The 144,179-nt window shown below is 42.5% G+C and overlaps 1 protein-coding gene across 1 annotated transcript; it reads left to right on the forward strand.

Moving 5' to 3' along the window:
• The first annotated feature begins 12,000 nt into the window (after positions 1-12,000).
• On the forward strand, positions 12,001-101,014 carry LOC129857783 (2-oxoisovalerate dehydrogenase subunit beta, mitochondrial-like). Its single transcript, XM_055926340.1, has 11 exons — positions 12,001-12,263; positions 22,743-22,820; positions 22,959-23,027; positions 25,578-25,711; positions 30,734-30,889; positions 31,865-31,973; positions 39,982-40,079; positions 41,515-41,625; positions 77,671-77,757; positions 96,844-97,005; positions 100,544-101,014. The coding sequence occupies exons 1-10, from the start codon at positions 12,068-12,070 to the stop codon at positions 96,982-96,984; spliced, it is 1,179 nt and encodes a 392-aa protein (XP_055782315.1). The 5' UTR covers positions 12,001-12,067; the 3' UTR covers positions 96,985-97,005; positions 100,544-101,014.
• The last annotated feature ends 43,165 nt before the right edge of the window (positions 101,015-144,179 follow it).

Here is a 144,179-nt window from a genome sequence, read left to right on the forward strand (position 1 = left end):
CCGAGATTGACAAGCAACATTTCCTTGTTGTCGTCGATGTCCATTCCAAGTGGATGGAAGTGTTCCCTACTCAACTGACCACAGCTGAGAAGACCATCAATCTTCTCAGACACCTGTTCGCATCCTTTGGACTAGTCAAGGAGCTCGTATCGGACAATGGCCCTCCTTTCACGTCAAACGATTTTGAAATGTTTCTCAAGAACAATGGAGTAAGGCACATCCTGTCACCACCTTACCATCCGGCATCAAACGGAGCAGCGGAGAGAGCCGTGCAAACCTTTAAGAAGGCCTGGACTAGACTCAAGGTTCAGTCTGTGCCCACCCACCTAAGGCTTCCCCGGTTCCTGTTTACTTACCGCAACACACCACACACAGTAACGGAATGTACACCAGCTGAACTGTTTCTGAGACGCCAACCACGTACCCGCCTGACATTGTTGAAACCAGACTTGTCAAGCACTGTGGCAAAGCACCAGCTACAGCAGAAGAAAGCTCATGACAGACACTCAAAGACTGTCAGAGAATTCAAAGAGGGAGAGAGGGTGATGGTACGTGATTTCAGACACCCCAAGAGCCTGTGGAACTCAGGTGTGATCTTGCAACGCAAAGGACCTTTGACTTACCAAGTCCAAATTGGTCATCGCCAGGTCAACGTTCATGTGGATCATCTGCTACGGTCCAACGCCCCAGCAGAGACACGCCGAGAGAACAATAACGACCCCCAGGACTATTCTCCTGACTGTGGACGTACGGGAGAGACAGAGCCTGACCTTCCACCCGAACCTGGCCCACCACCGGAAGCCCAGGAGGAGCGGAGATATCCTATTCGACAGCGAAAGGCACCTCAAAAGCTTGACCTTTGAGTTGAGCTGTTTGAGGTAACAGACAGTAAAACAAACAAACACTTTAATATGTCCTAGATAAAAGGAAAGAAAAAGGACATTACCTGGGTTAGTTATTAGGACACAAACTCCATCTTCGGGGCAGAATAATCCCCTGGATTTGTGCTGGGCTCTGAAAAGTCTGCTTCAACCCAGTAGTTGAAAAATGTTAAGAATGCATTGTTCAGATATTGCATTAGTAGTTCCCTAACATATTTACCTTGTTCTCTGGGAGTTAAACACTATGGGGGAGGAGTGTAGTATCTGGGATCTACATCTGTTTATATTAGTTACTATGCTGTTACTAAGCAGTGATGTATTACGACAGTGTACGTTACTACACCTAATAGGAAATGCACATGCGCACTAGTGTGCCCGGGAGAACTGTAGAGCACGAGAGGTTTTGACTAAACGAAAACTAACTGTACTCCGTCTTCTGCCTTGTTATTTCTCCACAACACAAATATTACACTGACCCACTGGAATTGTGATACAGTGAATTCTAAGTGAAATAATCTGTCTGTAAACAATTGTTGGAGAAATTACTTGTGTCATGCACAATGCAGATGTCCTAACCGACTTGCCAAAACTGGTTTGTTAACAAAAAAATTGTGGAGTGGTTGAAAAATGTGTTTTAATGACTCCAACCTAAGTGTATGTAAACTTCTGACTTCAACTGTATGTATGTGTGTATATAAAAACATGTACATACTTGCACTGGTAGGATACAAATAACTGGAAGTCTTGAATGAATTATAAGTGAAGCTGCTGAATGGATGAAAGGAGGCATTTTCTGTGTGGGTGATAACCTGCTCTGACAATATAAAATGGGATGATTTCAGTCTATGGTAATAATGCTGTCTCAAATTCAGATCAAAACCAATCAAAGGATTTCAGCACCACATCAGCGAGAGCAATGAAAATGGAACAATACTGCATGCACCATTTTCTAATACCTCAGCAGACATATTCTGTCACGCCCTGGCCTTAGTATTCTTTGTTTTCTTTATTATTTTAGTTAGGTCAGGGTGTGACATGGGGAATGTTTATGTTTTGTTGGTTTTGGGTGTTGTTTATGGTAAAGGGGTTGTGTATAGTATATGGGTTTGTGTGGAGTACATGTTTCTAGTGTTGTCTATGTATGTTTAGTTGTCTAGGAGAGTCTATGGTTACCTGAATGAGTTCCCAATTAGAGACAGCTGATTTCGGTTGTCTCTGATTGGGAGCCTTATTTAGGGTAGCCATAGGCTCTCATTGGTTGTGGGTAATTGTCTATGTAGAACGTTTGTAGCCTGTATGTATGTGCACAACGTTTGTAGCTTCACGGTCGTTTTGTTGTTTTGTTAGTTTGTATAGAGTTTTGTGTCGTGTTCATCTTCGTGGTGTTAATAAAGAAGATGGCTTATTTTCCAACTGCTGCATTTTGGTCCGTCAATCCGCCACACGATCGTGACAGAATTACCCACCATAGGACCAAGCGGCATGGAAGGCGGCAACAGGACCTACCTACACAGGATTTCTGGAGATGGGAGGAAATTCTAGACGGGAGAGGACCCTGGTCACAGCCAGGGGAATATCACTGCCCCAAGGCAGAGATAGAGGCAGCAAGGCGACACGGGAGGAAGCCCAAGAGACAGCACAAAATTTTTTTTGGAGGGGGGCACTTGGAGCAGTCGGCGAAGTTGAGGGGTGAGTCTGAGTGTGTCGAGGAGTTATTGGACAGATTGGAGGAGAGTGAACGAAGGGGAGATTATGAGACATTCGAAGAGTTGTTGACGAAATTGGAGGAGAGTGAAGAGAGAGAGCTGTTGGTTTGGCAGAGTATGCAATGCATTCTTCCTGAGGAGCGTATTAGCTGTCCGATGCCACCTGTGTCAGTTCCTCGTACTCAGCCTGAAACTCGTGTTAAAGTTCCGGAAGATTTGATGCCGGCTATACACACCAGGTCTCCAGTACACCTTCACAACCCGGTGTGTCCTGTTCCTACTTTTTGCACTCATCCTGAGATACATGTCCCCAGCCCTGTACCACTAGTTCCGGCACCAAGCACTAGGTCTAAGGTGCGTCTCCAGAGCCCTTTACGCACTGTTCCTGCTCCCCGCACTAGCTTTGAGGTGCGTGTTTCCAGCCCATTACCACCAGTGCCTACACCACGCATCAAGCTTCCTGGGTGTCTCCAGAGCCCTGTTGTTCCTCCACGTACTAGCCCTGTGGTGCGTGTCTCCAGCACATTACCACCAGTGCCTACACCACGCACCAAGCCCTCTGTGTGTTTCCAGAGTCCTGTACGCACTGTTCCTTCTCCCCGTACTCGCCCTGATGTGCGGGTCCTCAGCCCGGTACCACCAGTACCGGTACCACGCACAAGGCCTATAGTACGCCTTGAGAGTCCAGTGTGCCCTGTTGCTTCTCCCCGCATTAGCCCTGAGATGCGTGTCCCCAGTCCGGTACCACCAGTTCCGGCCCCACGCACTAGGCCTAATGTGCGTCTCCAGGGTCCAGTATGCCCTGTTCCTGCTCCCCGCACTAGCCCTGAGATGCGTGTCCCCAGCCCGGTACCACCAGTTCCGGCACCACGCACTAGGCCTAATGTGCGCTCCCAGGGTCCAGTATGCCCTGTTCCTTCTCCCCGCACTAACCCTGAGATGCGTGTCCCCAGCCCGGTGCCACCAGTCCCGGCACCACGCACCAGGCCTACAGTGCGCCTCAGCCGGCAGGAGTCTGCCGTCTGCACAGCGATGACTGAACTGCCCGTCTCCCCAGCGCCATCTGAGCCATCCGTCTCCCCAGCGCCATCTGAGCCATCCGTCTCCCCAGCGCCATCTGAGCCATCCGTCTCCCCAGCGCCATCTGAGCCATCCGTCTGCCATGAGCCTGCAAAGCCGCCCGTCTGCCATGAGCCTGCAAAGCCGCCCGTCTGCCATGAGCCTACTGAGCCGCCCGCCAGACAGGAGCCGCTAGAGCCGCCAGCCAGACAGGAGCCGCTAGAGCCGCCAGCCAGACAGGATCCGCCAGAGCCGCCAACCAGACAGGATCTGCCAGAGCCGCCAACCAGACAGGATCTGCCAGAGCCGCCAACCAGACAGGATCTGCCAGAGCCGCCAACCAGACAGGATCTGCCAGAGCCGCCAACCAGACAGGATCTGCCAGATCAGTCAGCCAGCCATGAGCAGCCAGATCCGTCAGCTAGCCATGAGCAGCCAGATCCGTCAGCTAGCCATGAGCAGCCAGATCCGTCAGCTAGCCATGAGCAGCCAGATCCGTCAGCTAGCCATGAGCAGCCAGATCCGTCAGCTAGCCATGAGCAGCCAGATCCGTCAGCCAGCCATGAGCAGCCAGATCCGTCAGCCAGCCATGAGCAGCCAGATCCGTCAGCCAGCCATGAGCAGCCAGATCCGTCAGCCAGCCATGAGCAGCCAGATCCGTCAGCCAGCCATGAGCAGCCAGATCCGTCAGCCAGCCATGAGCAGCCAGATCCGTCAGCTAGCCATGAGCAGCCAGATCCGTCAGCTAGCCATGAGCAGCCAGATCCGTCAGCTAGCCATGAGCAGCCAGATCCGTCAGCTAGCCATGAGCAGCCAGATCCGTCAGCTAGCCATGAGCAGCCAGATCCGTCAGCCAGCCATGGGCCATCCCTCAGTCCGGAGCTGCAGTCCCTCAGTCCGGAGCTGCAGTCCCTCAGTCCGGAGCTGCCATTCTTCAGTCCGGAGCTGCCCCTTATCCTGGTGCTGCCCCTTATCCTGGTGCTGCCCCTTATCCTGGTGCTGCCCCTTACCCTGGTACTGCCCCTTACCCTGGTACTGCCCCTGACCCTGGTACTGCCCCTTACCCTGGTACTGCCCCTTACCCTGGTACTGCCCCTTAGTCCGGAGCTGCCCCTTAGTCCAGAACTGCCCCTTAATGCAATGGGGTTAATGTGGAGAGGGGTCATTTTGAAGAAGCTAAGGAGGTGGTTAGGGACTGTGGTGAAGTGGGGACCACGACCAGAGCCGGAGCCGCCACCGTGGAGGGAAGCCCACCCAGACCCTCCCCTAGACTGTGTATGGTGCGCCCGGAGTTCGCGCCTCAAGGGGGGGGTTATGTCACGCCCTGGCCTTAGTATTCTTTGTTTTCTTTATTATTTTAGTTAGGTCAGGGTGTGACATGGGGAATGTTTATGTTTTGTTGGTTTTGGGTGTTGTTTATGGTAAAGGGGTTGTGTATAGTATATGGGTTTGTGTGGAGTACATGTTTCTAGTGTTGTCTATGTATGTTTAGTTGTCTAGGAGAGTCTATGGTTACCTGAATGAGTTCCCAATTAGAGACAGCTGATTTCGGTTGTCTCTGATTGGGAGCCTTATTTAGGGTAGCCATAGGCTCTCATTGGTTGTGGGTAATTGTCTATGTAGAACGTTTGTAGCCTGTATGTATGTGCACAACGTTTGTAGCTTCACGGTCGTTTTGTTGTTTTGTTAGTTTGTATAGAGTTTTGTGTCGTGTTCATCTTCGTGGTGTTAATAAAGAAGATGGCTTATTTTCCAACTGCTGCATTTTGGTCCGTCAATCCGCCACACGATCGTGACATATTCCTTTCTTTTTTTCCACCTTTTTGCACCCAGGAATGGTTTTCACTAGATAGCACAGCCACAAGGTCAAAATGGGCTTTTGTAAAAATTCATGAAAACAAAAATGAGCTTTTTGGTCTTTAAGGTTAGCAGTGTGTTTAAACGGATCATTAGTAATCTTTTTACCTAAGCACAGTACTTGACTTGGGCAGGAGCTCACTGGAACTGAGTAAAGGCACCTCAGATTTTATTCTGCTAGAGTTCCTGCACCTCCTATAGAATATTATCTCAAAAGTATTGAGTTCCTGCACCTAAATATCAATGAGTACCGGCACCTATTACTGGCCTAAACATGCATTTATAGTCAGGTAAAATTCATAGCAAGCAGTGGGGAGTGGGTGGGAAAATGAAAGGGATATATGGTATATATTGACAATAATACATTTTATTTGGCAGATGCCTTTCAGGACACTCAAGGACATCTTACATAAAATCTGGTACTGTAAATTAAAACTATTTCATTTAGGTCTATGTAATGCATTTTAATTTTGCGTTATTATTTACAGGGAAAATACAACAACACAATTTTAAAAGCGATCAGCTTATTTTTAGAATAATGGCCACGTTCTGACACATGTTACTTCGCACTTATACCATGTGCAGTGAACAGTAGCTATTGCTGTGTAGGCTACACATCGTTTGCTAGCTAGACTCACAAGGCTAGCAAAAACAAGTGGCCAATTTTTTCAAGAGGCAGTGTATAGAAGATGATGTTGGAGCATGTGTCAAGTCATTTGATATCAGTGATTTTTCCATGAAGGGCCTCCAGTCCCCCTCTATATCAATCACTGATTGCATTGATCTAATCGAGGGCCTAATTGACCGTTTCAGTACATTCAGAGGCAATGATCAGCACTACAATGCTGTTTTTATTCAGCACTTTTAGAAATCATGAAACACTCTTCTCCACTTCGACTCGCACTCCCTCCCTCGGCTGAGAAATTACCATCAGTCAAGTGAAATAAAATAAGTTATTTCAGTTTATGCTCTGATTTGCCTCACAGGTAATAGGCTACAACAACTGGCTCTGACATGCACTGTCAACTGTGGGACCATATATAGACAGGTGTGTGCCTTTCCAAATCATTCCAATCATATGAATTTACTACAGGGGGACTCCAATCAAGTTGTAGAAACATACCAAGGATGATCAATGGAAACATGATCAATACATTTGCAAAAATGTCTAAACAGTTTTTTCTTTGTCAATATTGGGTATTGTGTGTAGATTTATAAGGAAAATGTGTTCATTAATCCATAGCAAAATGTAGATAAAGTCAAGGGATCTGAATACTTTCCGAATGCAATGTTCATTTCATATATGCTATCGGAGGAACAATAATTTGATTGTGGTTATGAAGGTCTTAGGTAACATTAGAATATGAAATTAAATGTAGGTCAAAGAACACAATGGTATTTTCATTAGTTTATGTAACTGAAGGCTATAGGTATAAAATAAAAAACACAAAAATACCACTATTTAAGTGTGAAAATCCATTATGAAAAACACCACAACAAAGATCATTCATTATTAATTTGTTAAGGGCAGGTCTTAAGGAATGAATTTATGAATTTAAGAAAATGAATTTCAATAGAACGGAATTGCATATTTGTAGTTTATTTAGAGTGTTGCAATTGCACACGGGGAACACATGTAATCGCAGCAATTCTGCCCCCCAAAAAGTAACATTTAAAACTAGACCTCAAGGGGTCTTTTTTTGTTTTGGGACCAAATGGGGGGGGGGGGGGGGGATGCACAATACACAAATTATTATAATTTAAAAAATTGCTTGCATAATAGCCAAAAATTATCCACACATATAGTATGTAAAGAGAGGGGGAAAAGTGAGCCTCCACCCCAACCTGCTACCCCATTACCCCAACCGCACCCATCCAGCATGTCTCCTTTCAATAACCCCCCCACCAGCAACTAGGGTGGCTTGTCAGTCCCACCTACCCTCCCCAGAAAAACCCTCTCCATCCCACCCCTTCCTGGAGGGCTTAAAGCAAATAAATGTACAAATATGAAAATGCCAAGAGTGTGCCAAGCTGTCATCAAGGCAAATGGTGGCTACTTAGAAGAATCTCAAATATATTTTGATTTGTTTAACACTTTTTTGGTTACTACATGATTCCATATGTGTTATTTCATAGTTTTGATGTCTTCACTATTATTCTACAATGTAGAAAGTGTAAAAAGAAAGAAGAACCCTTGAATAATCAGATGTGTACAAACTTTTGACTGGTACTGAATATATACAGTATATATATATATATATACATATATACACACACACACTATCGTTCAAAAGTTTGGGGTCACTTAGAAATGTCCTTGTTTTTGAGGGAAAAGCTATTTTTTTGTAACATTAAAATAACATCAAACTGATCAGAAATACATTGTAGATATTGTTAATGTTGTAAATAACTATTGTACCTGGAAACGGCAGATTTTTTATTAGCTACATAGGTGTACAGAGGCTCACTATCAGCAACCATCACTCCTGTTTTCCAATGGCACATTGTGTTAGCTAATCCAAGTTTATCATTTTAAAAGGCTAATTGATCATTAGAAAACCCTTTTGCAATTATGTTAGCACTGCTGACAACTGTTGTTCTGATTAAACAACCAATAAAACGGGCCTTTTAAGACTAGTTGAGTATCTGGAACATCAGAATTTCTGGGTTCGATTACAGACTCAAAATGGCCAGAAACAAATAACTTTCTTCTAAAACGCATCAGGCTATTCTTGTTCTGAGAAATGAAGGCTATTCCATGTGAGAATTTGCCAAGAAACGGAAGATCTCGTACAACAATGTGTACTACTCCCTTCACAGAACAGAGCAAACTGGCTCTAACCAGAATAGAAAGAGGAGTGGGAGGCCACGGTGCACAACTGAGCAAGAGGACAAGTGCATTAGAGTGTCTAGTTTGAAAAACAGACACCTCACAAGTCCTCAACTGGCAGCTTCATTAAATAGTACCCACAAGACACCAGTCTCAACGTCAACAGTGAAGAGGCCAATCTTTTTATTGGCCAGTCTGAGATATGCTGAAAGGGATTTTCAATGTCAGATTTATTTTATTTTATCCATCAACCAATAGGTTCCCTTCTTTGCGAGGCATTGGAAAACCTCCCTAATCTTTGGGGTTAAATCTGTGTTTTAAATTCACTGCTCGACTGATTGGCCTTACAGATAATTGTACGTGTGGAGTGCAGAGACTATTTTGCACACAGAGTGAGTCCATGAAACGTGACTTGTTACGCACGTTTTTACTCCTGAATTTATTTAGGCTTGCCATAACAAAGGACAAAACATTAAGCATCTCCAATCCAAAGTTAAATCTAGAATCGGCTTCCTATATCGCAACAAAGCATCCGTCACTCATGCTGCCAAACATACCCTCGTAAAACTGACCATCCTACCGATCCTCGACTTCGGCGATGTCATCTATAAAATAGCCTCCAACACTCTACTCAACAAATTGGATGCAGTCTATCACAGTGCCATCCGTTTTGTCACCAAAGCCCCATACACTACCCACCACTGCGACCTGTATGCTCTCGTTGGTTGGCACTCGCTTCATACTCGTCGCCAAACCCACTGGCTACAGGTTATCTACAAGTCTCTGCTAGGTAAAGCCCCGCCTTATCTCAGCTCACTGGTCATCATAGCAGCACCCACTCGTAGCACGCGCTCCAGCAGGTATATCTCACTGGTCACCCCCAAAGCCAATTCCTCCTTTGGTCGTCTTTCCTTCCAGTTCTCTGCTGCCAATGACTGGAACGGACTGCAAAAATCTCTGATGCTGGAAACACTTATCTCCCTCACTAGCTTTAAGCACCAGCTGTCAGAGCAGCTCACAGATTACTGCACCTGTACATAGCCCATCTATAATTTAGCCCAAACAGCTACCTCTTCCCCTACTGTATTTATTTATTTTGCTCCTTTGCACCCCATTATTTCTATTTCTCCTTTGCACATTCTTCCACTGCAAATCTACCATTCCAGTGTTTTACTTGCTATATTGTATTTACCTCGCCACCATGGCCTTCTTTTTTGCCTTTACCTCCCTTATCTCACCTCATTTGCTCACATTGTATATAGACTTATTTTTCTACTGTATTATTGACTGTATGTTTTGTTTATTCCATGTGTACCTTTGTGTTGTTGTATGTTTCGAATTGCTATGCTTTATCTTGGCCAGGTCGCAGTTGCAAATGAGAACTTGTTCTCAACTAGCCTACCTGGTTAAAAAAAGGTGAAATTAAAAAAATAAAACATGGTATGAACCGGTTTTGGTCAGTCACATGAATGAAACAAAACGGTATTGATTAATTAATTATGCTAAATCATGCAAATATAACTTGTCTGTGTATAGCCGAATATAAGACAACTGCTGGGATTGACATGTGTACGATGGTTCATTAAGTTGGTTGGAACCTCTCCAGTGTGCTGACGAATAAAGGATGATTCATTTAAGATTGACTTAGAGTGTTCCTGTGTGAGAATTTCCATGACATATGTTTTACCGAGCTAAATATTAAAATAAACGCTTCCAAATTAAACGAACCCCCTCCACTTCTCTGTCATGCTTTAAACTATTTATTTCTACATGGCTGCACAAACTCTCCCTGTCCATGGAGTGTATTTTTTTATTTTTTTATTTAACCTTTATTTAACCAGGTAGGCAAATTGAGAACACGTTCTCATTTACAATTGCGACCTGGCCAAGATAAAGCAAAGCAGTTCGACACATACAACAACACATAGTTACACATGGAGTAAAAACAAACATATAGTCAATAATACAGTGAAAAAAAAAAAATAAGTCTATATACAATGTGAGCAAGTGAGGTGAGATAAGGAAGGTGAAGGCAAACAGATATATGTATAAATAAATAAAATATAAAAAGGCCATGGAGGCGAAGTGAGTACAACACAGCAAGTAAAATAAAAACTAAAAAACACTGGAATGGTTGGTTTGCATTGGAAGAAAGTGCAAAGTAGAGACAGAAATAATGGGGTGCAAAGGAGCAAAATAAATTAATAAATAAATACAGTAGAACACAGGTAGCCAAAATTGTTATTTATTTGACAATCAGATGAAAACATCATGACTGGTTGTGTTCATGCCAAATTAAAAGCGAAATCGTTTTAAAAGTTAAATTAAGTATTTATTATTAGGCCCTGCCTATAGTTTATTATGTGTAGGTCTATGTGAGTAGCATGTTAAATGCAAGAGTCATGGATTTACATAGGACTACAAGATTTAAAAAAAATCACATTAGATAGGTTGTGGTTTGTGATCGATTACAGTAGGTAGGCTTGTATGATAATTTAATGATGGTTTGATGGTGGCTGTGGTAACAACATAGTTTCGTCATCCCACAATAAAAAAGTAATTGTTTAGCACAATCAGAGATTGTCGAATTTGGTCAACAAAAAATGATGTTTTATTTGCTGCGTGAAGTTTATTTGATCAAATTTAAGTTCCGTAATGCTGAAGTTGTTACGAGTGTACTGATATAAGTAGGACATGTGACAGCCCGGCACCTTTGAAAGAAAAAACCCTATAAGCGAGTTGTCTCGAGATGGTTATGCATATTCATTAAATGAGGCAAGTAGGGAGCGTCTCTCTCCATTGAATATAGGTGGTTGACGTCAACAACCCTCGTGCTTATTACATCACTTTACATCGAATATTCAAAAACAGATTTACAGTAATGAGATGTATCCACCAATCCAAAGAAAGGATGGGCGGGAGCTAGACAGCTTGTGGACAACGATTCCCAGTGCCAGGGAGGAGAGACTATCTTGACAGTATATCCATCATCTTTGGCACAACTTCATGACCTTAGTCAGAGGCTGTGTTCGAGAGCGTCAAAACCATGATGTATCGTTGTTAAATTGTGACTGACTTACTGATCTACAAAGACTATTGAGTTGTTATTTAGGATGCACGGTGATTTGTAGATCAGTCAGTCTCGACTCGCTTTTAAAGTGGGCTGCAATGTCGAACGTAACAAAAGTCAAGGAGGGAGCTCGATTAATTTTGCCCTGGCGCCTGTGTAGGCGTGTTTTGCACCGGCTGAAAGTTGATTACTGCCTCGGGGTTTGAGTCGGGTGCCCGCTCTGTCCGACGGCGAAGTTGGCTCAAAATAAAAGTGATGTAAAAAGCACGTGTAGTAATGAGTAGGATTCTGTGTTTTCCCATGCAAAAGTGATTGCTTTTGATAAAAATGCTTTATCTGCCTTCCAATAAAACAAACATAAAACATGTCTTTTATGGAAAATATATGTTGTATGATTCTGGACGATACCCTGATGCCTTGTTGACAACATCAACCGACCGGTGCAGATTACTGTTTGATATGAAAGGCGCTCCTCCCTACCAGGTTTCGCCAGACGACGTGACGAACACTTCAACGCGGGCCAGGGTAAATACATCTCTCAAGTATTTCAGGGTCGATTGGACAAGAGGCTGAACCCACTGTTTCAACCAACCACAGCCCCTTTCGACTAAAAAGGGACGCTGTCATTATTCTCTTCTTCCTGTTCAGTCCACTCACAACAGCAATGGCGGCTGCTGCACGGTTTCTTCTCAAAGGTGCAGTTTCGAAAGCCTCCATCGCGAATGTAAATGTCGGTGCCCAGAGCTCGTTTGGGTTCACTCTGCTGAGGTTATCCCCGAATTGCTCATCCAAAACAAAAACACAAAGAAGGAATGCTGCGCACTTCACCTACCACCCTGACCCTGTCCCCACAGAGTATGGTAAGTCAAATGCCCTTGCATTCTCAAATAATTTATCATACAGAACATCTTCGCTGAAAAGGTAAAGATCATTTGAAAATATATTAAATTTGTGGTCTGCAATGTTTTTTCTTTATGAGTTAGCTACCTATCTAACTAACATTATAACATTAGCTAGCTGGTTAACGTTATTCCAGCTGCATTCCAGCTTTTCTTTTTCTGTTGGCAAATTGGCTGTGTTGCATGCCCAGACTTTTGTTTGGCAGATGTAGATGGCCGTCACGTGGCTCTTTCTAGGGTACCAGTGAGCATTTCTGACAGTGGACAGCTGTTTGGAGCTGCTAGAAAGTAATTCATAATCATTTTCTTTTTTTCTTCATATGAATACATTAAAGATATGAAGGGGGTACATGGATATATTCAATATAGGTGTTGATTCAACTCATGAATTAACTATGTTTAAACCCTTTCTCGTGCTTGGAGTCTTCAGATTTGGCTAAAATCGAGTGACATTAAACACAACCTTTCTTTCCAACATGTATGATACATCTATCAACATGCACATATTACCTCGACTAACCGGTGCCCCACTCATTGACTCTGTACCGGTACCCCCTGTATATAGACTCACTGTTGTTATTTTACTCCTGCTCTTTAATTATTTGTTACTTATTTTTTACTTATATTTTTCTTAACTGCAGTGTTGGTTAAGGGCTTGTAAGTAAGCATTTCACTATAAGGTCTACTACACCTGTTGTATTCGGTGCATGTGACATAAAATGTGATTTGATACTGTTTGTTGTTATCATATACTAAGCATTTAACAATTGAATTATACATTGACATTGATCCTGTGAAATTGCTGGATATTGCTGAGACTCACTTTTTTTGTGTGTGGAGACCTCAGAAGTGTATTGTAACATTTCGTATCTCCCAATGTTAGTTTTCATAGGCTCACATAAAATTAATGTATGTGATTGCAAACATCAAGATGTACTTTAATATGATTAATAAAACACAAATCGATACTGTCATTAACAGGGTTTTTCAAGAATTACTCAAAATTGTTTTCGTTAAGTGGGGACATTTGTCGCACATCATCAGCTGATTCAGGAAAGGGTTTTCTGAATGACAGTCAAGTGATAAAGACCTTGTGTGATACTGCACACAATTTAACAACAGCCAAAGTGCGGGGATTAATGTTTATCTCAAGGATTGACAGAACATTTTGGTGTCTGTTGGGGCGGTCAAGATAATTAGCCTACTTCGTGGACAACATTACATCTAGATTCCTGAGGTAAGATTATGGTTTGTGTACGTTTTGATCGTTTGTTTTCCGATTAAAAACTGCCTGTTATTAGTTTGAGAATATAAAACAACTTGATATTTAGATGGTTAAATGTGGAAGGCCTGGTCAAGTGCACAGCCAACACTTCCCGTCCTTTCAATGTAGGTCACCCTTAAGTAAAAACATTTTTTTTAAACTAGGCAAGTCAGTTAAGAACAAATTCTTATTTACAATGACGGCCTAACAAAAGTCAAAAGGCCTCCTGCACGGACGGGGGCTGGGATTAAAATATAGGACAAAACACACATGACAAGAAGCAGCCACAACTGTCAGTAAGACTGTCCATGAGTGATTCTTTGAATGAAGAGATGGAGATAAAACAGTCCAGTGACTTTTTTTGCAGCTCGTTCCATTCGCTAGCTGCAGTGAACTGAAAAGAGCCAAAGTGCGGGAATTAATATTGATCTCGAGAAGGGATGTGTGTGCTTTGGGGACCTTTTAGCAGAATGTGACTGGCAGAACGGGTGTTGTATGTGGAGGACGGGTGCTGCTGTAGGTCTATCAGATTTTTATTTATTTTTTATTTCACCTTTATTTAACCAGGTAGGCAAATTGAGAACACGTTCTCATTTACAATTGCGACCTGGCCAAGATAAAGCAAAGCAGTTCGACACATACAACAACACATAGTTACACATGGAGTAAAACAAACATACAGTCAATAATACAGTGAAAAATAAGTCTATATACAATATGAGCAAGTGAGGTGAGATAAGGGAGGTGAAGGCAAACAAAAACTATATATAAATAAATAAAAATATAAAAAGGCCATGGTGGCGAAGTAAATACAATATAGCAAGTAAAAAATAACACTGGAGTGGTTGGTTTGCAGTGAATGAAGGTGCAAAGTAGAGAGAAATAATGGGGTGCAAAGGAGCAAAATAAATAAATACAGTAGGTAAAGAGGTAGTTGTTTGGGCTAAATTATAGATGGGCTATGTACAGGTGCAGTAATCTATGAGCTGCTCTGACAGCTGGTGCTTAAAGCTAGTGAGGGAGATAAGTGTTTCCAATTTCAGAGATTTTTGTAGTTCGTTCCAGTCATTGGCAGCAGAGAACTGGAAGGAGAGGCGGCCAAAGGAAGAATTGGTTTTGGGGGTGACCAGAGAGATATACCTGCTGGAGCGCGTGCTACGGGTGGGCGTTGCTATGGTGACCAGCGAGCTGAGATAAGGGGGGACTTTACCTAGCAGGGTCTTGTAGATGACCTGGAGCCAGTGGGTTTGGCGACGAGTGTGAAGCGAGGGCCAGCCAACGAGAGCGTACAGGTCGCAGTGGTGGGTAGTATATGGGGCTTTGGTGACAAAACGGATGGCACTGTGATAGACTGCATCCAATTTATTGAGTAGGGTTTTGGAGGCTATTTTGTAAATGACATCACCGAAGTCGAGGATTGGTAGGATGGTCAGTTTTACAAGGGTATGTTTGGCAGCATGAGTGAAGGATGCTTTGTTGCGGAATAGGAAGCCGATTCTAGATTTAACTTTGGATTGGAGATGCTTGATGTGAGTCTGGAAGGAGAGTTTACAGTCTAACCAGACACCTAGGTATTTGTAGTTGTCCACATATTCTAAGTCAGAGCCGTCCAGAGTAGTGATGTTGGACAGGCGGGCAGGTGCAGGCAGCGATCGGTTGAAGAGCATGCATTTAGTTTTACTTGTATTTAAGAGCAATTGGAGGCCACGGAAGGAGAGTTGTATGGCATTGAAGCTCGCCTGGAGGGTTGTTAACACAGTGTCAAGAGAAGGGCCAGAAGTATACAGAATAGTGTCGTCTGCGTAGAGGTGGATCAGAGACTCACCAGCAGCAAGAGCGACATCATTGATGTATACAGAGAAGAGAGTCGGTCCAAGAATTGAACCCTGTGGCACCCCCATAGAGACTGCCAGAGGTCCGGACAACAGACCCTCCGATTTGACACACTGAACTCGATCAGAGAAGTAGTTGGTGAACCAGGCAAGGCAATCATTAGAGAAACCAAGGCTGTCGAGTCTGCCGATGAGGATGTGGTGATTGACAGAGTCAAAAGCCTTGGCCAGGTCAATGAATATGGCTGCACAGTACTGTTTCCTATCGATAGCGGTTAAGATATCGTTTATGACCTTGAGCGTGGCTGAGGTGCACCCATGACCAGCTCTGAAACCAGATTGCATAGCGGAGAAGGTATGGTGAGATTCGAGATGGTCGGTAATCTGTTTGTTGACTTGGCTTTCGAAGACCTTAGAAAGGCAGGGTAGGATAGATATTGGTCTGTTATAAGGGTGGGGGGTGAGGCATAAGAGGGTTTATAAATATGCAGCGCCAGTGGGTCCTGCGACAGGTATACAGAGATGAGGAGTACAGAGGGCAGTGATGTGTCCGATTAAGGAGCATTGGTGGAAAATCCGATGGCTGAATGGTAAAGAACATCTAGCCGCTTTAGAGCACCCTTACCTGGCGCTCTATAAATTACGTCTCCGTAATCTAGCATGGGTAGGATGGTCATCTGAATCAGTTAGTTTGGCAGCTTGGGTGAAAGAGGAGCAATTTCGATAGAGGAAACCAAGTCTAGATTTAACCTTAGCCTACGGTTTTGGATTATCTTGGCAAAGGAGAAATGCTCTCTAACAGGGATGTAAACACATTTCTGCACAAAATTTGAGAGAACTAAGCTTTTTGTGCATATATGCATCTATTTCAACTAACACTTTACATTTTGCGTTTAGATTTTTGCTCAGTGTAGTATCTTCCTGACTGGTGGTTCTTTTTTTACATTTTAAAGAAACTAAAAATGCTTCTCTACATTTCTGCTGAAGTCTGGGTAAAAGATTGAAAGGAATAGTTCCTGGATGTCACACGACTGTGTTAGCTCTCTTAGCTAAAGCCCATAGGCATGAGATGAGGAAGGTAATGTAAAGGATGACACACTGCTTGAGTACCGCTTCCCCCTAATTCAGCTTATATCGAAAGTTGAGCTCAGGACCTCTGCCTCAGACATGTCTGCCCTTACAATAAAATATACAAAACATTTGAAGTGTGGCGTCCCATCAGGCTATTAATTTTACTGCAGTCAGGGTCACACAGTGTTTATTGGTAGTCTTAAACAAATCTACTTTGAAACAAAAGTATAGACCTTACACACATGGTAATGTTCTTTAAAAAAGACACCTGTACCATGTCAGATAGATATAGAGTTGATATGTATTCCATTTTGAGTTTGTATCCCAATATTACACTTTTATACATCACAGAAGATAGAATTATAACGAAACTGTTTGACATAGAAACATAGAAAAATGAAATTATGAAAAATATTAACATTCCACCCATGAGGGCACTAGGTTATTTTACTGCAGGAAACAGTAAGGATTCTTCAGTAAAGTCTTTGTTGCCATGCAACGAGGGATGACTCGTTTCCAGCCAAACTGAAGAATGCTGACACCCTTTAGTTTCATTTCTCTGGCAAGGGCACTTATTATAAGGGTAACGTGACTGACTGGGTTAAGACTTTGTTAGCCTGCGGAGCTAAGGCCTAGGCATTGGTTCTGGGACTTGCGACGCTTTCGTGATGAGTAGCTTGTTAGAGACCTGAAAAGTTGCATTGTGTGGTGCACAGGAGACCTGAGTTATATCCCCATCAGTCAAACTAATATGTCTTCAGGTCAAAGGCAATAATGTTGCTCATCACATGCATGGATCACTAATCCATCTCTGTTGCAGTCTCATTGGAGTACACAGAACCTTCTGCTTCTGTTTGCCAAAGAAAGTGTTGTTGTGCAGTAGGCTTGAGTTTTTGAACCCAGTCAGTCATGTACAAAATTATTGGCACCCTTAATCAAGATGAGGCAAAAAATATTGTCTAAAATAAATAATACAAATCCTGTGTTTTATTGTATGCAAAAAAATGTGTATTTTATACTGAAACAATTGCTCAGAGATTTTGTTTAACAAGTGACAATATTCTTTCTAAAGATATGGGTCAAATTATTTGCTCCCATGCTTTAAAAAAAAAAGTATTTATTTTTATATATCTTTCAATACCTCACCTTGTGAGGATGATGGCATTGAGACTTTTTCTAAAATGTTTAATGAGACTGGAGAACTCCGTACATAATATTTTCAGATCCTTGATATTCTGACATGGCCATTGCAAAATGTAGATTTTTGTGGTCAATTAACAATTTCTTTGGATTTTGGGTGACTTGGTGTTATTGACTTGCTGGAAGATCCACCTCCGGCCAAGTTTCAGCCTCCTTGCAGAGGCAACCAAGTTTTTTGGCAAAAATATTAGGGTACTGGTTAAAGTTCATGATGCCGTTGACCTTAACAAGGGCCCCAGGACCAGTGGAAACAAAATGGCCCCATAACATCAGATCAACCACCATACTTTACAGTAGGTATAGGGTTATTTTCTGCTTATGCATCCTTATTTTGACCCCAAACCCACCCCTGGTGTGCGTGGCCAAAAAGCTATATTTTCATATCATCCAACAAATGTAAACGCCTAGAGTTTGATAAACGGCATTGACACTTAAACGAGTGTGTATCTATCTGTTACACATACATGTCAGTACATACACAACAAGTAGGTCACATGGGGGAGAGGCGTTGTGCCGTGAGGTGTTTCTTTATTATACTTTTTTTTTAGACCAGGTTTGCTATTCACTTGTGCTATATAAGATGGGAGTTCCATGCACTCATGGCTGTGTATAATACTGTACGTTTCCTTGAATTTGTTCTGGACCTGGGCACCGCGAAAATATCATTGGTGGCATATCTGGTGGGGTAAGTGTGTGTAAGTTGACTATGCAAACAATTTGGAATTTCCAACATAATGTTTCTTAAAGAAACAAGAAGTCAGTCTTTCCTCAACTCTTAGCCAAGCGAGACTGGTAAGCATAGTATTAATATTAGCCCTCTGACGACAATGAAGCGCAAGACGTGCCAGCTGCAGCGTCACCATTTCTTTCTTTGCAGCACTTGGCCATATGACTGGACAATAATCAAGATCAAACTAGAGCCTGCAGGAATTGCATTGTGGAGTGTGGTGTCAAAAAAAAGCAGAGCATCTCTTTATTACGAACAGACCTCTCCCCATCTTTACAACCTTTGAATCTCTGTTTTGACCATGACAGTTTACAATCGAAGGTAACACCAAGTAATTTAGTCTCCTCAACTTGTTCAACAGCCTCACCATTCATTACCAGATTCAGCTGAGGTCTAGAACTTAGGGAATGATATAATGCTCTTAATTTTAGAGATGTTCAGGACCAGTTTATTTCTGGCCACCCATTCCAAAACAGACTGCAACTCTTTGTTAAGGGTTTCAGTGGCTTCATTAGCTGGGGTTGCTGATGCGTATATGGTTGAATCAGCAGCATACGTGGACACACATGCTTTGTTTAATGCCAGTGGCAGGTCATTGCTAAAAATAGAAAGGGTAGAGGGCCTCGAGTGCTGCCCTACGGTACACCACACTTTACATGTTTGACATTAGAGAAGCTTCCATTTTTAAAAAAAGCTCAAAGCCATAACATATACAGTACCATTTAAAAGTTTGGACACACCTATTCATTCAAGGGTTTTTCTTTATTTTTACTCTTTTCTACATTGTGGAATAATAGTCAAGACATCAAAACTATGAAATAACACATGGAATCATGTAGTAACTAAAAAGGTGTTAAACAAATCAAAATATATTTTATATTTGAGATTCTTCATAGTAGCCAACCTTTGCCTTGCCAGCTTTTCACACACTTGGCATTCTCTCAACCAGCTTCATGAGGTAGTCACCTGGAATGCATTTCAATTAACAGGTGTGCCTTGTTAATTTGTGGAATTAATTTTCTTAATGCAATTGAGCCAATTAGTTGTGTTGTGACAAGGTAGGGTTGGTATACAAAATATCGCCCTATTTGGTAAAAGACCAAGTCCACATTATGGCAAGAACAGCTCAAATAAGCAAATAGAAACAACAGTCCATTACTTTAAGACATGAAGGTCAGTCAATCTGGAAAATGTCAAGAACTTTGACAGTTTCTCCAAGTGAAATCACAAAAACCATTAAGCGCTATGATGAAACTGGCTCTCATTAGGACCGCCACAGGAAAAAAAGACCCAGAGTTATCTCTGCTGTAGAGGATAAGTTCATTAGAGTTAACTGCACCTCAGAAATTGCAGCCTAAATAAATACTTTACAGCGTTCAAGTAACACACACCTCAACATCAATTGTTCAGAGGAGACTGTGTGAATCAGGCCTTCATGGTCGAATTGCTGCAAAGAAACCACTACTAAAGGACAACAATAAGATTAGACTTGCTTGGGCCAGGAAACGAGCAATGGACATTAGACTGGTGGAAATCTGTCATTTGGTCTGATTAAAATCTCAAATTTCAACTTTGGCTCCAACCGCTGTGTCACTTTGTGAGACGCAGCGTAGGTGAATGGATGATCTCCGCATGTGTGGTTCCCACCGTGACGCATGGAGAAGGAGGTGTGGGGTTGCTTTTGCCGTTGAACTGTCAAGTGATTTTTTTTTTTTTTTTTTTTTTTTTTTTTTTTTCAAGGCACAATTAACATCCTGGCTACCACAGCATTCTGCAGTGATATGCCATCCCATCTGGTTTGCAGGGCTATTTGACCAAGAAGGAGAGTGATGGAGTACTGCATCAGATGACCTGGCCTCCACAATCACCCGGCCTCAACCGAATTGAGATGATTTGGGATGAGTTGGACCGCGGAGTGAAGGAAAAGCAGCCAACAAGTGCTCAGGATATGTGGGAACTCCTTCAAGACTTTTGGAAAAGCATTCCTGGTGAAGCTGGTTAAGAAAATGCCAAGTGTGCAAAGCTGTCAAGGCAAAGGGTGGCTATTTTTGAAGAATCTCATATATAAAAAATATATTGATTTGTTTAACACGTGTTATTTCATAGTTTTGATGTCTTCACTATTCTACAATGTAGAAAATTGTACAAAATAAAGAAAAACCCTTGAATGAGTAGGTGTGTCCAAATGTTTGACTGGTACTGTGTGTTTTCTCAACAACAGGTTATTGGCAATATCAAAGGTTGCGATGATACAGTTGAAGTCGGAAGTTTACATACACTTAGGTTGGAGTCATTAAAACTCTTTTTTTCAACCACTCCGCACATTTCTTGTTAACGAACTATAGTTTTGGCAAGTCGGTTAGGACATCTACTTTGTGTATGACACAAGTAATTTTTCCAACAGTTGTTTACAGTCACAATTCCAGTGGGTCAGAAGTTTACATACACTAAGTTGACTGTGCCTTTAAACAGCTTGGACAATTCCAGAAAATTATGTACTGGTTTTAAAAGCTTCTGATAGACACATTTTACATAATTTGAAGTTAAAGCTTGGTTGCAAATGGGTTTTCCAAATGGACAATGACCCCAAGCATAATTCCAAAGTTGTGGCAAAATGGCTTAAGGACAACAAAGTCAAGGTATTGGAGTGGCCATCACAAAGCCCTGACCTCAATCCTATAGAGACTTTGTGGGCGGAACTGAAAACGTGTGTGTGAGCAAGGAAGCCTACAAACCTGACTCAGTTACACCAGCTCTGTCAGGAGGACTGGGCCAAAATTCACCCAACTTATTGTGGGAAGCTTTAGGAAGGCTACCTGAAACGTTTGACCCAAGTTAAACAATTTAAAGGCAATGCTACCAAATACTAATTGAGTGTATGTAAACTTCTGGCCAACTGGGAATGTGATGAAAGAAACAAAAGCTGAAATAAATCATTCTCTCTACTATTATTCTGACATTTCACATTCTTAAAATAAAGTGGTGATCCTAACTGACCTTTGACGGGGACTTTTTACTAGGATTAAATGTCAGGAATTGTGAAACTGAGTTTAAATGTATTTGGCAAAGGTGTATGTAAATTCCGACTTCAAATGTATCTAACAGTACAGCTCCCACAATCTTCCTATTGTACATTTCTTTCAACCAATCTTCAGTCATTCGTCAGTGCAGCACATGTTGAGTGCCTTTCTCTATAAGCATGCTGAAAGTCTGTTGTTAATTTGTTTGCAGAGAAATGGAATTGTATTTGGTCAAACACAATGTTTTCCAACAGTTTGCTGAGAGTTGGTAGCAAGCTGATAGGTCTGCTGTTAACCAGAAAAGGCTGCTTTAACACTCTTGGGTAGCGGAATAACTTTGGCTTCCCTCCAGGCCTGAGGACAAAGACTTTCCTCTTGGCTTCGATTTAAAGATATGACACATAGGAGTGGCCGTAGAGTGTGCTACCATCATCAGCATATTAACATCAAAGTTGTCAATGCTAGGTTTGTCATTATTGATCGATGACAATATTGTTTCCACCTCTCCCACACTAACTTTACTAAAATTCCAACTTATATTGCTTTCTTTCAATATTTGTCTTTTTATGTATGAGTAATAATGGCTCACTGTTTGTTGTTGGCATTTCCTGCCTAAGTGTGCTTACTTAGCCAATTAAGTAATCATTAAAATAATTGGAAACATTGGTTTCAGAAACTGCCCGAAACCTATTTAACACAGCGTTTGATTCTGTCTGTTCTCTTCTAGCATTCTTTGCTGACAAAGTACCAGAATGTTCTCTGCAAATTCAGTTCTCCAAATTAATAAAAAATAACCAATCTGAATGCTAAAGTGTGACATGTTTACTCGCATATGTGCCAAATATTTTGCTGTGCATCCTGAAGTAAATATTTCGAGAGTGCCAGTACGGCTAGAATTTTTACATGTATTTTTCATTGTTCTCCTAATTACCTTTTTGTGTGCCTACATTTTTCAACTTAGGTGCTCATGTGTTCCTTGTAAAAAGGTCAGAGTAGAACCTTGAAATGTGTCTGAAGTTGAATATATACATATTTGGTAAAACTGGAAATTATAGCTTGGTACACATACAACGAATGCGATATTTACCATATTGAAACTGATTATATAAATATAGAATTTGAATATTAACCTAAATTGAATTTGAAATCTGAATGCAATATTCATTCAGTGTCAAATTAAAGTTCAATTTATGAATTAAACAATTCCATCTGTACATTAAGAATTATATATATATATATACACACACACACACACACACACACACAACTTAAAAAATATGGAATTCAAATAGTTTCTGTTAATAAAATTCTCCCAACTTCTTGTAGGCCCCACTACTAAGATGAACTTGTTTCAGTCTGTGACCAGTGCCTTGGACAACACTCTCGCCAGCGACCCCACCGCAGGTAATAAAACTGGTCTGGATTGTCATTTAATGTATTCATCAATATCTTGAAAGATATGCGTGAATAAGACATGCAATTTAGAAATATTAGGTTTATGTATTACTGTGTCAATCAATATGAGATGTATCTGTGCTTCAGTCATCTTTGGGGAGGATGTCGCCTTTGGTGGAGTATTTCGTTGTACCGTGGGTCTCCGAGACAAATATGGTAAGAGGCTGAATCCTTTCCCCTTACCATTTTAGACAAATATATCAGTATGTTTGTGCTGATTAATGTTAATGACATTGTGATGCCACCAGATGGCAGCCGAGGACCATTTTCATGCACTTGTTGGTCAAAACTCCAAGTGTGTGTGTGTACATAGACCTATTGGTCAAAACTCCAAAATTGTGTGTTACTTTGCATGTGTGTGTGATAGTCCTGACATAGCTGTGCTTGCTTAGAAATGTGTCTCCTTGCAATCAACAATTGTAAGGAGACACATTTCTACGGAAACTTTTTTCATATAGTAGTAATCATTTTAGTCCGCTATGCCCATGCATACTGTTAGGCTATTCATTGCACAGTTGAATTCCTTCTCTTTATTATCCTAATATGAAATTATGGATTAACTTGTCTGGGTGTACTGCTGCTACAAAGGTGCAGGTTTTGAAATGGCCATTATATCTTTTGTGTGCTGCCTCCTCATCATGTAGAATACTTTACCCTCATCTCCATAATGTGGAAACCAGTCGTGGTTCACCCCTGGCTAGGTGGAAATATATGTGCATTGGCTTTTCCAAAACCTAATCGTCTCCCTCTCTGCTCTCTTTTGTTGTCATTGACGTCAGATGTGTTGACCTTCTGCTAGGGATCATTATTTTTAATCTCATCTAAGGGAGGTAGATGGCGGAGAGGGATTTATCTTTTCTCTCTCTACCATTATACCACATGCAGGTTTATGGGAAGTGTCCTGATCTCTATTTGTGTGGCTGACTGACTCATTCACCCCAGTGATGCATTACTCCGCCACTGAGTAGCGTGCGCACAGGAAGTGTCTCCTGCGCCGTTCACCTGGAAACGACTAGCCACTTCAACCTCGGTCTTTCTATTTCTCCTAAATGAAAATGAGTATCATGAATGACTAGCTAATAGATGCCTCAAACATGTGCAAGTGTAGTGCATAGTCATCAAATGTGAGCTCCAAAAGTGTTTGGACAAATTCACTTATGTGTATTAAAGTAGTCAAAAGTTTAGTATTTGATCCCATATTCCAATGATTAAATCAGGCTTGTGTTTCTACAAACTTGTTGGATGCATTTGCTGTATGTTTTGGTCGTGTTTCAGATTAGTTTGTGCCCAATTGAAATTAATGGTAAATAATGTATTGTGTCATTTTGGAGTCACTTTTATTGTAAATAAGAATAGACTGTTTATGAACACTTCCACATTGAGTGAGAATGTGACAGACGCAAAAAATGCTAACCTCCCCTCTTATCGTAATGGTCAGAGGTTAGCATGTCGTGAGGGTATGATATTTGTGCGTCTAACATTGTCGCTCATCATTATTCACGATTCATTCAGGCCTATCCGTAATCATGGTAGCATCCACATTAATGCAGAAGTGACTCCAAAATTACATAATACGTAATCTGTAACAACCAAAAACAAACAGAAAATGCATCCATCAAGTTTGTAGAGTCACGCTTGATGTAATCATTGCATGCTTGGAATATAGGATCAAATACTAAACTTTTGACTACTTTAATACACAAGTGTATTTGTGGTCCCCTAAAATAGGGTGACTGTAAAAAGCACTGTCATTTCTAAATGGTTCACCCGATATGGATGAAAATACCCTCAAATTAAAGCTGACAGTCTGCACTTTCACACCATAGTCATTGTATCATTTCAAATACAAAGTTCTGGATTACAATTACAGAGCCAAAATGACAGCAAAACATTCTCACTGTCCCCAATACGTTTGGAGCTCACTGTGTCACTCATTGACCTCCAGATTTATTTGTTGTATACTCTGGCTGTGTTTTACAAGTACACAGGATTCTGATTTGACTGACCGGTTGGCCTAATTCTTCATTTCTGAGGGCTTATAGTGCTCTAATGGTGTTCGGTTTATGAGAAGTGGGCACTTGCGGTAAGGACAGAAAAGAGGTTCGGAGGGATCAATGAAAGAAAATACTTGCTCCTTGGCAATTAAACAAAGCAAGGGAACCAAAAGAACATTCCTCCCAAAATGTAGAGCCCCAGTCCTGTGGCTCCCGGTCAAGATTATAGAGTGCAGGATGGAAAAATAGTTTTTGTTTATTATTCAGACTAGGGCTTTTTAGTGCATCACAGCCTAATTTGCTCCAGTTGAGGTGGAGTCCTCTCTCTCTCTCTCTCTCTCTCTCTTTCTCTCTTTCTCTCTTTCTCTCTTTCTTTCTTTCTTTCTTTCTTTCTTTCTTTCTTTCTTTCTTTCTTTCTTTCTTTCTTTCTTTCTTTCTTGATTAAACACACTTATGAAGCAAGTGTTGGGTAGGGGGGCGACTGACAAACCTTGTCATCCATCATGTGCCCTGGCCCTATTACACTGTATTTTGCTTGGATTTCATTCCTAATTGAAAAGGAATGAGTGGATGTTTTTGAAGTGATTAGTCAGCAATGCACAGCATTTAACTCTTTCCTTTGATTGATATGGGTGTGCTGTTATTTGTCGTCATCAGTCCCCTTGATAGATGATAACTGAGTAACCCTCTCCCCTCCTCTTTCTCTCTCCAGGTAAAGACCGTGTCTTCAACACTCCTCTGTGTGAGCAAGGCATTGTGGGATTTGGAATCGGTGCGGCAGTCGCCGGCGCCACGGCCATCGCTGAGATTCAGTTTGCCGACTACATTTACCCTGCCTTCGACCAGGTGAGCCAGTCTGACTGCGCTCTGTGCCACGAAGTGTAGTTTCTCAGTCACTTGTTTGCCTGTTTGCTGACACAGATGTTTTTTATTTGTTATCGTCATTGCCCAGCCTCTCGTGTGACGGGAACAGATTTGATCAGGGACTACTGGGATCCATTTCCCATTTCTGCTTCACTCATGCATATGTTTTTACCTACCAACAAACACCTGCCTCATCTGCATCCATGTCAATCTTGTGTAAATATAATATTTTTCCTAGTGCGTTCTCTGCTCATATGTAATTAGGCTTCCACACAATCAAGTTGTAATCAGACGTTGTCAAAAAAGCAAAACATTATAATTGAGGTGCAATTTGGCCAGATGCCAACCACACACTAGCTTTTAATGCTATCTGCTGATGCATTTCCACTCTAAATAGCACAGCTGTTGTTTGAAAGACCGGAAATTGACACCGGAAATATGCCCGAAATATGCCTCCCTCACTGTAAAAATTTGCTCAAAGAAAACACTAGGGTAGCGAGTCTACCTCAGAAGATAGCAATGGGGCTTTAATGCACTGACCTGGAAAGCGTGCGCTGGGTTCGCTATCCGGCCTTGTCTGTTATGCTGGCACTCGTTTCCAGGCAGCATATCCACATCCCAAAGACCAATGAGTTTCCCTCCCTTGTCAAGGCAACCGAAAAACCGCTGAATGTTGATAATGATGAGATATTTCAGACTGCTGCCATATTGCTACAGAGCAAAATGGCATACACATAGCGCCAGGCACGTTGAGTCACACACACACACACACACACACACACACACACACACACACTCCTCTCTGTACTCTCAATTAAAACGAGGGAGTCCAAAATGGCCCCCAGAGATGCATAAAATCAAGAAAGAATTGTCTACCTGAATATTAGATGAAATAGAGCCTTGGACACCACTAGTGGAAGGGTCAGGTTCTGTCAACTGTGAATACGTAGGGGGGGAGAAATGGTTCTGAAATCAGGTTCCTAGGGACTTGGAGTTTTTCACCTGTTTATATGATAGTCAGAATGTATTGGCAAGTATGAAGTATGCTTGAATATATTAACCATAGACTTAAAAGAACCCTTAGAAGATGTGGTCTTCAATAGTTTTTTGTGGTGGGAAAGGTCAATTGTAGTGTGGTAATATTTTATATAAGTATTTACTGTGCATTCTGAAAGTTCAGACCCCTTCACTTTTTGAACATTTTCTTACGTTACAGCCTTATTATAAAATTGATCAAATATTTTTTTCCTTCCTCAATCTACACACACTACCCCATAATGACAAAGCGAAAACAGGTTTAGACATTTTTGCAAATGTATGAAAAAATATTTAAAAAAACATACCTTATTTACAAGTATTCAGACTCTTTGCTGTGAGACTCAAAATTGTGCTCAAATGCACCCTGTTTCCATTGGTCATCCTTGAGATATCTCATCAACTTGGAGGCCACCTGTGTTACATTCAATTGATTGGACATGATTTGGAAAGGCACACACCTGTCTATATAAAGTCCCTCAGTTTACAGTACATGTCAGAGCAATAACCAAGCCATGAGGTCGAAGGGATTGTTCGTAGAGCTCCGAGCTTTCTGGGAAAGGGTACCAAAAACTTTCTGCAGCATTGAAGGTCCCTAAGTACACAGCCAAGACAGGGCAGGAGTGGCTTCGGAACAAGTCTCTGAATGTCCTTGAGTGGCCCAGCCAGAGCCCGGACTTGAACCCGATCGAACATCGCTGGAGAGACCTGAAAATAACTGTGCAGCAACGTTCCCCATCCAACCTGACAGAGCTTGAGAGGATCTACAGAGAAGAATGGGAGAAACTCCCCAAATACAGGTTTGCCAAGCTTGTAGCGTTATACCAAAGAAGACTCGAGGCTGTAATCGCTACCAAAGGTGCTTAAACAAAGTACTGAGTAAAGGGTCTGAATACTTATGTAAATGTCATATTTCAATTTTTTTTTTTTTTTAACATTTACAAAACAAATAACCTCCTTTTTGCTTTGTCATTATGGGGTATTGTGTGTGTCAAATAGCCACCTGGACTATTTACACTGACACCCCATTTTGTTTTTACACTGCTACTACTCGCTGTTTATTATCTATAAATAGTCACTTTACCCATACCTACATGTACAAATTACCTCAACTAACCTGTACTCCGCACATTGACTTAGTACCGGTACCCCCTGTATATAGCCTTATTATTTTTTTATATATTTTTTTACTTCAGTTAGTAAATATTTTCTTAGCTATTTTTTTAACTACAATGTTGGCTTGTAGGTAAGCATTTCACTGTAAGGTCTACTACACCTGTTGTCTTCGGCGCATGTGACAAATAAAATTTGATTTGAGATTGAGGGGGAGAAAATGTGGAGAAAGTCAATTGGTCTGAATACTTTCTGAATTGTGTGTATATTTATACTCATTAAGAACACCTTTTTCTTATTGAGTTGCCCTCAGCAGACTCAATTTGTTATGGCAAGGAATCTACAAGGTGTCAAAAGTGTTCCACAGGGATGCTGGCCCATGTTGACTCCAATGCTTCCCACAGTTGTCAAGTTGGCTGGATGTACTTTGGGTGGTGGACTATTCTTGATACACACGGGAAGCTGTTGAACATGAAAAACCCAGCTGCGTTGCAGTTCTTGACATAAACCGATGCACCTGGCAATTACTATCATACCCCGTTCAGAGGCACTTAAAACCTGTTATGGCTAGACGTTCCGGTGAAATTCCAGAGCGCAAAATTCAAATTAAATTATTAGAAATATTTAACTTTCATAAAATCACAAGTGCAATACACCAAAATAAAGCTTAACTTCTTGTTAATCCAGCCACCGTTTCAGAATTCAAAAAGTCTTTACGGCGAAAGCAAACCATGCGATTATCTGAGGACAGCGCCCCATCCTTCAAACACATGAAAATCATATTTCAACCAAGCAGGTGCAACACGAAAGTCAGAAATAACTATATAATTCATGCCTTACCTTTGAAGATCTTCTTCTGTTGGCATTCCAATATGTCCCAGAAACATCACAAATGGTAATTTTTGTTCGATAAACTCCTTCTTTATATCCCCAAAATGTCCGTTTATTTGGCACGTTTGATTCAGAAATATACCGGTTCCAACTCGCCCAACATGACTACAAATGATCTAATAAATAACCTGTAAACTTGTTTCAAACAACTTTCCTTAATCCAACTTTAGGTATCCTAAAACGTAAACAATCGATACAATTTAAGACGGAATATACTGTGTTCAATAGCGGATAAAATCAAGTGGAGGGAGCTCCAGGTCGCGCACACCAAACAAAAGAGTCCACTTAGCTTGACACTGACTGAACAGCCCTACTTCTTCATTTCTCAAAGGAGAAACATCAACCAATTTCTAATGACTGACATCTAGTGGAATCCATAGGAACTGCAACCAGGTGCCTCATAAATCTAGTTTCCCATAGAAAAGAGTGACCTCAATTATTTTTTCTGGATGGTTTGTCCTCGGGGTTTCGCCTGCCAAATAAGTTCTCTTATACTCAGACATTATTTTAACAGTTTTAAACTTTTGAGTTTTCTATTCAGATCTACCAATTATATGCATATCCTAGCTTCTGGGCCTGAGTAGCAGGCAGTTTACTTTGGGCACGCTTTTCATCCGACATGAAAATACTGCCCCCTATCCCAAACAGGTTAAATATTTTGTATTGCCCATTCACCCTCTGAATGGCATTCATAAACAATCTATGACTCGAGGCTTAAAAATATATTTTTAACTTGTCCCCTTCATCTACACTGATTTGAAGTGGATGTAACAAGTGACATCAATAAGGAGACGATCATAGCTTTCACCTGGATTCACTTCGTCAGTCTGTCATGGAAAGAGCAGGTGTTCTCAATATTTTGTGCACTCGGTGTATATACCTCACATGCGACCCGTAATAAGACAATGCAATTGGCCTAATTAAAATGTTTATCTGACTCGATTTAACATTATAGTAAAACGATGTGAAATCAAGTATTATGGAATTGTCATGATATGCGAATATCAAAGCAAGTATTATTTAATAACTGTGTAAAATGAATGGATTCACATACAAGGCGTAAAGCTTACGTTACAAGGCAATACCAGGGTGGCAGGTAGCCTAGTGGTTAGAGCGTTGTGCCAGTAACCGAAAGGTTGCTAGATCGAATCCCCGAGCTGACAAGGTAAGAATCTGTCGTTCTGACCCTGAACAAGGCAGTTAACCCACTGTTCCCCGGTAGGCTGTCATTGTAAATAAGAATTTGTACTTAACTGACCTGCCTAGTTAAATAAAGGTTAAATACAAATAAAAAAAATTAACAGAGCATAATTCTAACTTACAAGACAAAGCATGAACTAATCAGACCTACTCAGGGCATGGGCCTAGGCAGCTCACAAATTAAAAATGTCTGTACAACCTTATTCCATGGGTAGGATACTGGAGAAGAGCGAGAACAACAGAACTTCATCCCATTTATACCAGATCTATTCAAAATTCAGTTGTTGCCCAATCCACAGAATTAACCAAAGGTAGTAAAACTAAGATTTCACATCAAACCAGCCAAAATCCTCTAGGAAGCGGGTCACATCTGGGGGGGGGCTGGGTAGTACAATTTTATACAGTGTCGACAGAGTTCACTCTGAACAACTGCAAGTAACCATAGAGATCATACAGCCATATAGCGTTCTATTCAGAAGACACTTTGTTTTATAGAATAACACTATTGCAGCCATGTTTGGTATCTTACACACATTTCAGTAGTCAGTAGTCAGTTCTCTGGTTTCTGTTGGAGAGGTTTGGCCCCTCGGAGGTGGGAAGGGCGTTCTGGTCCTTGGGCATAAATTAGGACCGAGCCTACAAAATCGTGTGAGGTCCAAGTCTTTTTGTTATGGGAGACTGAGGTATTGTTATGAATGTCTAGCTGTGACTGACCAACTTGATGTGTGGTGATGTTATTATTTCTGTATCTCTGTCTGCCCTCAGATTGTAAACGAAGCAGCCAAGTACCGCTATCGCTCCGGCAACCTATTTGACTGTGGGAACCTCACCATCCGGGCACCGTGGGGCTGCGTGGGCCACGGCTCGCTCTACCATTCCCAGAGTCCAGAGGCCTTCTTCGCCCACTGCCCAGGCATCAAGGTTAGACACTCATCCCTATTGCCCCCCCCCCCCATCCTCCACTCACTCACTTCTCCACCTCACGTGTACTCTGTACTCTTAAAGTACCTTATAACCTATTTACTTCTGCACTGCTTGCCCCTTCCTTAATGAGCCTGTCTTTATGGTCTAGGCACACACATCTTTCTCTCTGTATCAGTTAGCAAACCTCTCTCTGCACTTATTACACATATTTTGGTGTAGTCAATCTCCGTGTATGTACCTTGCTAAAACACCTGCTGGACTGTTTGGATTGTTGATTTGATGAGGGTAGAAAAATATCTACCTCAAATTGCTGTTGACCGATTCATGCACCCACTCCCTTCATTTCCAAACCCTGCTGGCTGCTGCATAGTGCTTTACATCCATAGAAATGAAAGGGAAATTGCGCTGTCACCTTTGGTTCAACCGGCTGATCTGTGAGCGAGCGTGTGTGATTAAGCTGGCATTTAAGGCACGTACGCTCGGAGGGAAACGAGTGCGTGCTAAAAATGTCAAATATGATTCACCCCCCCACGCCATCATGAAAGGAATAAAGGTCTAAATTTCTCCTACGCAGCCAAGCACCACAGCACCAGTTAGCACTTTACAGCCATAGTCAATTCAGTAAACATCCTCTTGTGTTTTTCAAAGGTCAAGGTAATAACCACTGCAAGGGGTGAGAGAAGGCTCAAATGTCTAGCTCCGATATAGAGTTAAGCCGTCTTCTGCTTTCCACCCAATTGCACGTTGGTTGGATCTGGGTTGTCTGTGTGCGTACCAGTTGAATAGTATGGTCTGTGTTGGTACAGATACACCCTGTTTGCACTACTAAGTCAAGGCAAGCTGTAACCGTGCTGAAAAAGGACAACGTTCTAAGAAAATGTCCGAGCCAGTACAGTTCAGGTTAGCCCGATTAGTGTGGAAAAGGTGATAGTACAATATCTATGTATTTACGATCTATGTATTTCACTCCAGGTTGTAATACCCAGAGGTCCGGTCCAGTGTAAGGGACTGCTGCTGTCGTGCATCGCAGATCAGAACCCCTGCATATTCTTTGAGCCCAAGATCCTCTACAGAGCAGCGGGTGAGTGAAAAAGCCCATCTGACCCAGGTGATGTGTGTTTTGTAGTCGAGGTGTGTTAACAACAACACGTCTATGCTCACTTTCCTCAAGCATTCTCAATGATCTTCTGTCAGCATTTTTGTCTCCTTGGTGACAGATGGCTTGTTATTGTTGTGCCGTAGCAGAACGGCAAACAAACTATGTCCTGGCTGCTTGGCTCTGGACTGAGTGTGAGTGAGTTCACCAGATTCAATCGCAAGTGTGAACCAGCTGGTCCAAATGAGCCGTAAACTGCTGACAGCCTCTGGCCTGGCCTGTGTCCTGTCCTCTGGCTGTCTGTCCACTCTAGCCCTGGCAGGACTGGCAGCATGCTGCCTCGGGCGCCTGCCTCAGGCCTACATAGTTTTTTTTGTCTTTTAGAGCAGGGATCGACGACAGAATGACCTCTTATTATCCCTTTCAACAAAGCCTATAATTTCCACACATAGCTTTGGGTGATAAGAGTCCATTCAATTAAGTTGTGAGATTGTTTTGATTAAGCCATTAGAAAGTTGTCATGCCCAGAACATTCTTTTTCTTCTCAGGTATTAATACCACTCGGTCCAAAACAAGCCTTATGTCCGTCTTTCCCTCCGTCTCTTCTGGGATTGTGTTCAAATCAAATTTTATTGGTCACATACACGTGATTAGAAGATGTTATTGCGGGTGTAGCGAAATGCTTGTGCTTCTAGCTCTGACAATGCAGTAATATCTAACAACATACAGTTGAAGTTGGAAGTTTACATACACTTAGGTTGGAATCATTAAAACTTGTTTTTCAACCACTCCACAAATTTCTCGTTAAACTATAGTTTTGGTAAGTCGGTTAGGATATCTACTTTGTGCATGATGACACAATTTTTCCAACAATTGTTTCACTTATAATTCATTGTATTACAATTCCAGTGGGTCAAAAGTTTGCATACACTAAGGTGACTGTGCCTTTAAACAGCTTGGAAAATTCCAGAAAATGATGTCATGGCTTTAGAAGCTTCTGATAGGCTAATTGACATAATTTGAGTCAATTGGAGGTGTACCTGTGGATGTATTTCAAGGCCTACCTTCAAACTCAATGCCTCTTTGCTTAAAATCAGCCAAAAATTGTAGAACTCCACAAGTCAGGTTCATCCTTGGGAGCAATTTCCAAATGCCTGAAGGTACCACGGTCATCTGTACAAACAATAGTACGCAAGTATAAACACCATGGGCCCACGCAGCCGTCATACCGCTCAGGAAGGAGACGAGTTCTGTCTCCTAGAGATGAACGTACTTTGGTGCGAAAAGTGCAAATCAATCCCAGAACAACAGCAAAGGACCTTGTGAAGATGCTGGAGGAAACGGGACCAAAAATATCTATATCCACAGTAAAACGAGTCCTGTATCGACGTAACCTGAAAGGCCGCTCAGCAAGGAAGAACCACTGCTCCAAAACCGCCATTAAAAAGCCAAACTACGGTTTGCAACTGCACATAGGGACAAAGATCATACTTTTTGGAGAAATGTCCTCTGTTCTGATGAATCAAAAATAGAACTGTTTGCCCATAATGGCCATCGTTATGTTTGGAGGAAAAAGGGGGTAGCTTGCAAGCCGAAGAACACCATCCCAACCGTGAAGCACGGGGGTGGCAGCATCATGTTTTGGGGGTGTTTTTCTGCAGGAGGGACTGGTGCACTTCACAAAATAGATAATTTCCTCCCTCATGATGCTATGTGGATACATTGAAGCAAAATCTCAAGACATCAGTCAGGAAGTTAAAGCTTCATTGCAAATGGGTCTTCCAAATGGAAATGATGCCAAGCATACTTCCAAAGTTGTGGCAAAATGGCTTAAGGACCACAAAGTCAAGGTATTGGAGTGGCCATGACAAAGCCCTGACCTCAATCCTATAGAAACTTTGTGGGCGGAACTGAAAAAGTGTGTGTGAGCAAGGAAGCCTAGCCTGTCTCCTGGTAGCACCTCCATGCTCTGGACACTACGCTGACAGACACAGCAAACCTTTTTGCGACAGCTCACATTGATGTGCCATCCTGGATGAACTGCACTACCTGAGCCACTTGTGTGGGTTGTAGACTCCGTCTCATGCTACCACTAGAGTGAGAGCACCGCCAGCATTCAAAAGTGACCAAAACATCAGCCAGGAAGCATAGGAACTGAGAAGTGGTCTGTGGTCACCACCTGCAGAACCATTCCTTTTTTGGGGGTGTCTTGCTAATTGCCTATAATTTTCACCTTTAGTCTATTCCATTTGCACAACAGCATGTGAAATTTATTGTCAATCAGTGTTGCTTCCTAAGTGGACAGTTTGATATCATAGAAGTGTGATTGACTTGGAGTTGCATTGTGTTGTTTAAGTGTTCCCTTTATTTTTTTGAGCAGTGTATAAGTAGGAGTGAATTAAGACTTTATACTAATGAACGTGCGATGTCAGAGAGAAACGGACTAAGATACAGTAGAATAGTATAGAAAAATGTATATACATATGAGATGAGTAATGCAAGATATGTAAACATTAAGTGAATGAGAGACCATAGTATAGAATACAGTATATACATATGAGATCAGTAATGCCAGATATGTAAATATTATTAAAGTGACTAGTGTTCCATTCCTTAAAGTGTCAGTGATTCATAGTCTATGCATATAGGCAGCAGCCTCTAATGTGCTAGTGATGGCTGTTTTAACAGTCTTTCTGGATGATAACGGGGTGAACTGGTGGGTAGGGTAGTTTGTCCCCGGTAAAGCATTGGGCTGACCGCACCACCCTCTGGAGAACCTTGCGGTGATACAGCCCGGCTTTCAATCGTGCGTCTGTAAAAGATTGAGGGTTTTAGGTGACACGCCAAATTTCTTTAGCCTCATGAGGTTGAAGAGGCTCTGTTGCGCCGTCTTCACCACACTGTCTGTGTGGGTGGTCCATTTCAGTTTGTCAGTGATGTGTATGCCAAGGAACTTGAAGCTTTCCAACTTCTCCACTGCGGTCGTTGATGTAGATAGGGGGGTGCACCCTCTGCTGTTTCCTGAAGTAGTCCACGATCATCTCCTTTGTTTTGTTTACGTTGAGTGAGAGGTTGTTTTCCAGGCACTACACTCCCAGAGCCCTCACCACCTCCCTGCAGGCTGTCTCGTCATCGCTGGTAATCACGCCTACTACTGTTGTGTCGTCTGAAAACTTGATGATTGAGTTGGAGGCGTGCTTGGCCACGCAGTCATGGGTGAACAGGTAGTACAGGACGGGGCTGAGCATGCGCCCTTGTGGGGCCCCAGTGTTGAGGATCAGCGGAGTGGAGGTGATGTTTCCTACTTTCACCACCTGGGGGTGGCCCGTCAGGAAGTCCAGGACCCAGTTGCACAGGGTGGGGTTCAGACCCAGGGCCTGGAGCTTAATGATGAGCTTGGAGGGTACTATTGTAATAATAATGCTTCTTTCAATCTATGTAATTGATGAAAAAACAAACAACTGTCAAATGCCCGAAGTTGTTAGGTCATTATGTAGATTATTTATGACATGCATGCCACACACAGCCTAGCGGAATGCAGTGCTCAACTGGTAGTTGTGTGGAGCAGCTCACAGAATTAATATGGCAAGACAGCCTGTGTGACTGACACTTAAAAAAAAATGTATTTGACCTTTTATGTAACTAGGCCTGTCAGTTAAGAACAAATTCTTATTTTCAATGACGGCCTAGGAACAGTGGGTTAACTGCCTTGGTCAGGGGCAGAACGGCAGATTTTTACCTTGCCAGCTCGGGGAATTTTGCTCCATCATGGTATGCGCCCCACAAACACACACACACACACACACACACACACACACACACACACACACACACACACACACACACACACACACACACACACACACACACACACACACACACACACACACACACACACACACACACACACACACACACAAACCAGTTCCATGATGAAGCTCCACCATAAATTAATATTAGAAAAGATTTCCCGGATTTCTCTGCCCAGGTTTTCAACAATATTATCTTTCGTCGTGATTTGGCGCCATAGCCCAATGGGGGTTTTAGCTGAGTTAATTTTTTTAATTGCGGGGGGGGCAATAGGGAGCAATACCATCATATATCATTTACATAGTCACGATAGGACACCATCCCACAAGTCCACAGAGATATGGAGGAGTCCAGTTGTTGGGCAGGGCTGAGGTGTAGGAGCTTGAAGGTTGTTTGGCCCCCTAGCAACTGCCCTAGCTACTTGCTTGGCAGCCAATAAGGGCCAGGTCACACAGGTCAGAGAGAGTTTGAGAGGTCAGTTTATGGTACCCATAGACTTTCAGGCACCACTCCCGGTTGGATGGGGAGTGGAGAGTGCAACTTGAAAGGGTTGTGAGGTGCTGGTAAGAGGCACTGTCAGGGAGTTTGTGACACTATGCAACATTCTGCTAAATGTGGAAAGCTATGCTGTCATCAGTGTGCAGTTTATAATGTAGTCATTAACTTGCTTCCAATATAGTAGAATATAGGATATGTGGCAGTGTTGACTCTTTTTGCACCTCTGCCATTTCTATGCATGTCTGAAGTGTATTATTGCCTCAACTGCAGAGGTCTCCAATTACATTCAACCCTGGGTTGATTTATTTTATCCTTGAGCGGATGGTCGGAGAGAGGGAACATAGTTATAAATAATGTATACACTGCTTATTGACCGCCTTTTGGGGAAACCAGCTCTAGTCGGACAGTCACATGGTGAGGTGTACTGTTAGTCACAGTAATATAGTTTAACAATCAAGTTGAATTCTGCCTCTTTAGGGCCTGCAAGGATATGTTTCAGTTTTGCAATGTTCTTGGCATAGAAAAGCAGTTGCCACATTTATTTTTCCACTCCTTATCTTTATTTTGGATGTTAAATTGTGTTTGATGCTTCTCAGGAAGTCAAGAGCAGCCTTTTTTTCCTACTACGGAGTAAAAATCATATGAGCCGTGACACTTACTGTCTCAGTCTCTCAAAATGTGAATTAAATAACACCTCCGCTTTATATATCCCTCAACAAAACCCGAAGTCTTTCTTTCTGTGAGGTTTGTTGTTTCATTTTCAGATGGACTAAACCCAGTTACTTGGAAGTACAGTGGGTTATGCAGGTCCAAATTGTGTACAGAGTCTATGACTCAGTGAGACTTAATGAAACTACGTCAGAGAGGGAGAGATTCGGTGCGTCTCTTTGAGGAGAAATAGACTCTTGTCTGACTAAAATAGTTCCATGGCATACCACCTAATGGATATTTCTCTCCTTTTCTGAAAATATCCCCTAGCTATGTTTCCCATAGCGAAATGACTCAATTTTGTTCCTTTTTTCCCGAACTTGGTGTCAACAATCGCTCGTCTGTTTCACACAGGGCTCTCAGAACTGGTATCAGTTAGGGAATTACTTTCATTTCCGAAAAGCGCAGAAAGCACTACCTCGTGCCGGGTCCTAATCCCTCTGAACGATGCTTGTTTGGATGATGTCATGTAATGTTTTTCATTGAAACAGTCATTTTCTTTTCTTATCAAGCCAGAGGGGATGGAACCACAAGCACTGGCTTTATCAGGACCGTAGTTAAATGTAGGCTAGTTAGTGACAGAGATTCCCAATATTAAGAGAATATGTTTTTATGAAGACTGTTATACATCACCATTGTCACGTGAGCTTATGATCTCACAGCTGGATGTTGAGTGGACTTCCTTTAAGTGAATTGGGGACTGAAAAAGGCTATCACCGCCTGACATTGGTCTTCTTGAGTAAGATCGGTCACTACTACTATAAAATGACTGATGTGGCCTCCCGGGTGGCGCTGTGGTCTAGAGCACTGCATCGCAGTGCTAGCTGCGCCACCAGAGTCTCTGGGTTCGCGCCCAGGCTCTGTCGCAGCCGGCCGTGACCGGGAGGTCCGTGGGGCGACGCACAATTGGCATTGCGTCGTCCGGGTTAGGGAGGGTTTGGCCGGTAGGGATATCCTTGTCTCATCGCGCTCCAGCGACTCCTGTGGCGGGCCGGGCGCAGTGCGCGCTAAACCGTGGGGGCGGGTGCACGGTGTTTCCTCCGACACATTGGTGCGGCTGACTTCCGGGTTGGAGGCGCGCTGTGTTAAAGAAGCAGTGCGGCTTGGTTGGGTTGTGCTTCGGAGGACGCATGGCTTTCGACCTTCGTCTCTCCCGAGCCCGTACGGGAGTTGTAGCGATGAGACAAGATACTAATTACTAGCGATTGGATACCACGAAAATTGGGGAGAAAAGGGGATAACATTTAAAAATAAATTAATAATAAAAAATAATAAAACAAATGACTGATGTGTCACGGTCTGAAACGGGCAAGCTATGTACACCAGAGGAGGTTGATGAATTCCAGTCAACAGTAGTTCACTGTTTTGTTCGTTGGTGGCAGGGGTGGGATTTTACTTTGATGCTAATTGTGGCTTTCTGTGTAAGGTTAACTTAGTAGTTTACTGTATACGTACGTATTAGAAGTATCTCAAGATGTTCCGAGAGAGAAATCATTTGAGATTCCATCATTGGAGTTGGTATTTTGAAAGAGTGCATTTTCCTTTTCCAATTCCACATCTTTCTAAATAACCCTGAGGATTAGATGACTTGCTCTGAGAGATACCGATTAACCAAAAAAATAAGCAGCCTCTCATCCCTGACATCACTTAAATCTGGAAGCCATTTAATTGTAAATAAATGTCCCATGTGGCCTATAGGTGAATCTATGATTCATTTGAACCATGTACCAGCACACTCACTGACTTCAGGATCGGGTTGGAAAAAGGCTTGCCAGAGGTAGCTCTTTTGACTCGTTTGAAATTGACGCCGGCAGCCTGTTTCTTAACTAGAGGGGGAATGGGTGGAAGTCATCCCGACTGTTCCAGGAAGTGTAGAGTGGAGTCGGAAACCGTAATGTCTGCCTTGAGTATCAATAGTACGCCCAGTGACTGTTGCAGTTCACGTGTCACCTTGCAAGAGACTTTTAAAGAGCACCCGTCTCCCCACTGAACACCCACACACACACCTTCTGAAGGTCTCGCTTGTCGGGGTCAAAGTTGCGTATGATGAGCGCCAAAGACCTTTGTAATGTTGTTACCAAATAACTACATAATAGGCTATGTTGGTGCCTCAGGTTTTGTTTTGCCACCAAGTGTTTAGGAACTCCAAGATTACTACAAATAGGGTGCCAAAGGGTCGGATGCATGAATATAATGTCCCTTGTGTGTGGAATGCATTTGAACTATATCCTGTCCCGCAAATGTTTTGTCCACTTTGATCAGGGTGACCGGCCTATAGTTGTTCACTAGATATTGTTAGCGCATAGATTTATTTTCTTTATTAATAATAATATGCCATTCTGCAGACGCTGTTATCCAAAGCGACTTAGTCATGCGTGCAGAAATGTTAGGTTTTGGTGGTCCCGGGAATTGAACCCACTATCCTGGTGTTGCAAGCGTCCTGCTCTACAAACATAGCAACAGAGGACCATAGAGAGGTGCGCACACAAGGCTCCTTGTGATTGATGAGGTCTGGAAAAAGCATCTCAAATGGGCCAGAGACTTTGTTCCTAACTGGAAGCACAGATTGTAGGCTTTAATTTGTGAGTGTGACGGTTATTTCCCTTGTCATCCACTCCATCATTGAGCTCTACGGGTGGTTATGGACCATCGTTTGACAGAGCAACCACAGTTGGCCATAACAGAGTGATTAATGTGTGTTCGGAATTGACCCCCAATTATATTCCTAGCGTGTGTAGTACTGTAGTTGCGTATGTGCACCAGGTCATGTTGGCCGTACTGATAAGATACTTGGGCTCATTCTAAAAATATATATATTCTCCTTCACTGCACTGATCTGCAAGATTAGCTTCCACCATAGGGTGTCACCTGTCAACTAATTTACAATCAGTGCGGATGAAGGGGAGGAGATGAGAGTACAGGTTTTGAAACAATTGAGATAGAGGTCGTGTTTGTTTTTTCTTTGTTTGCTTTGCAGTGGAGCAGGTCCCTACAGAGGCCTACACCATCCCACTTTCGCAGGCCGAGGTAATACAGGAAGGAAGTGACGTCACTCTGGTCGCGTGGGGAACACAGGTGAGACGTGGAAGAAGGAGCAATGGGTTGATTCTACATACTCGAGCCATAGAGGAGATGGAGCTACATAAATATCTATTTATGAATGTGCATGAGTCATGACCTTAGCCAGAAGTCATTGTTTATGGCATGCAGGCGGGCAGAGTAGGGACATCCGCGTTACATCTTGGGTCTTTGACATTTCTTAATCCGACAGGGACGAGCCATGGATTACCTCCTAGCTCCATCACAAGCCCACGCCTCTCAACAGGGGCTTTCTCACCAGGGGTTGGTGGTTTATCGTGTCTACACTGACGTCTCCACTGGACCGATGCTGCTGCACAGTGTTAACAGTCCACGTCTACACAAGGCCTTCCATTGTCTTCAACTCCTGTCCCCCTGATTTATTTTCCTGAGCAGAGGATTATGGTCTCTATAGCGCTCTTGGTGTCGTTGCCCCTTACAAAGATTATGCTACCCACTTAACGGGCTTAACCCACCCAGAGAAGGAGACTAATGTAGGTACAGCTGAAGAGCAGAGGGGGGTCTAAGCCTGAGGGCCGGGAATGACTGGGAAATCAACTCCTTCAAAGCCGTGATTTTGCAAAGATGAAAAATCCACCCAAGTAGTCGAAATCGGGGCTTTTTAAAATGCCACCCCATTACTCCGGTAATCCATCAGCCTTCCATGGACGAGTGAAAAGAAAACAATTCCCAGCAAGTGGAGCGGTCGGAACTGCGCCTAGAACCTGCCGTGAAGGTCTGCTAATGAGCGTAACAGAGTTTCATTTTGCCAGTCCTGAAAATCCCTACTGATATATTGTAAAGTTTCAGAGGACCGTTGGCATTTTATTGAACACTTTAAACCTGTTCATATCTTGACAGATGTACTAGGCTATATCATTGCTTCAGCAATATTCAGTATATTAGTAGTCATCTCTAGCAAGGTTGACTAACACCAGAATAGAATATTTATCTTTTTAATATGCCTCTTCTAGACCCGTGTCTATATGGGCTAGAAGCCTATAGATTGCTGTGTTCCTTTTTTATCAATTGGCGGTCAGATTTATGACTCATGACTATCATTCAAGACCCACACATTAATAGATTTTATTCATTAACCCTCACACACATTCATAGACGAACTCAAAGCCCTGATGCACAGCTTAGGGATAACGATGGAGCCAGTATGTCCTGTTGTTAGATTGCCGGTTATTCACAGGCACAGCAGTCATTATCTGGAAATGGACAGCTTTCTAATCTGCCAATAAACATGGAGTCTATCCAAGCAACTTTCTCCATTAGTCCAAACGGACTTGAAAGTTAATAAGGGGTGCTGTGCAGTGGTTTTCTGCTGACTCTAAAAGGGGTTCTTGATGGTATTATGAAGTGTTCTAAAATCCATTCTGGATTAGAATGGTATACATGATCTTGATCGCTGACTCCTGCCTTGCAGATCCATGTGCTGAGGGAAGTGGCTAACATGGCTCAGGAGAAGCTGGGTGTGTCTTGCGAACTCATAGATCTACAGACCATCTTGCCTTGGGACACTGAGACTGTTTGCAAGGTAAGACGCATGCTAGGTTATATAATTTGCCTACACACACACACACACACACTCAGGGTTGGGTAGGTTACTTTCTAAATGTAATACTTTAGTTACTAGTTACTTGTCCAAAATTATTAGCAGTAACTTAACTTTTGGATTACCCAAACTCAGTAACGTAATCTGATTACTTTCAGTTACTTTTAGATTGCTTTCCCCTTAAGACAATAGAAGACAAGACTCCCTCAAACGTCAAATCAAAATAAAATTGTATTTGTCACATGCTTTGTAAACAACCTTTGTAGACTAACTGTGAAATGCTTACTTACAGGCCCTTCCCAACAATGCAGAGAAAAATATAGAAACAATTATAGCACAAGGAATAAATGAGTAACAATAACTTGGCTATATAAACAGGGTAACCTTACCGAGTAGATGTGCAGTGGTTCCGAGGTAAATATGTACATATACGTAGGGGTGAAGTGTCTAGGCACAGGATAATTAATCAGCGCTGGTAGCAGCAGCATATGTGACGATTCAAAAGAGTTAGTGCGAAAGATGATTACTATTGTGGCTTGGGGTAGAAGTTGTTTAGGGTCCTGTTTGGTTCCAGACTTGGTGCATCGGTGCCACTTGCCATGCGGTAGCAGAGAGAAAAGTCTGTGTCTTGAGTGGCTGGAGTCTTTGAAAATGTATAGGTCCTTCTTCTCACACCGTCTGGTATAGAGGTCCTGGATGGCAGGGAGCTTGGCCCCAGTGATGTACTGGGTCATATGCACTACCCTCTTTAGCGCCTTGCGGTCGGATGCCAAGCAGTTACCATACCAAGCGGTAATGAAGCCAGTCAAGATGCTCTCAGTGGTGAAGCTATACAAGGTTTTGCGGATCTGAGATCCCATGCCAAATCTTTTAAACTTTTTTATTCCATAGGCTGGGATCCGCCGTATGCAGCTGAGGCAAGAGCGCATTTTTCACAGGCTGTCCACTGGCCTCAAAAATGATTGATATGCAGCTTAAACTTCTTCAATTCAGCCATTGACTTATACATATCCAATTGTGAACAGCCATCCACAATTGCCACAATAAGTAAGGCGCAAATGGCTAGATGAGAGGGCAGCAGTGTGATTTACATCAATGTGCTATGTAGATCTTAATAATATGTAGCCCGTAGGCTACATCACTGCTGTAGTCCTTACCCTTAGCGTTTTTATTTAGATTGGATCATCTTTGGATGCCGACAGCGGTTGCACTATTGGAAGACATGGCTTGGACAGTATGCTACAAAATCCTATTCCTGCTCTTTTCCCGCGATCCCTCAAACACATTTGGTGTGTCATCATAGTGGTCTCTGATTTATGGTCAGACTTCCTCAGGCGGAACAAAAAACATGGCTGAGGATTATTTCTGTCTAATTAAACTCTTGTTGATTGGCTCCCCAGTGTGTGGGCCTATCCCCTCCAGGCACACTGATGGCTGCACCCCTGCCCAGTCATGTGAAAGCCATAGATTAGGGCCTAATTTATTTATTTCAATTGACTCATTTCCATATTTGAACTAATTCAGTAAAATCTTTCTAAATTGTTGCATGTTGCGTTTTTATATTTTTGTTCAGTGTAGTTGATGATCCCTGCAGTAGACTGTGTAATTTAGCACTTACATTTCCCTTCAATGTGGCACAGAAACCATGTTATATTTCTCTACAGTGCAGTTTCTGCCGTTCATGATTGATTGAATTCCAACTTCATTCTCCCACCGCTGGTATGATTTCATTAGGGCTGTATTTCTACTTTGCCGCACGATTAAAGTAACTGTAGCACTCACTCGTGTTATTATGTAACGTAAGAGAGAAACTGTTTTGTTAGCCTTTCAAAGTATTCTAATGATGTCTTGAGTTTAAAGTTATGGTCCATTCAAGCCCAGAGGAATGGGAGGAGAGGAGGTAAGCAAGGCCTGTATATTTTGTCTACGTACAGTGTCTTCAGAAAGTATTTCAACCCCTTGACCTTTTCCACATTTTGTTGTCACAGCTGGAATTTAAAAAAAAAAATATATATATATATATATATATATACACTGCTCAAAAAAATAAAGGGAACACTTAAACAACACAATGTAACTCCAAGTCAATCACACTTCTGTGAAATCAAACTGTCCACTTAGGAAGCAACACTGATTGACAATAAATGTCACATGCTGTTGTGCAAATGGAATAGACAAAAGGTGGAAATTATAGGCAATTAGCAAGACACCCCCAAAAAAGGATTGATTCTGCAGGTGGTGACCACAGACCACTTCTCAGTTCCTATGCTTTCTGGCTGATGTTTTGGTCACTTTTGAATGCTGGCGGTGCTCTCACTCTATTGGTAGCATGAGACGTAGTCTACAACCCACACAAGTGGCTCAGGTAGTGCAGTTCATCCATGATGGCACATCAATGCGAGCTGTGGCAAAAAGGTTTGCTGTGTCTGTCAGCGTAGTGTCCAGAGCATGGAGGCGCTACCAGGAGACAGGCCAGTACATCAGGAGACGTGGAGGAGGCCGTAGGAGGGCAACAACCCAGCAGCAGGACCGCTACCTCCGCCTTTTTGCAAGGAGGTGCACTGCCAGCGCCCTACAAAATGACCTACAGCAGGCCACAAATGTGCATGTGTCTGCTCAAACGGTCAGAAACAGACTCCATGAGGGTGGTATGAGGGCCCGACGTCCACAGGTGGGGGTTGTGCTTACAGCCCAACACCGTGCAGGACGTTTGGCATTTGCCAGAGAACACCAAGATTGGCATATTCGTCACTGGCGCCCTGTGCTCTTCACAGATGAAAGCAGGTTCACACTGAGCACCTGAGCACATGTGACAGACGTGACAGAGTCTGGAGACTCCGTGGAGAACGTTCTGCTGCCTGCAACATCCTCCAGCAAGACCGGTTTGGCGATGGGTCAGTCATGGTGTGGGGTGGCATTTCTTTGTGGGGCCGCACAGCCCTCCATGTGCTCGCGAGAGGTAGCCTGACTGCCATTAGGTACCGAGATGAGATCCTCAGACCCCTTGTGAGACCATATGCTGACACATGCACATTTGTGGCCTGCTGGAGGTCATTTTGCAGGGCTCTGGCAGTGCACCTCCTTGCACAAAGGCGGAGGTAGCAGTCCTGCTGCTGGGTTGTTGCCCTCCTACGGCCTCCTCCACGTCTCCTGATGTACTGGCCTGTCTCCTGGTAGCGCCTCCATGCTCTGGACACTACGCTGACAGACACAGCAAACCTTTTTGCCACAGCTCGCATTGATGTGCCATCCTGGATGAACTGCACTACCTGAGCCACTTGTGTGGGTTGTAGACTCCGTCTCATGCTACCACTAGAGTGAGAGCACCGCCAGCATTCAAAAGTGACCAAAACATCAGCCAGGAAGCATAGGAACTGAGAAGTGGTCTGTGGTCACCACCTGCAGAATCACTCCTTTTTTGGGGGTGCCTTGCTAATTGCCTATCATTTCCACCTTTTGTCTATTCCATTTGCACAACAGCATGTGAAATGTATTGTCAATCAGTGTTGCTTCCTAAGTGGACAGTTTGATTTCACAGAAGTGTGATTGACTTGGAGTTACAATGTGTTGTTTAAGTGTTCCCTTTATTTTTTTGAGCAGTGTATATTTTTTTGTCACTGGCCTACACACAATAGCAATAATGTAGAATTAAGTTATTTAAAAAAAAATTGAACAAATTAATAAAACAATGAAAAGCTGAAATGTATACAGCCCATTTGTTATGGCAAACCTAAATAACTTCAGGAGTAAAGATTTGCTAACAAGTCCCTTGATAAGTTGCATGGACATTCAACATTTTTTAATGACTACCTCATCTCTGTACCCTACACATACAATTATCTGTAAGGTCCCTCAGTCGAGCAGTGCATTTCAAACACAGATTCAACCACAGACCAGGGAGGTTTTCCAATGCCTTGCAAAGAAGGGCACCTGTTGGTAGATGGGTAAAAAAGAAGAATAATTAGACATTAACTATCCCTTTGAGCAGGGTGAAGTTATTAATTACACTTTGGATGGCATATCAATACACCCAGTCACTACAAATGTACAGGCATCCTTCCTAACTCAGTTGCCTGAGAGGAAGGAAACCCATTCAGGGATTTCACTGAGGCCAATGATGACTTTAAAACAGTTATGGAGTTTAATGGCTGTGATGGGAGAAAAATGAAGTTGACTCAACAACATTGTAGTTACTCCACAATACTAACCTAATTGACAGAGGGAAAAGAATGCCTGTACAGAATTAAACTATTCCAGAACATGCATCCTGTTTGCAACAAGGCACTTAAGTAATACTTCAAAAAAATTGGCAATGCAATTCATTTTTTGTCCAGAATACAAAGTGTTATGTTTGAGGCAAATCCAATGTAACAAATTACTGAGTACCACTCTCCATATTTTCAAGTATAGTGGTGGCTGCATCATGTTATGGGTATGCTTGTAATCGTTAAGGATTGGGGAGTTTCAGGCAAAAAAAATGAGGAATAGAGCTGAGCACTGGCAAAATCCTAGAGGGGAAAAAATCAATGGCAAGACCTGAAAATGGCTCTCTAGCAATGATCAACAACCAATAATGGGCAAATGTTGCACAACCCAGGTGTGAAAAGCTCTTAGAGACTTACCCAGAAAGACTTACAGCTGTAATCACTGCCAAAGGTGCTTAGACAAAGTATTGACTCAGGGGTGTGAATACTTATGTAAATCAAATTTCTGTATTTAATCTTTAATACCTTTGCAAAAATGTCTGAAAACATGTTTTCACTGTCGTTATGGGGGCATTGTGTGCAGATGGGTGAGGGGGGGGGAAATATATATATATATATATACATTTTGAATTCAGACTAACACAACAAAATGTGAAATAAGTCAAGAATTATGAATAATTTCTGAAGGCACTGTATTTTGTCACCTCCCGAGATGTGCCAATGCCATGCGTTTTAAATGGCCCACTTCAAACGTGCCACATACTGTTTTGTTGTGAACGTGGCAAGCCGCTGGGGACTCGATGCCGGATGGGTTTTTATATTGCCTGTTTTATCATGCAATTTTAAAGTCCCTCTGGTGCAGCACATGACACAGTTGGTAAGCTCTGCGAGGCCTGGCGCTGCCAAGTAAATCTTATAACTGACAGTTAAGGCACAAGATGAAAATTGTGGTCACAGGCCGGTAATTTAATGGGGAGCCCAATTGGAATCGATGGCATATATTATTATTGTCTTGGCACCGGGGGCGCTTCAAATGAAGTGAGCAACAGTCTGTTATGGGCTGCTTGTTCAGGGACAATTTTCTCAAATAAACGGGGTGATTTTCAGCAGTGGCCGCTCCATTAAACCGGCTCTATGAAATTGAATAGTGTGTTTATATACCGCTTATGGTTCTCGGGGGCAAGGCCGCCGTCTCCACCTTGCCAACAACACTTGTCTTCCTCCCCACTGTTTTCTCTCCTCTCCTTCAGCTAAACGTGTTGTGGATTATCCATCCTCACACCTTTTTAATTTCCCTTTTCCTTGTCAGTTTATAGCCTCCTATTTCCTCATTCTCTTATTACGTATTATTCTGTTTTCTCTTGATAAGGCGTTATGGCCTCACTCAGTCCTATAGCCATGAAATTCAAATGCCGACAACACTGCCTGGGAATGTGTTGTTGTCTCTCAGCCTCAGTGTGTTGCCCTATGTGACCCATGTGGCATTATTTGATGGTTGTGGTTGAGTAGAGAACCTTTTTAATCATGCAATTAACTGGAGAGGATGAATTAACCGCAGGCTAAATAATCCCCATGTTCTTTGTACCCGATTTGCAATGAATGCAACGTTAAAATATTTTGTTTTATCTTTTAATAAATCTGAAGCATGAAGAACTTCATGGTCCAGATGTCAAATTAGGAACAAATGCGGGTCTCTGTTTAAAAAAAATAAAGCTTACGTAAAGACTACTAATTCCTCTCAAAATGATGTTTTCAGACAGTGGGGCCAGCTAATGAAATCAACCCTGACATGAAATAGAATATTGTCTCCTTTTTTTGCACGAAAGGTGGGTTAGTGGACAGGGAAATGGGGTTCCGTTACCCAGAAATGGCTATGCTGAAGTACTGTGTTTAAAAAAAAAAAGTATTTGTCTGTCTTAGCAGTGCCAGATTTGGTCACGACGCACAAAAACCCAAATGCCCTATGGTTCAGTACCATCATTGCAAATGGTCAGCCCTGACTGAGTGTATACTTAATTTCCCACCTGTGGCCAATGGTCTGCAATGATTGTGTGTGTGTGTCTTGGTGTGAAGACTAGACACAAGTATTCATCCACTGAGTGCCATAATGGATATTTTTTTGTGATATACCCCTGTCTTAGTTGGGAAGCGCTGGCTGTTGAGCGGTTGAATTACAGGTTTTGACCAGTGTAGGTCCCCTTAGGCGCTACAATGTATAGCACATGAAGGTCGCCTTTGAAACTAGTCTACCTTTCCATATCTGCATTTGAAGAGCAAGCTGATTTGTACTCGCATTGCACAGCAATTTAGTGGTGCATAGCTGCCTGACGATAGGGAAAATATTTCACTTTTATGGTTGGTTTCACTAACCCATATTGATTAAATCCAAGAGTAACAGAGAACTAAATTTTTTATTTCATTAGCATTGACGTAACTGGGATTTCAGACATCAGGCCATGACTATTGAGTCAGAGTGGAACCTTTTTAAATCATATGAACTGCTGTCCAGGAATATGTCTATGAAACTAAATGATCATTCATTCTACCTAAAAATGCAATCTAGTCCAGGTCCCTGCTTAATCTCTAATGTGAAACAGACCCCTTATGTGTGCTTACGCTACTCTTTCTGTCACCTCTGACTACCCAGAATCCTCCACTTCCAATCCTAAAGTAGGCCCTATATTCAAAGGTTAGGTGGAGAGTGAGGTAAAACCTTGGTGCCCCTGGTCACCCTGACTGACTGACTGCGGACTGACTGAGGGCTAGCCCTGAGTGACCCCTGCCTGCTTGCCCTGGCTCTGTGGCTAGAACTACTGCTGATGCTGAGCCTTTTTCAGACACTGGGGCATTCACGCAAGGCAGCTATGGCAGGAATTTCCACATGCATTTACATTTAGCATTTTATTGAAACAAGTTCTGTTTTTTTGTGTGTTTTTTTGGAAATTGTTTCAGGGTCAGCCCGGCCCTACAAGTGTTTGTTGGGGCACAATTGTCACAAACCTCTTCTCTTGACTCACCCTCCCGCTTAGCCCTCTGACAGGCCAACTATTTTAGATTTACAGAGGATGACTGTGGCCAGAATTACGCAAGTCACACAGCCCTCTCTCGCCTTAGATCTTTTGCTACTAAAGGGGCGATGTGACATTTCATCAAAGGATTGCTCAGAGGAATAACTCACAGAGCATTGTGACCTCAATCTTCATCCTGTTCCATCTGAGTTGGCTTTCGCCGTCTCCGTTGTGAATTCCTAGGATTCATTATGTGCCAGTCTATATGCTGAGGTAAGGGGGGGGGGGGAAGGGGGGCACAATTTGAACCATCAGAGGCTAGTAAATAGTATTATTATCTGATCCATTTATTTCGATTGTCAGTGCTGTTCTTGGCCTCAAGTACATGTCAAAGAATTCAATCTGCTGTTTAATTCAGTGGCTGTTCGCTTGATCTCCAGCGTTTCCAGGAATACCTACGTGCTCTCACATCGTCTTGCATTTAAATGGGTTGATAGGCTCATGAGCAGACAGAGTGTGTGTACACACACGCTCAGCTTGTTGGTCCATGGACGCACATCCAAACACGGACGCACATTCAATTAGGACTTCGTATAAATCAATGAGTCACAGTCGGCTCTTGCATCTCTCCTCAGCGTCTTTCAACAGCGGACATCCATGCCCAGATTGACCACGATGTCCAAATGAGTCAGTTCAATCACTTCTTATCTCTTTGAGCCTGGTGGGTCTTTTATAGATGAGTGTCCGTGTGTGTCTCCTAGTACATGTGATCATTAACACGATAGCTCCGGGTTTCCTGTTCCCTCCACCCAGAGCCATCCACCCCGGTGGTAACCGGCGGCGACACAGGGATCTAAATATACAGTCAAGTCTCTTGTTGACAAAGGGAATAGACAGAAATTGCTGTAGAAATGGAGAGAGAAACTGTATTTTGTCCCGCTGTCTGCGGCAGTCCAGTAAATGTAATAGTCATTCATTTAAGGGATAAACAAAATGACTGGTTTGGCCCTGCCAGACCCACAGGCTCAAATGATATAATGTGGAAAGTCTCCCTCTCTCTTGCTCCTGGGTCAAAAGCCAGTGTGGTAATTTATTTAAAAACCCATATCATCCTCTTTGACAGACCTTCAGTCTCTTGTTGTTTTGAGTGGCCTACATCTTAAGTGCTCTTGAGCTGGCTCTTAGACAATCTCATTTTGATCAGACATTTCTACTACATTGTACAGCTCCTTGTCCATATTCAATACTAGTCCAGATTCGTATTAGTGCCTAGTCAGTGATTGAGCCATTTTCCAGTCCTGGACAGACTCCGATCTGGTCAGTGTGAAACTGCCTTTTGAGGGTGTGCAGTCAGTAATGGAGCGGTGGCTCAGTTAGCAGTGATTGGAGATGGCTCTTCCCATGCCGCACAAACCAAACCCGTCAGCCAAAAGGCCTAGGACCTGGAAGACCTTGAGGAGCTCAGGACCTCACCCTGCAATGAACCTCTTCTTACTTTCCATCCATAGCTTCAGCTCTCTCCATTGAAAATAGCTATTTTGACTGCTTCGTCCTCATGACACACAATACCCTTTCAGACTGGGTCTTTCCAAAGCAAAGAAACTAGCTAACGTGATCAAGATGTGGCTCGGGCTCATGCTTTGAGGTTCCAAGCTCCATGCGCCCAGGTCCACTATAAAATGCATTTGAGGAAATTCATGGTAAATGTATGTATTTGTTTGATTTTACAGTGAGACTTGGAAAGGCATTTTTTACCCCCGGCCCTAGTCCGAGCGCTATGGCTTCTGGAGGGTTCATGCCCTATTCTTTAGTATCCGGACGGCAGAGTTCATGTACTGTTTAATTTCGTTGTGTCCTCATTGCCTTGAGTCAGTGGGTTCAAAGATTTTTTGATTTTTTTTCTCAGGCTCATTTTAAGGTCACTAAAGCGCTGATGAAATAAGTTGTTCCGCTATGAACTGTCAAGATTAGCTTATTTCACCTGGGATTGCTCTCACAGCAGAGGGCCATGGAGCTGACATTATAATAAGAGGGCATATCCCTTCAGTCACGGCTGGGAAATGCTATTTTAGAAATCTCCCTGTCTCCCATCTCTCCTCACACTTGGTCATGGTCTGTTAACTTTCTCTTTGTCATCGATATCCCCTTGTACTTGACTTCTTTTACCTCTCTTGGCCTCAATTGCTTACTCTCCCCTCTCTCAACATCGCTATTGTTATCGCAGACAATATTTATTCGCTTTGGCATTTGTCCTCCTCGCAGGCAGCAAGTCCATGCTGGTTTGGAAATCTGCAAGTCCTATCTGCTCCCATAAAACACACCGTTCCCATTTCCCCAGCCCCAACCTCGGCACACATTCCACATCACATGGTGTCCCTTAATGACCCCTAGAAATGTGTGTGTGTATGTGTGTGCTCACGTCTCCCTCCTCCTCTCCAGAAATATGTACGACTTTTCCAAAGAAAAGCCAGAACACCCACTGTAGCAGAGCAAAAAGTAAAGGAGAGCGAAGACTTAACCGAGACCACTCTGACTGATCAGCATGGAGGAAACTCCTCTACTTCACCCTTCTGCTACATCAGAGCACTGCTGCCACAGATGGAGATTGCTGCTGGTGTGTCCTATTTGACAAGTAGAAAGGGATGTGTAAAGATGAAACAGCCTGTCTGTTCTCCCTGTCTGCTCTGAGCGGTGTGGGCATAGCGTGTTTGCTGAACTTGGTTACCCGAGGGGCTGGTGTTCCCGGCAGTCAGCATTCAGTGTGAAATGCCAACACCTGCCATGGTAACAGAGATGTGTTGGCAGGTGGTATAGTGTGGCAGGTGCTGGCTGGCCGTACCCTGTTTCATTAGTTTAATCAAAGTTCACCGGAAGTGGAACATTTTCATTTTAAAAGCCCCATGGTTGCATGGGTACTTACAGGCGTGGATTTAAAAGGTGTGGTTGTCACTACAGAAGCTGTATATTATCCATAGTGGATTACCATCACAGTCACTCCATTTGTCAATTGATTTATTTGTAGCAGTGAATGGAAGACGTTAGACTGTGTGTATGGTTTTTGGCCATATCTTGACTAAGAAAATATATCACTTAAATCCGTATCGGCCTAGAATTTACACTACCGTTCAAAAGTTAGGGGTCACTTAGAAATGATATTGTTTTTGAAGGAAAAGCATGTTTCTTTTCCATTAAAATAACATCAAATTGATCAGAAATGCAGTGTAGACATTGTTAAAGTTGTAAATGGCTATTGTAGCTGGAAACGGCTGATTTATAATGGAATATCTACATAGGCGTAAAGAGGCCCATTATCAGCAACCATCACTCCGGTGTTCCAATGGCACGTTCTGTTGGCTAATCCAAGTTTATCATTTTAAAAGGCCAATTGATCCAGAGAAAACCCTTTTGCAATCATGTTAGCACAGCTAGAAACTGTTGTGCTGATTTAATGAAGCAATAAAACTGGCCTTATTTAGACTAATGGAGTATCTGGAGCATCAGCATTTGTGGGTTCGATTACATGCTCAAAATGGCCAGAATCAAATAACTTTCTTCTGAAACTTGTCAGTCTATTCTTGTTCTGAGAAATTAAGGCTATTCCATGCGAGAAGTGTACAAGAAACTGAAGATCTTGTACAACGCTGTGTACTACTCCCTTCACAGAACCACGCAAACTGTCTCTAACCAGAATAGAACAATTGGGAGGCCCCGGTGCACAACTGAGCAAGAGGACAAGTACATTAGAGTGTCTAGTTTGAGAAACAGACACATCACAAGTCCTCAACTGGCAGATTAATTAAATAGTACCCGCAAAACACCCCTCTTAACGTCAACACTGAAGAGGTGACTCCAGGATAGAAGGTCAGCATCCCGGAGTCACCTCTTCACTGTTGACGTTGAGACTGGTGTTTTGCGGGTACTATTTAATGAAGCATATAAATTATCCCTAATGCACAGTGGAGAGGTCTGTCTGCCTACAGGCCTGCTGGTGACATGGGTAGGGGCCTACCATTTTTGGTGCGATAGTGTGAAAAGGTCATAAGGCTCCTGTTTTGATTTAATGTGTAAACTTCCTAGAAAATGGTTCCTCTTAATATAATTGTGTTCCCTTCAGTTAGACTGACTGTAAGTCGCTCTGGATAAGAGCGTCTGCTAAATGACTTAAATGTAAAATGTTAAATGTCAAAGTGTTAGGTCTCTGCCCTCGTGGTGACGCAACCCATTTGGTTAACCCATAAGAGGCAAGAGTCATCTAAGGACTAGATTTGTGTGTTTGCACACGCCAATCTCTCTGCTAAATGAAGATGTGTCTGTTTTGAGAGAGAAATAGATGATGGTATGAGAATGGGGGGGGGGGGGGGTACAGATGCAATCTTGGCAACGTGGCCTGTTCTCCAGCACTGTGTTTCTGGGAAGTGGTGCTGCTGACTGTATAGGGAGCTCTGGAGCCTGTTCACTTGCTTTAGATAAGACTTACCACTTACCAACCTGGCCCACCTCTCCCGCTAAGTGCCTCACATGCTAAGTGCTGTCTTACTCAAAGAAAGCTAGCAAATATACTGTACTGGCGTTGGAACGGAGTGTTCAGACTTTGTTTGTTTGTCATGAACTGGGATGGAAGCAATGCGAAATGCAAACACTTTTTAGGATTGGTGGAGTTTTTTGGATACAATGTCACAAGAGAGAGGCACTGTCGCGCCTTCACGACTGTGTGTGCCTTTGGACCATTTTAAGTTTAGTGATTTTGGACACCGAGGAACTTGAAGCTGTCTAACAGGCTCCACTGTTCTGGGGAGACTTTCCACTGATGTATGAACATTGCTGCGGGACTTGATTCCATTCAGCCACAAGAGCATTAGTGAGGTCGGGCGCTGACTTTGGGCGATTAGGCCTCGCTTGCAATCTGCGTTCCAATTAATCCAAAATGTGTTCGATGGGGTTGAGGTCAGGGCTCTGTGCAGGCCAGTCAAGTTCTTCCACACTGATCTCGACAACCCATTACTGTATGAACCTCGCTTTGTGCACAGGGGCATTGTCACGCTGAAACAGGAACGGGCCTTCCAACTTTGTGGCAACAGTTTGGGGAAGCATAGAATTGTCTAGAATGTCATTGAATGCTTTAGCATTAAGATTTCCCTTCACTGGAACAAGGGGCCTAGCCCGAACCATGAAAAACAGCCCCAGACCATTATTCCTCTTCCACCAAACTATACAGTTGGCACTATGCATTTGGGCAGGTAGCGTTCTCCTTGGCATCTGCCACATGATGAAGCGTGATTCGTCACTTCAGAGAACGCGTTTCCACTGCTCCAGAGTCCAATGGCGGCGATCTTTACACCACTCCAGCCGACGCTTGGCATTACGCATGGTGATCATAGGCTATGCCATGGAAACCCATTTCATGAAGCTCCCGATGAACAGTTCTTGCGGTGACGTTGCTTCCAGAATACTTTAGAACCCGGTCGCGATTGTTACACACTTCAGCACTCGGCGGTCCCGTTCTGTGAGCTTGTGTGCCCTACCACTTCGCGGCTGAGCCGTTATTGTTCCTAGACTTTTCTACTTCACAATAACAGCACTAACAATTGACCAGTGCAGCTCTAGCAGGGAAAAATGTTGACAAACTGAGTTGTTAATATGGCATCTGATGTCAGTGCCACGTTGGAAGTCACTGAGTTCTTTGGTAAGGCCATTCTACTGCCAATGTTTGTCTATGGAGATTGCACGCCTGTTTGCGCGATTTTATACACCTGTCAGCAATGGGTGTGGCTGAAATAGCCAAATCCACTAATTTTCTAGACAAAGAAAAAGCCATATCTCAGACTGGCCAATAGAAATAAAAGATTAAGATGGGCAAAATAACAGACACTGGACAGAGGAACTCTGCATAGAAGGCCAACATCCTGGAGTCGCCTCTTCACTGTTGACGTTGAGACTGGTGTTTTGTGGGTACTATTTAATGAAGCTGCCCGTTGAGGACTTGTGAGGTGTGTGTTTCTCAAACTAGACACTCTAATGTACTTGTCCTCTTGCTCAGTTGTGCACCGGGGCCTCCCACTCCTCTTTCTATTCTGGTTAGAGCCAGTTGGTGCTGTTCTGTGAAGGGAGTTGTACGAGATCTTCAGCTTCTTGGCAACTTCTCGCACGGAATAGCCTTCAGTTCTCAAAACAAGAATAGACTGATGAGTTTCAGAAGGAAGTAGTGACGGATCACCACCTCAAGCTGAACCTCGGCAAGACGGAGCTGCTCTTCCTCCCGGGGAAGGACTGCCCGTTCCATGATCTCGCCATCACGGTTGACAACTCCATTGTGTCCTCCTCCCAGAGCGCTAAGAACCTTGGCGTGATCCTGGACAACACCCTGTCGTTCTCAACTAACATCAAGGCGGTGGCCCGTTCCTGTAGGTTCATGCTCTACAACATCCGCAGAGTACGACCCTGCCTCACACAGGAAGCGGCGCAGGTCTTAATCCAGGCACTTGTCATCTCCCGTCTGGATTACTGCAACTCGCTGTTGGCTGGGCTCCCTGCCTGTGCCATTAAACCCCTACAACTCATCCAGAACGCCGCAGCCCGTCTGGTGTTCAACCTTCCCAAGTTCTCTCACGTCACCCCGCTCCTCCGCTCTCTCCACTGGCTTCCAGTTGAAGCTCGCATCCGCTACAAGACCATGGTGCTTGCCTACGGAGCTGTGAGGGGAACGGCACCTCAGTACCTTCAGGCTCTGATCAGGCCCTACACCCAAACAAGGGCACTGCGTTCATCCACCTCTGGCCTGCTCGCCTCCCTACCACTGAGGAAGTACAGTTCCCGCTCAGCCCAGTCAAAACTGTTCGCTGCTCTGGCACCCCAATGGTGGAACAAACTGCCTCACGACGCCAGGACAGCGGAGTCAATCACCACCTTCCGGAGACACCTGAAACCCCACCTCTTCAAGGAATACCTAAGATAGGATAAAGCAATCCTTCTGCCCCCCCCCCCCCTTAAAAGATTTAGATGCACTATTGTAAAGTGGCTGTTCCACTGGATGTCATAAGGTGAATGCACCAATTTGTAAGTCGCTCTGGATAAGAGCGTCTGCTAAATGACTTAAATGTAAATGTAGTTTGTTTCTGGTCATTTTGAGCCTGTAATCAAACCCAGAAATGCTGATGCTCCAGATACACAACTAGTCTAAATAAGGTCAGTTTTATTGCTTCTTTAATCAGAACAACAGTTTTCAGCTGTGCTAACATAATTGCAAAAGGGTTTTCTAATAATCAATTATCCTTTTAAAATGATAAACTTGGATTAACTAACACAATGTGCCATTGGAACACAGGAGTGATGGTTTGCGTTTAATGGGCCTCTGTACGCCTATGTAGATATTCCATAAACAAAGCTGCTGTTTCCAGCTACAATAGTCATTTACAACATTAACAATGTCTACACTGTATTTCTGATCAATTTGATGTTATTTTAATGGACAAAAAATGTGCTTTTCTTTCAAAATCGTGGACATTTCTAAGTGACCCCTAACTTTTGAATGGTGTGTATATATGTGTATACAATTGAAGTTGGAAGTTTACATACGCTTAGGTTGGAGTGATTATAACTCGTTTTTCAAAAAATCCACAAATGTCTTGTTAACAAACTATAGTTTTGGCAAGTCGGTTAGGACATCTACTTAAGTAATTTTTCCAACACTTGTTTACAGACAGATTATTTCACTTATAATTCACTGTATCACAATTCCAGTGGGTTAGAAGTTTACATACACTAAGTTGACTGTGCCTTTTTAAACAGCTTGGAAAATTCCAGAAAATGTGACGATTTAGAAGCTTCTGATAGGCTAATTGACATAATGAGTCAATTGGAGGTGTACCTGTGGATGTATTTCAAGGCCTACCTTCAAACTCAATGCCTCGTTGCTTGACATCATGGGAAAATCAAAAGAAATCAGCCAAGACCTTTGAAAATAAATTGTAGACCTCCACAAGTCTGAGTCATCGTTGGGAGCAATTTCCAAATGCCTGAAGGTACCACGTTCATCTGTACAAACAATTGTACGCAAGTATAAACACCATGGGACCACGCAGCCGACATATCGCTCAGGAAGTAGACGCGTTCTGTCTCCTAGAGATGAATGTACTTCGGTGCGAAAAGTGCAAATCCATCCTAAGTACTTCCTAAAAATCCAAATAACTTCAGATCTTCATTGTAAATTGTTTAAACACCGTTTCCCATGCTTGTTCAATGAACCATAAGCAATTAACATGCACCTGTGGAACAGTCGTTAAGACACTAACAGCTTACCGGCGGTAGGTAATTAAGGTCACAGTTATGAAAACTTAGGACACTAAAGAGGCCTTTCTACTGACTCTGGGGGAAAAAAGAAAAAAGAAAGATGCCCAGGGTCCCTGCTCATCTGCGTAAATGTGCCTTAGGCATGCTGCAAGGAGGCATGAGAACTGCAGATGTGGCCAGGGCAATAATTTGCATTGTCCGTACTATGAGACGCCAAAGACAGCGCTTCAGGGAGACAGGACGGACAGCTGATTGTCCTCGCAGTGGCAGACCACGTGTAACAACACCTGCACAGGATCGGTATATCCGAACATCACACCTGCGGGACCAGTACAGGATGTCAACAACAACCGCCCGAGTTACACCAGGAACGCACAATCACTCCATCAGTGCTCAGACTGTCCACAATAGGCTGAGAGAGGCTGGACTGGGGGCTTGTTGGCCTGTTGTAAGGCAGGTCCTCACCAGACATCACTGGCAACAACGTCGACTATGGGCACAACCTACCGTTGCTGGACCAGACAGGACTGGCAAAAAGTGCTCTTCACTGACGCGTCGCGGTTTTGTCTCACCAGAGGTAATGTTGTGTGTGTGTGTATTTCACCTAATTTTAATATGCTGTTGTAAAGAGCACGTTCCACTTCATAAGTCACGTTTTCCCATCTCAAGAGCTCAAACTTAAGAAAAGTGCCAAAAAGGGGTTGACGATTGTATCTTAAATCAGCCATAACTCCCCTAGTGACAGGGAATGCAAACGTGTGCAACAGGGAGGGGCAATTGAATGCAAGCTCAACAAAAAAGTGACTTGTTAAAACATGCCTAGCCCACCTATCTATCTATATGGGTTACAGGGTTGATGCGTTATGCTCTATACCACAAAACACCAGAAAATGTCAAAAAAGAGTAGAACCAGCTCACCTGCTTTTACACTATGATTTGACTATTAATGTTCAATGTTTCTTTTGAAAAAATCTTAACAAGGAATAGTTTCACCATATTAAAACAAGTGTTCAGTTGACAGGGTTTAACTTGAAATGTGGGACAAATGTAAATATATCTCACTAATCACAAGAAATATATAATCATCTTCAGAAATGACTTTGTCAAGGCAACTATATAACTAGGGCTTTACAATGATGGTGAAAACTTTTGGGGTTAAGTGAGTTAAAATCTTCCTCAAAGTGATGTGAGTTGGAGGCATTGGGAAGGGTGGGGGATCAATAGGGAATGTTCTGGATGAGTTTTTATTGGTTTCTCAGTCAAACTGAATTGGAAACCAATTTACAAACATAACATCATGTAATTATCCTGGGTAGAATATATTTATATTCTGGACATTGCTCATTCTGATATTTCTTTAAACTTTTTGGATTATGTGTGTATTGTATTACTGAACTTTTGGAGCTAGAAACACAAACATTTCGCTTCCCTTGCGATAACATCTGCAAATCTTTGTACGTGACAACTTTGATTTTGGGCACAGGCTACAATTTGTTGCGCGTTCCCCACGCTTCTGCAGGGTCATCACCTCAGCTGTTCCGTGGATTCAGTGCCCGTTTTAAAGGAAGGTAATATCCTCTCGTCTCCAGGCGTGGGCAGTCAGTGTTTTTTTTTTTATGTCGGATCCAGGACGGCTGGTGCAGTCGGTATTTCCTGGTTCCGAAAAACAGTCAAGCCTTTACCCCCGTTCTATACTTGCAGTGCGCCCAGAAAGTATTCATACCCGTTGACTTTTTCCACATTTTGTTGTTACAGCTAGAATTTAAAATGGATTAAATTGCGATGGGCTTTGTTACACTGAACGCAACAGTTGACTACTCCAATTTCGACACTTTAATCAAATCAGGAGGCCTAACATAAATATATTTAATAATACCATATACAGTGCCTTCAGAATGTATTCACACCCCTTGACTTTTTCCACATTACAGCCTGAATTTAAAATTGGTTGAATTGATATGTTGTGTCACTGGTCTACACACAATACCACATAATGTAGAAGTGGAATTTAATTTTGTTACAGTTTTACAAGTTAATTAAAAATGAAAAGCCAAAATGTCTTGTCAATTATTCAACCCCTTTGTTATGGCAAGCCTAAATAAATTCAGTAGTAGAAGTAGGCATAAGTCACAAGTTGCATGGACTCTGTGTGCAATAATAGTGTTTAACATGATTTTTCTTTAATGACTACCTTATCTCTGTACCCCAGACATACAATTATCTGTAAGGTCCCTCAGTCAAGCAGTGAATTTCAGGCACAGATTCAACCACAAATACCAGGGAGGTTTTCCAATGCCTTGCAAAGAAGGGCACCTTTTGGTAGATGTGTTTAAAAAAAAAAAAAATAATAATAATTAAGAGCAGACATTGAATATCCCTTTGAGAATTGGGAAGTTATTAATTGCACTTTGGATGGTGTATTAATACATCCAGTCACTACAAAGATACAGGCGTCCTTCCTAACTCAGTTGCCGGAGAGGAAGGAAACTGCTCAGAGATTTCAATTACATAGCTAATGGGTGTGAGAGGGGAAAACTGAGGATGGATCAACAACATTGTAGTTACTCCACGATACAAACCTTATTGACGGAGTGAAAAGAAGTGTGTACAGAAATATATATATTCCAAAACATGCATCCTGTTTGCAACAAGGCACTAAAGTAATACTGCAAAAAAATGTGCCAAAGCAATTCACTTTTTGTCCTGAATACAAAGTGCTATGTTTGGGGGAAATCCAACACAGCACATTACTGAATACCACTCTCCATATGTTTTAAGCGTAGTGGTGGCTGGATCATGTCATCGGTATGCTTGTGATCGTTAAGGACTGGAGTTTTTCAGGAGATAAAATGAACCAAATTGAGCTAAACACAGGCAACATCCTAGAGGAAACTCCCCTTTCAGCGGGACAATAAGCTAAAACACAAGGCCAAATCTACACCATATATGCTTACCAAAAGACAGTGAATGTTCCTGAGTGGCCGAGTTACAGTTTTACCTTAAATCTAATTAACTATTTTCAGGTCTTGCCATAGATTGTCGTCTAGCTATGATCTACAACCAATTTGACAGATCTTGAAGAATTTTGAAAAGAATTATGGGCACATTTTGCACAATCCAGGTTAGAGGTCAACCGATTTAATCGGCATGGCCGATTTCAAGTTTTCATGACAATCGGTAATCAGCCTTTTTGGACACCGATTACATTGCAATCCACGAGGAGACTGTGTGGCAAGCTGACCACCTGTTACGTGTGTGCAGCGTCAAAGGGACCTTGTGGCTGCAAGGAGCCAAGGTAAGTTGCTAGCTAGCATTAAACTTATCTTATAAATAACAATCAATCTTCACATAATCTCTAGTTAACTACACATGGTTGATGATATTAACTAGCTTGTCCTATGTTGCATATAATCAATGCGGTGCCTGTTAATTTCTCATCACATCCTACAAACGGGTGGTGATTTTAACAAAAATGCATTCGCGAAAAAAGCACAATTGTTGCATAAATGTACCAAACCATAAACATCAATGCCTTTCTTAAAATCAATACACAGAAGTTATTTTTTTTAAACCTGCATATTTAGTTAAAATCAATTAATCTTAGCAGGCCATATAAACTAGGGCAATTGTGTCACTACTTTTGCGTTCAGTGCAAGCAGAGTCAGGGTATATGCAGCAGTTTGGGCCGCTTTACTCGTTGCGAACTGTGTGAAGACCATTTCTTTCTAACAAAGACCATAATTAATTTGCCAACATTTTCCATAATTATGACATAACATTGAATGTTGTGCAATGTAACAGCAACATTTAGACTTAAGGTTGCCAACAGTTCGATAAGATACAGAATGGTTCCGTATTTCACTGAAAGAATAAACGTTTTGTTTTCGAAATTATAGTTTCCGTATTTTACAGAATTAATGACCAAAGACTCGTATTTCTGTGTGTTTATTATATTATAATTAAGTCTGATTTGGTAGAGCAGTCTGACTGAGCGGTGGTAGGCAGCAGCAGGCTCGTAAGCATTCCATTCAAACAACACTTTACAGCGTTTGCCAGGAGCTCTTAGCAATGCTTGATGCACAGCACTGTTTATGCCTTCAAGCCTATCAACTCCAGAGATTAGGCTGGCAATAATAAAGTGCCTATAAGAACATCCAATAGTCAAAGGTATATGAAATACAAATGGTATAGATATAAATCGTTGATACATCATAATTCCTATAATAACTACAACTTAAAACTGCTTAACTGGGAGTATTGAAGACTCATTTTAAAAGGAACCACCGGCTTTAATATGTTCTCATGTTCGGAGCAAGGAACTTAAACGTTAGCTTTTTTTACACGGCACATATTGCACTTTTGCTTTCTTCAACACTGTGTTTTTGCAATATTTAAACAAATTTAACATGTTTCATTATTTATTTGAGACTAAATTGATTTTATTTATGTATTATATTAAGTTAAAATAAGTGTTCATTCAGTATTGTTTTAATTGTCATTATTACAAGTGTGTGTGTGTGTATATATGTATGCATGCATGTATGCGTGTACGCATGCGTGCGTGCGTGTATGCGTGCATGCACGCACACACACACAAGTGGTCTGATCGGTATCAGCATTGAAAAATCATAAACAGTCGACCTCTAATCCAGGTATTGAAAGCTCTTGTAGACTCAAATGTAATCGCTGACTCAGGGGTGTGAATACTTATGTAAATGATATATTTCTGTATTTCTAGCATTTCTAAAAACATATTTTCACTTTGTCATTATGGGGGGTGTATGTATGTATGTGAGAAACAAATATTGAATATATTTTAAATTCAGGCTGTAACACAACAAAGTGGAATAAGTCAAGGGGAATGAATACTTTCTGAAGGCACTGTAGGTGTCTTCAGAAAGCACTCAGTCTATGAATTCAGAATACTCACAAGCCGCCGGTTATTACAGTCGACTGGCTAGGCAGTGTTACACTCACACACACACACACATACAGTACCAGTCAAAAGTTTGGACACATTTACTCATTCAAGGGTTTTTCTTAATTTGCACAATTATTTACAATTACAATTATTGTAGATTAATAGTGAAGACATCAACACTATGAAATAACACATGGAATCATGTAGTAACCAAAAAAGTGTTAAACAAAGTGGTTTCTTGGCAGCAATTCGACCATGAAGGCCTGATTCACGTGGTCTCCTCTGAACAGTTGATGTTGAGATGTGTCTGTTACTTGAACTCTCTGAAGCATTTATTTGGGCTGCAATCTGAGGTGCAGTTAACTCTAATGAACTTATCCTCTGCAGCAGAGGTACACTACCGGTCAAAAGTTTTAAAACAGCTACTCATTCAAGGGTTTTTCTTTTTATTTGTACTATTTTCTACATTGTAGAATAATAGTGGAGACATCAAAACTTGTTGCCATAATATGGGCTTGGTCTTTTACCAAATATGGCTACCTTCTGTAAACCACCCCTACCATGTCACAACACAACTGATTTGGCTCAAACGCATTAAGAAGGAAATAAATTCCACAACTTAAGACACACCTGTTAATTGAAATGCATTCCAGGTGGCTACCTCATGAAGCTGGTTGAGAGAATGCCAAGAGTGTTCAAAGCGGTCATCAAGGCACAGGGTGGCTACTTTGAAGAATCTCAAATATAAAATATATTTTGATTTGTTTAACACTTTTTTGGAGCTACTACATAATTCCATATGTTATTTCATAGTTTTGATGTCTACAATGTAGAAAATAGTAAAAATAAAGAAAAGCCCTGGAATGAGTAGGTGTGTCCAAACTTTTGACTGGTACTGTACAAGCTGTGTCTCTAGGCTTGATAGGAAACCAGAAAAAAGCTGTCAGACCTAATCTCACCGCATTCCATTCTCTAATGAGACTCGCACATGAATTACGCTTTTCTCTCCATTGGGTGTGTCCAGATTCTGGCTCTGATTAGCCTAATTTCAGCTGCATCACGCAGTGCTTTTTTGATAGAAGTGATAGAAGCCCTCCCCCTAGGGCTATTGTTTTAGCCTTTCCTGTGCAGAGTGCTAGTTGCTCACCTAGTCTCATCCCACAGCTTAAACCAATATCTTTGGGTGTCCACGTCGGGTCTACAGGCCCCCATGGGTTCAGTTGTTCAGGGTGATCACGTCAACCCCCCCCCCCCCTCGAGTGTGGGTTGCACTGTTAGATGGCAACTCAATTCGGGGGTTATGGACAGTGGCACGGAGTACACTGCGTATGCATTACCTAAAGCTCCTATCATATCTGGCGCTCAGGCACTTCCTCCCGCCTTTGTCGGCCCGGCTTGTGCTGGTCAGAACCGGCAATGTTCATGGCGGTGGTGGCATACATCAACAGACTGAGGGACTCGGTCTTCCCATTGCTGTGGAGCAGTGCGCACATGTTCTCGCTTCCCCAGTTGCCTCAACTCTTGTACAGATCTTCTATCCAGGGGGGGCCCTCTCCCTCCCTGGGTGGTCTCCCAGATATGTGGAATATTTGGCAGGGCCAACGTAGATCTTTACACATCACGAAGAAGCACGCTTTGTCTGTTTCTCTCAAAGACCTGAGCACTTCTTTGGAAACGGATGCACTGGTGCACCAGTGACCTCGGCCCCTCCTTTACGCATTTCCCCCTGTGGAGCTGGTTGTGCCTGGAGAGCTTGTTTTTAATTTCTTGTGGCTCCCCGTTGGCCCAAGCAACCTTGGTTCACAGAGATCATTTGTTTTTTAGGCGGGGACCCGTGACAACTCCCGTTGCTCAGAGACCTGTGGTCCCAGGCGCACGGTCAGAATTGGCATGCCGGATATTTGGTTCCTATGGGTCCGGCCCCTGAGAGGGCCAATCTGATGGAGCCTTCAACCCGAAAGTCATGGCTATGTCCTATAGGTCTTTTAGCTTTTGAGTTATTTCCCATTTTGCGTCCTTTTTGCTTCTGAAGAGCAGCTGAGTTTAAATGCCCCGTGTCCAGTATGAGCATTATGCACGTACATTGAGCGGATCTGGGATATCCGGTTATGTGACCAGCTTTTAGTTTGTTTTGCTAATCCAGCTGGCAGCTAATGATTAGCAGATGCTCTCCCCTGGCAGGCCCAAGGTTAGAGCCTGTATCTGCTTACTGGGTCGCACTTATTCTATAATATCTTTGGTTCGTCATAGGCCGAAAGGCCCTGGAAACAATCACTAGAGAAAATGTCACACGAAGAAAGAGCCCAGTGGTTTTGGGGCTGGCTCCTACATATTTATTGTTGAAGCCAATGTCTGTAATTACAATATTAACACATGCTCTGGTCTGGCCTAGTGGGGTTGCGTGCTTATTGGCCAGTATGTCATAACTTTGTCATGTGTCCTTACTGTGGTGATGTTTCGGCGGTTACATCAGTGGAAAATGACTCACGGTTGTTTTTCGGTGGTGGCTCTATCGCTCGCTGCCTGGTGAAATTATGGAGTAACCCGACACTGCCAGAGGCATAGGCCTGTGGTGGACGGGTGAGGAGTTTTTCAGACTACAGAGACTTATTCAGGTGAAATAAAGTTATTATCCATAATTTAGCCCATTGTTGATTAGATTTTTACTGCCTTTGTTTCAACACTGTGAGATTTAATATGGTCTCTTGATCTGCATCTCTTCATTCAGGCTCCCTCTCATCACATTTTCCTCTATCACTCAATCACACTGCTTTCCCATTGACTTTCCAGGCTGCAGCCAGTGTTCTGCATTCCTCTCCTCGGCACTGGAGATTTCTAGAATTCCTCTCTGTGTCACCTTCTAGCGGAGGCCAGGCTTACATTTGCTAAATCCACACAGAGGAATTTAAAAAAGGGTGAGAGGAACAAGGGGCTCTTTATCCTTTCTTTTGGAGTCACTTTTTCCTGGAGGAATTCAGGGATGTGGTGCAGATTGAATCTCAAGTGGTCTAACTGGCCACTGAGGAAGCTTACGGTCAGGGTTGACATGACATATAGTCAGTGTGGGTGCTGTGAGACAACCCTACTGTATACAAGTGAGTGATGCACAGCCATTGGCACCTTACAGATGCACACATTGGGAAATATGCACACACACACACACAGTGATGGAGAATAGGCCTGGTCAATAATGAGCCACCAATTCCCCACTCCACTGATGTGTTTTCCCAGTTTTTGTTTTCATAAATTGGCACAACCAGCACTTACAGCAGGGGCTGATGGTGTTCTCTTGAGATTGAACCTGTGAAAGCGTAAGCCACTAAACATTTGATGGGCTGCTGGGTCGTCAGTTTTCCACTCGGCGATAGGAAACTATTGGATAAGGGTCTGGACAGATTAAGGTCAGCTTGGAGCATGGACTGGTAGCAGCAGGCCTGAGTGGAAAAAATAGTGAGAGAGAGACAGGGTTGTTAGTCATGAGGATGGTACTGGGATCCAGGGTCCAGCACGGCCTCAGGTAGAGGGACAGGGAGGGAATGCTCTGTTGTTAAACAGGGGACGTTCAAATAAAATTGTATTTGTCACATGCGCCGAATACAACAATAGATCTTACAGTGAAATGCTTACTTACAAGCCCTTAATTGTTCAACTATTTACTCAAATAAAGTAAAAAATAAATAAGAAAATAGAAAAATAGAAAATAATTAAAGAGCAACAATAAAATTAGCAGTAGTGAGGCTATATACAGGGGGTACCGGTGCAGGGGGCACAGGTTAGTTGAGGTAATTGAGGTGGTATGTACATGTAGGTAGAGGTAAAGTAATTATGCATAGATAATAAACAGAGAAGCAGCAGTGTAAAAATGGGCATGGGGGACGGGACAATGCAAATAGTCCAGGTAGCCATTTTTGATTAGCTGTTAAGGAGTCTCATAGCTTGGGGTGTAGAAGCTGTTAAGCCGGCCCCTCAGGAAGTCCAGGATCCAGTTGCAAAGGGAGGTGTTTAGTCCCAGGGTCCTTAGCTTAGTAATGAGCTTTGAGGGAACTGTGAGCTATGACCGACCTATCAGAACATTTTGTGCTATGAGGCGGTAGTCATTCAGACAGGTTACCTTGGCATTCTTAGGCACAGGGACTATGGTGGTTTGCTTGAAATACGTAGGTATTACAGACTGGGTCCGAGAGATGTTGAAAATGTCAGTGAAGACACTTTCCAGCTGGTCAGCGCATGCTCTGAGCACGCGTCCTGGTAATCCGCCTGGCCCTGCTGCCTTGAGGATGTTAACCTGTTTTAAAGGTCTTACTCACATCGGCTACAGAGAACGTGATCATATGATACAAGTTAAACTCCCCCTTTGTTACATTTCCCAACGTTTACAGACCACTGCTCATGCCCTATCAGAGCTGTTCGTCAGGTCCTATGGCCTGTGCTCCGAGTTGTTGATGGCTTAAGGGCAGATGGTTTAAGGGCAGAAAGGTAGTGTAATTGGGTTTAATGGGCTTTTATGGGATGTCAGGAGTTATTTCTGTCTGAGGTCTCCCCTGGTGTCCTAACTCCTCTCTCTGTAGGCAGGCTTGGACAAGGGCCCAGTGCCTGAAAAATGTTCCTCCCACTCTCTGTGCTTTTAACTGGCCTCCCACTCACCCCTCTCGCTAATCGTGCAGCACCACTTAAAAGGACTGAGTAACAAGGCCAAGCTGCACCGCGACTACCATTTGTCATTGCGATCTCAAGGCGGTGGTGTGAGTTAGGACCCGGCGGTGGCGATTTTTGGGTGGGCAGGGCAACTCAAAGTCCAAAGGGGCCACAACTCCTCGCTGGTTGCAGGGTTCACCATCTTCACTTCTTGTCCCGGGGTTTTGACGGAGTGCCCTGTGGAAGAGAAGGGTTGGGGGGAAACGCTGGGAGCTTCTTGCAGGTGCTCTGGCGACTCTCCCGGGATTATTTTTGTGTGTAGCGTGTGTGCTGGGTTTTGTTGTCAACCCTGCTATTTATGTACTTTCTTAGCCATGTGAAGTATAGGCTAGATCTCACTAATATATAAAACTTATTGTGTTGGACTTTTGGCAATATGAAAGACATTGATTTCATTGTCAGTGTTTGTTCGCTTTTCTGACTGCACACAGTCCTACAGAGGGAGAGTCCATGATCAGTTTGGGGTTGTACTTTGTGTCTCTTTCATTCTGCTTTCCTGCAGACATCAATATCGGCTTCTAAAGGTTTTCAAAGTAGCCATGAAATCGATTTGAACTGAACTCAGAAAAGGTGTAGCGTGTGGAGTTGCAATATTGGCAGGCCTTGGGCAATAATAGAACTGTCAGTCAGTCGAGGTTCAACTGCAACAATTGATTTCCTGGCAAGTTTCTATTCGAAAGAGGAATTTTAGCCTACAACCGTGTATGTATGAGTGGACCCAGTGACCCTGAGGCAGAGTTGGACTGAGTGGACACAAGCCTGAAGGCTGTGCTACTGGGTTAGCTGGCTGCATGTTGGCTGGTGGTAGTGTGGTTGGGACGAGCGTAGGCTGCATGTCCTGGGACTCCAAGGCAGAGTAGAGTGAAGCTGAGCGCTGCTCGTTATGTTGGGTGTGTATGGGAACGCCTGTAAACATGACATTCCCTCTCCAGCGAGCGGGCCCGGGTTAATGACAGCCCTGCAGCACAATGAGCAGTAAAGTGCAGCCACCACTGTCGCCACCCGATGGCCAGGACCTTCCTACTCCCAGGCCCGGGACTGCGACGCGACAGACCCAGAGTGGACATTAACCCCTCTGTCCCACCTATTGAAATAGAATGACTACAATGGACATCCATTCAATTCCATTTCTAATTTTCTCACGCTCTCTTGCCACCCTCTTTCTGTCATCTGTTCTTTCTGCCTTCCCTTCCTTCCCCCTCCTCTCTCCCCTTTCATCCCTTTCTTTTAAGTCTTCCATATTTTCCAGAGAGGACATTAACCTCTTTCCCACCATGCACCACTCTGACTCTCTCTATGCGCTCCTCTTTTCTGCTCAACCCCGCATCCACCTGACTGACTCTGGGTTCTCACCATCACCCAACTCTGCCTACCTTCTACACTCCTCCATCCATTTCTGCCTTTCATCGCTTTTTTTTAGATTTCTCTTCCTTTCCCTCTCCTCTTTCATGCTTTCTTTCCTCTTATTCTAATTTCTCCATATTTCCCCAATGTCCGTCCTCTTCTCGCTCGTTACTCTTTCATATAGGAGGTGGAGCGGAGATTTATCGTCCAGCCTCCTAGCTCCGTACTCATCGTCTCGGAGGTTTTTGAAAGTTCTACTTGAGTCTTGATTACACGCATCACACACACTCTAATCCACTCTTCCTCTCCTCATCATCTCCCTCTCCTTCTCTGTCTTCTCTCTCACACACACACACACACATTGACTCATCAGGCCACTGTCCAAGTAGATAACGCGTAGCAATGAAAGCCTCTTGTCAGTATGCATGCCTGTTTTTGTCAGGCTGGAGTGTACAGTGATATTCATGGCATGTTCGTGTGCTCTCGTTGCTCCAAGCGTATAATTCTCATGTGGAAAAAGCCTACTGCTCATATTTGGGCCCTCTGCCGTGGCTCCACCACTGTCTATATAAGGCAACTTGACATTACGACATTGGGTCCATGTTCACCAACATGAAAGAATGGTTTTGATGAGTGAAATAAATAGGTAGTGTGCTACTGAGAAATGGTCACTGGCTCCTCTGAAGAGGAAGAGTCATGGTTAAAGGTCCGGCCACAATTACTATGTTTGAGTAAATGAGTACACTACTGTCATTGTGTGTGTGTCCAAGAAAAGTGTCTGGCCCATCCCTGTCCCCTGGGTGAGGCAGTGATTTGAGATGAGTGAGTAGGACAGTGCCAGTGTTGCGGCCAGCAGTATTTGGGGCGGCAGGTAGCCTAGTGGTTAGGGCGTTGGACTAGTAACCGAAAGGTTGCTAGATTGAATCCCCGAGTTGACAAGGTAAAAATTTGTCGTTCTGCCCCTGAACAAGGCAGATAAGCCACTGTTCCTAGGCCGTCATTGTAAATAAGAATTTGTTCTTAACTGACTTGCCTAGTTAAATATTATAAAAATAAGCTGACGTCTCACAGCAGCCGCAATTGTATTTGCCCTTTTTTTTTTAAAGTGTTGTGTGCCAGACACTGAGAGAGCGAGACAGACGGGACACTGATAAATGGAATACGAAGAAAAGGCGTGGGGCGGACCGACCGACAGGTGGGGGGAGGACCAGCCGATAGGCGGGGGGGGGGGGGCGGACCGGCCGGGCGGAAGGCGCGGTTAGACAGACTGAAGACGCAGGCGGGCAGACAGGCGGGGGACCGGCAGGGCGGAAGACGTGGGACAGGCGGAAGACGCAGGCAGGTGCAGACAGACGGAAGACGCAGGCAGGCGCAGACAGACGGAAGGCGCAGACAGACGGAAGACGCAGGCAGGCGCAGACAGACGGAAGGCGCAGACAGACGGAAGACGCAGGCAGGCGCAGACAGACGGAAGGCGCAGACAGACGGAAGACGCAGGCAGGCGCAGACAGACGGAAGACGCAGGCAGGCGCAGACAGACGGAAGACGCAGGCAGGCGCAGACAGACGGAAGACGCAGGCAGGCGCAGACAGACGGAAGACGCAGGCAGACAGGCGGGGGACCGGCTGGGGGTGCTGGCGGGCGGATGGAAGACGAGGACGGAAGACGCGGGCGCACGAGCGAGTAGAAGACACAAAACAAGTAGAAGGAAAATGGACAGACTCAAATATGTCCGTCTGTCTTCTTTCAGGTTGAGAGAAAAGTAGAGATCAGATGGAGATAAGCTGTTTCTTCTCCATAGTTTTTTGTCTGTCCCACAAAATCTTTATCCAAACACATAAGCAGTGATTGTAGCTTTAAACGGTCGACCTCACAATAAAATGTCAGTTTCTTCATGACAAAAGATTGCTGGGTATGATCTAGCATTTGAGGCAAGAGATCTGGGAGCTGGAATACTCCTCAGTTTTAATCTGATAGTGTTTCTTTTATTACATTTGTGACTATTAAGAGTGTGATCTCACATAATCTTGACCCAAGCCTCACCTGGTTCTCATATTCCTATTTAGCCCACATAGTCCCAACATTTTGGGCACCCCTGCTTTACATTCAGCAATACTCCTGCTGTGTGGGCCAGATGTGAATAGCTACATTTAGTCTTGTCCATTATTATCACAGCATGCACTGGAATCACAGTCACAATCACACATCAGAATACCCGTCGGCAAGGGACAGGCTTTCCCAAACCACCGTCCCACCTATTAGTGCAGAAAATCCAGAAGGCATTTGGAGTGTGATTACTAAATGGGTCATTCGATTCCCTGGCCCCCGGGGGGTGAAATTCTATCTCAGGATATTGAAATAACAGCGCTGCTGCCTTTGTCAGAGGCATCTGAAGAATGTGCTTGTGTTGGAGTATGGTATGCAGCTCCACTCCTGGCACTGAGGTAGAGGCAGCCCCTAGTGTTTAGGGGTGAAGTGAAACGCTTATTTAAACACAATCTCTCTCTCTCTCTGTCTGCGTGTGTGACAACAATCAGGAGGACTGGGGTCATTTTTAGCTGCAGGCAATTTGGCGGTAGCCTCACTTATTCATCTACCTGTGAGTCATATTCCGTAACATGTCACACCAGGATATTGGTGCCCTCTCTCACCCCTTGCCTGATTTGCTATCTGCGTTACGTTTTAGCCAGGCGCCGTTACCCTCTGGTTCTCCCAATTTCCAACCCTTTATAGCAAAATGATATAGCCTGCGGTGCTGTGTTTGTTATGTGAAAAAGGTATTTTTATGGTATTTCACCTGGTAGTCAGTTACTCAGGCTCAGTAGACAAGGATACAAATATAATTGAAATTATTATTTTAAAGGGATGGGACAAAAAATGTATTCCTGATCACACAATATGAGTGATTGGACAGTCCTACTCTCAACCGGAGTGCCATGCCTAGAAATGCCATGGCTATCAAAGCAGGCATTCTTCCAATAGGTTGACTCTGGAGACTGTCATGGTGAGAGCCCCATATTAGTATGTGGTCTCTGACCGAGTCAGTGTGTCGCAACCAAACCAGGGACCCCAGCGACGTAAACAAACGCTCAACCAGCCTCTTTAACATCAGCGACGCCCAGAACGCTTTTGGTTCCGATACTGTATCTGTGGTCCTTTGGTGTAAGCAAATGAAGCTATCGTTTTGCGTATTTCTAGGGTATGTTTTGAGTGACGTCAGGAGTCTCCATACCAAATGAAAAATAAAGCTGTATATAAGCTGCGGCGCTTACTCAAAAAAAGGTATTGCAGATATGGCATGTTGTGATACATTGGGAGTTCACTTGCCAAGTGGTTTAGAAGGTGGAGGTGGAGGTGATACTTTTCCTCCTGTCTGTTCTAGTTGCAGTGTGTCACATGCCAGCAGTAGACCCTCTTGTATAGGGGAATGAGGGAATCACAGCTTTGTCTGTGTAGTCCATTATCTCTGTGGAAACAACATTCTCATTCCAAACGGGAGAAGGAATTTCGCTCAGGGCTGCACGATCCAATAGAAACACTTCAGCTGAACCAATCCATTACTACCACACAGCACTAGCAGGTTTTTACAGCCTGGATTGATGGAGTAGCTAACTGTACTTCCGTCAATTAGAATTGCTATACCGGTATTTGTCTCCTAATCAAGAGTACGGATATAATCTATTGAGGATAGAGCGATGTGATTTGGAGACGATGGAGTTAAGGAGAGACAGACGAGGTTTGGATGAGATCAGACTATACGATAGTGTTGGTTATACGCTGTGGTCTGTTGTGTTCTGTTGCATCTTCCTCCTCCACCGCAACCTATTCTTCGTCCTGCTGCTGCTGTAAAGTAGGGTTTACAGTAAAGCCAGATGAACAGCCTCTCTCAGCATGTCATCCAGCTCGTGACCTACCAGCTTAACTCAAACCCCAGTAGCATCCTACTGCTCTCCAACAGCCATACCACACAAAGCCTGGCCATGCAAGCAAAGCCTGGCCATGCAAACATACTGTTCGTTCCATTCCACTGTTCCAACCAGCAAAATAAAGTTCTGATCCGGTTCGAACCACAAAAAAAAGTCATTTTTTAACTTGTGGATTTTTTTTACATTTAACTAATTAAATGACTTAACCAGCCGGTGGGTGCGGATTGAGCAGGCAAGCTAGTTGTTTACATGCATGATGGACAGACACGTATACTATGGTGCAAGATGCGACAGCAATTTTGCGGGTGGTGGGAGAGGGCTGAGAAGAGGCTTGAAGAACGGGGCATCTTGTTATGACATGCACTATTTGAATTAGGCCCACAGAATTCTCTCTAGGAGGAGTGTCTTCTATGGAGGAACTTTGAATGTCCTTTTGAGCTAGCTAGCTAACAAGCTTAAGCAAGTGAGCTAGCTAGCTAAGAAGCTTGTGTGTGCAGAGCGGCACCAGAATTAAAAACAGTTTTTTGTAGTTAATAAATCCAATGTGAAACGTGATAACTAGGCCTATAGTATCCCTAACTAGCATTGAAAAAGTTCATGCTTCTCTAACTAATTTCAAATCTCTCTCCCTATCTTCTGAATCATGCTTGTACAGTAGCCTATGCTTCGGAGGGTCAGGTAGCCTAAAAGCACGCGCACACACAATGGCAAAGATTTTCAGCTTGTAGGCAGACACTTGAATGATGTTCTGAGTGACAGAGTGAGGGCTTTGAATATGCGCTTTGTTTGTGTTTTTTTTGTAGGACTGGAAACGTTGTGGCACGTGAAATACCTTTTATTAAGCGGTTCCCAAGCTTTTAAAGTAACGGTTCTCTTCCGGAACAGTATGGTTCACCTTTGTTCCAGGTTCTGATTCTGTTCCTTGAAAAAATATATATATATTTTCAGTTTTTTGGTTCCGCTCCCTGAAAATGTTCCAACCCCTGATATTGTCCTTTGTTGAGCTTTGATTGCACAATACTTTGAACCGTGTGTTTTTGAAAGGTTGTATCTTATTTTTTACTTTATTTTTATTTTACCGTTATTTTACCAGGTAAGTTGACTGAGAACACGTTCTCATTTGCAGCAACGACCTGGGGAATAGTTACAGGGGAGAGGAGGGGGATGAATGAGCCAATTGTAAACTGGGGATTATTAGGTGACCATGATGGTTTGAGGGCCAGATTGGGAATTTAGCCAGGACACCGGGGTTAACACCCCTACTCTTACTATAAGTGCCATGGGATCTTTAATGACCTCAGAGAGTCAGGACACCCGTTTAACGTCCCATCCGAAAGACGGCACCCTACACCCTACACTTATCTAGTCAATTAGATAATGAAATTGTAATCCAAATATGATCTGACCCAGTTTCTGATGAGAAGCAATTATTCGGTTGATGAATTTATGGAAACAATTGACAAGAGTCCCTGAAAGAAAGGACAAGAGACTTAAAATTAGGAGTATGAAAGCGACGCTTAGCTAGCCTGTATGTTTCCATAGCATAGAGTTTCACACTACCCTACACAGTGATGTCACCCCACAATAACATAAGTAGCCCCCTGTTTAAGACCCCTGTCTCATTCCCCCTTGTGAACAGTGATATGGCAGAGCAATGGTATGTGATACGCCCACTCCCCTTACAGAGCACCTTCAGCACTTCACCGCTAACCACCCACACACTGTCAGTGTTTTCCCTAAGTACATGGCATAGCAAGGGAGTTCTGGGCTGGGGGGGTATGCCCCCAGTGAATTTCTTTTGAAGTACGAGTCCTATTTTGGTGGCCTCTGGTACATTATAATGCCTTGATTCCATCCGAAATAAACGGGTACATTATTGAATACTTTAACAACTTTACCTCCCAGATTTGTAAAATGAGTTGTGGTATTGAGAAGAAAGACGTGACTTTAAATTAAAAATTACTGTATGAATGCAATGTGTTAGTAGTTTTGGATATTGCCTAGGCTTATATGATCATGACTATTTTCTAAATAAGAGAACCTTTTTTTAACATTAATCCTGTCTTCTCTTAAGATTAGTCATATTTACAGTTGTCCTGCAATACATGAATTGCCACAATGATGTTTGTTCTTCAAATATGTATAGTATTGGCTCTACTGCTGTGGACACTCAGGGTAAGGAAACCAATGTGTCTTTTTGTAAATTGGTTGAACTATCCCTTTAGCAGTTTGTCCTGTCAATCGATCACTGTGGGTGGGATTGTCAGGTCAGGATGTTTGTGAGTCAGTTGGTAGGGTTCCAGACCTGTCAATCAATCACTGTGGGTGGGACTTTGAGGTTAGGCGGTAGATTAGTGATCTAGTCAGAAAAACTAGTCGTACAAATGTAATTTACTGTGGCAAATACTAAATCTAGTCTACTCTTTCAATTTAGTTTATTTTGGCTAAAAACCTGAGAATAAAGGTTTGCTTTCCGTCTAGTAAATATGGATTCCCTGTTGAGAAACAATACAGAATTGCAAGAAAATCCTATAAAAAAAAACATGTAAAAAGTCAGGGGATGGACATACCAAACTCCCTGCCAGGTTGTGCACTCACAGTTTTATACAAAGTCAGGCAACCATGAATAGACCAGAGGCTGGTGGGAGGAGCTATAGGAGGACAGACTCATTGTAATGGCTGGAATGGAACTCTATCCAACACATCAAATATTTTGGAAATCACGTTTGACTCCATTAATTCCATTCCAGCCATTACAATGAGCCCATCCATTTTTAGCTCCTCACATCAGCCTCCACTGGAATAGACCTACAGATATGAATGAAACAGGTGCTAAAAATGGGCTTTGATAGACCGAATGCAACCGTTGACTACTCGTTTCTACACTTTAATCAAATCTTTAGGCCTTCATCAATATAATTAATAATACCATATACAGTGCCTTCAGAAAGTATTCACACCCCTTGACTTTTTTCACATTTTGTTGTTACAGCCTGAATATAAAATGGATTCAATTTAGTTGTTTTTGTCACTGGCCTACACACAATACCCCATAATGTCAAAGTGGAATTATGCTTTTTGAAATGTTTACAAATTAATAAAAAGTGAAAGCTGAAATGTCAGCTATGGCAAGGCTAAATACGTTCAGTAGTAAAAATGTGCTTCAAAAGTCACAAATTGACTCTGTGTGCAATAATAGTGTTTAACATGATATTTGAATGAATATCTCATCTCTGTACCCCACACATATAATTACCTGTAAGGTCCCTCAGTCGAGCAGTGAATTTCAAACACAGATTCAACCACAAATACCAGGGAGGTTTTCCAATGCCTTGCAAAGAAAGGCACCTATTGGTAGATGGGTATGAATAATAAAAGCAGACATTCAATATCCCTTTGAGCATGGTGAAGTTATTCATTACAATTTGGATGGTATATCAATACATTCAGTCACAACAAAGATACAGTCATCCTTCCTAACTCAGTTGCCGGAGAGGAAGGAAACCGTTAAGGGATTTCACCATGAGGCCAATTGTGATTTTAAAACGATTACATAGTTTTCCCCTCTCACACCCATTAAACTGAGGATGGATCAACAACATTGTAGTTGCTCCACAATACTAACCTAATTGACAGAGTGAAAAGAAGGAATCTTGTACAGATGTGGCAAAGCAAATCACTTTCTAGCCTGAATGCAAAGTGCTATGTTTGGGGCAAATCCAATACAACACATTACTTAGTACCATTCTCCATATTTTCAAGCATATTGCAGGCTGCGTGATGTTATGGGTATGCTTGTAATTTTTAAAGACTGGGGGAGTTTCAGGATAAAAAAAATAATGGAATGGTGCTAAGCACAGGGAAAATCCTAGAGAAAAAACTGGTTCAGTCTGCTTTCCATCAGACACTGGGAGATTAATTCACCTTTCAGCAGGTCAATAACCTAAAACACAAGGCCAAATCTACACTAAAATTGCTTACCAAGAAGACAGTGAATGTTCCTGAGTGGCCAAGTTAAAGTTTTGACCTAAATCGTCTTGAAAATCTATTGCAAGACTTGAAAGTGGTTGTCTAGCAATGTTCAACAATCAATTTGACAGCGCTTGAATAATGGGCAAATGAATAATGGGCAAATATTGTACTATAGAGACTTACCCAGAAAAAAATCCCTTTAATCCATTTTTAATTCAGGTTGTAACACAGCAAAATGTGGAATAAGTCAATGGGTATGAATACTTTCTGAAGGCACTGTAAATATCATGACATTAGCTTTTATAACCGTCAATCTTTTCTTTTATCATGTTATGGAACAGAATCAGGCTCTCTATCCACTACCTATTGTTCATGCAGTGAGGATTCAACATCTTCATCAAATGTTTTCTAATTTATCTGCAGATAATTACCGAAAAGCAGTAGTAGCCTACCAGAATGCAAATGAGGGAGCCCAATGAACTGCTCTCTCACCGTTTCGGTTCCGTCCGCCTGAAAGATCCGGTCAAAAAGAGCCGTTCGTTCGCAAATAAACCATCAGTAGGCTACACTGGAACGTCTCGACATGGGCTTTCCTAGGAAAATACAAACAATATCTTTGGTTTACTTCTCCGGATGTGATACCATGGACATACAGTATAACTACATTGTATATTTTATGAATAACATAGGGAAATAGGAGATTGACTTTATTCAGTCATTGCGACACCTTTTTATAAACTAGTCAACACTTGCAGTTCGGTCGTCAATCAAACCACAGTAAATGGCCTTTGTACCCAACTCTGTGGCTGGCTATAGTAGGCCTTTGAAACAGGCTGAAAGAAAATAAATGAATGGGCAACAGAACAATAATTACATGGATTTCAACTCATTACCACTTACATTACATGGGACGTCCCATGGGATCTCCCTCCGTGAAAATAAATTCAACTGCAGCCAACCAGAGCGCACAAAAATAACATGGATACCAAGAGGGGGACAGACAGCACACCGACAAACCAGCAGTGTCCCTGTCATGACTGACAGGCGCCTGTCCTATCACTAGAAGATGCATGTCGTTCATTCAATTGGGAGAAGGCTATATAGACTTTTCTGGCTATCAAATTGAAACTTTTAAGTGAAAAAAAGCCTAGTTAATAAATGAAGTGGAAAAGGTATCCGGCTAACTATGAGTCTGAAACTATTTTAAGCGAAGACCAGCGCATATGGAAAATACTGCACTAGTTTGTGCACACACAAATATATGCTACCCAAATTCTGTTAGAATGGGGTGTGTGTGTGTGTTTGAGTATTTATTATCTCCGGGGAGCTATTCATTGTGTGATAAATTGTTACTCATGGTCTGACTGCACTAACTGTACTAAAATGTATCACATGTGAAATAGGGGTCCCTCCGGGTTAAAGGTTGTGAACCCCTGTGTTAGAACATGCTACAAACTGTATTTGCATACTCAAATTATGTACATTGTACATACAAATGTACATCATGTACATACACCTCATTGTACATTTGTCATGATACCATAATACGATGCTTGCCTTAGACACCACAGGCAGGCTGGGGAGAGACATTATGTGTACAGTAACCATAGATTCTGTCTATGGGTGATGTCACACTGTATTGATCAGACTGTGTGTGTTGTGTTTTTCAGTCGGTGGCCAAGACCGGACGGTTGCTTATCAGTCACGAGGCTCCAATCACCGGAGGCTTTGCTGCCGAGATCAGCTCCACAGTGCAAGTAAGTGTGTTTGTGTGTGGCCATGCATGCAGAGGGTTCTATTGGAATCACAGGAGGCCTTCAGAGGTGAGATGTGGGATGGATTGCAGATAGACAGTAGGGTATCTATATCTGTGGGGATTGATGTATGGGTTGGACTTTCTCTGTTTGAAATGTGAAATGAAATTCAAATATCTGTCAGTCGGTGTCCTCGGTCAGGCAATAAATCTGAGCTTAAGAGGCACTGACAGATACAGTCGAAGTCGGAAGTTTACCTACACTTAGGGTGGTGTCATTAAAACTCGTTTCTCAACCACTCCACAAATTTCTTGTTAGCAAACTATAGTTTTGGCAAGTCGGTTAGGACATCTACTTTGTGCATGACACAAGTCATTTTTCAAACAATTGTTTAAAGACAGATTATTTCCCTTATAATTCACTGTGTCACAATTCCAGTGGGCCAGAAGTTTACATACACTAAGTGCCTTTAAACAGCTTGGAAAATTCCAGAAAATTATGTCATGGCTTTAGAAGCTTCTGATAGGCTAATTGACACCATTGGAGTCAATTGGAGGTGTACCTGTGGATGTATTTCAAGGCCTACCTTCAAACTCAATGCCTCTTTGCTTGACATCATGGGAATATCAAAAGAAATCAGCCAAGACCTCTGGAAAAATAAAGTTTGATCTCCACATGTCTGGTTCATCCTTGGGAGCAATTTCAAAACACCTGAAGGTACCACGTTCATCTGTACAAACAATAGTATGCAAGTATAAACACCATGGGACCACGCAGCCGTCATACCGCTCAGGAAGGAGACGAGTTCTGTCTCCTAGAGATAATCGTACTTTGGTGCGAAAAGTGCGAATCAATCCCAGAACAACAGCAAAGGACCTTGTGAAGATGCTGGAGGAAACAGGTACAAAAGTATCTATATCCACAGCAAAACAAGTCCTATATCGACATAACCTGAAAGGCCGCTCAGCAAGGAAGAAGCCACTGCTCCTAAACCGCCATAAAAAAGCCAGACTACGATTTGCAACTGCACATGGGGACAAAGATCATACTTTTTGGAGAAATGTCCTCTGGTCTGATGAAACAAAAATATAACTGTTTGTCCATAATGACCATTGTTATGTTTGGAGGAAAAAGGGGGATGCTTGCAAGCCGAAGAACAACATCCCAACCGTGAAGCACGTGGGTAGCAGCATCATGTTGTGGGGGTGTTTTGCTGCAGGAGGGACTGGTGCACTTCACAAAATAGATGGCATCACGAGGGGGAGGGGGAATTATGTGGATATATTGAAGCAACATCTCAAGACATCAGTCAAGAAGTTAAAGCTTGGTCGCAAATGGGTCTTCCAAATGGACAATGATCCCAAGCATACTTCCAAAGTTGTGGCAAAATGGCTTAAGGACAACAAAGTCAAGGCATTGGAGTGGCCAACACAAAGCCCTGACCTCAATCCTATAGAACATTGTGGGCAGAACTGAAAAAGCATGTGTGAGCAAGGAGGCCTACAAACCTGACTCGGGTACACCAGCTCTGTCAGGCAGAATGGGCCAAAATTCACCCAACTTATTGTAGGAAGCTTGTGGAAGGCTACCTGAAACGTTTGACCCAAGTTAAACAATTTTAAGGCAATGCTACCAAATACTAATTGAGTGCAAGGAAACTTCTGACTCACTGGGAATGTGATGAAAGAAAGAAATCATTCTCTACTATTATTCTAACATTTCACATTCTTAAAATAAAGTGTTGATCCTAACTGGCCTAAGACGGACTTTTTACTAGGATTAAATGTCAGGAATTGTGAAACTGCGTTTAAATGTATTTGGCTGAGGTATATGTAAACTTCTGACATCAACTGTGTGTCATATATGTCATACTGAAACTTGGTAGACTTTGTCAGTTGAAATGAGTAATATATATTAGATCTAGCCAGGTGAAACTAACACTCAAACCTTGGACTGGACTGTACTGTACTGGAGGTGTATCCCCTCTCCCTCACTCCATACCTCCCTCCCTCCCTATGTCTAGTGAAGACTGCTCTGGCCTGGTGAGGGCATGATCAAAGTATGTGCTGTGTTCCCTTCAGGGAGAATGTGAGAGGGCATACGCCACAGTTTCAACTCCACGAGCTGAGTTATGATTATGAACCTTGTCGGCAGGGCTGCCAATCGCTTTGTTTTTTCTTCCTAGACCACACTCAAAGGTATCCGGATAATGGCATGCTATTCAGTGTAGGCATTACCTCAAGTGAATGATGCCTTGTGTGTTTGCATCGGCGCTGAGATGAGAGCCCTGGAATTGGTCCTTCTCATCTCCCTGGCTGTCACTCGTGTTTTTGTTATCCCCAGACCTGCTTATCGGTAGGATTAATGGTCTGAGTCATACCCATGTTTTCACATGTTTTGTGTCCCGAGGTAACCATTGTTGAATGTGAGATAGCATATGGTGAATATAACAGTTTATGGCGTTTAATACCTTGTTTGTATTGTGTATCGCCATTAGCTTTATGAGCTTTGTGTATGATGAGGTATTGTTGAGACTGCTTTCATCTCGCGCCAAATTAATCCTCAACCACTACTGAAAGAAAATAAATGATCACACGCACTTGCACCTCATGTCTAATGTCTAAGTGTATCCAGGTGTTTTAGCCATGTGCCACGTTGTCCCCCCTCAAGAGCAGGGCACACACAGACTCTCGTGGCCTAGTTCCCTTGGCAACGTGACAGCACTGGCTCTGGAGGGCCCACTTGCCCCCTGTCCAGATGGCCCAATGGTGATAGTCATTACAACAACTCGCCGGACTGTGGTGACTCACCCGCTAATAACGAGGATGTGGCGTGGGTGCCACGCTGATAACGCAATGAAACGGAAAAGGCGCTAAAAATAGGGCTTTTAGTAGAATGGTGCTGAGCTATCGGACCTGGGTCAAGCCTCTGGGAACTACCATAACAACAACATATCAAGTGCTCTCAAGGGAACGACCAGGAAGGGAGACCTAAACCACTACTTAACAAGAGTCAAGAGCAGAGAGGAAGACCTGCAGCACCAGAGCTTAGAGCAGACAGGGAGATATGCACCACACCTCACCACCAGAGTCAAGAGCAGAGAGGGAGACCTGTACCACACCTCACCACCAGTCAAAAGCAGAGAGGGAGACCCTGCACCACACCTCACCACCAGAGTCAAAAGCAGAGAGGGAGACCTGTACCACACCTCACCACCAGTCAAAAGCAGAGAGGGAGACCCTGCACCACACCTCACCACCAGTCAAAAGCAGAGGGGGAGACCCTGCACCACACCTCACCACCAGAGTCAAAAGCAGAGAGGGAGACCTGTACCACACCTCACCACCAGTCAAAAGCAGAGAGGGAGACCCTGCACCACACCTCACCACCAGTCAAAAGCAGAGAGGGAGACCCTGCACCACACCTCACCACCAGAGTCAAAAGCAGAGAGGGAGACCTGTACCACACCTCACCACCAGTCAAAAGCAGAGAGGGAGACCCTGCACCACACCTCACCACCAGTCAAAAGCAGAGGGGGAGACCCTGCACCACACCTCACCACCAGAGTCAAAAGCAGAGAGGGAGACCTGTACCACACCTCACCACCAGTCAAAAGCAGAGGGGGAGACCTGTACCACACCTCACCACCAGTCAAAAGCAGAGGGGGAGACCTGTACCACACCTCACCACCAGTCAAAAGCAGAGAGGGAGACCTGTACCACACCTCACCACCAGTCAAAAGCAGAGAGGGAGACCCTGCACCACACCTCACCACCAGTCAAAAGCAGAGGGGGAGACCTGCACCACACCTCACCACCAGTCAAAAGCAGAGGGGGAGACCTGTACCACACCTCACCACCAGTCAAAAGCAGAGAGGGAGACCCTGCACCACACCTCACCACCAGTCAAAAGCAGAGAGGGAGACCCTGCACCACACCTCACCACCAGTCAAAAGCAGAGGGGGAGACCTGCACCACACCTCACCACCAGTCAAAAGCAGAGGGGGAGACCTGCACCACACCTCACCACCAGTCAAAAGCAGAGGGGGAGACCCTGCACCACACCTCACCACCAGTCAAAAGCAGAGGGGGAGACCTGCACCACACCTCACCACCAGTCAAAAGCAGAGGGGGAGACCTGCACCACACCTCACCACCAGTCAAAAGCAGAGGGGGAGACCTGCACCACACCTCACCACCAGTCAAAAGCAGAGGGGGAGACCTGTACCACACCTCACCACCAGTCAAAAGCAGAGGGGGAGACCCTGCACCACACCTCACCACCAGTCAAAAGCAGAGGGGGAGACCTGCACCACACCTCACCACCAGTCAAAAGCAGAGGGGGAGACCTGCACCACACCTCACCACCAGTCAAAAGCAGAGGGGGAGACCTGCACCACACCTCACCACCAGTCAAAAGCAGAGGGGGAGACCTGTACCACACCTCACCACCAGTCAAAAGCAGAGGGGGAGACCTGCACCACACCTCACCACCAGTCAAAAGCAGAGGGGGAGACCTGTACCACACCTCACCACCAGTCAAAAGCAGAGGGGGAGACCTGTACCACACCTCACCACCAGTCAAAAGCAGAGAGGGAGACCTGCACCACACCTCACCACCAGAGTCAAAAGCAGAGAGGGAGACCTGTACCACACCTCACCACCAGAGTCAAAAGCAGAGAGGGAGACCTGTACCACACCTCACCACCAGAGTCAAAAGCAGAGAGGGAGACCTGTACCACACCTCACCACCAGTCAAAAGCAGAGAGGGCGACCTGTACCACACCTCACCACCAGAGTCAAAAGCAGAGAGGGCGACCTGTACCACACCTCACCACCAGAGTCAAAAGCAGAGAGGGCGACCTGTACCACACCTCACCACCAGAGTCAAAAGCAGAGAGGGAGACCTGTACCACACCTCACCACCAGAGTCAAAAGCAGAGAGGGAGACCTGTACCACACCTCACCACCAGAGTCAAAAGCAGAGACTCTGCCTGGAATATCCCATTCAGGGGCACATGGTGGGAATGAAGGCCTGTGATACAAATGGCTTATAGTCTTGTATGGGTTACTGTTACAATTGATAAAGTGCATGCTCAGCTGTCAGAGTCCAGGACTCAACTTTTATTCTATTCTTTATGTGAAATATACTTTGAACAATGTGCAAATAGATTTTCTTCGAAGTGACAGGGCTGAGAGTATGCCTTGATTTACCCACCCTGGAGCTTGTTTTTTAATTTGGATTGTTGAAGAATAAATAATTGAAATCAGGCCGTCAGTAGGCTTATCCCAATGTTCAGCTGTTTTGTTATCTGGTTTTGAGGCATGTGCAAAACTCTTTCCACCCCTTTCCATGTTTTAAAGTGACTCCAGGAGTGGCTATATATAATGCCTTTGTCAATGTATTATGTCTGGACAGGAGGGTGAAACGAAAGGATATTCGGGTCAAAGCCAACTGCCTCAGGGCAGTGTAAGCACGGTCCAATTATGGATTAGTTTTACTTTCTTTAAAATGTGGAACTGCAGAGTTGAGGGATGGAAAGTTTCCATTCGGTGGATTAACTACACCTCACAAAAGGTGTTGTCATTGGCTGACCTCTACTCCTATCAGAGCTTTCTCTGCTGACTTACAATGGACCTCAAGGATACAAAGAGTGCCATGGAAAAGTTGAGCAGCCTCTCCCATACTGCTGTGCATACAGCTTTGGGACAATTAACACATGGACCTCGCTGTGCTACAGTGTTATTTCATAGTTTTGATGTCTTCACTATTATTCTACAATGTAGAAAGTAGTCAAAATAAAGAAAATCCCTGAATGAGTATAAAAGTCTGGTACTGTATAGTATTTATAGGCTAGACCCCTGGGATTGGACTGTACAGTAGAGGCTGTGTTTACAAGCAACTCTGTGGCTTTAAGTCTGTTTCACGCTATACATGGAAGTACACTTAGGGATGAAGCTTTACTTGAGAGACACAAGCAAAACTAGAGTTTCCATGTGATTTGTATTTATTTATTAAGGAACAGTTCATGCTGCATCTCCCCAGTCACTGCAAACACCAATCCCAGGTTATAAACTGGGTGGTTTGAGCCCTGAGTGCTGATTGGCTGACAGCTGTTGTATATCAGACCGTATTCCACGGGTATGACAAAACGTGTTTTTACTGCTCTAATTAAGTTGGTAACCAGTTGATAATGGCAATAGTTGTGTCGTGCCTAAGAACAGCCCTTAGCCGCGGTATATTGGCCATATACCACACCGCCTCGGGCCTTATTGCTTAATTATACACAGCCTTTGGTCCCGTAACCTTTGCTGTAGACCTACCACAGCTTTCAGATACGTTGGAATCATCCACTCTGGTTGCTCTGCCGAGTTCCTTCCTTTATTTGTGTGTAATGGGAATGGCGCGGAGTCCAGCATTAAACTCCAACCCAATGCTTATCGCTGAGCTGTGGTACTACTGGTCCGGGCCTCACATCAAAGATGGCCGTCTTCCATTCCGGCCCAGTTGGGGTTGGTCAAAAATGAAGGCCTGCGTTTTTCTGCCATACATGCCTTCTGAATCAGAAGCAGAGCCCTTGTTTGCCTGTTAGGCCGTTTTAAAGAAAGCTTGTTTGTTTTCCTTCGCCTTCCACTGTAAAAGCATGGCTGGATGCCCCGTCTCTTTCCCTCACAGGATACACCAATCTCCTTCAAAGGGATGTGTTTATGGAAGAGGCCTGTTAGGCTACACACACACACTGAGGAAAGTCAAAATGGATAGCCTGCAGGCTGTGGTAGAGTATGGATATGAGGTATCGCTCCAAGCTCCATGTTCTCTTTTTTGACAATTGATGGGTTGAATGGCAACAGCCTAGCATGAACCACTCTTTGGCCAGTTTGGGTGTTAATTCATCCATACTGGGCCATCCTTTACCTGTAGGGGTAGATTTTAATCTAAATTGCAAGGGATTTCCCTAAATTTGACCTTCAATAGGATGATCAGAGAATGTGACTCATTTTTCCTTCCAGGAAGTTGCATAGTAAGTGATATGTAAGTACTAGTACACAGGAAGTCTTTAATTAAACTCCTCTAATCAGTCTCTAAAAGCTTCCAGTCTTTATGAACCCATTAACTGCTGCTGTCTTTGAACCCTCTGAAACCATTGTTCAAATGGGAATCATGGAAGTAAACAAATACTTTGAAGATCAAAATGGATTTTCCAAGATGTCTTTAAAAAAAAAAATGACCACACTATGTATTATTTGTAAACCCAGTAAAATAAAAAGTGATTTAAAAAATTAAAAAATAAAAAATAAAATAAAAAAATAGATGGGCTGCTGTCAACCTCAGAGCGGTGTTGAAATGGCCTGTGTTTGTTGATAATCAGTCATTGGAGAGCCTATGTAAGTCTGATAAAGGTACAGATTAAACAGTGCTGAGAGACTAGGCAGAGGAAAGTACACCCCAGTAGTGAGATCTCACTGATGCTTTCTTATGTGCTGCGCCACACAGTGCATTCGGAAAGTATTCTGAACCTCGGCAAGACGGAGCTGCTCTTCCTCCCGGGGAAGGACTGCCCGTTCCATGATCTCGCCATCACGGTTGACAACTCCATTGTGTCCTCCTCCCAGAGTGCTAAGAACCTTGGCGTGATCCTGGACAACACCCTGTCGTTCTCAACTAACATCAAGGCGGTGACCCGTTCCTGTAGGTTCATGCTCTACAACATTCGCAGAGTACGACCCTGCCTCACGCAGGAAGCGGCGCAGGTCCTAATCCAGGCACTTGTCATCTCCCGTCTGGATTACTGCAACTCGCTGTTGGCTGGGCTCCCTGCCTGTGCCATTAAACCCCTACAACTCATCCAGAACGTCGCAGCCCGTCTGGTGTTCAACTTTCCCAAGTTCTCTCACGTCACCCCGCTCCTCCGCTCTCTCCACTGGCTTCCAGTTGAAGCTCGCATCCGCTACAAGACCATGGTGCTTGCCTACGGAGCTGTGAGGGGAACGGCACCTCCGTACCTTCAGGCTCTGATCAGGCCCTACACCCAAACAAGGGCACTGCGTTCATCCACCTCTGGCCTGCTCGCCTCCCTACCTCTGAGGAAGTACAGTTCCCGCTCAGCCCAGTCAAAACTGTTCGCTGCTCTGGCACCCCAATGGTGGAACAAACTCCCTCACGACGCCAGGTCAGCGGAGTCAATCACCACCTTCCGGAGACACCTGAAACCCCACCTCTTTAAGGAATACCTAGGATAGGATAAAGTAATTCTTCTAACCCCCCCCCCCCTTAAAAGAGTTAGATGCACTATTGTAAAGTGGTTGTTCCACTGGATATCATAAGGTGAATGCACCAATTTGTAAGTCGCTCTGGATAAGAGCGTCTGCTAAATGACTTAAATGTAATGTAAATGTAAAGTATTCAGACCCCTTGACTTTTTCCACATTTTGTTACGTTACAGCCTTTTTGTAAAATGGATTAAATTGTTTGTTTCCCCCCACATCAATCTACACACAATACCCCATAATGACAAAGCAAAAACAGGTTTTTGGAAATGTTTGCAAATGTATAAAGAAATACTAAACGGAAATATCTAAATTCAGACCCTTGTCCTTGGTTGCAACACTCACTCCCAAGTTCCAAACTGCCTCTGAAAGCAACGTCAGTACAATAACTTCGTTGGGAGCTTCATGAAATGGGTTTCCATGCCCAGCAGCCACACACAAGCCTAAGATCATGCACAATGGCAAGCGTTGGCTGGGGTGGCGTAAAGCTCATTGGACTCTGCACTCTGGAGCACTGGAAATTCGTTTTCTGGAGCAATGAATCACTCTTTACCATCTAGCAGTCCAACGGACAAATCTGGGTTTGGCGGATGCCAGGTGAACGCTACCTGCCCCAGTGCATAGGGCCAACTGTAAAGTTTAGTGGTGGAATAATGGTCTGGGGCGGTTTTTCATGGTTCGGTAGTTCCAGTGAAGCGAAATCGTAACGCTACAGCATTCAATGACATTCTAGACGATTCTGTGGTTCCAACTTTGTGGCAACAGTTTGGTGAAGGCCCTTTCCTGTTTCAGCATGTCAATATCCCAGTTCACAGAGAGAAGTCCAAACAGAAACGGTTAGTTGAGATCGGTGTGGAAGAATTTGACTGGCCTGCACAGAGCCCTGACCTCAACCCCATCAAACAGTTTTGGGATTAATTGGAACGCCGACTGTGAGCCAGGCCTAATCGCCCAACATCAGTGCCCAACCTCACTCATGCTCTTGTGGCTGAATGGAAGCAAGTCCCCGCAGCAATGTTCCAACATCTAGTGGAAAACCTTCTCAGAAGAGTGAAGGCTGTTATAGCCCCAAATGAGGGACCAACTCCATGTTAATGCCCATGATTTTGGAATGAGATGTTTGACGAGCAGGTGTCCACATACTTTTGGTAATGTACCATTTAGCCCTATAAATAGGATGCCAAATTCATGATATTAATAATACACTTTTATGTTTGGATATTGTCTGAAGGATGGTTGGTTGATTTTCAAATGTAGTCTACAAGTTATTACTATGTTGGATTCATGCCTCCATCTCAACCAAAAATCTAAGTTAGAGAATAGGACTAAATCAAATCAAACTTTATTTGAAGTGCAATTAAAGTTTGATTTGATTTAGTGCTATTCTTTAGCTTAGATTATTGGTTGAGATTGAGACATGAATCGAACATATCCACACATATTCCACACATCATTACACCACCGCCACCAGCCTGTACGTTTGACACCTGGCAGGATGGGGCTATGGACTCATGGTGCTTATGCCAAATCCTGACTTTGCCATCAACATGACAGGAACTGGGATTTGTTGGACCAGGTTACTTTTTTCCACTCCTTAATTGTCCAGTGTTGGTGATCGCGTGCCCACTGGAGCCACTTCTCCATGTTTTTATGTAATAGGAGTGGAAACCGGTGTGGTCATCATCTGTGGTAAGGACCGACAAGTTGTGCGTGCCTTCCTGCACACTTCTATTGTACTTCGCCGTTATTTTCCTGTTTGTGGTCTGCCTTAGCTTGCACGATTCTTGCCATTCTCCTTCGACCTCTCATCAACGTGAAAAGCCCAGGACGCCGGCCGTTTCTGAGATACTGGAAACGGTGTTACTGGAACCGTCGTTCCTGGCACCGACGATCATACCACGCTCAAAGGCGCTTAGGTCACTCGTTTGGCCCATTCTAATGTTCTATTTGAATGCAACAGTAACTGAATGCCTCAATGCCAGTCTGCCTGCTTTGTATAGCAAGCCACGGCCACGTGACTCACTGTGTGTCGGAGCAAACCATTATCGTGAACGGGGTGACGTTTTAAATAAATATTATGAATAACGTACATAAAAGACCATATCCAAAGGTAAAAGTGTAATATTATTATTAGTATCATGAATTTGGCATCCTATTTATAGGGCTAATGGTAGCTATTTGTAAACTTCCAAAGATGGATGAATGAGAGTATACCTAGCTAAATGTTGAAATTATGTTGTCCTTTATTGGGCATGTCAATGTAGCCTACATAAACTCAACCTTACTCCGAATTGACTTTCACATACAACTTATGTAAGAAAAGTTAGTTACTTTCAACTATTCAGTGTTATTTTGGTAGTCTACTCAAATTAGTATAGAAGTTTATCAATGTCTAAATGTGTTGACAGGGTAGCTCCGCTGAATTAAACACCGCTTGTTTCCAAATCTAAGCAGGGTACATAGAGGTAATCATCTGGACGGTAGACTTGTTCTCTCTGAAGTGCATTGCCCCTCGTATACCAGTAGAAGTCAATGTTCAGGCAGGAATCGTTGGATTTTGGCTTCACATTTTATTTCAATATACCTCTGTGTTTAGGTTCATGAGGCATGACACTGAAACGATGTTGATTCAAACATACCATTTTACTATCAACATTTAAACAAGTTCAAATAAAATGTCTAGGGCTGTCCCCGACAAAAAAAAAAATCTTAGTCGACCGAGAGTCGTCTGTTCTTTCAGCCAATCGATCAGTCAAAATGTTTAAATGTGATTTTTTTCATATGTTTTAATAAAATTAACTATATCTAGGCTACTGAGCTTGTCTGATGCTTTAAGCGTTGTAATTAAAAATGAAGATGCACAAATTACTAAAGAGGGAGCCAGAGATCAATATATCCTAACTAGTTAGAGTGCCAATTTATTGTACCATTTCTACGGATCTGCGTGCCAGTTATGATTTTTAAATGCACATTTTCGTGGAACAGTTTCAATTTATAATAGTCTTCAAATCTGAATCAATGTCACGTCGGTAATCAAAATTCTAAATGAAAAAGATACCAATCTAAAAGTAACTTTCTATTGCTATTGCCAATATGTAAAAATAGCAGCCTGCAGGTAGCCAATATCCTGATTTTAAAAATAAATATCCTATAAATCATATTGGCTACACATGGCCTGTCTGCGAGGAACTTGAAACATTTGTGTCAACTATTAACTTGGTCCAGCCCGAAGCTAGTGCTAGCAAACTTACAACATTAAATAAAATTTTATGGGCCCTCAGTTTCCCACACCAGTGAGCTCCTGACACACAGCTGTAGGCTATTTGCGCAAGAGATAAGAAGTAATCAGGTAGGCCTATTTTTTGGAGCATGACATTTTCTTCCCCTTTTCATGCTGAGTTGTTATCGAAAGGGAGAGAGCTGGAAAGATTTTTCAAATAGGCTACGTTGAGGAACTATTGTCATTCTCAATGGATGTAAAAACAGACTTTGTTTACTCGCTGTTAAAGGCGAAGAAAAAATGACTGAGAAGCTCCACAGTGGTGGTGAGTTAAGACAGTCAGAAATAGTATCAGATCCCCAGATCTGGGCACATTTATAGGCCTACATTTGCTCGCAGGCCAGGTAGCCTAGGCCTACTTCTATACGTAATCAGATGCATTTCCTTTCTCAAGATTGACAGGAGCGCTCCAAACAAAAGACAATTTATAAATTGACAATTCGTAATTGGAATGAAAGTGTAGCCTAGGTTGTGCGTTCTGCATACGGTGTCCACTCCTACAATGAGAAAGGTAAGACTGTCGTCATATATTGAATGTATTAACAGAAATGACCGTAACCAAACAAACATTGTAGATTAGAAATTATGGGAATGTACTCTAAATATAGACTTACTACCGGTGTGCCATTGCCACAGCCTCTGCAATGGATTAGTCCACTTAGACAGGTGTGAATAATGGATGTCTTGTGTGCCATTTAAAAAATATATATAATATATACAGTGCATTCGGAAAGTATTCAAACCCCTTGACTTTTTCCACATTTTGTTACGTAACAGCCTTATTCAAAAATGGATTCAACATTTTTTGTCTCATCAATCTACACACAATACCCCATAATGACAATCAAAATGTTTTTTTTATTTTTGCAAATTTATAAATATTGTAAACTGAAATGTCACGGTTACATAAGTAATCAGACCCTTTACTCAGTACTTTGTTGAAGTGCGTTTGGCAGCAATTACAGTCAGTATAACCCTACAAGCTTGGCACACCTGTATTTGGAGTTTCTTCCATTCCTCCCTGCAGATCCTCTCAAGCTCTGTCACGTTGGATGGGGAGTGTTGCTGCACAGCTATTTTCAGGTCTGTCCAGAAATGTTTGATCGGGTTCAGGCTCTGGCTGGGCCACTCAAGGACATTCAGAGACTTGTCCCGAAGCCACTCCTGCATTCTCTTGGCTGTATGCATAGGGTTGTTGTCCTGTTGGAAGGTGAACCTTCACCCTAGTCTGAGGTCCTGAGCACTCTGGAGCAGGTTTTCGTTAATGATCTCTGTCCTTTGCTCCGTTCATCTTTCCCTGGATCCTGACTTGTCTCCCAGCCCTGCCACTGAAAAACATCCCCACAGCATGATGCTGCCACCACCATGCTTCACCGTAAGGATGGTGCCAGGTTTCCTCCAGACGTGATGCTTGGCATTCAGGCCAAAGAGTTGAATCTCTATTTCATTATACCAGAGAATCTTGTTTCTCATGGGCTGAGAGTCTTTAGATGCCTTTTGGTGAACTACAAGTGGGCTGTCATGTGCCTTTTACTGAGGAGTTGCTTCAGTCTGGACAGTCTACCGTGAAGGTGTGATTGGTGGAGTGCAGCAGAGATGATTGTCTTTCTGGAAGGTTCTCCCATCTCCACAGAGGATCTTTAGAGCTCTGTAAGAGTGACCGGCGGGTTCTTGGTCACCTCCCTGACCAAGCCCCTTCTCCCCCGAGAAGACTCTGGGAAGAGTCTTGGTGGTTCCAAACTTCTTGATGATGGAGGCCACTCTGTTCTTGTGGACCTTCAATGCTATATAAATGTTTTTGTACCCTTCCCCAGATCTGTGCCCTGTCTCTGAGCTCTACGGACAATTCCTTCGACCTCATGGCTTGGTTTTTGCCTAGACATGCGCTGTCAACTGTGGGACCTTTATATAGACAGGTGTGTGCCTTTCCGAATCATGTGCAATCAATTTATTTGACCTCAGTTGGACTCCAATCAAGTTGTAGAAACATCTCAAGGATGATCAATGGAAACAGGATGCACCTGAGCTCAATGTCGAGTCTCAAAGCAAAGGGTCTGAATGCTTATGTAAATGAGGTATTTCTCTTTTCTTTTTTATAAATATGCAAACATTTCTAAAAACCTGTTTTCGCTTTTGTCAATATGGGGTATTGTGTTTAGATTGCTGATGAATTTTTATTTATTTAATCCATTTTAGAATAAGGCTGTAACTCAACAAAATGTGGAAAAAATCAAGGGGTCTGAGTACTTTCCAAAGGCACTATATTTGGGACTAAATATAAAATAGTATTTGTTGACCAACAGCCTATCAACCAAACAATCGAATAGTCGACTAAAAGTCCTAAAAATGTAAAAATGACATGAAATTCAACAAAATTTCAACCACCCAATTGAATATAGGATGAAAAATATTTTTTATGTTTCTGCATGACATTTTCAATGCAATTTCAACATTACATAGTTCTGATGATTATGTTGAAATTAGATTAATGTAACAACCTGTTAGTCAGGTTAAGTCAATGTATTTAACTGAACATTTTACCCTAATTTCAATGTTTACAACGCTGGTTCAAATTAGATCAAAACATATAACTTACTTATTTCAAATCCAATGTATTTTCCACGTTGATTCCTAGTCACAATACAGATTCAGCTAGTGTGTGCCCAGAGTGCAGTGTGTGATTTGTCGTTGTTGGCAGTCCCATTTGGTAATATTGGTATAACCCGGGAGTGACTGAATTCCCAAATCTGTGGCTGTCGCTGACACACTTTTTCCGTGTGACCGGAGGCAAAATGCGCAACTGCAAATCTAAACCCCCGCCAGTTGGTATTTTTATATTTTTCAATATTGCCTCCTCGAGAAATGCAGTCCTCCATTTTTGTCATATTTATATGCAGACATTTAAGTCAGATTGCATATAATGATGTGTTTTCTCCAAAGATAAACAGCGATTTGAGTGAAATCGGAGTTCTGTGGCACATCACCATTTAGCTGTGGTGACAAGCAACCAGACTGTTCTTTCCTCCTGCTTCCAGTAAGTAAGTGTATTTAGAGGAGATTACAGTTTGGAATCTGACAGGAAAAAGCCTTTAGTACTGTCTTTGTCTGCCTGTGGATCATAGACTGTCTCATGAGACGTTCTCCCTTAATGCTCTGCACTCTAGAGACACGGATGGTCCTCTATCGTGACAGTGAATTAGGAGAGATGGGCTAGGCTACATGGCCTATGCTACATGTTTTCATTCTTTCAAAACGTCTGATAGGATTTATCACACGTCTGATGTAACTCTACAAAAATGCAGGCCTGACCAGACTCATCTTAAATTTTAATCTTCATCTTGATGATTAAGTGTGCTGTCAATCTGTCACTGAAGTCCACTGCAGGCCCCCTCCAGCTGCCACACACGTGTCTGCCTTTTACACTGTTACACTCCTAGCCCCCATGACCAGGAATAGCTTTCCACTGAGCAACATAGCAAGGAAAACAGGTCAAAGAATCTAAATAGCAGTTCAAATGTTTTTATTTTCCTTAGTGGCATACATTCCACTGCCCGACATTGTGAGCGTCCTTTCTGAGAGTTCTGCGTCAAGAAAATCTTCACCTTCCAAGTGTTGAAGAGCTATTAAAGTTCATCAAGACTGTGAAAACTAATTTTGCGCTTATAAGATTTTAACCTTAGAGGCTAAATTGATTCATGTTCTTGCCTCAAACTAGGTGCAATAGGTGAATCGATATATTTGACTATAGAATGTGAACTTATGGTCTTATACATACAATGCATCATGCCCAGTCTCCCAGCTCTGCCCTAGACTGTTGGAGGGGACAGAAGGACTTATCCATGGAAACCGTTTGGCTCACTTGGCCAAGGAGGGGTAGGGTTGGATGGGGAGGGGATGCTGGCTGGCACTAACTGCAGGCATCCATTAAAGCTAAGCACCACTAATTAGCGAGGCTGTTGTGGGCTGAGTAATGACACCCCCACCCCCCCTTTGATACACTACAGTGGGCCATGAGCCATACACATGAGCACACTGTAAACTTGTGATGGATTCTGGGTTCTGACTCCTAAACTTGGAATAGTGTTAAACCTCTCTAGGCTAGGGGGCGGTATTTTCACATCCGGATGAAAAGCGTGCCCAAAGTAAACTGCCTGCTAACTGCCTGCCCAGAAGCTAGGATATGCATATCATTAGTAGATTTGGATAGAAAACACTCTGAAGTACAGAACTTATTTGGCAAGCGAAACCCCGAGGACAAACCGTCAAGGATTTTGTTTTTTTTAGGTCACTCTTTTCGACGCGTTTTCTATGGGGGATCTAGATTTCTAAGGCACTTGCTTGCAGTTCCTATCGCTTCCACTGGATATCAACAGTCTTTAGAAATTGGTTGATGTTTTTCCTTTGTGTAATGAAGAAGTAGGGCTGTTCAGAACGAGTCTAGTGTACTGTTTTTTTAGTGGCACGCGACCTAAAAGCTCGCTCCACTTTGTTTTTATCGGCTATTGAACGCAGTTTATCCCGTCTTAAATGTATCCATTATTTACGTTAAAAAAATACCTAAAGTTGTTTGGACAAAGATTACAGGTAACTTATTACATATTTTGTAGACATGTTGCGCGAGCTGGAACCGGTGTTTTTCTGGATCAAATACGCCAAATAAATGGACATTTGATATATAACGACGGAATTAATCGAACAAAAGAACCATTTGTGATGTTTATGGGACATATTGGAGTGCAAACAGAATAAGCTCTTCTAAGGTAAGGCACGAATTATATCGTTATTCCTGAGTTTTGTGTCGCACCTGGCGGGATGAAATATGATTGTCTGAGTTTGTTTGATGGGGTGCTGTCCTCAGATAATTGCATGGTTTGCATTCGCCGTAAAGCCTTTTTGAAATCTGACACGGTGGCTGGATTAACAAGAAGTAAAGCTTTAATTTGGTGTATTGCACTTGTGATTGTATGAAAGTTAATTATTTCTAATAATTTAATTTGAATTTGGAGCTCTGCCATTTCACCGGATGTTGTCAAATCGATCCCGTTAACTTCTTAGGGATCAAATCCTGTTTTAATTATCAGGTATTCTATTGAAATATTGAGTGCTACGGTCTAGAGGGTCTACACCAGAAGTTAATGATTATCTGTTGGAGGAATGTATATAGTGGAGGCAATTAAATTTGGAATGTACTGAGTGCAGGGAAGACGATCAGATGTTGGCAGCCACTGATAAGGGTGGAGAGCTGTGGATTAGTGAGGAAGCGGGTCGAGGTCAGGTCACCTTAAGGGAGAAGGAACAGTTTGTGGCCCGTATCACTTAACTTCTTGCCATGCAGTAAAGATGTAATATTTAAAGAGGAGGAGGAAACCACCCAAATTGGGGTGTATATATACTATCACTGGTGGACACATGTCTTTGTCTGTGCAGCTGTCTTGACCCAAACCAAGTTAATGGGTGAATTAACTTGGTTTAAGCTTTACTAATCGTCCATGAGTTAATAGGTTCATTTAGAACCTAACACCTGGAAAAAACTGAATTGCTTTTAACACTGATTTATGACCTCTGTTGTACCACAGTGGTAATAGAACTGCATATACATACTGCATATGTATTCCCGTCTCGTGGTACAGTAAACCCTTATAACCCAGAGGACCATTTCGTCTGTCTGCTAATTCCCTTTTAACATATCAAAGGATCCTGGGACATGCTGCTGCTGGCAATGCTAAAGCTATAGCTGTGAATTGGACTCCGCGGGCCTGGCACGGTACTGGGGACGTGGAGCCGACACGCATCTGCAGGCTCTCTATTGGGTTTTTACAGTCCGTGAAATACGGAGACGCACAAAGGCTTTCTCATGGAGCCTGACGTTCTTCTGAACCCTGCCAGATGTTTTTGAGGAGATGAAAACCATATTATTGCGGAAACATGCAAATACAACACAATGTCTACAGAGTAGGGCTAGCCTGTCTGTCTGTGTGTGTGTGAATGCTAGTTACTAAGATCTTCTGGTTAATTTGGCTCAGCGATGGCTTTTCTCTCCTGTGGAAGCTATTGGCCCCTTCATCGCATTTCAGATGCTGTGGGAGGAGGTCAAAAGCCAATAGAGACATGAGTGATGGCTTGTTTTCCAGCGCTGCCAAAACACAAGCTGTGCGTTGGCCAGCTCTGAGCTGTGATTTTAAATAAGCCATTTGTCTCCAACTCTTAAGGGTGGTGGTAGTGAGTTCACTGAACCTGTTGGCAATGTTTCAGTGAAGCACTTCTAGCATTTACTGTGGCTACAGCCATGACAGTGAAGCTGATTCCACTCCACTGTCTCGGTGTCAAGCACAGAACAGGGGCCTGGAGTTTATTCTGGTATTTGGTATTGTAATAGGATTCCCATTTAGCTGTTGCAAAAGCAGCAGCTACTCTTCCTGGGGACCACATGAAACGTGCCATAATACCGAACATTAATAGACAAGAACAGCTCATGGACAGAACTACATCAAAAAATGTTTAAAGCACACGTAGCCTACATATCAATGCATACACACAAACTATCTAGGTCAAATAGGGGAGAGGCGTGGTGCCGTGAGGTGTAGCTTCGTCTGTTTTTTGAAACCAGGTTTGCTGTTCATTTGAACAATGTGAGATGAAACAGAGTTCCATGCAATAATGGCTCTATATAATACTGTACACTTTCTTGAATTTGTTCTGGATTTTGGGGACTGTGAAAAGACCCCTGGTGGCACGTCTGGTGGGGTAAGTGTGTGTGTCAGAGCTGTGTGTAAGTTGACTATGCAAACAATTTGGGATTTTCAGCACATTAATGTTGCTTATAAAAAATAAGTGATGCAGTCAGTCTCTTCTCTACTCTTAGCCAAGAGAGACTGGCATGCATAGTATTTATATTTGCCCTCTGATTAGAATGAAGAGCAAGATGTGCCGCTCTGTTCTGGGCCAGCTGCAGCTTAACTAGGTATTTCCTTGCAGCACTGGACCACACGACTGGACAATAATCAAGATTAGACAAAACTAGAGCCTGCAGGAATTGCATTGTGGAGTGTGGTGTCAAAAAAGCAGAGCATCTCTTTATCACGGACAGACCTCTCCCCATCTTTACAACCATTGAATCTATATGTTTTGACCATGACAGTTTACGGTAACACTAATTAATTTAGTCTGCTCAACTTGCTCAACAGCCACACCATTCATTACCAGATTCAGCTGAGGTCTAGAACTTAGGGAATGTGGTCAAGAAAAATGCTGGCCCTGTGTATGTAATGCAAAGTCCGATTTAAACGGTTGTATTAACTGGGTCGTGTTTGGGCACAAGAAGGATGGAAACCTAGTAAAACGGGGAGGTGCTATTTGAACATGTCTGACTATGAATACTTTCAGATTTCCACTTGCTAAATTTTTCCCACGCATGCCCTAAGGAACACGAATTGTTGCGAATACCCAAACACCAGCAGAGCCTGTCATCCATGTCCAGAGGGATGTGATGTGACTGCTGAGAGAGTGAGACTGACCACGTACGTACCTGTTGTGTGTCCACAGGAGGAATGCTTTCTCAACCTAGAGGCGCCCATCGCTAGAGTCTGCGGCTACGACACTCCCTTCCCCCACATCTTCGAACCCTTCTACATCCCAGACAAGTGGAAGTGCTTTGACGCCGTCAAGAAGTTGATCAGCTACTGATCTCCAACTACTGATCCCCAGGTGAGTACCACGTTGGAAATAGATGTGTCTGTTCTCTGGGGTTTGTAGTTTTTAACTGTGCACCTTTTTGAACCCCCCCCCCCCACCCCCCCCAAAAAAAAGTAAATCTAATCAAAAATCACCTCCAACCACTTTTTAACAATGATTCATAAAGAACAATGTAGATTATATCAGAAGCCTTATATCAATTATGTGTTCAGGAGTCGCAATGTTCTGGAACGTTGCCAATAGACATGTACAGTGGCAAGAAAAAGTATGTGAACCCTTTGGAATTACCTGGATAAATGCATAAATTGGTCATCAATTTTGATCTGAGCTTCATCTAAGTCACAACAATAGACAAACAAAGTGTGCTTAAACTAATAACACATACATGATTGTATTTTTATTTATTTTTTATTTCACCTTTATTTAACCAGGTAGGCAAATTGAGAACACGTTCTCATTTACAATTGCGACCTGGCCAAGATAAAGCAAAGCAGTTCGACACATACAACAACACATAGTTACACATGGAGTAGAACAAACATACAGTCAATAATACAGTGAAAAAAAAGTCTATATACAATGTGAGCAAGTGAGGTGAGATAAGGGAGGTGAAGGCAAATAAAATATATTAATAAATAAAAATATAAAAAAGGCCATTGTGGCGAAGTAAATACAATATAGCAAGTAAAAAAACACTGGAATGGTTGGTTTGCAGTGGAAGAAGGTACAAAGTAGAGATAGAAATAATGGGGTGCAAAGGAGCAAAATTAATAAATACAGTAGGTAAAGAGGTAGTTGTTTGGGCTAAATTATAGATGGGCTATGTACAGGTGCAGTAATCTATGAGCTGCTCTGACAGCTGGTGCTTAAAGCTAGTGAGGGAGATAAGTGTTTCCAGTTTCAGAGATTTTTGTAGTTCGTTCCAGTCATTGGCAGCAGAGAACTGGAAGGAGAGGCGGCCAAAGGAAGAATTGGTTTTGGGGGTGACCAGAGAGATATACCTGCTGGAGCGCGTGCTACGGGTGGGCGTTGCTATGGTGACCAGTGAGCTGAGATAAGGGGGGACTTAACCTAGCAGGGTCTTGTAGATGACCTGGAGCCAGTGGGTTTGGCGACGAGTGTGAAGCGAGGGCCAGCCAACGAGAGCGTACAGGTCGCAGTGGTGGGTAGTATATGGGGCTTTGGTGACAAAACGGATGGCACTGTGATAGACTGCATCCAATTTATTGAGTAGGGTTTTGGAGGCTATTTTGTAAATGACATCACCGAAGTCGAGGATTGGTAGGATGGTCAGTTTTACAAGGGTATGTTTGGCAGCATGAGTGAAGGATGCTTTGTTGCGGAATAGGAAGCCGATTCTAGATTTAACTTTGGATTGGAGATGCTTGATGTGAGTCTGGAAGGAGAGTTTACAGTCTAACCAGACACCTAGGTATTTGTAGTTGTCCACATATTCTAAGTCAGAGCCGTCCAGAGTAGTGATGTTGGACAAGCGGGCAGGTGCAGGCAGCGATCGGTTGAAGAGCATGCATTTAGTTTTACTTGTATTTAAGAGCAATTGGAGGCCACGGAAGGAGAGTTGTATGGCATTGAATGTGAATTGTATGGCATATTTGTCTTGTCTATATTGAATACATTATTTAAACATTCACAGTCTAGGTTGGAAGAAGTATGTGAACCCCTAGGCTAATGACTTCTCCAAAAGCTAATTGGAGTCAGGAGTCCACTAACCTGGAGTCCAATCAATGAGATGAGATTGGAGATGTTGGTTACAGCTGCCTTGCCCTATAAAAAACACTCACAAAATGTGAGTTTGCTATTCACAAGAGCATTACGTGATGTGAACCACGCCTCGAACAAAAGAGATCTCAGAAGACCTAAGATGAATAATTGTTGACTTGCATGAAGCTGGAAAGGGTTACAAAAGTATCTCTAAAAGCCTTGACGTTCATCAGTCCACGGTAAGACAAATTGTCTACAAATGGAGAAAGTTCAGCACTGTTGCTACTCTCCCTAGGAGTGGCAGTCCTCTAAAGATGACTACAAGAGCTGTGCAGAATGCTCAATGAGGTTAAGAAGAATCCTAGTGTCTGCTAAAGACAGAAATCTCTGGGAACATGTTAACGTCTGTTGACAAGTCTACGATACGTAAAACACTAAACAAGAATGGTATTCATGGGAGGATACCACAGAAGAAGCCACTGCTGTCCAAAAAAAAGCATTGCTGCACATCTGAAGTTTGCAAAAGTGCACCTGGATGTTCCCCAGCGCCACTGGCAAAATATTCTGTGGACAGATGAAACTACAGTTGAGTTGTTTGGAAGGAACACGCAACACTATGTGTGGAGAAAAAAAGGCACAGCACACTAACATCACCACCTCATCCCAACTCTAAAGTATGATGGAGGGATCATCATGGTTTGGGGCTGCTTTGCTGCCTCAGGGCCTGGACAGCTTGCTATCACTGACCGAAAAATGAATTCCCAACTTTATCAAGACATTTTGCAGGAGAATGTTAGGCTATCTTTCTGCCAATTTGAAGCTCAACAGAAGTTGGGTGATGCAACAGGACAACGACCCAAAACACAGAAGTAAATCAACAACAGAATGGCTTCAACAGAAGAAAATGCGCCTTCTGGAGTGGCCCAGTCAGAGTCCTGACCTCAACCCGATTTGAGATGCTGTGGCATGACCTCGAGAGCACTTCACACAAGACATCCCAAGAATATTGCTGAACTGAAACAGTTTTGTAAAGAGGAAGATCCAAAATTCCTCCTAACCGTTGTGCAGGTCTGATCCGCAAATACAGAAAACATTTGGTTGAGGTTATTGCTGCCAAAGAAGGGTCAACCAGAAATTAATGAAAGACATGAAAACGTATAATTGTTTGTTATTAATTTAAGGAGACTGTTTGTCTATTGTTGTGATCTAGATGAAGATCAGATCAAATGGTATTACCAATTTATGCAGAAGTCCAGGTAATTCCAAAGGGTTCTCACATACATTTTCTTCCCACTGTATTTCGTAGAGCTGACCTGATTCCCTATTTGACATGACTGAGGACCAGTTCTGCATGATATATTTCTATCTGAAAAATCAAACATTACACCCCACGGAACGCAATCCTGATCTCTGTGCTGCTTGCAATTGTCCTCAAACATCTCACTATGGCTGACTGACAAGACGTCTAGATTGAATGATTATGCTTCATGTCTCCAATTGAACTCCATGCTGTTTTTTTATAGTTTGTGCAAATGATTATCTTTTATTTGTGGCAGCGTTGATGAGTAATTCACTGTGAAATGGAGAGCGCTGTCGTCATTCGCCTTGATCGGCTGTGTTTTTAATCCCTTTTTTTTAATTGCCTGTGTCGTTTTGAGCACCATGTTGTAAAAATAAGCCTGGGAAGAAGTCACCAAAGGGATGGTAAATTGAATTCTACATGAGTCAACCCCCGCCTTTCTCTCGCGCTCTCTCTCTCCCTCTGCAATGTCAAGTGTGATATCTGGACTGACGTACTGAACCTTTCTCTTCTCCTTATTCTTCCCAGAGCCACGTCTCGGAGGACCTGGACTCAGAGCTCTCTCTCGCCATTGTTCTCACCAATGGACATTATCCAGGAAAATACACTTTGTCGGCCATCCAATCAGGAAGCATAATCCAGACGTTTCTTTTGGCCCTCCGTGTGCAAGCACAGACTGTTACTTCTGGTTTAGGGAACTCCTATTCCCCATTTCTGTAAATGGGGAATAGGTGTCCTCTTGGTCGTCTGTCTTACTACTGTACGCTTTCTAGCTTTGACGGTAAATCAGATCCACACAGACAGTTTCACAAACACTAACGTGAGTACCAGTAAGTGTTATTCTATAGGAACTCTGAATCAGTCTTCCCTGTTTGATTTTACTCTTTGAATGACTCTTTGTCTTTCTAATCTTAGTTTTGTTTCACATCAAGTTGACTGTACTAAAAATAATGGACCTGTTTTTTATTTTAGTATGAAAATAAAGTGATTGTCCTTGCAGTGGTACATCAGCCTCATTATGTTTTGACAGTTCTTTAAAGGGACAATCTGAAGTAACTACATCCATTTTTTAACTTATAAATTAATATGTACCCATTGATTCTTGAAGAATATGACTTATGTCTCATGAGTTCAACTGTCGTAACCCATCAAAACCATCAATATAAGCTTATCTTACTCCAATGTTTGTAAATGCAGTCAATGTATACAAACACTGTATAGCCTCAAAATATGATTACTATCATTTTTATATCATGGATGGTCAGTCCTTGCATCCATAGCTCTATCTATGAAATTGAGTGGTTACATTTCTCTAGCCCCATCCCTCAGCTTTTTGGCGAAACAGTGGCGGGGAGTACACTATTGTTTCAACTGCTGATTGCCACTTTAATGTCTTGATGGTTTTCATAGCTGAGATAGTAGAGTTTTTATACTGGTCATTCACTTTTATGATGAAGCTACGCAGGTGACCTTTGAGAACATTTGAGTAAGATCTACTGAATCTGTTGTGGAGTACCTCCATGGGCTCTCGAGTAGCGCAGAGGCATCTGTGCTAGAGGTGTCACTGCAGACCCTGGTTCGATTCCAGGCTGTATCACAACCGGCCGTGATTGGGTCCCATAGAGCGGCGCAAAATTGGTCCAGCGTCGTCCAGGTTAGGGTTTGGACGGGGTAGGCCGTCATTGTAAATAAGAATTTTTTCTTAACTGACTTGCCTAGCTAAATAAATCTGGTTTGTGCTCATTAGGGCACTAAAAGGAAAATTTTTAAAACCCAAATTAGTTTCTTATAGGACAAGTCCAAATAGTCTCTCCCTGTTTCAATCCACTTTCTTACACTTGGTGCCTAATGAACATGACCCTGATAAATGATAGTAAACATGAGTGTGGCGGATTGAACACAGAAAAGGCTGACTCAATCAGCTCTCCAATGCCTTCAAGTACCCTATCAATCATCCTCTCTGATGTCCCAACCCTCAGCCAGATGCACATATGAAAAAAATACCTTAAGACTCCTGGGACGCGTAGACAGCCTGACCCACTTTAATCAACATGTCTAACCACAGCTCCGACCCTGAGACTAGAGATAAGCATTAAAGGGGCGTCAAGGAGGCGTATGGGATTTTGAAGGTGGAACAGTCTCACTGATGGAGCTAGGCATCGTTATTAGGGTATCTAGATGAAACGCTACAGAATCCCATGACTTTTACATGTTCCTACTACGTACCCTGGGAATCTGAAACTGCACACATGGGTGTTCCGAGTCAGACACTTCAACACACACACAGAGAGAGAGAGAGACTAGTGCACAGTTAACTCCCATACAGTCCGAGTATTCAGCCTTTCTATCTCTCTTCCCTTATCAGGGTGCATGTTGCAACAGCATCTCACCTTGCAGCATATTTCACTTTGGGCCTCCTGTGCTGCTCTGTCTCACCCACAGAGTAATACAATCGGCCTCATTCATGAAACTACACTGAACAAAAATATAAACGCAACATGTAGTGTTAATGACGGCATGTATCATGAGCTGAAAGAAAATATTCCAGAAATGTTCCGTACGTCCCTGTTCGTGTGCACTTCTCCTTTGCCAAGATAATCCATCCACCTGACCAAGAAGCTGACTAAACAGCATGATCATTACAAAGGTGCTGGGTACAATAAAAGGCTGGTCCTAAATGCCACAGATGTCTCAAGTTTTGAGGGAGCATGCAATTGGCATGCTGACTGCAGGAATGTCCACCAGAACTGTTGCCAGAGAATTTAATGTTAATTTCTCTTTGTTTTAGAGTATTTGGCAGTACGTCCAACCCGGCCTCACAACTGCAGACCAAGTGTATGGTGTCGTGTGGGCAAGCGGTTTGCATATATCAACATTGTGAACAGAGTCCCCTATGGTGGGGATATGGTATTAGCAGGCATAAGCTGCAGACAACGATCACAATTGCATTTTATCAATGGCAATTTGAATGCACAGAGATACCATGACGAGATCCTGAGGCTCATTGTCGTGCCATTCATCCGACGCCATCACCTTCGGTTTCGGCATGATCATGCACGGCCCCATGTCGCAAGGATCTACACAATTCCAGAAAGCTGAAAATGTCCCAGTTCTACCATGGCCTGCATGCTCACCAGACATGTCACCCATTGGTCACGTTTGAGATGCTCTCGAACGACGTGTACGAAAGGCGTGTTCCAGCCATTGAGGAGGAGTGGGACAACATTCCACAGGACACAATCAACAGCCTGGTCAACTCTATACGAAGGAGATGTCACGCTGCATGAGGCAAATGGTGGTCACAGCCCTACCTTTTTCTTTAGGTATCTGTGACCAACAGATGCATATCTATATTCCTAGTTATGTGAAATCCATAGATTAGGGCCTATTTAATTTATTTCAATTGACTGATTTCCTTATGAACTGTTACTCAGTAAAATCTTTGAAATTGTTTATTGTTGCGATTTATTTTTGTTCAATACAGTAATATGCACAGATTGTATTTTAAATTATGCATACAATAAAGTCCATGCCAAAACGGATTCATAAATCTTAAATTTGACATAAATACTTGATTTATAATATGTACATACACAATAACATTTTAGTTATATTCTTTGATTTTTACTCTTAGGTTTATATTGTTCAAAATATTCAGTAGAAAATAGCAATTCAGAGTGCAGTAGATACTATGTGTACAGTGCCTTCGGGAAGTATTCAGACACCTTGACTTTTTCCACGTTTTGTTACGTTCCAGCCATATTCTAAAATGGATGAAATAAAAATCCCCAGCAATCTACACACAATAACCCATCATGACAAAGCGAAACAGTTTTTTTGAAATTGTTGCACATTTATAAAACAGATACCTTATTTACATAAGTATTCAGACCCTTTGCTATGAGACTCGAAATTGAGCTCCGGTGCATCCTGTTTCTATTGATCATCCTTGATGTTTCTACAACTTGAATTGGAGTCCACCTGTGGAAAATTAAATTGATTGGACATGATTTGGAAAGGCACGCACCTGTCTATAGAAGGTCCACAGTTGACATTGCATGTCAGAGCAAAAATCAAGCCATGAGGTCAAAGGAATTGTCTGCAGGTCTCCAAGACAGGATTGTGTCGAGAAACAGATCTGGGGAAGGTTACCAAAACAAGGTTATCAAGAACACAGTGGCCTCCATCATTCTTAAATGGAAGAAGTTTGGAACCACCAAGACTCTTCCTAGATCTGGCCTCCCGGCCAAACTGAGCCATTGAGCAATCAGGGGAGAAGGGTCTTGGTCAAAGAGATGACCAAGAACCCGATGGTCACTCTGACAGAGCTCCAGAGTTCCTCTGTAGACATGGGAGATCATTCCAGAAGGACAAGCATCTCTGCAGCACTCCACCAATCAGGCCTTTATAGTAGAGTGGCTAGACGGAAGCCACTTCATGACAGCCCGCTTGGAGTTTGCCAAAAGGCACCTAAAGGACTCTGACCACGAGAAACAATATTCTCTGGTCTGATGAAACCAAGATTGAACTCTTTGGCCTGAATGCGAAGAGTCACGTATGGATGAAACCTGGCGCCATCCCTACAGTGAAGCATGGTGGTGGCAGCATCATGCAGTGGGGATGTTTTTCAGTGGCAGGGACTAGGAGATTAGTCAGGCTCGAGGGAAAGATGAAAGTACATTAGCAAAGAACAGAGAGAAATTCCCCAAATACAGTTTGGAACCAGCAAAACTCTTCCTAGAGTTGGCGCCCGGCCAAACTGAGCAATCAAGGGAGAAGGGTCTTGGTCAGGGAGGTGACCAAGAACCAAATGGTCACTCTGACAGAGCTCTAGATTTGCTCTGTGGAGATGGGAGAACCTTCCAGAAGGACAACCATTTCTGCAGCACTGCACCAATCAATTATGGTGGATTGGCCAGACAGAAGCCACTCTGCAGTAAAAGACACACGACAGCCCGCTTGGAGTTCGCCAAAAGGCACCTAAAGACTCTGACCATGAGAAACAAGATTCTCTGGTCTGATGAAACCAAGATTGAACTCTTTGGCCTGAATGTCAAGCATCACGTCTGGAGGAAACTTGGCACCATCCTTACGGTGAAACATGGTGGTGGCAACAGAGAGATCTTTGATGAAAACCTGCTCCAGAGAGCACAGGACCTCAGACCTGGGCGAAGGTTCTTGAGTGGCCCAGCCAGAGACCGTACTTGAACCCGATAGAATATCTCTGGAGAGAGCTGAAAATGGCTGTGCAACAACGCTCCCCATCCAACGTGACAGAGCTTGAGGGGATCTGCAGAGAAGAATGGGAGAAACTCCCCAAATACAGGTGTGCCAAGCTTGTAGCGTCATACCCAAGAAGACTCAATGCTGTAATCGCTGCTGAAGGTGCTTCAACAAAGTAGAGTAAACAGTCGGAAGTTTACATACACTTAGGTTGGACTCATTAAAACTCGTTTTTCAACCACTCCACAAATTTCTTGTTAACAAACTATAGTTTTGGCAAGTCGGTTAGGACATCTACTTTGTGCATGACACAAGTCATTTTTCCAAAAAATGTTTACGGACAGATTATTTCACTTATAATTCACTGTATCACAATTCCAGTGGGTCAGAGTTTTACATATACTAAGTTGACTGTGCCTTTAAAAGAGATAGCATCATGAGAAATAAAATGATGTGGATACATTGAAGCAACATCTCAAGACATCAGTCAGGAAGTTAAAGCTTGGTTGCAAATGGGTCTTCCAATTGGACAATGACCAGAAGCATACTTCCAAAGTTGTGGCAAAATGGCTTAAGGACAACAAAGTCAAGGTATTGGCCTCAATCCCATAGAACATTTGTGGGCAGAACTGAAAAAGCGTGAGCGAGCGAGGAGGCCTACAAACCTGACTCAGGTACACCAGCTCTGTCAGGAGGACTGGGACAAAATTCACCCAATTTATTGTGGGAAGCTTGTGGAAGGCTAGCCGAAACGTTTTACCCAAGTTAAAAATTTAAAGGCAATGCTACCAAATTTGCGATTTCTAAAAATGTGTTTTTGCTTTGTCATTATGGGGTATTGTGTGTAAATTGATTAAGGGGGAAAACTGTGTAGTACATTTTTGAATAACGCTGTAATGTAACAAAATGTGGAAAAAGTCAAGGGGTCTGAATATTTTCCGAAGGCACTGTATATGTTTAGTTGAGAGCAGTAACTGTGTACTATCGGTCAGTGATCACGGTTCTTAAACATGTCACTCTGTCTATTAGATGTTCGCTAGGCTCAGAGCCAGAGTTATGGTTGGGCCTCAGGAGGCCTGGACCAACCTACCGTACCTCCTTGCCAATCCAAATAAAATATTTTAATATTGTTTTGACCAAGATGCGCACCGACAGAAAGACTCATCAATCTCAGATAAAGTATTAGAGTGAGAAAAACAGCGCCCTTCTGGCTCAGTATGTGTAGTCCATGTAGCTGATGCTTTCTGGACAAAAAAAGAGTATGGCATGTCATACTATATTGGCCAAACATCATCAGATTACATGTGCTACATATAGTAAGGCAGAGAGGTGCTGTTTCGCTCTCTCGGATGCTTTCTCCAGTGAGATTCGTTTCAGCCACTTGTGAATTGAAGTGAAGTTGGCGGGTGCACAGTGCGCTGTTCGGATGCTAGAATTATTTTGGACAAACGTGCAAAGGTAACCTACTCTTTGTAGTGATTTGTTTGACAGTGAGGTGAAAACATCATGACTGGTTGTGTTCATGCCACTTTAAAAGGTAAAACATTTTTACAGTTAAATTACATAGATTTACTATCAAACCCATTTAAATGTAGGAGCCTGTGAAAAAAAACGTGCCCTTCTATGGGAATCAAATTCCCGTCCAACTGATTTATTCTGGCCGGCCCTGGATAGGTTTAAAGGGATAGTTTGGGATTTCGGCAATGAGGCCCGCTATCTACTTCCCCAGAGTCCAATGAACTCGTGGATACCATTTATTTGTCTCTGCGTGTAGTTTGAAGGAACTTGCTTTCTAGCGATTGTGAAATTGCTAACTAGTGATAGTGCAATGACTGGAATTCTATGGGAACAGTAGACTTCCGGTCATTACGCTAACACCAGTTAGTATTGGCTTGCAAAACTACCTCTAACTTCCTTCATACTGGACACCGATACGTATAAATGGTATCCAAGACTATGGGAAGTAGATGAAGGGCCTCATTGACAAAATCCCGAAATATCCCTTTAATGTACAGTATGAAACATATAGCCCCAATAACAGGGCCAGCTTCCCCCTACAGGTCAAGTATGAGCCTTTGGAAAGATTAATGGATAGAATGCATGAAACATCCTGAGATGATGTGAGATTGACATTTTCGGGGTGGAAAAGTATGTGTGTTCGGATTAATCATCTCGAACACTTTGTAACGATGGAACCTCTACACACAGTGACTAAGTGCATGAAAGGAGCGGCCTGTTGTGGCCGCGGCCGAATATACAGTACGAGGCCTCATCCCCGGGGATTAATTTGCTCTCCAAGTGTAAAACTCAAACCATCGGCAACGCTTTGGAAGAGAAAGGTAGAACGTACATCAAAGCAGCACTAACAAGCACTGAGCGTACAGTAATTCTTTCCTCATGGCCAGCGCCATATGAGATCAAATAAAGCGGACAGAGCTGGTCTGCCTTGTCCAGATGATGCCCAGGACAGCTGGGCTGAGGAGATCTGGACACCAGGGAAGTGTCTTGTGGGCCTAATCAGGAACACAACATGTTGGACTTTGTTCTGAGAGGACTGTGACTGCTAGTCAATGTGCACTTTTGGCGTGTTCTTTGGATGTCATTTTGACTGCAACGATGTAGGCCACACATTGGAGTGACGTGTTGTTGAGAGCAGTTGTTTCTTTGCCTGCTGTTCCTCAATTTATTTTGTGAAGAATTCTAGAAAGACATCAGACAAAAGCAGGTTAAACTTTAAACTCTGAAGGACATTGGTTGATGTATTGTAGTGTCTTGGACTGATTCTGAGCAGGGCTTTGCCGAATAAATATCTTTATTCTCTAATGACGATGTCTCTCACATTACTACAAAGTAAGATGGATGCCTTGACCTCTTCCGCAATCGCTCAACACCAACTATCATAAAGTTCTTGCGGTTCACATCAACAGGAAGCTGTGGTTTTAGTCTTCAAAGGCGACCAAATAAACTGAGAAAGTAACAAACGTTGAACTATTAAGTTGAACCTTTTATTAGTTAAAGACAATGCCACTAATCACCCGGTCTCTGCCAACCTCATGTTCGCTTTGTCGAGAATTCTCAGCACTCCTCGACTGCGAAACCCCAGAGAAAATGTAAAGATAAAATGTCTGTCATTTTGGTTAGGGCAAAAGCTGGGCCTGTAACCGCGGTGGTGAGGTGGCCCCACCCGAGGGTGTGGCAGGCAGCAGAGATGACCTCTGGTTTGAAGGGTATAATAGCATCTATGCTCTGACACTGTCATTAGGCACTATATTTACATGAAACACGAAACCACACGGTGGGCGGGCTGGTCACCGTTCAGTGTATCCCTCCTCTGCAAGGGGGAAAGGATCCACTGTGGTCCCTTTTCAACTCTAACTTGTGTTTACTGCGGGGGAAAACATCAAGCTTTTCATGTACAGTGTTATATGACTGCTGTGTCATTGAAAATAAAAATATTGCTTATGACAAAATTCTGCAAAATGTTTACTGTCACCTATTTCCTCTCTGCCTTCACCACCCCCATTCAAAGTCAAAGGACCACTGTAATATTTTATAATATGCTGAGTGTTTCAAATGCATACAGTAGAAATGTTGAATTGACTAAGAAAGTCAATAAAATAGTGGATTTATTTACATGATGCAAAAGATTCTAATGGCAAAGCACTGAAGACATGCTATCAGTGGCCTCGTGAGTTTTGCATTACAACTGTAATTGAATTTGGTGAACTCATCTTCAAGAAACATGTTCAAATCTTTGCACTTGATATATCAAAATGGCATTATAGTCCCTCCTGTGCATTATTTATAATTAACGAGAAGCCAATTTGTCACAATTGTGACTGGTTAATAATAAATGTTGCAGAGCTTGATACTCTTTTCCAATATTGAAAATATTCTCAAGATACGATGTGATGATCACATGTCATGTACCATTGGCATCTTTGTGACGTTGATTCATTTCCCATTTCTTGGCCTTAGTAAGATGCCTCTGTGACTGTGGGAAGGTAGCCTAGCGTTAAGAGTGTTAGGCCAGTAACCGAAAGGTCAATGGTTCGAATCCCTGAGCCAGCAAGGTGGAAAGTTCTGCCGTTGAACAAGGCAATTAACCCCCAACAACAATTGCTCCCCGGCCGCTGATGATTTCTATTAAGGCAGCCCCCCCGCACCTCTCTGAATCAGAAGGGTTTGGTTAAATGTGGAAGACACATTTTATTTGAATGCATTCAATAGTGACTAGATATCCCCGTTCCCTTTCCCCGTCCCTGTTGGTGCATTCAGACAGACTACAGCTGAACTTGAAGGAAACTCAGACTCCAGTCATTTCTTGTTCCGATTGGTCAAAGCTCTCAGACGTTCAACACCGCAAGACATTTTCTTCAGTTTCGTCATTCCTCGTTTTCTTCAGCTTCCTCATTCCCATCCATCGCATGATTCGTTCAATATTCCCAATGCTGTTGCAGATGATGTTGCAGTGCTTCAGGGAAGATTGTGATGTGGGAAGAATAACGGGGGGAAAAAGTGTTTTATTGTTTCCTTGGGATCAAGCAAAGAATGTGGTGGACGTTGATATCCTATTCAATTACTAATATATAATAGTAAAGAATTGGAGCGCTAAGATATTTTCTTGAGGTCAACCATTTCAACTCCAGCGTTAAATCCACATGCCAGTCTCCAACGTACACGGAGGCATTACATCCCCTAAGGAGATACAAATAGGCTTATGATGTTGATCTAAGACTGAAACCTCTTGGGGTTGAAGGTATTGCAAATCCATTTCAACTCAGTGAAATGAGCATTGACAGGAGAAAACCCACTAACCAGCTGTTCATCTGTTCCCCTCCAGACACAGACACACACACACACACACACACACACACACACACACACACACACACACACACACACACACACACACACACACACACTCATTCTCCGTTTGTTGACTAGAGTCACAGGGGACTTATTGTGTGTCCTTATCCTGATTATTTAAACATCCATTACTTCATCAAATATTTACCTGAAATCAGACACACACACACCTACATGTTGTGCTCTCAGCCCAATAGGACACTGATGGCAGAGCAGAGCAACAGAAGAGGTTCAGTGGGCACACACAGTGGGCAGTGGGCACACACAGTGGGCAGTGGGCACACACAGTGGGCACACACAGTGGGCAGTGGGCACACACAGTGGGCACACACTCTAATAATACATACATTACACATGTAATGGTCTGTCTCGGTCTTTCTCTCTTTACTGTGTTCCAGTGGTGTAAAGTACTTGAGTAAAAATACTTTAAAGTAATACTTAAGTAGTTTTTTTTTTGAGGGGTATCTGTACTTTACTTGACTAATTATATTTTTGACAACTTTTACTTTTACTTCGCTACATTCCTAAAGAAAATGATGTACTTTTTACTCCATACATTTTCCTTGACCCAAAAGTACTCGTTACATTTTAAATGCTTAGCAGGACAGGAAAATTGTCCAATTCACGCACTTATCAAGTGAACATCCCCGGTCATCCCTACTGCCTTTGATCTAGTGGACTCAATAAACACACTTGCTTTGTTTATACATGATTGAGTGTTGGAGTGTGCTCCGGGCTATCAGTTAATAAAAACATATATTTTTTAATTGTGCCGTCTGGTTTGCTTAATATAAGGGATTTGAAATAATTGATACTTTTACTTTTGATACTTAAGTATATTGTAGCAATTACATTTACTTGTGATACTTAAGTATATTTAAAACCAAATACTTTTAGACTTTTACTCAATCAGTATTTTACTCGGTGACTTTCACTTTTACTCGAGTCATTTTCTAGTAAGGTATCTTTACTTTTACTCAAGTACAGTGGCTCAAGTACAGTATGTGATTTCTGCATAAATTGGTCATCAATTTTGATCTGATCTTCATCTAAGTCACAACAATAGACAAACAAAGTGTGATTAAACTAATAACATATAAATTGTATTTTTCTTGTCTATATTGGAAAAAGTATGTGAACCCCTAGGCTAATGACTTCTCCAAAAGCTAATTGGAGTCAGGCGTCCGCTAACCTGGAGTCCAATCAATGAGACGAGATTGGAGATGTTGGTTACAGCTGCCTTGCCCTATAAAAAAACTCTCACTAAATGTGAGTTTGCTATTCACAAGAAGCATTGCCTGATATGAACCATGCCTTGAACAAAAGAGATCTCAGAAGACCTAAGATTAATAGTTGTTGACTTGCATAAAGCTGGAAACGGTTACAAAAGTATCTCTAAAAGCTTTGACGTTCATCAGTCCACGGTAAGACAAATTGTCTATAAATGGAGAAAGTTCAGCACTTTTGCTACTCTCCCTAGGAGTGGCCATCCTGCAAAGATGACTGCAAGTGCACAGCGCATAATGCTCAGTGAGGTTAAGAAGAATCCTAGAGTGTCAGCTAAAGACTTACAGAAATGTCTGGAACATGTTAACATCTGTTGACAAGTCTACAATATGTAAAACACTAAACAAGAATGGTGTTCATGGGAGGACACCACAGAAGAAGCCATTGCTGTCCAAAAAAAACATTGCTGCACGTCTGAAGTTTTAAAAAAGTGCACCTGGATGTTCCTCAGCGCCCAGTCAGAGTCCTGACCTCAACCCGATTGAGATGCTGTGGCATGACCTCAAGAGAGCAGTTCACACAAGATTTTCCAAGAATATTGCTGAACTGAAACAGTTTTGTAAAGAGGAATGATCCAAAATTCCTCCTAACTGTTGTGCAGGTCTGATCCGCAACTACAGAAAACCTTTGGTTGAAGGTATTGCTGCCAAAGGAGGGTCAACCAGTTATTAAATCCAAGGGTTCACAAACCCCCCCCCCCCCCCCCCCCCCTGCACTGTGAATGTTTACACGGTGTGTTCAATAAATACATGAAAACTTATAATTGTTTGTGAGTTTAAGCAGACTGTGTTTGTCTATTGTTGTGATCTAGATGAAGATCAGACAATCGGGTACTTTTCCCACCACTGCTGTGTTCTTCCTTTCTTGAGCTATAGTCCGTTTGTGTGTCGTCCTGTGATGCCCGCTTACGGGGCTAATGAATGGTTGCTAGGGAGACTCAAAAACACTGTCAGCGGAGTTCATTTGTCCTGGCTGACCGTTTGACTGGGTGATTGTTTGTCTAACGACGACGTGCTCTTTGAGACCGAGGGCAGCTCAGTCTCATGACGTAGGTGGCACTAATTTGTGTGTCAATTAAATATTTCCAACTCTGAGGCACCCTTGCATGTCATGCTCCACACTTGCCCACTTAAGCCACTGGTTTCCACCAGTGGCTCTGACGTAGTGAGGGGAGAGAGCGTGTGTGTATGTGTCACATCTTTCTACACCAAGGACAAGCTTTTAAACGTTTCGCTTTGCCTGAAACGAGCATTGTGTATGAAAGCTGATGCAATAGAAATGCCTACCATCTGTGCGGTACTGAAAAGGCAACATAGCGTTTGAAAAGGTTTAGCCAGAAGCATCAGCACTGGGTTCACCGTGTATACAGAAACTCATTGCATTTAGTGAGTAAACAACATTTTCAATAAGTTTTGGGAACCTGGTCATAATAAAGTCAGACTGAGCAGCATTGCTCTCTGTGGCCTATGATAAGAAATACACCTCACACCATAGACTTAGGACTAGGAGTGAGGCATTACAGTGTACATTTCTATGACATCCCTGTGGAGTGTGGTCATAGCTGGTGTGTGTATTGTGTGTGGAGTTTGTGTTCAGACTAGCGGTGTTTACTTACTTACTTATTAATCCATCTCATTCCTGGAGGGACATAAGGCCTGTACTAAAGTTTTCTAATGTTGCCTGTCTTTGGATGCTTTCTTTGCCTCAGGCCATGACAAGCGGATCTTCTTCAGTTCTGGGTCTACACCTGCGCCAGGACGTCCTCTTCTTCGCTTTCCTTGTGGATTCCGTGTGACCAACCCACCTCCGCTCCTTAATGGTGCTCAAGGCAGGCTTCTTCCACAGGTCTATATTAGAGATCCACTCAGGCCACCATATGCGCAAGATTTGTCTGAGGCAGGAGTTGACTAAGACCTGCAGCTTGTGTTGTATGCTCTTGATCGGAGTGGTATGTTTAGTGTACACTCAATGTCGATCCCTCTCCAGCAGTCCGGAGTGTATACAGCACAGGTGTCAAACTCATTCCACGGGGGGCCGAGTGTCTGCGGGTTTTCGCTCCTCCCTTATACTTGATTGATGAATTAACATCACTAATTAGTTAGGAACTCCCCACACCTGGTTGTCTAGGGCTTTATTGAAAGGAAAGACCAAAAACCTGCAGACACAAGGCCCTCTGTGGAATGAGTTTGACACCCCTGGTATACAGTGTATGTTCAGAACAAGCCTTGCAAAGTGTGTGTAGTGTGTAGCGAGAGCATCAGTGTCCAGCATATGGTCAGTGTTGATGCATTCCAGCAGTCTGAGTCAGAGGTTTTTTGAGAGTGGCCAAGTGGAGGTTAGAGGTCAAGTGAAGCAGTTGGATGTCGGGAGATGTTGACGATGAAATAATGGAGGAGGAGGACTATCTCATCTCCTTCCAAGCTTTGATGTCTATCTCAATGGGTTTGTTTTAATTTAAACCCAAAGCCATCTGAGTATGATTTATATGCACAGATGTAAATTGAACAAAAATATCAACGGAACATGTGAAGCATTGGTCCCATGTTTCACGACCTGAAATAAAAGATCTCAGAAATGTACCATATACCCAATTAGCGTATTTCTCTCAAATTTTTGTGCACAAATTTGTTTACATCCTTGTTAGTGAGCTTTCCTCCTTTGCCAAGATAATCCATCCACCTGACAGGTGTGGCTTATCAAGAAGCTGATTAAACAGCATGATCAATAAACAGATATACCTTGTGCTTGTGACAATAAAAGGCCTCTCTAAAATGTGCCAAAGCCTATCGTGGATTGTCTTGGCTGTGTGCTTAGGGTCATTGTCATGTTGAAAGATGAACCTTCACCCCTGTCTGAGGTCCTGAGCGCTCTGGAGCAGGTTTTCATCAAGGATCTCTCTGTACTTTGCTCCGTTCATCTTTGCCTCGGTCCTGACTTTTCTCCCAGTCCTTGCCACTGAAAAAAAAACACAGCATGATGCTGCCACTGCCATGCTTCACCGTAGGGATGGTGCCAGGTTTCCTCAAGACGTGAAGCTTGGCATTCAGGCTAAAGAGTTGAACTTGGTTTCATCAGACCAGAGAGTCCTTTAGGTGCCTTTTGGCAAACTCCAAGCGGGCTGGCTTCCATCAGGCCACTATACCATAAATGCCTGTTTGGTGGAGTGCTGCAGAGATGGTTGTCCTTCTGGAAGGTTCTCCCATCTCCACAGAGCAAATCTAGAGCTCTGTCAGCGTAACCATTGGGTTTTTGGTCACCTCCCTGACCAAGGCCCTTCTCCCCCTGATTGCTCAGTTTGGCCGGGTGACCAGCTCTAGGAAGAGTCTTGGTTCCAAACTTCTTCCATTTAAGAATGAACAAGGCCACTGGTGTTCTTGGGGACCTTCAATGCAGCAAAATTTCTTTGGTACCCTTCCCCAGATCTGTGCCTCGACACAATCCTGTCTCGGAGCTCTACGGACAATTCCTTTGACCTCATGGCTTGGTTTTTGCTCTGACATACACCTTCATCTGTGGGACCTTATATAGACAGGTGTGTGCCTTTCCAAATCATGTCCAATCAATTGAACTTTCCACAGGTGGAAACATCTCAAGGAGGATCAATGGAAGCAGGATGCACCTGAGCTCAATTCCGAGTCTCTTAGCAAAGGGTCTGAATACTTATGTTAATAAGCTATTTCTGTTTTTTATTCGTAATACATTTGCAAAAATTCTAAAAACCTGTTTTCACTTTGTCATTATGGGGTATTGTGTTTAGATTGCTGAGGATCTTTTTTTATTTCATCCATTTTAGAAGGCTATGTAACAAAATGTGGAAAAATACTTTCTCGAAGGCACTGTACTTTTTATTCCATTTAACACTATACCAAATCACCCTACATATGCATTCTTCTGCATTCAAAAAAGTATTTCTCTGTTCTCAATCTTCTTCTACGCTTTTGTCTCATATTTCCACCGCTGCAGAACATTGCCAGTCTAGGCTTGTGGCATGAGGCTTGTATTCTCCTGCCACTGGCATATGTACTTTCACTTTTCAAACACCCTTGTAGAGACAGACCCCTTGATCTACTCCCGATCCACAGATCTGTCAGGTGTAACTTACTGATCATGGTGCTGAAGGATCCAAAGGGAATGTGATTTCTGCTTGGAGAACAGAGAGGGATGAGTTATCTGAGGTCAGCGACGGAGAGAAATGTATGAACACTAAAAACATTCCATTTTCCTGGTGACTGAGACACTGACAGTCGAATCAGAAACTGGCAGACACAGAGTTGCCAAATACAGCTGGGAATGATGGGAACTGATTGACCCAAGAAAAGACTGGAGATTTGTGATGGAGGGAAGAATTACATTATTACCCCCTGCCAATATCCACACAGGGAACTTCTTTTGAAAAAACTTTAGAGGATTTTGTCAACTCTGAGAAGGCAAAGATAGTGAGTAAATATGACATATTTTCAGGGAGACAAATACAGCTGTTGCTTGATTGATAAGACATATACATGTTTGTTGCCCTAAGTAAGGGATCATCCAAGACTTGACAAAGTCATCAAATCAAGGGCAGCGAGAGGTCTGTCAGTAGACTGTGTGGAAATCAGTTTAAGTAATCAATTCCAGCTGGACAACCCTCAAAATACAGATCCATCTGTATGAGAGTATAACACACTGAATGGTCATAATACTATCAACACGTTTTCTTTGACAAAGATTCTCATAGTAATGACTGGTTTATACAGAGATCTAGATTCAATGCATTGCAAAGATCTTTCACGTACAAATGGAAAAGGAGACACAATGCATGTGTGCATGGGATTACGCTCTTTCTAAAGAACTCAGTGACAGTATGAGACAGGAATGTAACACACTAGTACAGTATGTGTAGCATATTACGTCAGGGACATTGTCCTTCGAATAATGTCACACATGTCAACGAGATGGCCAGAGGCAGCCTTGTGTAAAATAACTGGAGAATCTTTTATAATTGTTTGTTTATTATAGTACAAAAATAACTTTGTTTTTTACAGCTTTTTATTTTTGGTTACATGTACATTCGACACACATTTTACCTACATGGCACTTTTTTTTACACAGTAGTTACATAGCAAAATATAGTTATTTGATATATATTACATCTCGATAGATAGTACTTAAACACATCCGGTATACATTATACGTATATAGTATTTTCAGTCATAACTGTTCTAGATCATGGGCTTTTAAGAACCAGCCCATCCCACCTATCTCTGTAAACCACCCTCATATGGTTTCCTTGTGTCATATATTTCTCAACTGTGCTGTGATGTTTCACATCAATTCTGAACTTTCTAATCACATACTATCTACAGATTGTACATTTAAAGAATAATATTTTTACTAAGAGTGTTATTAAATTTTTGATTGATTGACTATGGCTCTCCAAAACCCCCCAACCGTGCTATTTGTAGGGTTAGTTTCAGGTAAATGTTATGATTTTTAAGCGTCTGCTGGACCTGTGACCAGAATCAAGCTACATAGAGGCAACACCAGAATAAGTGATCTACTGTAATGATCCTGTATCTTCGCAGCAAAATCTGCAATGGTTGTATGCCACATATACATAACATTCTGTTGGTGGCAAGAATTTTGTTGGGGAAAAAAACGTATTGAATGAAGCGTTGTTTTGTGTTACAGTTCATAAACCCTGTGCAACGGAATCGGAATATTGGAAAACTCTTCGCAGCTATTTTGCAAACTGAATGGCGCCGCTGACAACCTTTTGGTCCTGAAACTGGTATACTTTTGTCAATGTTGGTCTTTAATAAAGGGCAGACAAACAAGTTTCCTACCTTCTCCCCCTTCCACATGCCTCCTCCAGTTTTGTGGTAATGCTGCAATCAGTTGGATGCAACATTGGACAGAGCAAAAATGTCCATATGTTTTTGTTAACTGCACGTGTGACATACAAGTGCCTTCAGAAAGTATTCATGCCCCTTGATTTATTCCACATTTTGTTCTGTGTCAGCCTGAATTCACAAAAGATTAAATTGGTTTGTACACGCAATACCCCATAATGACAAAGTTAAACATGTTGTAAGAAATTTTTGCAAATTTATTGAAAATGAAAGGCAGAAATATCTAATTCACATAAGTATTCACACCGCTGAGTGAATACTTTGTAAAAGCCCCCTTGACAGCGAATACAGTCGTGAATTTTTTTCTCGTGAGTCTCTAAGAGCTTCCACACCTGGATTGTGCTATTATTCTATTCAACATTCTTCAAGCTGTGTCAAATCGGTTGTTGATCATTGCTGAAAAAACATTTTCAGGTCTTGCCATATATTTTCAAGTGATTTACTCAAAACTGTAGCTCTGCCACTAAGGAACATTCACTGTTTTTCTTCGTAAGCAACTGCAGTGTAGATTTGGCCTTGTGTTTTAGGTTATTGTCCTGCTGAAAGGTGAATTCATCTCTAAGTGTCTGGTGGAAAGCAGACTGAACCAGGTTTCTCTCTATGAGTTTGCCTGTGCTTGGCTCCATTCTGTTTCTTTTTATCCTTAAATACTCCCCGGTCTTTAACAATTACAAGCATACCCATAACATGATGCAGCCACCACTATGCTTGCAAATATGGAGAGTGGTACCCGGTAATGTGTTGTATTGGATTTGCCCCAAACATAACACTTGGTATTCAGGACAAAAGCTAATTGATTTGCAAATATTTAGCAATATTACTTTAGTACCTTGTTGCAAACAGGATGCATGTTTTGGAACATTTTTATTCTGTACAGGCATTCTTTTCCCTCTGTCAATTAGATTAGTATTGTGGAATAACTACAATGTTTTTCTCTTCTCACACCCATTAAACTCTGTAACTGTTTTAAAGACACCATTGGCCTCATAGTGAAATCCTTGAGCGGTTTCCTTCCTCTCCGGCAACTGAGTTAGGAAGGATGGCAGTATCTTTGTAGTGACTGGGTGTATTGATACACCATCCAAAGTGTAATTAATTACTTCACTATGCTCAAAGGGATTTTTAATCTGCTTTTTTATTTTTACCCATTTTCCAATAGGTGCCCTTCTTTGCGAGGAATTGGGAAACCTCCCTGGTCTTTGTGGTTGAATCTGTGTTTGAAATTCACTGCTTGACTAAGGAACCTTACAGATAATTGTATGTGTGGGGTACATAGATGAGGTAGTCATTCAAAAATCATGTTAAACACTATTATTGCACACAGAATATGTCCATGCAACTTATTATGTGACTTGTTCATTTTTATTCCTGAACTTTTTTTAAATGAATTAGTCAACATTTCCAAAAACATAATTCCACTGTAGACCAGTGACACAAAATCTCAATTTCATCCATTTTAAATTCAGGCTGTAACACAACAAAATGTGGAACAAGTCAAGTGGTGTGAATGCTTCTTAAAGGCACTGGACTTTTCTTGTTTTAGAAAAGGCAATACATATTCACACCCCTTGACGTGTTCCACCATAAAACAGTTACAGCGTTTTAGTGGCTGTGATAGCAGAAAACGGAGGATGGATCAACAACATTGTAGTTACTCCATAATACTAACCTAAATTACAGAATGAAAAGAAGGAAGCATGTACATAATAAAAATGCATCCTGTTTGCAACAAGGCACTAAAGTAAAATTTCTAAAAATGTGGCAAAGAAATGAACTTCATGTCCTGAATACAAAGCATTATGATTTGGGCAAATCTAACACAACATAGTACTACATTTCATATTTTTAAGCATGGTGGTGGCTAGATCATGTTATGGGTATGCTTGTCATTGGCATGGACTAGGGAGTTTTTTGGGGGATAAAAAGGAACAGAATAGAGCTAAGCATAAGCAAAATTGTAAAGTAAAACCAGGTTCAGCCTGCTTTCCAACAGACACTAGGAGACACATTCACCTTTCATCAGGGCAATAACCTAAAACACAAAGCCAAATGTACACTGGAGTTGCTTACCAAGATGACATTGAATGTTCCTGGGTGGCCTAAATTGGCTTAAAAATCTATGCCAAGACTTGAAAATGTCTGTTTAACAACGATAAACAACCATCTTGACAGTTTGAAGAATTTTTCAAAGAATAATAATTAATACATATTGTACAATCCAGGTGTGCAAAGCTCTTAGAGACTTACATCTGTAATTGCTATCAAAGGGGATTCTAACATGTATTGACTCAGGGGTGTGAATACTTATGTAAATGAGATATTTGTGTACTTGATTTTCAAGAAATGTGCAAAAATGTCTAAAAACATGTTTTCACTTTGGGCCCCGATTCCGACCCAAGTTAAGCACGTGTAAAACGAACACCATTCCCTTATTATGCACTTTTCTCTATATACATATTCTCACCCTGAATTATAACATGAGAATAACATGCTATTCTCCCACTATTCACTTGTGGCGGAGAACTAAGAAATGAATGTGTGGCGGAGGTATGTCTACATATAAGCCCTAGTCTGACTTTGACTTAATTCCATCACCTTTACACAGCCAAGACAGAAAGATAAACACGGTCAGTGACCCACTAAAGCAACACAGTGACCCACTCCACCCTGCCCCCTTAGTGCATAATGTACAAGGAATTTCTCAAAGCTGCTAAGGAGAACCTTGATGACCTTGTAGCTAGCCGGTGGGAATTTCAGTGGGGTGCCCCAGGTAGTGGCAGTGCTGGCAACAGTAGCTGCAGTAACCCATGGGGGGGAGGTCACGCTCAGACTATCAGAAAGGGTGAACATTATTGTGGCCGAGGTGGCACAAAATAATCAAAAGTTCTGACTGCACAGAGATGCTTGGTAAAATGGTCACAACGGGCTCCATCAGCTAGGACTTGACATTGGTTAATGAAATCTTCCCATTCTTGCTCACTTTTGCATGCCTTCTCAAACAGCTTCAACTGTATATGCCACAGGAGGTTGGTGGCACCTAATTGGGTAGGACGGGCTCGTGGTAATGGCTGGAGCGGAATAGGTGGGATGGCATCAAATACTTCAAATACATTGTTTCCATGTGTTTAATTCCATTCCATTTGCTCCATTCCAGACATTATTATAAGCCGACCTCCCCTCAGCAGCCTCCACTGGTATATGAATTCGCTCATCAAGTCTTCTCTTGAGTTGGGCTCGGGGATGGAACAACTGTTGAACATCTGAGCTTGTGGTTGTTTGTTGAGGAAGGGTGGGGAGTGCGTGTGTGTGTGTGTGTGTGTGTGTGTGTGTGTGTGTGTGTGTGTGTGTGTGTGTGTGTGTCTGTTGTGTGTGTGTGTCTGTTGTGTGTGTGTGTGTCTGTTGCTATGTGGTAATGATGTTAGGAACAATACAGGATGAATCCCAATAATTGTTTGCCCCCCCCCCCAAAAAAAAATTTGACATGCCAATCCTGGTTACAGGTAACAATCCTTCGTATGAACTGCTTACATTATTATGCATATTATTTGATAATTGTGGAACTAAATTAAGATATGCAAGATGTTTTTATATATATATATATTTTTTTTTAATAATTGTTACCATACATTCGCAGTGAAGGCGTTGGAAATTATTTTGGTAGTTAATCTGTTTCTGTTCTTTGAGTGGCACTGTGTGCTCTTTTAAAAGAGGATGGACAGAAATGGTCTGCCAGTCACTGGCACGACAGTCTAACTTGGGATGGGGGCACAGGTGCATCAAAGCTGGGACTGAGAGACTGAAAAACAGCTTCTATCTCAAGGCCATCAGTCTGTTAATCAGCCATCACTAACATTGAGTGGCTGCTGCCAACATACAGACTCAAACTCTAGCCACATTAATAATTAATAGTTGGATGTAATAAATGTATCACTAGTCACTTAAACAATGCCACTTTATATAATGTTTACATACCCTACATTACTCATCTCATATGTATATACTGTACTCTATACCATCTACTGCATCTTGCCTATGCCGTTCGGCCATCGGTCATCCATATATTTATATGTACATATTCTTATTCATTCCTTTACACTTGTGTGTATAAGGTAGTTGTTGTGAAATTGTTAGATTACTTGTTAGATATTACTGCATGGTCGGAACTAGAAGCACAAGCATTTCGCTAAACTCGCATTAACATCTGCTAACCATGTGTATGTGACCAATAAAATTTGATTTGATTTGATGAAAGACCAAAATTGGTTAAAGAAAATTGTGATGAATGAAAAAGTATACCAGTTTCATTTAAGGACCAAAAAATTGACAGCTGTGCCATATAGATGGCAAAATAGTTGAGAAGAGATTTTTAATGTATCGATTCCATGGCACATGGTTTAGGAACTGATACACAAAATGACGCTGAATTCTAAAACTTGGTACTGTCCACACAGTATGTTGCTTGTTTTTGGTCGCAGGTTTAGGAATGGCTGAAGAATTGCACCATTTACATGAAGCCAACGAAGCAACAATCCCTGCTGGGTGATTTAACAAGTCACAGTCAATCGATTAATAATAAAGTAATACTTTTACCAAAACATGTTATCTTTAATTTACAATCTGTAGAAACTATGAGAATAGAAAGGTTCAGAACTTTGTGAAACATCACAGCACAGTTTAAAAATATATGGCAAATAGAAATCTAAACTGGATAGTGTTCAGAGATAGATGGGAGAGGTTGAGTAGAGCTGAAGGGTGGGACAAAAAATAACAAGATACCTAATATAAAATATACTGTGTCCGTAAAATGTATATAGGTTCAGAACTTTTGAGGAACAGCACAGCTGAAAAATAGATGTCAAATAGAATATAGAGATATAGAGATATAGTGCATTTGGAAATTATTCAGACCCCTTGACTTTTTCTACAGTTTGTTAAGTTACAGACTTATTCTAAAATGGATTACATTGATTTTCTCCTCATCAGGCGACACACAATACCCCATAATGACAAAGCAAAACCAGTTTTTTTTTTTTAAGTCTTAGCAAAAAAACAGAAATATCACATTTACATAAGTATTAAGACCCTTTACTCAGCACTTTGTTGAAGCACCTTTGGCAGCAATTACAGCCTTGAGAATTATTGGGTATGATGCTAAGTTTGGCACACCTCTATTTGGGGAATTTTTCTCTGTACTTTGCTACTGTACATTTATCTTTCCCTTGATCCTGACTAATCTCCTAGTCCCTGCCGCTGAAAAACATCCCCACTGCATGATGCTGCCACCACCATGCTTCACTGTAGGGAGGGCGCCAGGTTTTCTCCAGACGTGACTCTTCGCATTCAGGCTTAAGAGTTCAATCTTGCTTTCATCAGACCAGACCATATTGTTTCTCATGGTCTAAGAGTCCTTTAGGTGCCTTTTGGCAAACTCCAAGCGGGCTGTCATGAAGAGGCTTCCGTCTGGCCACTCTACCATAAAGGCCTGATTGGTGGAGTGCTGCAGAGATGGTTGTCCTTCTGGACTGTTCTCCCACCTCCACAGAGGAACTCTGGAGCTCTGATAGAGTGACCATCGTGTTGTTGGTCACCTCCCTGACCAAGGCACATGTCCCCCGATTGCTCAGTTTGGCTGGGCGGCTAACTCTAGGAAGAGTCTTGTTGGTTCCAAACTTCTTCCATTTAAGAATGATGGAGGCCACTGTGTTCTTGGGGACCTTCAATACTGCAAAAAAAAATTGGTAACCTGTGCCTCGACACAATCCTGTCTCGGAGCACCACGGACAATTCCTTCAACCTCATGGCTTGGTTTTTGCTCTGACATGCAATGTCAACTGTAGGACCGTATATAGACAGGTTTGTGCCTTTCCAAATCATGTCCAATCAATTGAATTTACCACAGGTGGGCTCCAATCAAGTTGTAGAAACATCTCAGGGATGATCAATGGAAACAGGATACACCTGAGCTCAATTTCAAGTGTCATAGCAAAGGGTCTGAATACTTATGTACATTTTGTATTTCTGTTTTTGTATTTTTTATACATTTGCAAAAAACATCTAAAACCTGTTTTCTCTTCGTCATTGTGGGGTATTGTGTGTAGATTAATGAGGGAAATAAATTATTTAATCAAGGCTGTAACGTAACAAAACATGGAAAAAGTCAAGGGGTCTGAGTACTTTTGGAATGCACTGTAGATGGGAGGGGTTGAGGGTTGCTGAAGGATGGGATTAAAAACAAACAAAAGATAACTATTGTAAAATATACTGTGTCCGGAAAATGTATATAGTATGTATATGCTGGAAGTAGAAGCCTAAGTGTTGTTGTCCATTAATTTACTCCAATTAGGGGAGGGGTGGTAGAGTTAGGGGAAAATATGTACAAAATATATATTTTTTATGTACGTATTTATACAAATATATAAATGATGGCATGGAAATGATGCAGATAGTTACATTGATGGAAGCCAAAATATATCTGCAATATTAAAGCTCATCTACCCACCCCCACCCCCCAAAAAAGAAAATATGTTTAAAAGCATCTTTAATTTTTTCCCATTCTCCATGCACTGTCATTTATAAATGCATAATATCTATTGATAAGAGATAGGTAAATGAGTAATTTTTTTGTTGAAGGGGATTGTAAATACACATAGTAATTGTGAATTATTTTAAATGATCCCTGGAGACGAATGTGAAACCAGCCATATGGAAGCATACAGAAAATCATATCAACGTGACATGTACTGTGCCTCCTTTTCCACAATAAAATATGCTATAAATAGCTGTGCCGTTATTCATAATTTGAATTGTGTGCCCTCATAATTTGCGTGGATGAAATGTGGACACCTAAGCTATAGGCTTCTGTAAGGCTTAACCTGCCAAGTGTATGTATGCACTTTAGAATGTTTTAATTAGAGGTCGACCGATTATGATTTTCAACGCCGTTACCGATACCGGTTATTGGAGAACCAAAAAAATCCGTTACCGATTAAATCGTCCGATTTTTTAAATGTATTTGTAATAATGACAATTACAACAATACTGAATGAACACTTATTTTAACTTAATATAATACATCAATAAATTCAATTTAGCCTCAAATAAATAATGAATCATGTTCAATTTGTTTTAAATAATGCAAAAACAAAGTTTTTGGAGAATAAAGTAAAAGTGCAATATGTGCCATGTAAGTAATCTAACATTTAAGTTCCTTGCTCAGAACATTTCTCTCTTATACCATTTGTATTTCATTAACCTTTGACTATTGGATATTCTTATAGGCACTTTAGTATTGCCAGTGTAACAGTATAGCTTCCATCCCTCTCCTCGCTCCTACCTGGGCTCGAACCAGGAACACAACGACAACAGCCACCCTCCATGCAGTGTTACCCATGTAGAGCAAGGGGAATAACAACTCCAAGTCTCAGAGCGAGTGACGTTTGAAACGCTATTAGCGCGCACCCCGCTAACTAGCTAGCCATTTCACATTGGTTACACCAGCCTATTCTCGGGAGTTGATAGGCTTGAAGCACAGCGAAGAGCTTCTGGCAAAACGCAGGAAAGTGCTGTTTGAATGAATGCTTACGAGCCTGCTGCTGCCTACCACTGCTCAGTCAGACTGCTCTATCAAATCATAGACTTAGTTATAACATAATAACACACAGAAATACGAGCCTTAGGTCATTAATATGGTAGAATCCGGAAACTATCATCTCGAAAACAAGACGTTTATTCTTTCAGTGAAATACGGAACCGTTCCGTATTTTATCTAACGGGTGGCATCCATAAGTCTAAATATTCCTGTTACATTGCACAACCTTCAATGTTATGTCATAATTACGTAAAATTCTGGTAAATTAGGTGGCCCAAACTGTTGCACATACACTGACTCTGCGTGCAATGAACGCAAGAGAAGTGACACAATTTCACCTGGTTAATATTTCCTGCTAACCTGGATTTCCTTTAGCTAAATATGCAGGTTTAAAAATATGTACTTCTGTGTATTGATTTTAAGAAAGGTATTGATGTTTATGGTTAGGTACACATTGGAGCAACGATAAGCACCGCATCGATTATATGCAACGCAGGACACGCTAGATAAACTATTAATATCATCATGTGTAGTTAACCATGTGTAGTTAACTAGTGATTATGATTGATTGATTGATAGTTTTTTATAAGATAAGTTTAATGCTAGCTAGCAACTTAACTTGGCTTCTACTGCATTCGCGTAACAGGCAGGCTCCTCGTGGAGTGCAATATAATCAGGTGGTTAGAGCGTTTGACTAGTTAACTGTAAGGTTGCAAGATTGAATCCCCCGAGCTGACAAGGTAAAAATCTGTCATTCTACCCCAGAAAAAGACAGTTAACCCACTGTTCCTAGGCCGTCATTAAAAATAAGAATGTGTTCTTAACTGACTTGCCTAGTTAAATAAAGATTAAATAAAGGTGTAAAAAAAAAGGTGTCCAAAAATACAGATTTCCGATTGTTATGAAAACTTGAAATCGGCCCTAATTAATCGGCCATTCCGATTAATCGGTCGACCTCTAGTTTTAATTATAGCCTATGCCCCGGATTTTCTCTGTTTTATTTGACAATTTGTATCATCTTAAAAATTAGCCATTATTGGGAGCCACTGTCAATAACACCCACATACATTTGTAACGGTCACTTTAGCGCTCATTCTCTTTAAATTGTAGCTTACATTTTGAATCATTCTCTTCCGTTTACCTTTCTTTCCTCTGTTGCCTCCGTGTAAGTAATTCCTGAGCGTCACTAGCATTAGTGGATCATATTAGGCTAATGTTGTTCAATAATTTGGGACACTTTGGGACTCTTTGAATCATCATGGAACTCCACACATCACTGTCATGTTCCTGACCTGTTTTCCCTTGTTTTTGTATTTAATTAGTATAGTCAGGGCGTGAGTTGGGTGGGTTGTCTGTGTGATTTTTATGTTGGGGTTTTGTGTGTTCGGCCTGGTATGATTCTCAATCAGAGGCAGCTGTCAATCGTTGTCCCTGATTGAGAATCATACTTAGGCAGCCGGGGTTTCACGTGTGTTTTGTGGGTGTTTGTTCTTGTCAGTGTTTCGCCACACGGGACTGTGACGGTAGTTATTTTTGTTATTTTGTATCGCATATTGTTTTATTGTATATTAAATCACTATGGAAACTAACCACTCTGCGTATTGGTCCGATCCGTCTCGCCTCTCCTCGTCCGAGGAGGAGGAAGAAAATGACTATCGTTACAATCACAGGATAAACCTGGAGCCTGGCGCACGGTTCACGACGACAGGAACGTTGTCATACATTTCCATGATTAGTGAGGGTATATTTATGACTACTGCTTCAGCCCTAGTCTACACTTTTTTCCCACCATCCAATATTTAATGGATTGAACTTGAATATGACAACTTTCAGGATGAATCAAACCACTGTATTTTTATTCATCAATATATTTTGTGTGTAAGGGCTCTCCAAACCTGTTTTTTTATGATTCATACATACTTTCCTAAACCTAAAATTTTCCTAAATAATCTACACGATTAGAGTATGTTTTAATATACCAGTCTGTGCTAAAACAGAGATGAAGCTGCATAGATGGTATTCTTTCACTGAACCCTATTTTCTGAACCCGTTCTCTCTATGTATTTTAGTTTGTTGTCAAAATTCTATTTAAAAGTACACCATATTTAAAGGGATGGTTTAAGATTATTGTACTGAAAATACTATTGAATGAAAACTTCATGTGAAAATCTGTTGGCCAGCAAGTGGGAGGGTTTTCAGCGGTTTAATTAAATGTATTCAGCTCCTGCACGGGAACCACACCTGCAAAGCCCATTACGCGACTGAATAAGGTAAGTCTGAATACCAAATATTGAGAAGTGTGTTGGCTTAAATTTCTAAATCGGAATCAGCCCCTTTGTCATTATGGGGTATTGTGTGTAGATGAGTGAGAAAATAAAATGTATTTAATCCATTTTGAATTGAGGCTGTAACACAACAAAATGTGAAATAACTCAAGTTTTATGAATACTTTCTGAAGAAACTGCATTGAAAAGGTTTAATTTTCAATTAACTGAAAGTGAGAGGTTGTAATCTGGATGAATTTTTTAACAAGGAGTGAGCCATTCTTATTAATCTACTGGAGAACCAGTTTTGGTTTAAGTATAACTTTTGCATGACTGAAGCTATTCGTGAGAGGTTTGATGCTTTAATATTTACTAATTGTAGCCTATATATTTAATAAATATGCACATTTAATTGTCTGGCTTACCTTTTCAAATAAAGTGAAATATTTTTTACTCATATCATTCAAAAACAATTTGTCTGGAGTAGTCAACGCCATAAATAAATAAATAAACTGTGAAATGACTAAAGAGTTAATCAGTGTGGTTTTTTCCATAAAGAAACAGGTGGTTGCAAGGTCTTGTCTATATTTGCTAACTTCTATTGAAATTTGTTGTTGTGTGTTCATTTGTTTTTTTAGGGTAATGAATACCAATTATGTTTACTTCACCATCAGACCATTTTATTGGTAAACTATAGGGTAATGTACATTTTGTGTATTTTAGTGATCCAATATGTAATATAGTACACTTATCATATTTAGGTTTTGGTCCAGAGAAGCTAGAGAAATGTTCTAGATCATCAATGAGACTGCGCAGTGATCCAGATTGCAGACTTAAAAGAGAATTCGAGTCATCAGCATATATTGACACTTTTGTTTGTAAGCCCTTGATTTTTAACCCCTTGACATTATTGTTGGATCTGATTTGAATATGTCGATGGCCAAAACAAATTGATACGGAGACAATGGACAACCTAGTTTAACTCCTCTTGACAGTTCAATACTTTCTGAGAAGTAACCATTTTTACTATTTTACACATGGGGTTAGTATACATAACTTTTACCTATTGTATAAGAGATTCGCCAAAATTAAAATAGTCCAGGCATTTATATAGAAATTGTACTTTTTCAAAGGCCTTTTCAAAGTTAAAATATGTGCTTTGAAGACCAGACCTGGTTTCTTCGATGTTTAATAGTATTCAAGTAATTATCTTATATTATCTCCAATGTATCGTCCATATAAAAAACCTGTCTGATCAGGATGAATAATATCCGGTAAAACTTTTTTCATTTTGCCAGGATTTTTGCATCACAACATTGAAGTGTGAAGGGCCTCCAGTTTTTTTAAATCGACTGGATCTTTATACTTACAGTGGTTGCTCAACTAAAAGTTTTGAGATTATGCTGCAGGACTTAGAGGTAATTTGTGGTTCGGTGCCCTGCGTCACTGCATTACTGCTCCAGACCAGCGAACGGGGGAGTTGGAGCACTTATTATGCTTACTGGAAAATACTCTTTCAAAATTAATGGACGAGGCAAGTGGAAGGGGGAAAAGACAGCATTCAGAGGTCAAGACAGTGCTGCTCTAAGACAAGCATGGGGACTGGTCTTGATAAATCAATGAGATTTTTATTTTCACTAAATCTCAGTATGGGTATTGGTTAGACTACAATTAGGGTGTGGAAATGCTAGGGTTATTTTGCTCTTACTGTAGTACTGTAGCCTACTCCCGACTGACCGTGTTGTACACCGCCATTATGGGCTATTAGCAGGACAATAGATACTTTGTGCAAGGCAATTGATCAGCATAAAAAAATGTGTGGATGGGGCCTCCCGAGTGGCACAGCGGTCTAAGACACTGCATCGCAGTGCAAACTGCGTTGGTACAGATGCTTGTTCAAAACCCATGCCGGCGACGGTTGGCTTTTGGTTTCTTACCCTCTAAAAACAGAAATAAATCATTCTAAATAACAAACTGGCTTTATTTACAAATGAGTAAGAATGTCTCACCCCATGTTCAAGAATGGCCTTTTTCTCTCTCACTTTCGGTTATTTGAAAATGAAATAATCTCCAAAATATCGGTATTTTTTTAACAAGGACTTGAAAATGACATTGTGAACTCTGCAAACAATGTTTCCAGTCCAATGAGAAAAATATCTATATATTGGTCATATTGCTCCCAATTGGAGCAGCGGTCTAAGGCACTGCGTCTCAGTGCAAGAGGCATCACTATAGTCCCTGGTTTGAATCCAGGCTGTATCACATCCGGCTGATTGGGAGTCACATAGGGCGGCGCACAATTGGTCCAGCAAAATCTGGGTTTTGCACGGGTAAGCCGTCATTGTAAATAAGAATTTGTTCTTAGCTGACTTGATTTGTATCATCTTAAATATTAGCCATTATTGGGACCCACATACATTTGTAACGGTCACTTTTGCGCTCATTCTCTTTAAATTGTAGCTTACATTTTGAATCATTCTCTTCCGTTTACCTCCCGAGTTAAGTAAAGGTTAAAATATTTTATTTTTTGCAATTTTGTAATGTGTTTTGTTTCGTAAATTGTTTTGTAAATATTAATTCACATTTGTGGTGCCACTAAATAAACAATGAAAAAATACACTTATTTTTTTGTTTCTACTTGATCAGAACAAGCTGTAACTGGACTGTAGAATATTACTTACTAAAACTATTGTTACACTAAGGTTTTTGTAAATCCCAAACTCTAAAAGTAATTGGAAAGGTAGATTCAAATTATTTGTGACATTGTGGTTACAATAAAGAATGTAAACAGGATGCTGTGTTTTTATTTACAGTAGTGATGGGCAGCTGAAAGCATTTTGAAAACAGATTTTCACAAGTGTACTGTAGTACTGTAGCAGGTGTAGCCCATCATGCAAACAATGTTTCCTATTAGCAGAACAATAGACTCTTCATAGCTCGGCTACTGTAGGTGTGACAATCCCCCAATTTGCAATGTATTCTATGCTTAAGTACGCTAAAGTGTTACATTTCTAACTCAAGACCTCATGCAACCGCAAAATGCCGGAGAGCCATTTAGATTGCAAAATAGTTGGGAAGAGATTCCATGGCACGTGGTTTATGAATTGACACGCAACTCTTCATTGCCCAGCTGCTGTAGGTGTGAAAATCCCCCAATTTTGTTTGGGTCATTGTCTGCATTTGGAGAATAAAAAAATTAATTTAGCCTAACAGCTAACATTAGGTACTATACTAGAAATATACATGTAAATAGGCCTAAACATAAACAAAATATGGCTATTATCCTACCTTGAAAGAAACGATGTGATCCCAGAAACACCTCTGAGTCCAGTATATCTCTTGATGATTTCTTCAAAGAAATCTCGAGCCATGATACCTGAAAAAGGAGGCAACATTGAATTATTGTGGAACACATAGCAGTTTGTAAACGAAATCATCTCCAACATATTGTTCTTTTTAAACAAGCCATAGGAAGTTGGTTGCAATTTCAGTGTAATCCACCAGAAAAGACAAAACAAATAATACAACAAATATTGTGGTTAAACTCAAATATACTAATTGATTAAAAAAACTTAATCAATTGAAACGTTTAACAAGTAGAAGGGGGAAAAAGTATTGTTATTATTATTGACCCTGTTTTTCACAAATGTAGCAGGCTGTGAATTCTGCAAACAACGTTTCTAGGATGGGCTATTAGCAGGACAAAATATATTGGTCATGGCTCCCGACTGCCGCAGTGGTCAAAGGCACTGCATCTCAATGCAAGAGGCATCACTACACTCCCTGGTTTGAATCCAGGCTGTATCACATCCGGCCGTCATTGGGAATCCCATAGGGTGGTGCACAATTGGCCCAGCCACGTCCGGGTTAGGGGAGGGTTTAGCCGGCCGGGATGTCTTTGTCCCAAAAAATAGGCACATGGGCATTTGGTTTCTCTCCCTCTAAAAACAGAGAAATATATATTTTGGCCTTTATAAATATTATTTTGGTCTTTATTCAAATTAAAATCACTCACCTTTGGTTATTTGAAAACAAAATCATCTCCAAAATATAGTTATTTTTTGATCAAAGCGATTATTATTAATATTATTAATTAATTTAGAATAATATAAAAGCCCCTCAGACATTCTCACAGATCAGATTTGCCCTAACGAAAAATACCCCTTAGATATTAATTTAGAATCCTCCAATCCACTAAATGTAATTATTGGCAGAGAGTCACGTCATTGAAAAAAATATTTTTAGATATACTGTATGCCTACTGTAGGCGATGAGTCTCACTAGTGTTGAGTAATGTGCTTTTTAAAGTGGTGTAGGTCTTATTTATTTTAAAAAATATATTGAAGTTAGAAGCAATAGGATTTGAAGCAATAGCCTACCCAAGTGTGGTCAACTATTTCAGCACAGTTTTGCGCTGCTCTGAGACAAGCTTGGGGACTGGTCTTGATGAGTCAATGAGATTTTTATTTTCACTGAATCTCCATTTGGGTATTGCCGTGGAAATGTTATGCTCTTAGTACTGTAGCCTACTCCTGACCGTCACGTTGTACAGCACCATGTTTTCCTAACGGAAAAGCTAAGGTTTCGTTTTTCGTTTTTTCTTGGAATAGAAACACCATAATATTAATCAAATTAACTAAGCAACATTTCTTAAAATCAATCCCATATACTATGTTCTTGCAAAATGTCAACGATTGTGTGCAGATATGTAGCGGACTCAGGCGCAGGACACAGGTGTTGAGTAAAACAACGGAGTTTACTCAAAATACACGCAAAGTTCCACATAGGAATAATAACAAACACACATGCACCTACAACAACCACTAACGACACAAACAATCACGGACAGAACAGAAATGTATGACAGAGGATTAAATAGGGAACATGATAGGGGAATTGAAACCAGGTGTGAGTAATACAGACAAAAACAAAACGAAACTGAAACATGGATCGGTGGTGACTAGAAAGCCGGTGACGTCGACCGCCGAACACCACCCGAACAAGGACTTCGGCGGAAGTCGTGACACAAAAAAAGGTTTTCAATTCTCTAGTACAGCCAATATTAAAGACTATCAAATGCTTCTCAAAGATGCCCTCTGGTGTTCAAACTAGCACTAACTAGCATTAATGGCAACAATGGCTGACAATTAAATAACGTGCCATAGAATTCTGCAGCAGCCTGCAAGGTGTGCTGCAGTATGACACAACTTTTACAGGAAGAACCACTGTACCACCTGGGTCCAATTTCAGTAATAGTGAAATCAGACCTTCTTGCTCTGTATCTATCATTTTTATAGGAGTAGTTAACACATGCTAATAGTGGATTTTTGAGTACATCAAAAAAGGTTTGATATAACTCAACTGGTATGCCATCAAGCCCTGGAGTTTTTCCCGGACTGAAAGGAATTAATTGCACCAAGAAGTTCCTCATATGTAATTTGACCTTCACACCAGTCTTTATATACAGTTGTTAATTTTACATTTTTATAAAGAAAAAAAGTCATTACAGTTAACATCATTCAGTGGAGATGGAGGACACTAAAAAGAGAACATGTGCTTAAAATATTTTACTTCCTCTTTCATCATTCGGTGAATCATCAATCCCAGAACAACAGCAAAGGACCTTGTGAAGATGCTGGAGGAAACAGGTACAGAAGTATCTATATCCCGTGTAAAATGAGTCCTATATCGACATAACCTGAAAGGCCGCTCAGCAAGGAAGAAGCCACTGCTCCAAAACTGCCATAAAAAAGCCAGGCTTAGGTTTGCAACTGCACATGGGGACAAATACCGTACATTTTGGAGAAATGTCCTCTGGTCTGATGAAACAAAAGTACAACTGTTTGGCCATAATGACCATCATTATGCTTGGAGGATAAAGGGGAAGGCTTGCAAGCTGAAGAACACCATCACAACTTTGAAGCATGGGGGTGGCAGCATCATGTTATGGGGTGCTTTGCTGCAGGAGGGACAGGTGCACTTCACAAAATAGATGGCATTATGAGGTAAGAAAAGTATGTGGATATATTGAAGCAACATCTCAAGACATCAGTCAGGAAATCGCAAATGGGTCTTCCAAATGGACAATGATCCCAAGCATGCTTCCAAAGTTGTGGCAAAATGGCTTAAGGACAACAAAGTCAAGGTATTGGAGTGGCCATCCCAAAGCCCTGACCTCAATCCCATAGAAAATGTGTGCGAGGAAGGAGGCCTACAAAACTGACTCAGTTACACCAGCTCTGTCAGGAGGAATGGGCCAAAATTCGCCCAACTTATTGTGGGAAGCTTGTGGAAGGCTACCCGAAATGTTTTACCTAAGTTAAACAATTTGAAGGCAGTGCTACCAAATACTAATTGAGTGTATGTAAACTTCTGACCCACTGGGAATGTGATGAAAGAAACAAAAGCTGAAATAAATCATTCTCTCTACTATTTTTCTGACATTTCACATTCTTAAAATAAAGTGGTGATCCTAACTGACCTAAGACAGGGAATTTTTATTAGGATTAAATGTCAGGAATTGTGAAAAACTTAGTTTAAATGTATTTGGCTAAGGTGTATGTAAACTTCCGACTTAAACTGTATGTACCAAGATCCTAACAATTATTCCCTTGTGATCTTCACCAATTAGTAACAATAATATTAATACTAATACTAATATTGGTATTAATCATAAACACGATAATATAATTAGGTATAATGATAGAAATTATAATAATATCAACAACAATGCAATCATCATCCTCATCACTGTCATCGGAAAAACTGTACTAGCCAAACGCAAAAAATGGAATGTCCAGATATTCATATACAGCGGCTCATTATCGGCTCCCTTTGCAAGTTGGCAGTTGTCAATCACAACAAAAGAAAGGCATATCAGACCATTTCATTCAGTTCATTAGATCCGTTTGCCAATAAAATTCAGTTCAGTAAAAACATTATAGGCTCACTTATTTGCATTCCGACAATCACGATAGAGGAAAGGCATATCAGCTGAGTTTGTTCAGTTCATTAGATCCGAATGTCAGTAAAACAAGAGATAGAAATTGAAAACAATTGGAGACATCGTCGGTGGCTCCAATGGATTGTAGAAAGAGTAGTGTGGTTTTTAGAACCTATAGATCAGTTGAGGACATAGCACAGGACACCTCCATTGCCTTAAGTCTAACTATATTTACTGCTTCCTGAAACAAATTCAGTAAAAGAAATGCAGCTCACACATTGTCTTACAGGCACACATATTTAAAAGAATCCCCATCTTGTTTTATTTGGGGTTTCGCCTGTGATTTCTTTTGTCAAAATGTTTATAATTTGAATTTGTTGAGTTTTGTTTTCATTTGGGTGTATTTAACTCTTCCTGTTGCTGGGCCGTTGCCCGGCTGAGAGAGAGCCTCTAATTAGAACAGCAGAAATACATACTTAGAGACATGTGGCTTTTGGGAGACTCTTTATTTAAGTTTGAGGGGAGAACAATGGAGGAACGATGCCTGTAGAAGAGATTTTTTCATTTAGCCTACAGAGTCGATAATATTTCAGACCTGCTCAGCAGACGAGATCTGAGGTCTAATGTAGGCTATCACCTTCTCCTTGGAGAAAGGAACTGATTGCTGTTTTATGTTTATTGTTCATTATCTATCAGCTGCCAGACTTACCACACACTTTCATATCTGGACCCCTGAATCAGATAAGTAAAATCCACTCAAAATTAAATCTATTGAAAATAAAAATTATGAATAGTGTCTGTTTGTAATCAAGACTCATCATTTACCAAGTGAAACTCCCTCTCCCTCGTATGTAACATGATCATGGTGATTTACAGTGTAATAATAGCAGCTCTGGAGTATAAAAGGCAATAAGAATCCATCTATAGTGGTATTGATGTGAGAAAGCCATGTCTTCATCCTGATAGCGATTTGGTTTTAGCATTATCTCCGTCAAGGCAGGCTTGTACAGGACGTGTGGGTGAGCCCGTGAGACATTTCCCCTGGCTCACTTGGCAGACTCCTTAGAAAGCAAAAGCCCTGATGGTGATAGATGTCTCCACACTCAGACTGAGGTGGATCTATATCGAGATTATAAAGCAGTTGCAGTAGGGATGTGACTCGCCTACACTTCGTTTTAATTTCCTATAAGACGTGGAGACTCAGTTTAAATGATACCGTAGCTGAGACACGTTCTTCCCTTTTTAAAACATTGTTTGGTCTGATCACGTTCACCCACTAACATTTGAATGTGAAGTGGGGCCCTTGCCATACAGCTTGGTAGCATTTGTTTGCCCCCTGGTTTGGTGGTGACAGTTTCCATAATGAAAATGTAATGTAAGCCATCGCACAGCACACAGCGTGGCAGCCCAGATGTTTAGGGATAAACATGCTGGTAATTAGGGCTCTGAACTCACCCTGCTATTTACCCTAGGCATAGACACTGGAAGGTCACTTCCCTCGCACCCTCTTCACGTAGCCCCTCACACCCTTGTCCAACACTGACCCCCTGACCCCTAGAGCCTAGCCCGGAACAGCCATCTCCCAGCGTGGTAAATATTTAGGGGAATGGCTTATTTCCCTTTTTCCCTGAGGAGTTATTCAAAGAATGCTGTGCTTCTAGGAAGCAATGTGGCATTCTGGAGAATACAGCTGTGAGTGGTGTTAGCTAACCACTTAGTTCCTAATAACACTCAATTACTAGACATTACACCCTTCCTCCCTAACCAGCAATGCCAACTCAGAAGTCAGATTTGTTGTGGAAAATGCTGGTAACTTTATTTGAATAGTTCCATATAGATGATCTATACATGATCACACTATCAACAAACGATCAACTGCAACTCTGTTGATATGTAATCGCTTGCTTAGGTTATGGTTAGGGTTAAGTTTAGGGTTAGAATAAAAATGTGTCGTAGTCCAGGACTAGGCTATGCTCAATCTTGTCCATACTGTAGGCTACCTTCCTCTCTTTCTTTTTATGACTCCTGTTATTTTACTGCTGCATGCTATCTCTTCTTAAGCCCTACTATCCATCATGTTTGTCTTGGTTTGATGTTTATCTCTGCACTGTTTCAATATCAGAAAGCATCTCCACATCTCAACCTACCTTGTATGACATGCTACTAAATACAGCTGTGCCACTGTCCATTATTCTCTCTCTCTCTCACTGAAATTAAATTCAGATTGCTTTATTGGCATGAAATACAATTGGTAGATATTGCCAAAGCAGTAGAGTGGTACAGCATTTCAGTAAATACACTACAATGCAATGAGGATAATGAAATACAGTTAATTCAGGAGTAGTAATAATAGTACATATACACTCTATATACAAAAGTATGTGGACTTTTCAAATTAGTGGATTCGGCTTTTTCTGCCGCACCCATAGTTGACAGGTGTATAAAATTGAGGACACAGCCATGCAATCTCCATAGCGAAACATTGGCAGTAGATTGGCCTTACTGAAGAGCTCAGTAACTTTCAACGTGGCACCGTCATAGGACCACCTATCCAACAAGTCAGTTCGTCAAATTTCTGCCCTGTTAGAGCTGCCCCGGTCAAATGTAAGTGCTGTGAAGTGAAAACGTCTAGGAGCAACAACAGCTCAATCGCAAAGTGGCAGGCCACACAAGCTCACAGAATCGGACCGGCGATTGCTGAAGCGCGTAGCGCGTAAAAATTGTCTGTCCTCGGTTACAACACTCACAACCGTGTTCCAAACTGCCTCTGGAAGCAACGGCAGCAGAATAACTGTTCATCGGGAGCTTCATGAAATTAGTTTCCATGGCCGAGCAGCACCACATAAGCCTAAAATAACAATGGGCAATGCCAAGCATCGGCTGGAGTGGTGTAAACTCACTGCCATTGGACTCTGGAGCAGTTGAAACGCATTCTCTGGAGTGATGAATCACGCTTTACCATGTGGCAGTCCTCACCATGTGGTAGTCTGACAGACGAATCTCGGTTTGGCGGATGCCAGGAGAACGCTACCTGCTTGATTGCATAGTTCCAACTGTAAAGTTTGGTGGAGGAGGAATAATGTTCTGGGGCTGTTTTCCATGTTTCAAGCTAGGCCCCTTGGTGCTAGTGAAGGGAAATTTTAACGCTACAGCATTCAATGACATTTTAGACGATTTTGTGATTCCAACTTTCTGGAAACAGTTTGGGGAAGGTCCTTGCCTGTTTCATCATGAAAATGCTCCTGTGCACAGAGTGAGGTCAATACAGAAATGGTTTGTTGAGATCAGTGTGGAAGAACTTGACTGGCCTGTCCAGAGCCCTGACCTCAACCCCATCGAACACCTTTGGGAGGAATTGGAACGCCGACTGCGAGCCAGGCCTGATCGCCCAACATCAGTGCCCAACCTCACTAATGCTCTTGTGGCTGAATGGAAGCAAGTCCCCACAGCAATGTTCCAACATCTAGTGAAAAGCCTTCCCAGATGAATGAAGGCTGTTATAGCAGCAAATGGGGGACCAACTCCATATTAATGCCCATGATTTTGGAAGGAGGTGTTCGACAAGCAGGTGTAATCATGTATACATGTGCAACATTACTGCTGTTGTATTGTCTGATCTTCAGTTGATACATTTAATTAAATACAATTAACATTATAGAAAATAAGGCTAATAAATAAAGAACAAAATGTATGATGGTTGCACTATGTATTACTTTAAAGTTATATACAATGTAAATACTTCAGGGAATTAATGTCCATGGGATGTCCCTCAGGCTATGGCAATCATATACATAACTGGCAGTTATATTTGTGGTTTCTCCCTCACCCAGAATAATTCCCAGCGTTATGTCATTATTTTTTTAATTCTTATTTTTGAGTATTTCTCACAATAGAGAAAAAAGTGCATCTGTCTGTGCCTCCTTTACATTTTTTACATTTTAGTCACTAAGCAGATGCTCTTATCCAGAGTGACTTACAGTAGGGAGTGCATACATTTTCATAGTTGCTCCTCTGTCATGCAGTGACCACTTAGACGCTCCTCTTTGGGTAGCCATGTCTTTTTGTGTCTCCCTTTTTCTATAGCCAATTGGTGGTCGATGAGCATGTATTTGGTCAGGATCTGTCTCTGTTGTGTATCTCTGACAAAGTAAAGATTTTCTGCCAATTTGCATTCTCTTTTGAGGGCCAAATAGCAATTTAGTTCATTCTGGGATTTTATTTAATTTTCGCAATTTGTAAAATATGTTTAAAATCTGTAACAATCTCATTGATTTCCCTGTGTGTTTGGATAATCGGGTTGTTTAGTGTTTTTAACTGCTGACTGACTTTTCAGGGTTTAACTGTTGGGTTTCCAGTGCTTTGAATTGTAAGGATGTTTTGGGGCTTAATTTAAAATGGTTCTAAATTCTGTGTCCTTTTCTTTATATTTACAATTAAAGGGAATCTTCCGAGTTCTGCTCTGCATGCATTATTTGGTACATTATTCGAGATATTTAGGATATCTCTGCAGAATTCTGTATGTGCTTAAAATCTTAATTACAGGTTGTGTCCTCGCTTCCATGTTGAGCAATTGGTAAAATATTGAATATCATGTACCAGATTTGGATAGGAATTATTTTTTAGAATTGTATTTCTATTAATGCTTTGTGGCTTTTTCTTTTAGTGCATTCACTGCCAGGCCAAATCCACCAGATGCACATTTTTTTTGTCCCAAGTAGTTGGCCATGTTCAACCCATTGGGCATGTTTAAGGATGGTATTTCCTAATTTGAAGGAGTGCCTGCTGCTTTGATTCCTGGAAGTTGATGTTGATTGCCTAGTTGATCATGTATTCCCAAAGAATGTTAAGTTGTTCCTGAAGACCTTGCTCTGTTGGTGACAGTAGGACAAGGTAATCTGAGCAGAGCAGGAATCTGGCATCTTTATCTTTAAGGGTGAGTTCAGGGGCTGCAGATCGATCCAACAACACTGCTACTTCATTGATGTAGATGTTGAACAGGGTTGGACTTAAACTGCACCCTTGTCTCACCCCTCGACGTTGTGCAAAAACTGTGTTATTTTAAGTAAATTGATTTGTTGTACAGTCATGGACAAAAGTTTAGAGAATGACACATATATTAATTTGCACAAAGTTTGCTGCTTCAGTGTCTTTAGATATTTTTGTCAGATGTTACTATGGAATACTGAAGTATAATTACAAGCATTTCATAAGTGTCAAAGGCTTTTATTGACAATTACATGAAGTTGATACAAAGAGTCAATATTTGCAGTGTTGACCCTTCTTTTTCAAGACCTCTGCAATCCACCCTGGCATGCTGTCAATTAACTTCTGGGCCACGTCCTGACTGATGGCAGCCATTCTTGCATAATCAATGCTTGGAGTTTGTCAGAATTTGTGGGGTTTTGTTTGTCCACCAGTCTCTTGAGGATTGACCACAAGTTCTCAATGGGATTAAGGACTGGGGAGTTTCCTGGCCATGGACCCAAAATATCAATGTTTTGTTCCCCGAGCCACTTAGTTATCACTTTTGCCTTATGGCAAGGTGCTCCATCATGCTGGATAATGCATTGTTCATCACCAAACTGTTCCTGGTTGGTTGGGAGAAGTTGCTTTCTGAGGATGTGTTGGTACCATTCTTTATTCATGGCTGTGTTCTTAGGCAAAATTGTGAGTGAGCCCACTCCCTTGGCTGAGAAGCAACCCCACACATGAATAATCTCAGGATGCTTTACTGTTGGCATGACACAGGACTGATGGTAGCTCTCACCTTGTCTTCTTCGGACAAGCTTTTTACCGGATGCCCCAAACAATCGAAAGGGGGAGAGAAAATGAGAAAATGACAGAGAAAATGACTTTACCCCAGTCCTCAGCAGTCCAATCCCTGTACCTTTTGCAGATTATCAGTCTGTCCCTGATGTTTTTCCTGGAGAGAAGTGGCTTCTTTGCTGCCCTTCTTGACACCAGGCCATCCTCCAAAAGTCTTTGCCTCACTGTGCGTGCAGATGCACTCACACCTGCATGCTGCCATTCCTGAGCAAGCTCTGTACTGGTGGTGCCCCGATCCCGCAGCTGAATCAACTTTAGGAAACCGTCCTGGCGCTTGTTGGACTTTCTTGGGCGCCCTGAAGCCTCCTTCACAACAATTGAACCGCTCTCCTGGAAGTTCTTGATGATCCGATAAATGGTTGATTTTGGTGCAATCGTACTGTGTCACGCCCTGGCCTTAGTTATCTTTGTTTTCTTTATTATTTTAGTTAGGTCAGGGTGTGACATGGGGGATGTATGTGTTTTGTATTGTCTAGGGGTTTTGTATGTTAATGGGGCAGGCAGTGTGTAGTCTAGGTGTATGTATGTCTATGGTTGCCTAGGTTGGTTCTCAATTAGAGACAGCTGTCTATCGTTGTCTCTGATTGGGAACCGTATTTAGGCAGCCATATTCATTAGGTAGTTTGTGGGTGATTGTCTATGTGTAGTGTTTAGTGTCAGCACTATTTGTTCTATAGCTTCACGTTCGTCGTTTTATTGTTTTGTCTAGTTTGTATAGTGTTCTTCGTTTCGTTTTCGTCTTCTAATAAAGAAGATGTATTGTTATCACGCTGCGCCTTGGTCCTCCTCTCTTCCACAATACGACGATCGTGACATACTGGCAGCAATATCCTTGCCTGTGAAGCCTTTTTTTGTGCAAAGCAATGATGACGGCATGTGTTTCCATGGTTGACAGAGGAAGAACAATGATTCCAAGCACTACCTTCCTTTTGAAGCTTCCAGTCTGTTATTCAAACTCAATCAGCATGACAGAGTGATCTCCAGCCTTGTCCTCGTCAACACTCACATCTGTGTTAACAAGAGAATCCCTGACATGATGTCAGCTGGTCCTTTTGTGGCAGGGCTGAAATGCAGTGGAAATGTTTTTTGGGGATTCAGTTAATTTGCATGGCAAAGAGGGACTTTGCAATTAATTGCAATTCATCTGATCACTCTTCATAACATTCTGGAGTATATGCACATTTCCATCATACAAACTGAGGCAATTTGTGAAAATGTATATTTGTGTCATTCTCAAAACTTTTGGCCAAGACTGTATACTTTGGAGGGTTTTGTAATATAATCCATCATGCCATATGTTATCAAAAGCATCCACGGGACGTGGGACGTGGGACGTGGACCCCACCTTAACAATGTCTTTGTCCGCCTCCTTACTCGCCCCCGTGGCCTCCTCCTAACAACCACCCTCCATGTCAATCCCACTATACCAAAGGGCAGCACCGGACTGAGGGGCAGATCCTGGCTGGCGGGCGGCTCCGGCGGATCCTGGCTGGCTGGCGGCTCCGGCGGATCCTGGCTGGCTGGCTCTGGCGGATCCTGGCTGGCTGGCTCTGGCGGATCCTCGCTGGCTGGCTGGCTCTGGCGGATCCTCGCTGGCTGGCTGGCTCTGGCGGATCCTGGCTGGCTGGCTGGCTCTGGCGGATCCTGGCTGGCTGGCTCCGGCGGATCCTGTCTGGCGGACGGCACTGGCTGCTCCTGTCTGGCGGACGGCTCTGGCTGCTCCTGTCTGGAGGACGGCTCTGGCTGCTCCTGTCTGGCGGACGGCTCTGGCTGCTCGGGACAGACGGGCAGCTCTGACGGCTCAGGACAGACGGCAGCTCTGACGGCTCGGGACAGACGGGCAGCTCTGACGGCTCGGGACAGACGGGCAGCTCTGACGGCTCGGGACAGACGGGCAGCTCTGACGGCTCGGGACAGACGGGCAGCTCTGACGGCTCGGGACAGACGGGCAGCTCTGACGGCTCGGGACAGACGGGCAGCTCTGACGGCTCGGGACAGACCTGACGGATCGGGACAGACGGGCAGCTCTGACGGATCGGGACAGACGGGCAGCTCTGACGGCTCGGGACAGACGGACAGCTCTGACGGCTCGGGACAGACGGACAGCTCTGACAGCGCTGGGCAGGCAGGCAGTTCTGGGCAGACTGGCAGTGCAGGCGGCTCTGGGCAGATGGGCACACCTGTAGGGAGGAGACGGAGAGACAGCCTGGTGCGTGGGGCTGCCACAGGACCCACCAGGCTGGAGAGACCTACAGGAGGCTTGATGTTAAGAAGAGGCACCTGAAGGACCGGGCTGTGGGGGAGCACTGGAGCTCTGGTGCACAGCCTTGGCACCACTCCCCCAGGCTGGAATACTACTCCAGCCCGTACCCTCCAGAGTGCAGGCACAGGTTGAACCGGGCTGTGGATGAGCACTGGAGATCTAGTGCCTACTACGCGCACCTCTCCCTTAGGCTCCACTCCCACATTTGCCCAGTACGAGCGGGGCGTAGGCATAGGACGCACTGCACCCTCCCAGCGCCCCGGAGACACAGCACGCAGAGCCGGCGCAGGATACCCTTGACAGAAACTGCGTACCGGAGACCAGACGCGCTGAGCAGGCACAATACGCCCCGGCTGGATGCCCACACTCACGTGACACTTTCGGGGGGCTGCCCTATAGCGCTCCGGGCTATGGGCACACACTGGCGACACCGTGCGCTTAACCGCATAACACGGTGCCTGACCAGTAACGCGTTGCTTATGATAAGCACGAGGAGTGCGCTCAGGTCTGCTACCTGGCTTAGCCACACTCCTCTCTAGCCCCCCCCCCCCCCCCCCCAAAAAGAATTCTGGGGTTGCCTCTCGTACCTGTCGCGCTGCCGTGCTGCCTCCTCATATCGCCGCCGCTCAGCTTTCGCTTCCTCCAGCTCAGCTTTGGGGCGGCGATACTCCCTAGCCTGTGCCCAGGGTCCTTCTCCGTTCAAAATCTCCTCCCATGTCCAGGAGTCCTGGGATTTCTGCTGCTGCTGTCGCTGCCCTTTTCCACTCCGCTTGGTCCTTTGGTGGTGGGTGTTTCTGTTACGGCTGATTTCCTCCTCTTCGTCTGAAGAGGTGTAGGGATCGGACCAAGACGCAGAGTGGAAAGTGTCCATGATTTATTAACAATAAACTGAACACTACACAAAACAAAATAACAAAAGCGAATCAAACCGAAAGACAGTCCCGTGTGGCACAAACACTGACACGAAATACAAACACCCACAAACACACACGTGAACCCCGGCTGCTTAAGTATGATTCTCAATCAGGGACAACGATTAACAGCTGCCTCTGATTGAGAATCATACCAGGCCGAACGCACAAAACCCCAACATAGAAAACAACACATAGACAACCCACCCAACTCACGCCCTGACCATACTAAATAAATACAAAACAAGAGAAAACAGGTCAGGAGCATGACAATGCAGCAATTTGCTTCAATAGCCTTTCTTTTTTTCTATATCTTCGCTTATAGTAATTTACTTGTAAAAAGTTGAAACAAAATTTCCTGAAATTCCAGGGCTGCAATAATAATAATAAAAAAAACATCAACATGTATAGTATAGTCACTCATACTGTACAGTATTGTGAGGGTTCTAGTTCTCCCTCTCTCCTGCATTGGCCACAAGTTCTCATCAACATCACCTCTTATGTCTTCTCTGGTGATGCATCTTGAAAAGCATCTTCTGGAATGTCTAATCCAACAATTGCAGTCTTCAGAAGTGTCTCCACACCCCGCATTCATGGCATCCAGTCATGTGGATGGTGGTCATAAACCTTCCACCTCCACACAGAGAAACTCCTCTATGGGGTTTAGGAAGGGACGAGTATGGAGGCAGGAATAGTACTGACATCCTGGGATGTGCAGCAAACCAGTTTGTGACTGCAGCAGAGTGGTGGAATGCCACATTATCCCACCCAACAATGAAGGTATGGCAGTTTCTTGCCCCTCTCTCCTCCGCTGGCACAAGTCAATTATGCAGGTCATCCAGAAAATCAATGAGCCTCTCTGTATTGTAACTCCTCTCTGGCCGGGGACATCCACGGTTGCTCTCTGTCCAATCACATTTCTTCCCCCTGCGGCGTGTTTTTTGCTAGATTGAATCCAGCTTCATCCACAAAGATGAATGTACGTGCAGTTTGCCTGGCTTCCATCTCCATTAAAATACAGTAAATCCACAGTTTTACAGTACTTTACATTATGCATAGCTATGTATGTACCCTGTTAAGTTACTGAACAGACATCTTA

The sequence above is a fragment of the Salvelinus fontinalis genome, chromosome 6 (assembly GCF_029448725.1).
Source record: "Salvelinus fontinalis isolate EN_2023a chromosome 6, ASM2944872v1, whole genome shotgun sequence".
Lineage (NCBI taxonomy): Eukaryota > Metazoa > Chordata > Actinopteri > Salmoniformes > Salmonidae > Salvelinus > Salvelinus fontinalis.

Excerpts from the sequence above, each read along its gene's own strand:
- LOC129857783 (XM_055926340.1), top strand. The coding sequence starts at position 12,068 with ATGGCGGCTGCTGCACGGTTTCTTCTCAAAGGTGCAGTTTCGAAAGCC. Across the intron at positions 31,974-39,981 it reads GATCCTCTACAGAGCAGCGG|TGGAGCAGGTCCCTACAGAG; the intron begins GTGAGTGAAAAA and ends TTTGCTTTGCAG. Across the intron at positions 41,626-77,670 it reads ACACTGAGACTGTTTGCAAG|TCGGTGGCCAAGACCGGACG; the intron begins GTAAGACGCATG and ends TGTGTTTTTCAG.